Source organism: Bombina bombina, chromosome 4, assembly GCF_027579735.1.
Source record: "Bombina bombina isolate aBomBom1 chromosome 4, aBomBom1.pri, whole genome shotgun sequence".
Lineage (NCBI taxonomy): Eukaryota > Metazoa > Chordata > Amphibia > Anura > Bombinatoridae > Bombina > Bombina bombina.
This window is the reverse complement of record NC_069502.1, coordinates 438,357,561-438,501,739: the sequence shown is the minus strand read 5'-3', so window position 1 is coordinate 438,501,739 and position 144,179 is coordinate 438,357,561. Positions and strand designations below refer to the sequence as shown.

Below are 144,179 nucleotides of genomic sequence, written 5' to 3'. Positions count from 1 at the left end.
ACTCCTCCTGAGTCCATAATCCTTGCGCCTTTAATGAGTCCCAGACTGCTCCCCAGCCTAGCAGGCTGGTGTCCATGGTCACAATCACCCAGGAAGGTCTCTGGAAGCATGTGCCCTGAGACAGATGGTCCTGAGAAAGCCACCAGGGGAGAGAGTCTGTTGTCGACTGGTCTAGATCTATCCCCTGAGACAGATCTGAATGGTCTCCGTTCCGTTGTCTGAGCATGCATAATTGCAGAGCTCTCAAATGGAATTGAGCAAAGGGAATGACGTCCATGGAAGCGACCATCAGACCAATTACCTCCATACATTGAGCCACTGATGGCCAAGCAGTAGACTGAAGAGAGAGGCGAGAATTTGGGATTTTCTGACCTCCATCAGAAAAAATTTCATAGATAGGGAATCTGTTATGGTCCCTAAGAAAACCACCCATGTAGATGGAACAAGGGAACTCTTTTCCAGATTCACTTTCCAACTGTGGGAACTTAGAAAAGACAACAAGATCTCTGCATGTGAGTTTGCTTGTTGAAAAGATGGCGCCTGAACCAATATGTCGTCCAGGTATGGCGCCACTGCAATTCCCCGAGACCTGATCACTGCCAAGAGAGCCCCCAGAACCATTGAGAAAATTCTGGGAGCTGTGGCAAGGAATTGGCTAGTTTAAGAGCCTTAATCCTATCCTGTATCTCCTCCAATGGAGTTTCTACTAAAATTGATTCAGATAAGGCGTCTTACCAATAAGATGCCGCAACTGTTACTGTGGCAATACAAACTGCAGGTTGCCATTGAAGAGCTTGATGAACATACATCTTCTTCAAATAAGCTTCCAGCTTTTTGTCTATGGGATCCTTAAAGGAGCAGCTATCCTCCATAGGGATCATAGTTCTCTTAGACAGAGTAGAAATAGCCCCTTCTACTTTAGGCACTAAGCACCAATAATCTTTAATGTCAGCAACAGGAAACATCTTTTTAAATACAGGAGACAGGGAGAAAGGAATCCCTGGCTTCTCCCATTCCTGTGAAATAACCTCGGTCACACGGTCTGGGATAGGAAAAACTTCCACAGAGGAAGTAACATCAGAGTATTAAGTTTACTAGACTTTTTAGGGTTGACAATGATAGAAGTATTGGAGTTGTCCAAAGTAGACAATACCTCCTATAACAGTACACAAAGGTGTTCAAGCTTACATTTGAAGTTTACTTATTTAGTATCAGATCAAGGAATAATACTGTCTGAATCTGAGATTTCACCCTCAGAGGCTACCAGTGTATCCTCCTTATCAGACTTATGAGGGAGGGCAACCTGCGCAGCAGTAAGTGGAACAGAAACCTTACTATCTGAATGTCTAATTTTCCTCTTGCATTTTCCAAGCATAGGAAAAGCAGATAATGCCGCAGATACCGCAGAAGATACCTGTGCAGCAAAATCTGCAGGCAAATAAACTCCTCCAGGAGGCTGAGAGGAACTGCAGGGCAATGTATGTGACACCATAGAGGCTGAGAGACATTGGGCTCAGAGGGCAACAATGTATCTTTAAATTGAAGTGTTCTAGCTAAGCATGTAGCACAGAATTGCATAGGTAAAGCAATTTGTGCCTCAAGGCATAAGAAGCATTTGTCAAAAAACACAGAGTCATGGTCCATGCCCATAATACTAAATAAAAAATTCCCCAAATTGTAGACATTTTTTAAATACACTGTCACTTTAAGAATGTTTAATACCACAATTTGGTTGCCAGAAGTCTCTAAAACAATCGTATAGTAGAAGAGACTGAAATTAAATGATGCTACTCCACTCCGTGAATATCCGACAGCAGAGAGAAGTCACATGACCGGCAGAGATAGGAAACTACGCAGCAAGTAAAAGGCGTGCGTTTCTCTCTGCCTACAACATAAGATGCAAGTAGCTGCAGCTGGTTTCAAACTCAAGCTGTTTGTCAGTTAGCCTGTTCTAGCTAAACAAGCAAAGAAAAGCAACTGCCAAATTTTAAGTTTATACATAAATCCCTGTATAAAACATAAGCCACACACATACTAATAAAGTATTTCAACAAAATTAGCCCTAAGAGGAAAAAGTCCCAATAAAGGGAAGATTAACCCCTAGTCTCAACATACATAATGTGCCTGCCCACTGCCAAAGAAAATTCTGTATAAAGGATTTAAAAAATGTCCCCATCTACTGCATATGACATATTCTTCTAAAGTGCAAGTCTCCAAGACCTAGAAGACAAAAGAACTTACCTGCAGTTTAGCTGTCCGGCAGGAAGACAGCTCACAAGGCGTGAAAGGACACATACTCCTTACAGAGACCTGTAGAAAAACAAAGAACAGAGTAACCAACTCTGGCTTTCTGTACCATGGGCAGCAATGTGTTAGGAAACAAAGCAAGGACTACCTCACAACGTCCTAACTGCTTAAAAGCCACCACTACTCTACTGAAGAGATTGACGTGGACTCAGCTAAACCCAAATCCTTGTTTGCAGGAAAAAGTACCCAAAAAAGGAATTCATTTCTTCAGACACCAAACTTCACCTCCTCCATTGACAGAGGCAAAGAGAATGACTAGGGATTATGGGCAGGGGAGTGACACTTACAGCTTTGCTGTGGAGCTCTTTGCCTCCTTCTGCTTGCCAGGAGTGATATTCCCACTAGTAATTGAATGACGTTGTGTGGACTCTCCATATCTTAGGAAAGAAAAAGCTAATAATATAACCTTGTTTAATAAAAGGCAGTAAGTGAAACAAACAAATCACACTCACATAATATAACCTCACTAATTACAAGGTATTTATAGCACTATTGTGTAATTTAAATATTATTTGTTGTTGTTGTGAATATTCAACAGTTTATATTGGGTGCCCTGGTGTTCCCAAATGACTTAAATAAATGTTCTCTAAAAACATCAAACTAAAGGACACCTCAAAGTGTAGCTTGTTTGCATGCGTATGCAACAACAGTAAAATGTGGATGCCTCACATTTAGATGAACACTATATATGAAATAGTGCTAAAGAAACAGGGTGGACTTTAGCAGCTTATTGACACATCAGGTACACGTCCTCAGGTCTTGTCGGATCCGGTCTGTATCAACCCTCTCAGGATCTCCCTCTCCCAGCATGTCTTTCCGGATCTTGTCGAGCCACAAGAAACTCTTATAGCTATTAAAAACTAGACTTGTGCATTCAAATCAAATTTGATGACAAAAGTAAATTAGAACGTTGTTTAAAATTACATGCCCTATCTTAATTTCGACTGTTTCGACATTACTATCAAGTCGTTTCTTTAGGCCTGTAACATTATAAAGTGTCAAATAGAAATGTGGAGGGCGCTTAAAGCAGAGAGCTTCAGCAGAGTGTAGAAATAATAATAATAATATATAAAGTGGAAAAATAAAGTGAAAAATTATAGTTATATAAAAGATGAGAGATGGTAATCCACCGTAAATTATAAAAATGGTTATAATGTGAAAATAGCGTGTTAGTTATATATGTGTTGGTGAAGTAATCTCAAGCTTTCAGAGAGTTTAAAATATAAAATGTTTTAATAAACAGAATTAAATACACAATTGATAAAGACTCAAGGTAACAGATGATTCAAGATAATACTGGAATTAAGATCTATCACTGTTTAGGAATATCTCACTAATACCAGCGTTAACTAAGCTTAAAAGTACATTGTAATACAAGTACAGAAAAATCAATTGGATGGGACGTCTCCCAATATTAGCACATATACCACCTTTTATAAAATGTAAAAAATATTTATATATAAAAAATGTCTACTTTTGTGAAAAAATATAAAATTCAAAAAAATCTAAAAGACAAATATATTTTAGAACTAAAATCTTTCAGGCCAGAAATGTCTTTAGGTTACTGCATAAGATGTTTATGCTTACTTGAGCAGATATATATATATATATATATATATGCATTCATTTAAGTGGAAGTTCACAGTAGATATCTGTGTGCTGTTAGTTACTTTAGTTTCCGAAAATTAAATCACAGTTCCATGAGGCAATATTTATGTTTCTTTGTAATAAGCCACAGTCATATAAGTGAACGGTACTCACCCTTTCGTATTTTTATGAATAATAAGGGGTACCTTAAAGGGACAATCTACACCAGAATTTTTATTGTTTTAAAACATAGATAATCCCTTTATTACCCATTCCCCAGTTTTGCATAACCAGCACAGTTATAATAATATACTTTTAACCTTTGTGATTATCTTGTATCTAAGCCTCTGCAAACTGCCCCTTTATTTCAATTCTTTTGACAGACTAGCAGTCTAGCCAATCTGTGCCTGCTCCCAGATAACTTCACGTGCACGAGCACAGTGTTATCTATATGAAATACGTGAACTAACACCCTCTAGTGGTGAAAAACTGTTAAAATGCATTCTGAAAAGAGGTGGCCTTCAAGGTCTAAGAAATTAGCATATGAACCTCCTAGGTTAAGCTTTCAACTAAGAATACCAAGAGAACAAAGCAAAATTGGTTATAAAAGTAAATTGGAAAATTGTTTAAAATTACATGCTCTATCTGTATCATGAAAATTTATTTTGGCCTAGACTGTCCCTTTAAGCTCAATTCTCCTGGTAGAGACTCTGATCCTTCAATACGAACCCCAAAGGCCGTTTTCACTCTACTTGTCCCGCTCTGTGGATTTTTGAAAGATTCTTGTGGCATCTGGTTCTCAGGTTTGTTGATCCCTGCACTTAGTGCATGATGCACGCAGACTTAAGCGATTACCTGATTCAGATTGCTTCTTGCTTTGTTCAAGATGCACTGCAGGTGTATGAAGTTTTGCAGAAAACCTATCACGCGTTTGGCCAAAAAAGCATGTGATAAGAGGCAGCCTTCAGGAGTTAGAAATTATTATATGACCCTTCCTAGATTTAGCTTTCAACTAAGAATATCAAGAGAACAAAGCAAAACTGGTCATAAAAGTAAATTGGAAAGTTGTATAAAATTACATGCCCTATTTGAAAAATGAAAGTTTTTTGGACTTGGCTGTCCCTTTAATGGCAAGTGAAATATACACAGGTGAAAGTAAACAGGAAATATATGAGCACATTTATAAATAACGTACAAAGCAAGGTGAGCCATCAAATGGTTATTAATTATGTAGCGATTGGTTTACCGAAAATATAAATCATTGTTTTTCTCTCATAGAACTATATGAAGTACTGATGGGTCTGTACCAAAATCAAACCAGATAAAGTCATGGGTGGGTAGAAAACATTTACCTATATCTGACAAACGATATTGTCTGTAGGACCATTGGTGCTTGCTGTTTAAACTGGTAGAATTTATTACAATTATGCAAAGATGGCCACGTGGCAGCAACTATTCTACTGAATATTTTTAAATCTTATTTCAAACATTTTTCAAAACATTTATAAGAAAATAGTATGATTCAGAGGAAAACAGAAGAGAAAGACAAAAAGTTTGTGAATCCTTTGGAAGTACCTGGATGTCTGCATTGATTACTCATAAAATGTGGGACCAACACCATCTAATTAAAAAAAAACAAAAAAAAAACAGTTTTGTTTTTCAAATTTGTATTGAAGACACTAAGTGATCATTCATAGTGCAGGCTGGAAAAAGTGAGTGAACCCTGGAATTAAGTAACTTGTAGATCCTCCTTTAGCAGCAAGAACCTCCATCGTTTCCTGTAGCTGCTTAATGGACCTGCACAACATTGAGGATGAATTGAGCACCATTCCACCCTACAAATTTGTTTCAGTTCATTAATATTTCTGGATTTTCTTGATTGCACAGCCCTCTTCAGATCATGCACCAGCATCTCACTTGGGTTAAGGTCCGAATGACTTTGCCATTCTAAAACACAATCCTTTTTCAACCATTCTTTAGATGATTTACTTGTGTATTTGGGATATTCTCTTGCTGGATCACCCATCCTCTCTTAAAGGGACATAAAACCCAAAATTTATTTTAGGCTTGAGATAGAGCACTGGTTTTCAAACATATCCTCAGGCTTCCCCAACAGGCCCATTTTCAGGATTACCTTGGATGAGAGCAGGTAAAATAACCATGTTTACTAACCAACTTATGTCACCTGTGCTCTAGTTCAGATATCCTTAAAATGTTGCCTGCTAGATAGGCCTGGGGACCGATTTGAAAACCAGTGAGATAAAGCACCAATTTACTTCTTTTATCTAATTTGCTTTGTTCTCTAGGTATATTTTGCTGAAAAGCATACCTAGGTAGGTTCAGGAGCTGGGAGTGAGCTGCTGATTGGTGGGTGCACATATATGCCTCTTGTGATTGGCTTACAGATGTGTTCAGATAGCACCCAGTAGTGCATTGCTGCTACTTCAACAAAGGACGCCAAGAGAATGAAGCAAAATTGATAATAGGAATACATTTAAATCATAAAAGAAATATTTTGTGTTTCATGTCCCTTTAAACTTGAAGTCATTGACTGCTCCCTAACATTCTCCTATATGTCTTGATACACTTTTGAATTAATTGTTCCCTCAATGATTACAAGCATCCAAGCCCTGAGGCAGCCCCAAACCATGATGCTCCCTTCACTATACTTCACAGGTGGGATGAGTTTTTTTATGCTGGTTTAAGTGCCCTTTTTCCTCCACACATAGTCAAGTGCATTTTTGCCTTATCTGTCCCCAGTACATTTTCATAGATGTGTTACGGAACATCCAGGTGATATTGGGCAAACTTAATTATGTCTCAGTTTTTTGTAGAAAACAGTGGTTTCCTTCCACATACACCATTCTTGTTGCAGGTAAGATGTGTAGTGCTATTCAGATGACAGGATGCAACTAGAAGTTGAGAGAGGGCTGCAGGTGTGCAGTGTAATGGTTCTGTGCTATTCATATGACAGGATGTGACTAGCAGGGAAGAGAGGGCTGCAGGTGTGCAGTGTAATGGTTCTGTGCTATTCATATGACAGGATGTGACTAGCAGGGAAGAGAGGGCTGCAGGTGTGCAGTGTAATGGTTCTGTGCTATTCATATGACAGGATGTGACTAGCAGGGAAGAGAGGGCTGCAGGTGTGCAGTGTAATGGGTCTGTGCTATTCATATGACAGGATGTGACTAGCAGGGAAGAGAGGGCTGCAGGTGTGCAGTGTAATGGGTCTGTGCTATTCATATGACAGGATGTGACTAGCAGGGAAGAGAGGGCTGCAGGTGTGCAGTGTAATGGTTCTGTGCTATTAATATGACAGGATGTGACTAGCAGGGAAGAGAGGGCTGCAGGTGTGCAGTGTAATGGGTCTGTGCTATTCATATGACAGGATGTGACTAGCAGGGAAGAGAGGGCTGCAGGTGTGCAGTGTAATGGGTCTGTGATATTTTGATGATAGGATGTGACTAGCAGGGAAGAGAGGGCTGCAGGTGTGCAGTGTAATGGGTCTGTGATATTTTGATGATAGGATGTGACTAGTAGGGGATAGAGGACTGTAGGTGAAGTGTTATGGATCTGTGCTATTGTGATGACAGGATGTGACTAGAAGAGGAGAGAGCTGCAGGTGAGGATTGTAATGGTTCTGTGCTATTCATATGACAGGATGTGACTAGCAGCTTAGAGAGGGCTGCAGGTGAGGAGTGTAATGGGTCTGTGCTGTTCAGTTGACAGGATGTGACTAGCAGGGGAAAGAGGACTGCAGGTGTGCCGTGTAATAGTTCTGTGCTATTCACATGACAAGATGTGACTAGCAGGGGAGAGAGGACTGCAGGTGTGCCGTGTAATGGTTCTGTGCTATTCTGAGTATAGGATGTGACTAGTAGGGGCTAGAGGGCTGCAGGTGAGGAGTGGAATGGGTCTGTGCTGTTCAGTTGACAGGATGTGACTAGCAGGGGAGAGAGGACTGCAGGTGTGCAGTGTAATGGTTCTGTGCTATTCTGACGATAGGATGTGACTAGTAGGGGCTAGAGGGCTGCAGGTGAGGAGTGTAATGGGTCTGTGCTGTTCAGTTGACAGGATGTGACTATCAGGGGAGAGAGGGCTGCAGATGTGCAGTGTAATGGTTTTGTGCTATTAAGATGATAGGATATGACTTGCAGCTTAGAGAGCGCTGCAGATGAGGAGTGTAATGGTTCTGTACTATTCCGATGACGGGATGTGACTAGCAGGGGGGAGAGGGCTGCAGGTGAAGAGTGTAATGGTTCTATGCTATTCAGATAACAGGATGTGACTAGCAGGGGAGGGCTGCAGGTGAAGAGTGTAATGGTTCTGTGCTATTCAAATTACAGTATGTGACTAGCAGGGGAGAGAGGGCTGCAGGTGAGGAGTGTAGTGCTATTCAGATGACAGGATGTGACTAGAAGTTGAGAGAGGGCTGCAGGTGAGGAGTGTAATGGTTTTGTACTATTCATATGACTAGTAGGGGAGAGAGGGCTGCAGGTGAAGAGTGTAATGGGGCTGTGCTGTTCAGATAACAGGATGTGACTAGCAGGGGAGAGAGGACTGCAGCTCAGGGGTGTAATAGTTCTGTGCTATTCAGCGGACAGGATGTGACTAGCAGGGGGGAGAGAGCTGCAGGTGTGCAGTGCAATGGGGTTGTGCTATTCAGATGACAGGATGCGACTAGCAAGGGAAAGAGGGCTGCAGGTGTGCAGTGTAATGGTTCTGTGCTATTCACATGACAAGATGTGACTATCAGGGGTGAGAGATCTTCAGGTGAGGTGTGTAATGGTTCTAAGTTATTCAGTTGACAGTATGTGAGTAGCAGGAGAGAGGGCTGCAGGTGTGCAGTGTAATGGTTCTGGGCTATGCAGATGACAGGATGTGACTTGCAGGGGAAAGAGGGCTGCAGCTCAGGAGTGTAATGGTTCTGTGCTACTGTGATGACAAAATGTAACTAGTAGGGGAGAGAGAGCTGCAGGTGTGCAGTGCAGTGGATTTGTGCTATTCAGATAACAGGATGTGACCAGCAGGGGAGAGAGGACTGTGGGTGTGAAGTGTAATGGTTCTGTGCTATTCAGATGACAGAATGTGACTAGCAGGGGCAAGAGCTGCAGGGTAGAAGTGTAATAGTTATGTGCTATTCAGATGACAGGATGTGACTAGTAGAGAAGAGAGGGCTGCAGGTGAGGAGTATAATGATTATGTGCTATTTAGAAAGTAGGATATAACTAGCAGGGGCGAGAGAGCTGCAGGGTAGGAGTGTAATGGTTCTGTGCTATTCAGATGACAGGATGTGACTAGCAGGGGAGAGAGAGCTGTAGGTGTGCAGTGCAATGGGTTTGTGCTATTTACATGACAAGATGTGACTAGCAGGGGAGAGAGGACTGCAGGTGTGCCGTGTAATGGTTCTGTGCTATTCTGAGGATAGGATGCGACTAGTAGGGGCTAGAGGGCTGCAGGTGAGGAGTGGAATGGGTCTGTGCTGTTCAGTTGACAGGATGTGACTAGCAGGGGAGAGAGGACTGCAGGTGTGCAGTGTAATGGTTCTGTGCTATTCTGACGATAGGATGTGACTAGTAGGGGCTAGAGGGCTGCAGGTGAGGAGTGTAATGAGTCTGTGCTGTTCAGTTGACAGGATGTGACTATCAGGGGAGAGAGGGCTGCAGGTGTGCAGTGTAATGGTTTTGTGCTATTAAGATGATAGGATATGACTTGCAGCTTAGAGAGCGCTGCAGATGAGGAGTGTAATGGTTCTGTACTATTCTGATGACGGCATGTGACTAGCAGGGGTGACAGCTGTAGGTGAGGAGTGTAATGGTTCTGTGCTATTCAGGTGACAGTATGTGAGTAGCAGGAGAGAGGGCTACAGGTGAAGAGTGCAATGGTTCTGTGCTATTCAGATGGCAGGATGTGACTAGCAGGGGAGAGAAGGCTGCAGGTGAGGAGTGTAGTGCTATTCAGATGACAGGATGTGACTAGAATTTGAGAAAGTGCTGCAGGTGAGGAGTGTAATGGTTTTGTAGTATTCATATGACTAGTAGGGGAGAGAGGGCTGCAGGTGAAGAGTTTAATGGTTCTGTGCTGCTCAGATAACAGGATGTGACTAGCAGGGGAGAGAGGGCTGTAGGACAGGGGTGTAATAGTTCTGTGCTATTGAGCGGACAAGATGTGACTAGCAGGGGGGAGAGAGCTGCAGGTGTGCAGTGCAATGGGTTTGTGCTATTCAGATGACAGGATGCGACTAGCAGGGGAGAGAGAGCTGTAGGTGTGCAGTGCAATGGGTTTGTGCTATTCAGATGACAGGATGCGACTAGCAGGGGAGAGAGAGCTGTAGGTGTGCAGTGCAATGGGTTTGTGCTATTCAGATGACAGGATGTGACTAGCAGGGGAGAGAGGGCTGTAGGTGTGCAGTATAATGGTTCTGTGCTATTTACATGACAAGATGTGACTAGCAGGGGTGACAGCTGTAGGTGAGGAGTGTAATGGTTCTGTGCTATTCAGATGACAGTATGTGAGTAGCAGGAGAGAGGGCTACAGGTGAAGAGTGCAATGGTTCTGTGCTATTCAGATGGCAGGATGTAACTAGCAGGGGAGAGAAGGCTACAGGTGAGGAGTGTAGTGCTATTCAGATGACAGGATGTGACTAGAATTTGAGAGAGGGCTGCAGGTGAGGAGTGCAATGGTTTTGTACTAGTAGGGGAGAGAGGGCTGCAGGTGAAGAGTTTAATGGTTCTGTGCTGCTCAGATGACAGGATGCGACTAGCAGGGGAGAGAGGGCTGTAGGTCAAGTGTGTAATAGTTCTGTGCTATTCAGTGGACAGGATGTGACTAGCAGGGGGGAGAGAGCTGCAGGTGTGCAGTGCAATGGGTTTGTGCTATTCAGATGACAGGATGCGACTAGCAAGGGAAAGAGGGCTGCAGGTGTGCAGTGTAATGGTTCTGTACTATTCACATGACAAGATGTGACTATCAGGGGCGAGAGATCTGCAGGTGAGGAGTGTAATGGTTCTAAGCTATTCAGATGACAGTATGTGAGTAGCAGGAGAGAGGGCTGCAGGTGTGCAGTGTAATGGTTCTGGGCTATGCAGATGACAGGATGTGACTTGCAGGGGAGAGAGGGCTGCAGCTCAGGAGTGTAATGGTTCTGTGCTATTCTGATGACAAAATGTGACTAGTAGGGGAGAGAGAGCTGCAGGTGTGCAGTGCAATGGGTTTGTGCTATTCAGATAACAGGATGTGACTAGCAGGGAAGAGAGTGCTGCAGGTGAGGAGTGTAATGGGTTTGTGCTATTAAGATGATAGGATATGACTTGCAGCTTAGAGAGCGCTGCAGATGAGGAGTGTAATGGTTCTGTACTATTCTGATGACGGCATGTGACTAGCAGGGGTGACAGCTGTAGGTGAGGAGTGTAATGGTTCTGTGCTATTCAGGTGACAGTATGTGAGTAGCAGGAGAGAGGGCTACAGGTGAAGAGTGCAATGGTTCTGTGCTATTCAGATGGCAGGATGTGACTAGCAGGGGAGAGAAGGCTGCAGGTGAGGAGTGTAGTGCTATTCAGATGACAGGATGTGACTAGAATTTGAGAAAGTGCTGCAGGTGAGGAGTGTAATGGTTTTGTAGTATTCATATGACTAGTAGGGGAGAGAGGGCTGCAGGTGAAGAGTTTAATGGTTCTGTGCTGCTCAGATAACAGGATGTGACTAGCAGGGGAGAGAGGGCTGTAGGACAGGGGTGTAATAGTTCTGTGCTATTGAGCGGACAAGATGTGACTAGCAGGGGGGAGAGAGCTGCAGGTGTGCAGTGCAATGGGTTTGTGCTATTCAGATGACAGGATGCGACTAGCAGGGGAGAGAGAGCTGTAGGTGTGCAGTGCAATGGGTTTGTGCTATTCAGATGACAGGATGCGACTAGCAGGGGAGAGAGAGCTGTAGGTGTGCAGTGCAATGGGTTTGTGCTATTCAGATGACAGGATGTGACTAGCAGGGGAGAGAGGGCTGTAGGTGTGCAGTATAATGGTTCTGTGCTATTTACATGACAAGATGTGACTAGCAGGGGTGACAGCTGTAGGTGAGGAGTGTAATGGTTCTGTGCTATTCAGATGACAGTATGTGAGTAGCAGGAGAGAGGGCTACAGGTGAAGAGTGCAATGGTTCTGTGCTATTCAGATGGCAGGATGTAACTAGCAGGGGAGAGAAGGCTACAGGTGAGGAGTGTAGTGCTATTCAGATGACAGGATGTGACTAGAATTTGAGAGAGGGCTGCAGGTGAGGAGTGCAATGGTTTTGTACTAGTAGGGGAGAGAGGGCTGCAGGTGAAGAGTTTAATGGTTCTGTGCTGCTCAGATGACAGGATGCGACTAGCAGGGGAGAGAGGGCTGTAGGTCAAGTGTGTAATAGTTCTGTGCTATTCAGTGGACAGGATGTGACTAGCAGGGGGGAGAGAGCTGCAGGTGTGCAGTGCAATGGGTTTGTGCTATTCAGATGACAGGATGCGACTAGCAAGGGAAAGAGGGCTGCAGGTGTGCAGTGTAATGGTTCTGTACTATTCACATGACAAGATGTGACTATCAGGGGCGAGAGATCTGCAGGTGAGGAGTGTAATGGTTCTAAGCTATTCAGATGACAGTATGTGAGTAGCAGGAGAGAGGGCTGCAGGTGTGCAGTGTAATGGTTCTGGGCTATGCAGATGACAGGATGTGACTTGCAGGGGAGAGAGGGCTGCAGCTCAGGAGTGTAATGGTTCTGTGCTATTCTGATGACAAAATGTGACTAGTAGGGGAGAGAGAGCTGCAGGTGTGCAGTGCAATGGGTTTGTGCTATTCAGATAACAGGATGTGACCAGCAGGGGAGAGAGGACTGCAGGTGTGAAGTGTAATGGTTCTGTGCTATTCAGATGACAGAATATGACTAGCAGGGGCAAGAGCTGCAGGGTAGGAGTGTAATAGTTCTGTGCTATTCAGATGACAGGATGTGACTAGTAGAGAAGAGAGGGCTGCAGGTGAGGAGTATAATGGTTATGTGCTATTTAGAAAGCAGGATGTAACTAGCAGGGGTGAGAGAGCTGCAGGGTAGGAGTGTAATGGTTCTGTGCTAGTCAGATGACAGGAAGTGACTAGCAGGGGAGAGAGAGCTGCAAGTGTGCAGTGCAATGGGTTTGTGCTATTCAGATGACAGGATGTGACTAGTAGGGGAGAGAGGGCTGCAGGTGAAGAGTGCAATGGGTCTGTGCTATTCAGATGCCAGGATGTGACTTGCAGGGGTGTCATGAACCAAGCCTCCAGACGAAAAAGAAAAAGAAAAGGTCTGGGAGGCATTCTGCTAAGAAGGGCTGTGTGGGGATTTGAACCTGTGACTCTGTGGTTGCTATTTCTGTTTGCTTACATGTTGAGCCACAGCCAGTTCTAGCAATAGCATGGATCTTAAAAGATCTGATAAATAACTTTTTGCCTTACTTGTTATTACACCTGTGCAACACACAGGTGTTCTCAATTCTGGAATTAATCAGAACCAACCCTGTGCAAAACCTCCCTATTTAAGGATGGCTTTTAGTCTGCATTTTTGTCTTCACATTTGGATCTGTTTTGTCAAGTCAGAACCTGTTTCCTGTACTTCTTTGGAGAAAGATTTCCTTTGCACCTGTTTACAAGGTATTACCAGGAGAAAGCCTTTACCTTTAAACCTGTTACCAATCTTCAAGTTTGTTTCCTGCTTTATGCAAATTCCTGCACTCAGCTATTGCCAGGAGAAAGACTTCACCTTTGCACCTGTTTACAAGGTATTACCAGGAGAAAGCCTTTACCTTTAAACCTGTTACCAATCTACAAGTTTGTTTCCTGCTTTATGCAATTCCTGCACTTGGCCATTGCCAGGAGAAAGATTTCCTTTGCACCTGTTTACAAGGTATTACCAGGGCAAAGCCTTTACCTTTAAACCTGTTACCAGTTTGCAAGTTTGTTTCCTGCCTTCAGCAATTACAAGGAGAGAGACTTTACCTTTAAACCTGTTACCAGTTTGCAAGTTGTTTCCTGCATTGTGCAATTCCTGCACTCAGCAATTACAAGGAGAGACTTTACCTTTAAACCTGTTACCAGTTTGCAAGTTGTTTCCTGCATTGTGCAATTCCTGCACTCAGCAATTACAAGGAGAGAGACTTTACCTTTAAACCTGTTACCAGTTTGCAAGTTGTTTCCTGCATTGTGCAATTCCTGCACTCAGCAATTACAAGGAGAGAGACTTTACCTTTAAACCTGTTACCAGTTTGCAAGTTTGTATCCTGCCTTGTGCAAATCCTGCACTCAGCAATTAGTAGGAGAAAGACTTTCCTTTTTGAATCTGCATCTCTGCTTACTTTGTTTGTTTATTTTCACTCCTGCTGTATGTGGTCTTAACATACCTGAGTAGCATATTTAAATATTCTGCAAGTATTTGCTTAAACAAAGTATTCTGTTGTTTAAATAAATTTGTTTTCATTTTTAATCAGTATGGCTTCTACTAATCTTCCTTTAAAGCAACTGTTCCAGACAATGAGGCTCTCACATGATATCCTGAGACAGAACATGACAGAATGTGAAGACCTTAAAAGAGAGCCCTCTGGGATTATTGCTGTATTGGAATCAGTGTTAAAGTTTATTAAGGACATACTGATTAACTTCATGGAGCTGGTGGAAATGTTATCTCTCCCAACCAAAACCTTGTCTGAAGTTACCTCCCAAACAAGGAAAGGTTTTAAAGAACCCTTAACAGAAGAGGAAAAGACTCGGCGAAGACAGCTTAACCTCTGTTTCTATTGTGGGGGAACTGGTCACCGCATCACAGGGTGTCCAGTAAGACCCCCTAGAGGATCAAGTCGAGATACAGCCAAGTTTAAAATGGACTCTGATGTTAAGGGAACAAATTATTCTTCCACTAGCAAACTTATAGATACCCCTGGAGAGGATCCAGCTACTGAGAATACATCTATTCTACAAGCAACCGTTTCTAACACGCTTCAAGAAATGGTACCTGATTTGAAACAGATGGTTGTTGGCAGTACAACTTCAACAACATCCACTACCCATGCCACTGCCTCTGTTTCTGCATCTACCACATTGGGGAACTCTGCAAAAACACCTCCTGGAAATCCTGCACATTACCTTGTTTCTGCCTTGGTTGGAGATCCATCTAACAAAAGTCACTCATCAGACATAAAAGTGACAAATCTTCCAGCTGAATCAGACCCTGACAAATCTAAAGTTCCACACCTCCCTGCACCACCTTCACCCAGCTACTCATTGACTGAGAAAGAATTGAATGAGATGGTTGAATTGGATATAAATGACACAGAAAATGAATTCCTGGACTCTGAAGGAGAGGTCATACCTTACCCGGAGGTACTCTACCCATCAGGCAGATATGACCCAGATAACAAATTCCTTGACTCTGAAGGAGAGGTCTTTTCCTACCCGGAGGTACCCTGCCCATCAGCCAGTCCATTGCAAGCTGCTGGGTATAATCAGGAACCTCTAAATCAAAACTGTCTTGGTTTTTCAGCTCTTGTTATGCCTACAGGGATATCTTCTAAGGGTCCCCAATCTCAGGCAGCTGTTCCAAGCAAAGAATCCATTCCATCTGATTGTATTAGGGCTTCAAATGGAACACTTGTTCGTAAATCCCACCTTCAGATGTTTGAACAGGCTTTGAGCGCCCAGAGTGCGCTCTTTGGAGGGGGCATCTGTCATGAACCAAGCCTCCAGACGAAAAAGAAAAAGAAAAGGTCTGGGAGGCATTCTGCTAAGAAGGGCTGTGTGGGGATTTGAACCTGTGACTCTGTGGTTGCTATTTCTGTTTGCTTACATGTTGAGCCACAGCCAGTTCTAGCAATAGCATGGATCTTAAAAGATCTGATAAATAACTTTTTGCCTTACTTGTTATTACACCTGTGCAACACACAGGTGTTCTCAATTCTGGAATTAATCAGAACCAACCCTGTGCAAAACCTCCCTATTTAAGGATGGCTTTTAGTCTGCATTTTTGTCTTCACATTTGGATCTGTTTTGTCAAGTCAGAACCTGTTTCCTGTACTTCTTTGGAGAAAGATTTCCTTTGCACCTGTTTACAAGGTATTACCAGGAGAAAGCCTTTACCTTTAAACCTGTTACCAATCTTCAAGTTTGTTTCCTGCTTTATGCAAATTCCTGCACTCAGCTATTGCCAGGAGAAAGACTTCACCTTTGCACCTGTTTACAAGGTATTACCAGGAGAAAGCCTTTACCTTTAAACCTGTTACCAATCTACAAGTTTGTTTCCTGCTTTATGCAATTCCTGCACTTGGCCATTGCCAGGAGAAAGATTTCCTTTGCACCTGTTTACAAGGTATTACCAGGGCAAAGCCTTTACCTTTAAACCTGTTACCAGTTTGCAAGTTTGTTTCCTGCCTTCAGCAATTACAAGGAGAGAGACTTTACCTTTAAACCTGTTACCAGTTTGCAAGTTGTTTCCTGCATTGTGCAATTCCTGCACTCAGCAATTACAAGGAGAGACTTTACCTTTAAACCTGTTACCAGTTTGCAAGTTGTTTCCTGCATTGTGCAATTCCTGCACTCAGCAATTACAAGGAGAGAGACTTTACCTTTAAACCTGTTACCAGTTTGCAAGTTGTTTCCTGCATTGTGCAATTCCTGCACTCAGCAATTACAAGGAGAGAGACTTTACCTTTAAACCTGTTACCAGTTTGCAAGTTTGTATCCTGCCTTGTGCAAATCCTGCACTCAGCAATTAGTAGGAGAAAGACTTTCCTTTTTGAATCTGCATCTCTGCTTACTTTGTTTGTTTATTTTCACTCCTGCTGTATGTGGTCTTAACATACCTGAGTAGCATATTTAAATATTCTGCAAGTATTTGCTTAAACAAAGTATTCTGTTGTTTAAATAAATTTGTTTTCATTTTTAATCAGTATGGCTTCTACTAATCTTCCTTTAAAGCAACTGTTCCAGACAATGAGGCTCTCACATGATATCCTGAGACAGAACATGACAAGGGGCGAGAGAGCATCAGGTGTGCAGTGTAATGGGTCTGTGCTATTCAGATGAGAGGATGTTACTAGTAGGGGCAAGAGAGCTGCAGGTGTGCAGTGCAATGGGTCTGTGCTATTCATATGACATAATGTGACTAGCAGGGGAGAGAGGGCTGCAGGTGTGCAGTGTAATGGTTTTGAGCTATACAGATGACAGGATGTGACTAGCAGGGGAGAGAGGGTTGCAGGTGAGGAGTGTAATGGTTTTGTACTATTCATGACTAGTAGGGGAGAGAGGGCTGCAGGTGAAGAGTTAAATGGTTCTGTGCTGTTCAGATGACAGGATTTGACTAGCAGGGGAGAGAGGGCTGTAGGTCAGGGGTGTAATAGTTCTGTGCTATTCAGATGACATGATGTGACTAGCAGGGGAGAGAGGGCTACAGGTGTGCAGTGTAATGATTCTGTGCTATTCACAAGACAAGATGTGACTAGCAGGGGCGAGAGATCTGCAGGTGAGGAGTGTAATTGTTTTAAGCTATTAAGATGACAGTATGTGATTAGCAGGAGAGAGGGCTGCAGGTGTGCAGTGTAATGGTTCTGTGCTATTTAGATAACAGGATGTGACTAGAAGGGGAGAGAGAGCTGCAGGTGTGCAGTGCAATAGGTTTGTGCTATTCAGATGACAGGATGTGACTAGCAGGGAAGAGAGTGCTGCAGGTGAGGAGTGTAATGGGTCTGTGCTATTCAGATGGCAGGATGTGACTTGAAGGGGAGAGAGGACTGCAGATGAGGAGAGTAATGAGTCTGTGCAATTCAAATGACAGTATGTGACTAGCAGGGGAGAGAGGACTGCAGATGAAGAGTGTAATGGTTCTGTGCTATTCAGATGAGAGGATGTGACTTGCAGGTAAGAGAGGGCTGCAGATGAGGAGTGTAATGGTTCTGTGCGATTCAGATGACAGGATGTGACTAGCAGGGGAGAGAGGGCTGCAGATGAGGAGTGTAATGGTTCTGTGCTATTCAGATGACAGGATGTGACTAGCAGGGGAGAGAGGACTTCAGGTGTGGAGTTTAAAAGTGAACTTGCAGTTTTGTGCTATTCAGATAACAAAGTTGACTTGCAGGGCTCAGGGAATTGCAAGTGAAGAGGTTTGCGGATGAAGCACTAAAAGTTCTGTGCAAACACATGCTGACTACATTAGCTTATTATAAATAAGTAGAATATGAAAAAAAAGCAAAGTCAACTTTCAAGGGACATTATAGTAGAAAAGGAGTTAAACACACAGCGGAAGTATGTCTTGGGACCTGCAGAGCATTGCCGGTCGCAAGCGGTAAACGCCGCTGATCCAATCATCAGCGATAGTTCAGCAGTGGATCAGCAGTGTTTTCAGCTCGGATTCAGCAGTCCTCTGTGGGTCATGAGCAGTACTTCTACTGTGTGTTTTACGCTTTTGTGGTGGTTAAACAGACAATAGTTCAGGGTTGATAGTCTTAAAAATGACATACTCTAATGCAGGGTTCTTCAAACTACGGGTCGGGATCCATCTGTGTGTTATATGAGAGTGTGTGCTGTGTGTATTTCTTATATGAGACTGTGTGTTGTGTGGGTGTGTTATATGAGAGTGTGTGCTGTGTGTTATATGAGAGTGTGTGTGGTGTGTGTTTCCTATATGAGATTGTGTGTTGTATGGGTGTGTTATAAGAGTGTGTGTGGTGTGCGTTTCTTATATGAGACTGTGTGTTGTGTAGGTGTGTTATATGAGAGTGTATGCTGTGTGTTATATGAGAGTGTGTGTGGTGTGTTTACTATATGAGATTGTGTGTTGTATGGGTGTGTTATATGAGAGTGTGTGTGGTGTGAGTTTCTTATATGAGACTGTGTTGTGTGGGTGTGTTATATGAGAGTGTATCCTGTGTGTTATATGAGAGTGTGTGCTGTGTGTTATACGAGTGTGTGTGCTGTGTGTTATACGAGTGTGTGTGTGGTGTGTGTTTCTTAAATGAGACTGTGTGTTGTGTGCTGTGTGTTACATGAGAGTGTGTGCTGTGTGTTTCTTAAATGAGACTGTGTGTTGTGTGTTATATGAGAGTGTGTGCTGTGTGTTATATGAGTGTGTGTGTGGTGTGTGTTTCTTATATGAGACTGTGTGTTGTGTGGGTGTGTTATATGAGTGTGTTGTATTTGAGTGTGTGTGATGTATTTGAGTGTGTGTGGCGTATGTGTTGTATTTGAGTGTGTGGCGCGTCTGTGTTGTATTTGAGTGTATGTGGCATATGTGTTGTATTTGAGTGTGTATGGCGTGTGTGTGTTGTATGAGTGTGTGTGGTGTGTTGTATGAGAATGTGTGTGGTGTGTGTGTTGTATTTGGGTGTGTGTGTTGTATTTGAGTGTGTGTGGTATTTGAGTGTGTGTGGTATTTGAGTGTGTGTGGTATTTGAGTGTGTGTTTGAAAGTATGTGTATTTTATATGACTATATGTTGTGTGAGCGTGTGTGTTGTATTAGAGTGTGTGTGGCGTGTGTGTTGTATAACAGTGTGTGTTTTGTATGATAGTCTGTGTTGTATGAGTGTTTAACTTATGAGTGTGTGTGTTGTATGAGTGTGTGTGGTGTGTGTGTGTTGCATGAGTGTGTGTGTTTTATGCAAGTGTGTGATGTATGTGTGTTGTATGATGTGAATGTATTTGTGTGCTGTATAAGTGTGTATTTTATGAGTGTGTTTGGTGTGTGTGTTTTATGTGAGTGTGTGTGTTGTATGAGACTGTGTGTTGTGTGGGTGTGTCATATAAGAGTGTGTGCTGTGTGTCATATAAGAGTGTGTGCGGTGTGTTTCTTATACGAGACTGTGTGTTGTGTGGGTGTGTTATATGAGAGTGTGTGTGTGGTGTGTTGTTTGAAAGTGTGTGTGTATTTTATATGACTGTGTGTTGTATGAGCGTGTGTGTTGTATTAGAGTGTGTGTGGCGTGTGTGTTGTATAACAGTGTGTGTTTTGTATGATAGTCTGTGTTGTATGAGTGTTTAATTTATGAGTGTGTGTGTTGTATGAGAGTGTGTGGTGTGTGTGTGTTTTATGTGAGTGTGTGATGTATGTGTGTTGTATGAGAGTGTGTTTGGTGTGTGTGTTGTATGAGACTGTGTGTTGTGTGGGTGTGTCATATGAGAGTATGTGCTGTGTGTTATATGAGTGTGTGTGGTGTGTTTCTTATATGAGACTGTGTTGTGTGGGTGTGTTATATGAGAGTGTGTGCTGTGTGTTATATGAGAGTGTGTGTGGTGTGTGTTTCTTAAATGCGACTGTGTGTTGTGTGGATGTGTTATATGAGAGTGTGTGCTGTGTGTTATATGAGTGTGTGCTGTGTGTTACATGAGTGTGTGCTGTGTTATATGAGAGTGTGCTGTGTTATATGAGAGTGTGCTGTGTGTTATATGAGAGTGTGCTGTGTGTTACATGAGAGTGTGTGCTGTGTGTTATATGAGAGTGTGCTGTGTGTTATATGAGAGTGTGCTGTGTGTTACATGAGAGTGCGTGCTGTGTGTTACATGAGAGTGCGTGCTGTGTGTTATATGAGAGTGTGTGCTGCATGTTATATGAGAGTGTGTGTGATGTGTTTCTTATATGAGACTGTGTGTTGGGTGCTGTGTGTTATACGAGAGTGTGTGCTGTGTGTTATATGATAGTGTGTGTGGTGTGTGCTTCTTATATGAGACTGTGTGTTGTGTAGGTGTGTTATATGAGAGTGTGTGCTGTGTGTTATATGAGAGTGTGTGTGGTGTGTTATACGAGTGTGTGTGTGGTGTGTTTCTTAAATGAGACTGTGTGTTGTGTGCTGTGTGTTATATGAGTGTGTGCTGTGTGTTATATGAGTGTGTGTGTGTGGTGTGTGTTTCTTAAATGAGACTGTGTGTTGTGTGCTGTGTGTTATATGAGAGTGTGTGCGGTGTGTTATACGAGTGTGTGTGTGGTGTGTTTCTTAAATGAGACTGTGTGTTGTGTGCTGTGTGTTATATGAGTGTGTGCTGTGTGTTATATGAGTGTGTGTGTGGTGTGTGTTTCTTATATGAGACTGTGTGTTGTGTGGGTGTGTTATATGAGTGTGTTGTATTTGAGTGTGTGTGATGTATTTGTGTGTGTGTGGCGTATGTGTTGTATTTGAGTGTGTGTGGCGTATGTGTTGTATTTGAGTGTGTGTGTGGTGTATGTGTTGTATTTGAGTGTGTGTGGCGTGTGTGTGTTGTATGAGTGTGTGTGGCGTGTGTGTGTTGTATGAGTGTGTGTGGTGTGTTGTATGAGTGTGTGTGGTGTGTTGTATGAGTGTGTGTGGTGTGTTGTATGAGAATGTGTGTGGTGTGTGTGTTGTATTTGGGTGTGTGTGTTGTATTTGAGTGTGTGTGGTGTGTGTTGTTTGAAAGTGTGTGTGTATTTTATATGACTGTATGTTGTGTGAGCGTGTGTGTTGTATAACAGTGTGTGTTTTGTATGATAGTCTGTGTTGTATGAGTGTTTAACTTATGAGTATGTGTGTTGTATGAGTGTGTGTGGTGTGTGTTGCATGAGTGTGTGTGTTTTATGCAAGTGTGTGATGTATGTGTGTTGTATGATGTGAATGTATTTGTGTGCTGTATAAGTGTGTATTTTATGAGAGTGTGTTTGGTGTGTGTGTTTTATGTGAGTGTGTGTGTTGTATGAGACTGTGTGTTGTGTGGGTGTGTCATATAAGAGTGTGTGCTGTGTGTTATACGAGTGTGTGTGGTGTGTTTCTTATATGAGACTGTGTGTTGTGTGGGGGTGTTATATGAGACTGTGTTGTGTGGGTGTGTTATATGAGAGTGTGTGCTGTGTGTTATATGAGAGTGTGTGTGGTTTGTGTTACATGAGTGTGTGCTGTGTGTTATATGAGAGTGTGCTGTGTGTTATATGAGAGAGTGTGCTGTGTGTTATATGAGAGAGTGTGCTGTGTGTTATATGAGAGAGTGTGCGGTGTGTTATATGAGAGAGTGTGCTGTGTGTTATATGAGAGAGTGTGCTGTGTGTTACATGAGAGTGTGTGCTGTGTGTTATATGAGAGTGTGCTGTGCGTTATATGAGAGAGTGTGCTGTGTGTTACATGAGAGAGTGTGCTGTGTGTTACATGAGAGTGTGTGCTGCATGTTATATGAGAGTGTGTGTGATGTGTTTCTTATATGAGACTGTGTGTTGGGTGCTGTGTGTTATACGAGTGTGTGCTGTGTGTTATATGATAGTGTGTGTGGTGTGTGTTTCTTATATGAGACTGTGTGTTGTGTGGGTGTGTTATATGAGCGTGTGTGGTGTGTGTGTTGTATTTGAATGTGTGTGGTGTATGTGTTGTATTTGAGTGTGTGTGGTGTGTGTGTTGTATTTGAGTGTGTGTGGCGTATGTGTTGTATTTGAGTGTGTGTGGCATATGTGTTGTATTTGAGTGTGTGTGGCGTGTGTGCATGTTGTATGAGAGTGTGTGGTGTGTGGGTGTGTCATATGAGAGTGTGTGCTGTGTGTTATACTAGTGTGTGTGGTGTGTTTCTTATATGAGACTGTGTTGTGTGGGTGTGTTATATGAGAGTGTGTGTGTGGTGTGTGTTGTTTGAAAGTGTGTGTGTATTTTATATGACTGTGTGTTGTATGAGCGTGTGTGTTGTATTAGAGTGTGTGTTGTATTAGAGTGTGTGTGGCGTGTGTGTTGTATAACAGTGTGTGTCTTGTATGATAGTCTGTGTTGTATGAGTGTTTAATTTATGAGTGAGTGTGTTGTATGAGAGTATGTGGTGTGTGTGTGTTGCATGAGTGTGTGTGTTTTATGTGAGTGTGTGATGTATGTGTGTTGTATGAGAGTGTGTTTGGTGTGTGTGTTGTATGAGACTGTGTGTTGTGTGGGTGTGTCATATGAGAGTATGTGCTGTGTGTTATATGAGTGTGTGTGGTGTGTTTCTTATATGAGACTGTGTTGTGTGGGTGTGTTATACGAGAGTGTGTGCTGTGTTTTATATGAGAGTGTGTGTGTGGTGTGTGTTTCTTAAATGTGACTGTGTGTTGTGTGGATGTGTTATATGAGAGTGTGTGCTGTGTGTTATATGAGTGTGTGCTGTGTGTTATATGAGTGTGTGCTGTGTGTTATATGAGTGTGTGCTGTGTGTTATATGAGAGTGTGCTGTGTGTTATATGAGAGAGTGTGCTGTGTGTTACATGAGAGTGTGTTATATGAGAGTGTGTGCTGCGTGTTATATGAGACTGTATGTGGTGTGTTTCTTATATGAGACTGTGTTGGGTGCTGTGTGTTATATGAGAGTGTGTGTGGTGTGTGTTTCTTATGAGACTGTGTGTTGTGTGGGTGTGTTATATGAGAGTGTGTGGTGTGTGTGTTGTATTTGAATGTGTGTGTTGTATGTGTTGTATTTGAGTGTGTGTGGTGTGTGTGTTGTATTTGAGTGTGTGTGGCATATGTGTTGTATTTGAGTGTGTGTGGCGTGTGTGTGTCGTATGAGTGTGTGTGGCGTGTGTGTGTTGTATGAGAGTGTGTGGCGTGTGTGTGTTGTATGAGAGTGTGTGGTGTGTGTGTTGTATGAGTGTGTGTTGTGTTTTATGAGTGTGTGTGGTGTGTTGTATGAGTGTGTGTGTGTTGTATGAGTGTGTATTTTATATGACTGTGTGTTGTATGATAGTCTGTGTTGTATTAGAGTGTGTGTGGCGTGTGTGTTGCATAACAGTGTGTTTTGTATGATAGTCTGTGTTGTATGAGTGTGTGTGTTGTATGAGTGTCTGTGGTGTGTGTGTTGTATGAGAGTGTGTGGTGTGTGTGTGTTGCATGAGTGTGTGTGTTTTATGTGAGTGTGTGATGTATGTGTGTTGTATGATAGTGTGTGTGTGTGTTGTATGAGTGTGTATTTTATGAGAGAGTGTGTGTTTTGTATGAGAGCGTGTGTGTTGTATGATTGTGTATTTTATGAGAGTGTGTGTGGCGTGTGTGTTGTATGTGAGTGAGCATGTGTGTGTAATAAAATATACACACACTTTAGTCACTTTCTCCAAAAATTGCAGCTATCCTGTTGTATATTACTTCAGAAATTTTCAGACCAAGCATAAAAATAGGGTCACATAAAAGGTATGTGGTATCGTGATACTGGGTCTTAGGAAAAAAAAGTTTGAAGAACCCTGCTCTAATGAATTAGAGAATGTTATATTTTGATTATTATGGCCCTTTAACAATAAACCTTGGTTACATTTTTATCCAGCTGTGTGAAGGAAACTGCTGTTATCAGTGTTTCAACATGTAGGACAGCTAACTTCACCTTAGATCCTTTCACTGTTTTATTATACTGGTAATCTAATACAGTGAACTTCTGGAACTTTCACTTCTTCCTGGAATAAACTCATCATTCTATTCTGTTCCCCTTGTAAATACATAGAAACAAACCTTAAAGGCTAAATATAAAAGGCAGAAATCCTGAAAACTGGAAGTCTTCAAGAGGGCACAAGGCAGATATTACTTGCTGCCAGTTTTTCTGCAACTTTGCAGATAATTACAATGTAATGGAGATTTGGTTCAGTATTATCTATAAACTTACAGTACCTCTGGCGCTGTCTACTGAACTATAATTCTGATTTTCCAGTGCAAATATGAGTTCTCTTGTAGCATAACGAAAAAGGCAACCTCTAGTATTGCACTCTACCACTCCACGCTCAATGCATTGCCTGGACTTTTAACTCACCCTTGGCAAAAACCTGCAGCCAGATTATCTCTTTACATAATGTGGATCATAAATTGATAGAATCTGAAATCCTTAGATATTTAAACAAAAAAAACAGAATTTATGCTTACCTGATAAATTACTTTCTCTTACGGTGTATCCAGTCCACGGATTCATCCTTACTTGTGGGATATTCTCATTCCCTACAGGAAGTGGCAAAGAGAGCACACAGCAAAGCTGTCCATATAGCTCCCCCTCAGGCTCCGCCCCCCCAGTCATTCGACCGACGGTTAGGAGAAAAAGGAGAAACCATAGGGTGCAGTGGTGACTGTAGTTTAAACAAAAATTTTAACCTGGCTTAATTACCAGGGTGGGCCGTGGACTGGATACACCGTAAGAGAAAGTAATTTATCAGGTAAGCATAAATTCTGTTTTCTCTTACAAGGTGTATCCAGTCCACGGACACGGATGAAGGGAGGGAACAAGACAGGTAACCTAAACGGAAGGCACCACTGCTTGCAAAACCTTTCTCCCAAAAATAGCCTCCGAAGAAGCAAAAGTATCGAATTTGTAAAATTTGGCAAAAGTATGCAGTGAAGACCAAGTCGCTGCCTTACAAATCTGTTCAACAGAAGCCTCATTCTTGAAAGCCCATGTGGAAGCCACAGCTCTGGTGGAATGAGCTGTAATTCATTCAGGAGGCTGCTGTCCAGCAGTCTCATAAGCCAATCGGATGATGCTTTTCAGCCAGAAGGAAAGAGAGGTAGCAGTTGCTTTCTGACCTCTCCTCTTACCAGAAAAGACAACAAACAAGGATGATGTTTGTCTGAAATCTTTAGTTGCTTGTAAATAGAATTTTAAAGCACAAACCACATCAAGATTGTGCAATAGTCGTTCCTTCCTTGAGGATGGATTAGGACACAGAGAAGGAACAATGATTTCCTGGTTAATATTCTTATTAGAAACCACTTTAGGAAGAAAACCAGGCTTGGTACGCAAAACTACCTTATCTGCATGGAACACCAGATAGGGTGAATTACACTGCAAAGCAGATAATTCTGAAACTCTTCGAGCAGAAGATATAGCTACCAAAAACAAAACTTTCCAAAATAATAACTTAATATCTATGGAATGTAAAAGGTTCAAACGGAACCCCTTGAAAAACTGAAAGAACTAAATTTAGACTCCATGGAGGAGCCACAGGTTTATAGACAGGCTTAATTCTGACTAAAGCCTGTGCAAACGCTTGAACATCTGGTACATCTGCCAGACGCTTGTGCAACAAGATAGACAGAGCAGATATCTGTCCCTTTAAGGTACTAGCTGATAACCCTTTCTCCAATCCTTCTTGGAGAAAAGACAATATCCTTGGAATCCTAATCTTACTCCACGAGTAACCCTTGGATTCACACCAACAAAGATATTTCCGCCATATCTTATGGTAAATTTTCCTGGTGACAGGTTTTCTAGCTTGGATCAGAGTATCTATGACTGATTCAGAGAACCCACGCTTGGATAGAATTAAGTGTTCAATCTCCAAGCAGTCAGCTGCAGAGAAACTAGATTTGGATGCAAGAATGGACCCTGTATTAGAAGATCCTGCCTCATTGGCAGTGTCCATGGTGGGACAGATGACATGTCCACTAGGTCTGCATCCCAAGTCCTGCGTGGCCACGCAGGCGCTATCAGAATTACCGAGGCCTTCTCCTGTTTGATTCTGGCTATCAGCCGAGGGAGAAGGGGAAACGGTGGAAAGACATAGGCCAGATTGAAGGACCAAGGCGCTACTAGAGCATCTATCAAAGCCGCCTTGGGGTCCCTGGACCTGGATCCGTAAAGAGGAAGTTTGGTGTTCTGACGGGACGCCATCAGGTCCATCTCTGGAATGCCCCAAAGCTGAGTCAGCTGAGAAAATACCTCCGGGTGAAGTTCCCACTCCCCCGGGTGAAAAGTCTGACGACTTAGGAAATCCGCTTCCCAGTTGTCTACTCCTGGGATGTGAATCGCAGATAGGTGGCAAGAGTGATCCTCCGCCCACCTGATTATCTTGGTTACTTCCTTCATCGCTAAGGAACTCTTTGTTCCTCCCTGATGATTGATGTATGCTACAGTCGTGATGTTGTCCGACTGAAATCTGATGAACTTGGCCGCCGCTAGCTGAGGCCAAGCCTGGAGCGTATTGAATATCGCTCTCAGCTCCAAAATGTTTATCGGGAGAAGAGACTCTTCCCGAGACCATAGGCCCTGAGCTTTCAGGGAGCCCCAGACCGTGCCCCAGCCTAACAGACTGGCGTTGGTCGTTACAATGATCCACTCCGGTCTGCGGAAGCACATTCCCTGAGACAGGTGATCCTGAGACAACCACCAGAGAAGAGAATTTCTGGTTTCCTGGTCCAATTGGATTTGAGGAGACAAATCTGCATAATCCCCATTCCACTGTTTGAGAATGCACAATTGCAGTGGTCTGAGATGAATGCGAGCAAATGGGACTACGTCCATTGCTGCTACCATTAATCCGATAACCTCCATGCACTGAGCTACAGATGGCCGAGGAATTGAATGAAGAGCTCGGCAAGTACTTAGAAGCTTTAACTTTCTGACCTCCGTCAGAAAATTTTTAATTTCTACCGAGTCTATTAATGTTCCCAGGAAGGGAACCCTTGTGAGTGGGGACAGAGAACTTTTTTCGGTGTTCACCTTCCACCCGTGAGACCTTAGAAAGGCCAGAACAATATACGTATGAGCCTTGGCTCTGGGAAAAGACGACGCCTGAATCAAGATGTCGTCCAGATAGGGTGCTACTGCAATGCCCCGCGGTCTTAGAACCGCTAGAAGGGACCCTAGCACTTTTGTTACAATTCTTGGAGCGGTGGCCAACCCGAAGGGAAGGGCCACAAACTGGTAATGCTTGTCCAGAAAAGTGAACCTTAGGGACTGATGGTGATCTTTGTGGATAGGAATATGAAGGTACGCATCCTTTAGATCCACGGTAGTCATATATTGACCTTCCTGGATCATCGGTAAGATTGTCCGAATGGTCTCCATCTTGAAGGATGGAACTCTGAGGAATTTGTTTAGAATTTTTAGATACAGGATTGGTCTGAAAGTTCCTTTTTTTTTTTGGGAACCACAAACAGGTTTGAGTAAAAACCCAGTCCTTGTTCTGTAATTGGAACTGGACATATCACTCCCATCTTGATTAGATCTTCTACCCAGCGTAAGAACGCCTCTTTCTTTGTCTGGTCTGAAGACAGACGAGAAATGTGGAACCTTCCCCTTGGAGTAAGGTCCTTGAATTCTAGAAGATATCCCTGAGCAACTATCTCTAATGCCCAGGGATCGGGAACATCTCTTGCCCAAGCCTGAGCAAAGAGAGAGAGTCTGCCCCCTACCAGATCCAGTCCCGGATCGGGGGCTACCCCTTCATGCTGTCTTAGTAGCAGCTGCAGGTTTCTTGGCCTGTTTACCCTTGTTCCAGCCCTGCAAAGGCTTCCAGGTTGCCTTGGGCTGTGAAGTGTTACCCTCCTGCTTTGCGGTTGCAGAGGTTGAAGCAGGGCCGCTCCTGAAGTTACGAAAGGAACGGAAATTAGCCTTATTTTTAGCCTTAAAAGGTCTATCTTGCGGGAGGGCATGGCCCTTTCCCCCAGTGATATCCGAAATAATCTCTTTCAACTCTGGCCCGAAAAGGGTCTTTCCTTTGAAAGGGATATTCAGTAACTTAGTTTTAGACGACACATCGGCCGACCATGATTTCAGCCAGAGCGCTCTGCGCGCCATGATGGCAAAACCAGAATTTTTCGCCGCTAACTTGGCTAATTACAAAGCGGCATCTGTTATAAAAGAATTAGCCAGCTTTAGAGCTTTAATTCTATCCATAATTTCGTCATATGAGGTCTCTGCCTGGAGCGACTCCTCCAACGCCTCAAACCAGAAAGCCACTGCAGTAGTCACAGGAATAATGCAGGCAATAGGTTGGAGAAGGAAACCTTGTTGAACAAATATTTTCTTTAGTAAACCTTCCAATTTTTTATCCATAGGATCTTTGAAAGCACAACTGTCTTCAATTGGTATGGTTGTGCGCTTGGCAAGTGTTGAAATTGCCCCCTCTACCTTAGGGATCGTCTGCCATGCGTCCCGCCTGGGATCAGTTATAGGAAAATTTTCTTAAAGATAGGGGGGGAACAAAGGGTACACCTGGTCTCTCCCACTCCCTATCCACAATGTCCGCCACCCTCTTCAGGATCGGAAACGCATCAGTGTATACAGGGACTTCTAGAAATCTGTCCATTTTACACAATTTCTCTGGGACCACCATGGGGTCGCAATCATCCAGCGTAGCTAATTTCTCCTTAAGCAGTATGCGGAGGTGTTCCAGCTTAAATTTAAACGCTAAGGAATCTGATTCTGCCCGCTGAGAAATCTTTCCTGTATCTGAAATTTCTCCCTCGGACAGCACATCCCTCACCGTCACTTCAGAGTGTTGTGAGGGTACAACAGATAAACCTTCCAAAGCTTCTGATTGCTCATACTCTGTTCTTAAAACCGAGCTATCACGCTTTTTTAGGAAAAACTGGCAGTTTGGATAAAAATGCCGCAAGGGAATTATCCATGACTGCTGCTAATTGTTGTAATGTAATAGGGACCATTGCGCTAGATGTACTAGGTATAGCTTGCGCGGGGCGTGACTGGCGTCGACACATGGGGAGAGGAAGGTGGACTATCCTCATTACCTTCTGTTAAAGAATCATCTTGGGCTACATTTTTAAGTGAAACAACATGAAACAACATTATCTTTAAAATGCATAGATACGTTAGCACACTTTAAACACAAATGTAAAGGGGGTTACACCATGGCTACTAAACACATAGAGCAACGTCTCTCTGAAGGATTTGAGAAAAAACGGTACTGTGCCTTTAAATAATAAAAGTGCACACTTTTTTACTAAATGTTCAAAAATGATCCAATCTTTCTGAAAATTTCACCACACGATCTTAATGCTTGGTAATGATTGCACAGCAAGTATCAAGTCAATTAACCCCTTAATGCCCGAACCGGAGCAACCTAAAGCTGACAACCGGTTAGCAAACTACAGCACCATGCCACAGCAATCTGCTGTGGCCCTACCTTGCCCCTGGGGATTAGTTGATGAAAAGTAAGCCTCTATGAAGTCCTCAAGAAGTTTTAGGACCCTCCACGTGAAGCTGCATGAAGCTGTCTGCAAAGTGAAGAGCGCAACTGAGTCGTGAAAATTAGGCCCCCTCCCTCTCCACTCCGGAGTTGTGGGGCCTTCAAAACCCTGAATAGGTGTCCAAATTACTGCCATTTGGAATAAAAACCCCAGATAACACTCCAAAAGTGATAAAAAACTTGTATAGTGATTATATTTTACTAAAAAATAATCGATTGCCCTTTAACAGTGTCCACCAGTCATTTAGCCCTGTTAAATAAGCCTTCCTTCTATACTGAGTCTCAGAATATGGCCTACCTTCCCCACATGGGGATTCTTGTCAGTCTTCTAGCATTAGTAAGTCTTGACTAGAAAAAGATGACTGAACATACCTTGTAGCAGTTAAGCCTGCAAACTGTTCCCCCCAACTGAAGTTTTCTTGGTACTCCTCAGTCCTGCGTGGGAACAGCAGTGGATTTTAGTTACAACATGCTAAAATCATTTTCCTCTCAGCAGAATTCTTCATCACTTTCTGCTAGAGAGTAAATAGTACAAACCGGCACTATTTAAAAATAACAAACTTTTGATTGAAGATATAAAAAACTACAAATCTAACACCACATTCACTTTACCCTCCTGTGGAGATGCTACTTGTTAGAGCGGCAAAGAGAATGACTGGGGGGGGCGGAGCCTGAGGGGGAGCTATATGGACAGCTTTGCTGTGTGCTCTCTTTGCCACTTCCTGTAGGGAATGAGAATATCCCACAAGTAAGGATGAATCCGTGGACTGGATACACCTTGTAAGAGAAAAATTAATAATAAATAAAAAAATCAAAGCAATCTTTCGTCTTGCTACTTACTCTTCCAACTCAGCTTTTAGAGACTTCCCTAGCCTGAGTATTGCTTTAAGAAGGTAAGTTTTCACTTCCAGAAGTTAAACTATAGTGGTAAAGTTAAATCTATGTGGACAAAACTTCCAGATGTTTTAGAACAGATTTGGTTTTGTTAGAATAATTAAATTAATTTTTGTATTTGTAACAGAGCTGTGCAACAATTAGTTCTAACAGTCTTTGTGCCCACTTCACAATCAATAGTAAGGTTTACAGAACCCATTTCTAGTTTAACTAGACATTATTTTATAGTAAACAATCTAGTAACCAACTTTCTGTCTTCTAAAGAACTCTAAAAAAAATCCATATGGTTTCCACAGAAAATTATCATACATCATAATTCTTCCCAAGAAAAACTGTACACCTTAAAGTACCACTACATAAAAGAATGTTTTTAATGCCACCTTGAGAAAAGGTTTGTGCAAGTATTTCAGCAGACACAGCATTTACTCCATGGGGTGGACCTAGAGTATAATTGTTAAAATGCCTTTCTATCACAAGAAATTGGTTAGAACAATCAAGAGCCATACAATGTATCTATTATTTAGTCCTTTGTTAATAACTGTCCTTTCACAAATGAAATAACATTAATCATTAAAGTTTTTTTATGGCAACAGGCACTTTTAATGAGAAATGGCTAGACTCCAAGTGGTTACTGCTTCAACACAGATACGACAATCCACTGGTCACTGCAGAATAGTCTAATTATAGTAGAGTCGTCTCAAGGTATACGCTTGTGGTTTTCAGTTTTCTCGTAAAAAGAATCTTGTAGTGTCTATATAAAGTGAGAGAGTTCAGACACCAAGATAAGGAGCAGCGACATTGGAAAACAGTTAAATAAGACTGGTGTTAGACAGCTGTGAACCTACCCATGCAATAAAACCCCCTTGCAAATAGGAGGGAAAATGCAATGACTAAAGAATGACAGTATGAACACAATTCATTTAAAAAAGAAATGTGTTTCATTAAAAAAGAATATATATATTTTTTTCTAAACAAAAAAAAAAAAATATATATATAGAGGTTATTTTAGGTAAGGAACAAAAGTGCTGAGTTTTAACCACTGGTAACACTCTTCTGGATCCCTCTCATGCTACTACTCAAAAGAGCAGATATCTGGGACTCAGACAGTGAGCTTTATACCTCACTGAGTGGCTGCTCTTCTGGGGTAGATGTGATGTAGTGATCAGCAGCTGGAGCAAAACATTAGTCTTGTTAAAAGTAGAGGGAGGCTAATCTTCCTCATCCTCGCTGATGTCATAGGATTTAGCAGAGGGTCGTGAGCGTCGTCGTGGTGATGCTGGAGGAGAATTCTTGGTAGAGAAGGGCCAACGAAAGGATGGGGAGGGTGACCGCTCCCGAGCTGGGCTGCTGCTGGGGCTTTGCTTTGGGCTGATGGCTTGGAGCATCCTTCCTTTGCCTTCCTTTAGCATGTGTTTCTGCCAGTAAGAGAAGGCAACATTTAAACATACAATATATCCAAAACAAAATGACCAATGCAATAAGTAGTATTTTATAGTAGATGACAAAATGACCCGTACATTTTAAGTCTTTATCCCAAACATAAATGTAACTATGACAGCATATCTGTAAAGGAGTAATTAATCTGCTGACCTGTTCTGGAAATCTCTAAAATAACCTTCACGGATGTTTGCAAATCCCTAATGTACCTCAAATACATGCATCAAGCCTATATTTAAAAAAGTGCACCAACATTCTACAAGGTAAACATGCAGTACATACAACACATTCTTCATTTCCAACCCACAGCAAGGTACTCCATGACTTACTGGCAAAGCCAAATGTAAATATGTCCTTTACTGAAAGGTGAACATTAAAGGGGCAGTGTACTGTAAAACTGTTTTTATCTTAATGTGTCTCCAGTTACTTGTTATACGGATATCCTTAGTTTATCACTTTCTTTACACACATATGCTTCTTTATATTATCTGTGCAAACCAAACCCAATACTTAGAACAAATGAAAAACAAAATTTATGCTTACCTGATAAATTTCTTTCTTTCCTGGCATGGAGAATCCACTACATCATTCCAATTCATATTGTGATATCCAACTCCTGGCCAGCAAGAGGAGGCAAAGAGCACCCCAGCAAAGCTGTTAAGTGTAACTGCCTTACTCATAAACCCCAGTCATTCAACCGAAGGAAATGGAAAGGAAGAAAAACACAAGGGTAAAATGGTTCCTGAGGTTAACAAAAAAAAAAAAAAACTACTGAATTATATTAAAAAAAGAGGGTGGGGTCATGGACTCTCCATGTCCGGAAAGGAAGAAATTTATCAGGAAAGCATACATTTTGTTTTCTTTCCTATGACATGAAGAGTCCACAACATCATTCCAATTACTAGTGGGAACCAATACCCAAGCTAGAGGACATGGCATGAACAGGGAGGGAGAAAAAAGGCAGGAGGACCTAAACAGAAGGCACTACCGCTTGAAGAACCTTTCTCCCAAAAGAAGCCTCGGCCAAGGCAAAAGTATCAAATTTGTAAAACTTGGAAAAAGTATGTAGACAGCACCATGTTGCTGCCTTGCAAATCTGATCCACAGAAGCTTCATTTTTGAAAGCCCAAGAAGAGGAGACAGCCCTAGTGGAATGAGCCGTAATTCTCTCAGGAGGCTGCTGTTCAGCAGTCTTATACGTCAAATGAATAAAACTTCTCAACCAGAGAGACAGAGAAGTAGAAGTGGCCTTCTGGCCCTTACGTTTTCCAAAGAAAACAACAAACAGGGCAGATGATTGCCGAAAATCTTTAGTAGCTTGCAAGTAGAATTTTTGAGTCTGCACAACATCCAAGTTATGCTAAAGATGTTCCTTTTGAGAAGGAGGATTAGGCCAAAAAGAAGGAACAACAATTTCCTGATTAATGTTTTGATCAGATACCACCTTAGGAGGAAACCCCAATTTAGTACGAAGCACCGCCTTATAAACATTAAAAATAGGGTATGGGGAATCACACTGCAGAGCTGAAAGCTCAGACCCTCTGCAAGCAGAAGAAATGGCCACAAGAAACAAAACTTTCCAGGATAACAGTGTTATATCAACAACATGCATTGGCTCAAACTGAGCCTGCTGCAAAACTTTAAGAACTAAATTAAAGCTCCACAGGGAGCAACAGGTTTAAACACAGGCCTGATTCTAACCAGGGCCTGTACAAATGCTTGAACATCTGGTAGGTCTGCCAGACGTTTGTGGAAAAGGATAGATAACGCAGAAATCTGACTCTTTAGGGTACTGACCGATAAACCCTTATCCAGGCCATCCTGAAGGAAAGACAAAATCCGGGGAATCCTCACCCGACTCCAGGAGAACCCCTTAGATTCACACCAATAAAGATATTTACGCCATATCTTATGGTAAATCTTGCAAGTAACCGGTTTTCGAGTCTGAATCATAGTTTCAATGACCGCTTCAGAACAAAACACGTTTAGAAAGAATTAAAGGGCCACTATAATAGTTTTTTATTTGGGAGTTAACAAAAAGTTGATGACCCGATTAACAATTTACTAATATGCATGTATTAGAACTAATTTGCGGTTTTAAAGATATTTTACTTACAAATTTATAATGATTCCACTGCCCACTGAGACCTGCTATTCAGCTTCCAATAATTCTAATCGGTCGCACGACAGACATGTAAGTTGAAGCCTGCGCAGTCAGTGTTTCCTCAGCTCCTTGCAGCATAGTGAAAGAAGATCTGGCCCCTCTGCACGCATTCATTTGGGAGCCGTCGGCAATGGTTGCTATGGCAACCTATGAAGCGTCCTGCATTGCCAACAGCGTTCTACATGAAAGGAGCTAAGTTCACTGAGTGAAATAATTTAAATGGTCTTTGAGCTTCTGGCAAGCTCAAAAACCAAAGACTGTTTAAATTATTTCACTCAGTGAACTTAGCTCCTTTCATGCAGAACGCTATATCACCAATGCAGGACGCTTTTATTTAATTAAATAGCTGCTATATTTTCATTTTGATACCGCTGCTATTTGGATAGTAAAATGGATCCAGGTACAGCAGACTGCCTAAAAATCTAAACTGACACACTAGCAGATCAACTGGTTGCAACATTTACACAAGCTCTGCTAGCGTGTCAGTGTGAACTCTGTGAGCGTGCTGTTGAGTTCCTGCTCCCGTGCCTGATCAGCAAGGCAATGCTAATTGGACATGGGCAGATAGGGGGGGGGGGGGGGAAACACCCATTTTTATAGCCGTTTTACAGAGGATTGTTTTGGGACTATTTTTCAAACTTTGAGGTAACTTTTAGGGTACTATTAGCACTCGTCTTTTTTTTGTTTTTGAATTCATTCTATTAAATATGTTTTTAATTTATTGGTATAGAAATCTGGGGCCTTTAAGCGTTCAATCACCAAGCAGTTAGCTTCAAAGAATCTAAGTTTGGATGGAGGAAAGGACCCTGAAGAAGAAGGTCTCTCCTCTGAGGTAACCTCCAAGGAGGTAGAGATGACATCGTTACTAGATCCGCAACCAGATCCTGCAAGGCCATGCAGAAGCTATTAGTTTTACCGATGCTCTCTCCTGGTTTGATACGAGCAATGACTCGTGGAAGTAGAGCAAAACGGAGGAAACAGATAAGCCAGAGAAAACTTAAATTATGCTTACCTGATCATTTTCTTTTCTTCTGACGGGAACAATCCACAGCTGCATTAATTACTTTTGGGAAATAAGAACCTGGCCACCAGGAGGAGGCAAAGACACCCCAGCCAAAGACTTAAATACCTCCACCACTTCCCTCATTCCCCAGTCATTCTGCCAAGGGAACAAGGAACAGTAGCAGAAATATCAGGGTGAAAAAAGGTGCCAGAAGAACAAAAATTAAATAACGCCGCCTCATAGATAAAGCACGGGCGGGGAGCTGTGGACTCTTCCCATCAGAAGAAAAAGGAAATTTATGCTTACCTGATAAATTTGTTTCTTTTACGATACAACGAGTCCACGGATTTCATCCTTACTTATGGGATATCGCCTCCTGGTCAGAAGGAGGAGGCAAAGTGCACCACAGCAGAGCTGTATATATAGCTCCTCCCTTTCCTCCCACTCCAGTCATTCGACCGAAGTTAGGAAGAGAAAGGAAAAGCCAAGGTGCAGAGGTGACTGAAGTTTAACAAAAATAAAGACCTGTCTTAGAAAACAACAGGGTGGGCCGTGGACTTGTCGTATCGTAAAAGAAACAAATTTATCAGGTAAGCATAAATTTCCTTTTCTTTTACAAGATACGACGATTTAATCCTTACTTATGGGATACAATACCAAAGCTATAGGACACAGATGAAAGGGAGGGACAAGACAGGAACCTAAACGGAAGGCACTACTGCTTGAAGAACCTTTCTCCCAAAAACAGCCTCAGACGAGGCAAAAGTATCAAATTTGGAAAATTTGGAAAAAGTGTGGAGACGACCAAGTTGCAGAGTCTGACAAAAGGATTGAACATCTGCCAGACGCTTATGTAGCAAAATAGACAAAGCAGAAATCTGTCCCTTTAAGGAACTTGCTGACAACCCTTTCACCAATCCTTCTTGGAGAAAAGATAAAATCCTAGGAATCCTAACCCTACTCCATGAGTAGCCCTTGGATTCGCACCAATAAATATATTTACGCCATATCTTATGGTAAATTTTTCTAGTAACAGGCTTACGTGCCTGAATCAAGGTATCAATGACTGACTCAGAGAACCCTCGCTTAGATAAAATCAAGTGTTCAATCTCCAAGCAGTCAGCTGCATAGAAATTAGATTAAGATGATGGAAGGGTCCCTGAATGAGAAGGTCCTGCCTCAATGGAAGCTTCCACGGTGGCAGAGATGACATGTCCACCAGACTGGCATACCAAATCCTGCGAGGCCACGCAGGAGCGATGAGGATCACAAAGCCCTCTCCTGTTTGACTCGAGCAATCACCCGAGGAAGGAGAGCAAATAGAGGGAACACATAAGCTAGGTTGAACGACTAAGGCACTGCCAAGGCATCTATCAGTTAGGCCTGAGGATCCCTGGACATGGATCCGTATCTCGGGAGCTTGGCATTCTGACGAGACGCCATAAGATCCAGCTCCGGCCTGTGCCATCTGAGAACCAGGTCGGCAAAGACCTCCGGATGGAGTTCCCATTCTCTCGGATGAAACGTCTGCCTGCTCAAAAAATCCGCCTCCCAGTTGTCCACTCCTGGGATGTAGATTGCCGACAGATAACAAGAGTGAGCTTCTGCCCACTGAATTATCTTGGCTACTTCTGTCATCGCCAAGGAACTCCTTGTTCCTCCCTGATGATTGATGTAAGCTACAGTCGTGATGTTGTCCGACTGGAACCTGATGAATTTGGCCGAAGCCAACTGAGGCCAAGCCTGAAGCGCATTGAATATTGCTCTCAATTCCAGAATATTGATGAGAAGTAGAGACTCCGACAGAGTCCACACACCCTGAGCCTTCAGGGAGTTCCAGACTGCACCCCATCCTATCAGGCTGGCGTCCATTGTCACTATCATACATGAGGGTCTGCAGAAGCATGTCCATTGGGACAGATAATCTGGCGACAACCACCATAGAAGAGAGTCCCTTGTCTCCTGATCCAGATCTATTTGAGGAGACAAATTTACATAATCTCCATTCCATTGTCTGAGCATGCTCAGTTGTAGAGGTCTGAGATGAAAACGAGCAAACGGAATGATGTCCATTGCTGCCACCATCAATCCAATTGCCTCCATGCACTGAGCCACTGACGGCCGAGGATTGGACTGAAGGGTTCGGCATGTGTTCATAATCTTTAACTTTCTGACTTCCGTCAAAAAGATTTTCATGGATAAAGAGTCGATTAGAGTTCCCAGGAAAGGAACCCTTGTCTGTGGAATTAGTGAACTCTTTTCTAGATTCATCTTCCACCCGTGAGTCCTTAGAAATGACAGAACAATGTCGGTGTGAGACTTTGTTAGTTGATAAGACGACGCCTGGATCAGAATATCGTCCAGATAAGGCGCCACTGCAATGCCCCACGGCCTGAGAACCGCCAGCAGAGACCCCAGAACCTTTGTGAAAATTCTGGGTGCCGTGACCAGACCGAAAGGAAGGGTCACAAACTGAAAATGTTTGTCCAGAAAGGCAAACCTCAGGAACTTGTGATGATCTCTGTGGATAGGAACATGAAGATATGCATCCTTTAGATCCACGGTAGTCATATATTGACCCTCCTGGATCAATGGAAGAATGGTCCGAATAGTTTCCATCTTGAAGGATGGATCTTTGAGAAACTTGTTTAGACTTTGAGATCTAAAATGGGTCGGAACGTTCCCTCTTTTTTGGGAACTACAAAGAGATTTGAGTAAAACCCCTGCCCCTGTTCCTGTATTGGAACGGGGCATATTACTCACATGGAGGAGAGATCTCTTACACAGCGTAAGGACGCCTTTCTTTTTATCTGGTCGACAGATAATCGTGAAAGAAGAAACCTTCCTCTGGGGAAGGAATTTTTGAACTCCAACTGATACCCTTGAGACACTATTTCTAGTGTCCAGGGATCCAGAACGTCTCTTATCCAAGCCTGGACAAAAAAAGAAAGTCTTCCCCCTACTAGATCCGGTCCCGGATCGGGGGGCCGCCCCTTCATGCTGTCTTGGTAGCAGCAGCGGGCTTCTTGGGTTGTTTACCCTTGTTCCAAGACTGGTTGGGTCTCCAGGTGGACTTGACTTGTGCATAATTCCCTTCCTGTTTAGCGGAAGAGGAAGAGGGGACTCCCTTGAAATTTCGAAAGGAACGAAAATTACTCTGTCGTCCCCTTTGCTTAGATGTCTTATCTTGAGGGAGGAGGTGACCCTTACCTCCCGTAATGTCAGAAATTATCTCTTTCAAGTCAGGCCCGAACAGGGTCTTTCCCTTGAAAGGAATAGCCAAAAGCTTGGATTTAGAGGACACATCCGCAGACCAAGATTTTAACCATAAGGCTCTTCGTGCTAAGATGGAGAATCCTGAACTCTAGCCGCTAATTTGGTGATCTGAAAGGAAGCATACATAATAAAAGAATTAGCCAGCTTAAGGGCCTTAATTCTATCCTGTATTTCTTCCAAAGAAGTCTCAGTCTTAAGGGACTCTTCTAGGGCGTCAAACCAAAAAGCAGCCGCAGTCGTGACTGTTACAATGCAGGCCACCGGTTGTAATTGGAACCCCTGATGAACATAGAGTCTTTTGAGAAGACCCTCCAACTTCTTATCCATGGGGTCTTTGAAAGCACAACTGTCCTCGATAGGGATAGTCATACGCTTAGCCAGGGTAGAGATAGCTCCCTCCACCTTAGGGATCGTCTGCCAAGAATCCCGAATGGTGTCAGCTATAGGGTACATTTTCTTAAAAATAGGGGAAGGGGAGAACGGGATACCCAGGCTTTCCCATTCCCTTGCAATAATTTCCGAAATTCGGAATAAGAAGGAACCTCTAAGTATCTGGCCATCTTACTCAATTTCTCTGGTGGGACCACAATAGAGTCACAGTGGTCCAGAGTCACCAAAACCTCCCGTAGCAAAAGGCGGCGGTGTTCAAGCTTACGTCCAAATCTGTCGGGGGCAATCCACTTCCTGAGTCAGACAGTTTCCCCTCAGACAGAGCCTCCCTACCCCCCAATTCAGAGCCCTGGGAGGGTACATCGGAGATCGCCATCAAAGCATCAGAAGTCGCAGGGACCACATGGGCCTCTGTCCTACTGCTTGTAAAGCTGGCAACTTAGATAAAACTTCTGAAAGAGTGGATGACATAACTGCAGCCATATCCTGCAGCGTGAATGAAGTGGATGAAGTTGAAGAACACAGCGTCGCCTGAGCGGGCGTTAAAGGCTGTGATGCTTGGGGAGAAAGTTGCGGCATACCCTGAGTCTCATCAGTTTGAGAAACATCCTTAGATATACTCGCATTAAAGAAAATTTGTTCTTTAAACTGTAAAGCCCTCTCAGTACATGAGGGACAAAAAGGAATAGGGGTTCCACATTGGCATCTAAACACATAGAACATGTACTTTCCTGAAGGTCAGCAATTACAAAAACAAGCAATATTGGTTGTGGTAACAAAGGGTGTGGGGGCCCTGAAAGGAACAAACTCACGGGAGAACAAGTCTGGCTGGCACCTAATAGCTTGTCAGGGCAGACATAGAGCTCAGGATCCAGATTTTTAAATGGATAACCAGCACCAGCAGCTGGACGCAGCTCCCTTCCTAACAAGGGAGATAGGACACTGACTACAGCATTCCAGTACCAGAATCCAGCCTCGGAATGAGAAGAGAAGGACCTATGAGGCCTCAAAGAAACCGTACCATTTCAACAACCTCCCTGAAGGGGGTCAACGCAAAGAAAGCGCTACCCCAGCCATAGACTTGGCGAAGAGAAAGGAGAAATGGTAAAACCATAGATAAGATACCTGACAGTTCAGGTGAAAACAACGACCACAAGCCCACATCAAGGTGGAACAGTAGTCCCCTGACAACAGTAAAATCTCTGCTGAGAAACCGCAAAACTAGGCTCAGACAGATACCAACTCATCCAAGGAGGGACAAGCGGAGGTTGCACCCAGGCATGAACCTTAAACAGCATATAACACACATTCAAGGTGAAAAAGAGCTGCAACTGGCTTCCTTAGGAATGATCCATAACTGGATCCGAAACCACAGACAAGTATATGGCCATAAGTCAGACCTCCAGGACCTTCTCAAAAGAGATACAGACCAAAGAATCTAAGGAGACATCCTACCAGGTCAAGTAAGAGGGTAGTACCCAAAGGTGCCACCTAAACCCGGACCCCTTACTGAAACCCACGGAGTAAGATTTCTTAGAGAATAGAAGGGAACACCCCTCTCTACCGACCACGGGGTACAGGGACAGGCACCAACCCAGTCCGAGGGATGAAAGATAACATATCATCAGAGATCCTTGCAGGATTAGTCTCCCATAAATCCTGCTCCTCACAAGGATGAGTGCATCATATGAAAGTAGACAGTAAAGGGAGAAAACCAAACTTCCAAACCCCGATGACTAGACCCCCAAGAAGGGGTTCAGTAGCCCTAGCAACCTACGAGAGGTGCCAGACACTTGCCACAAAATGTAGACGACCAAAGCCAACTTGTACCCTCGATGTCTAGAGGTCATCCAACCTCCAAACCCGATGGTAATGGAGAAAACTTTGTCCCCAGGCTAAAGGGCTTCTCACGATGAGCCTCAGCAGCTTCCGATCCTGGAACACCCTAAAGAGTAGCACATGGAGAAGTATTCAAACTCCTATCTTGGGCTTAATAAGCATACATGCTACCCATAAAATAAAAACCCTCAAAAGGTAGAAAACCGGGAGGTGGACCCTGCTAGGCATGGTAGATATCCCTTAGGCCACTTAGTCTTGCTAAGCACCCCTCCGTCTTCTAACAAGGAACCAGAAAATACGAACACGTATCAATTTGAACATCTCAGCACCCGAAAGAGTAAGCAGTATACTGGCACCACGTGGATGACATGAACCATTAAGGAACAGCATCTATCGCCCGACCAGGACTCACCTGGAAAAGGAGAACCTTCCGAAACTGTCCCCGGTCCAAGGAAAATCCCCGAAGGGATCAATAACATGAACAATAAACATAACTATGTATTATATAGTACTGCGTAACTTCCGAAGAAATGCTCACGGGACCACAAAATCGCAAGTATCAGTTCCAGAGAAAGAAAGAAACGTTCCGAACCAGAACTATAACAAACATGAGCTTTGTAAAACAAATTAAACACATCCTAACCGGATCAAAATAAAATAAAGGCAGCACTCGCGGATGAACGCCCAAGGAGAAAGGGCATGCCAACGGAACCAGCCCATTAGAGTCCCCAATCTCCAAAGCTCAGAACTGGAACAGATGCAATAAAGGAAGAAGGTGGCGACGTGAAGGAGATAGACTTCATCCCCCAACGTCTAACCTAGTTTGCACTTCGGCACAGAAGACTAAGGATCCCTAGGCCCAGTAGGACCGGAATCCTCCAGCACCGCCAAAAAATGCCTCAGTAGGACACAAAGGCATGCCAGTATATAATGGAAGGCAAAATGTTCCCTCGCCGGATCGATGGATGACCCCGGCCCGAGGGAGGGACCCCTGAAGCCTCAGAGGCCATAGCTTCCCCAGAAGGTCGAACTGACTCAGGCAATCTCACGCTCGACGGACCCTGGTTAACAGAACACGGACAGTATCTAAGAAATACTTCTCTTGGGAGATATAAATGCACCAGCGCCATAGATATGGCCATGTGGAACCGTGCCATAACCTCTGGAGGAAACAAGCCGCCTTCTAGAGGAGTAGCGGTTTTAGGGACACCTGCTTGCGTAGAAAAAGAATGTTCTGGGGCACGCGCCTCACTGGACATGGAATCCTGAGGGGCGGATGGTTCAACGCATTCTGCCTTCCCTGAATCGGGGGAAGAGAGTACTCTAGTACGGTAATCGGAACATAACTGATGGGCATGGATAACCTGGGCTATTTCATACTCCTCACAAGACTTATACTCCGAGTTGGAGATGTCCGTCTTTAAAAAAAAATCAGAATACTCCATAACTTGGAGATTGCAAATTAAATTTGGAGAATGTAAATATGGACAAAAGCTAAACGGCACTTTACACCCCCAATGGCTGGGGCACTCACCACCTCCTGTGAACTAGACTACCAATGAGCAGACTCGCTCCGTCGTCACAGACTCAAAGTACGGAAATACAACGTGACCACACCTGGTCACGCAGTGCTCTGTGTAAGCTTAGCAAAAAAAAGGTCTGCCGGTCCAAAAGGACCGCGCAATCTGATGATAGGCAGTTATGTTCCGAATAGCCCTGAGCCCAAGTATCATTACACATTTAGCAAACAGAATAACATAAACATGATTAAAGTCCCCCCTGTTCAATTACCCCCGGCAGAAGATATTAAAACTTGATTCCATAAGATAAAAGGAGTCCCACTGGGACCCTGACTTCTTTCGTCAACATCACATTCCCATATTGAAATAAAATGAATCAATCTTAACAGAATCTATGCCATGGAACAGGAACACGGCCCTTCAAGTGTGACAGATAGTAACATCGCTTCTGACATGGACTTGAGAGAATAGAGGCAGGCAGCGAAACTCATCAACGCTGATTGCCGAGTCGGGATGTTTTCGCAGAGACGACACTCCCTGCATCTCTGGACTCTAACTTTCATCCATGCTCTCACTGAGAGGGTGACAGGATTACTTAAAACTCCAGTCCCATTTCTTAGAGTACTACCCCTCCATAAGAGACTATCTTCAATCTTCTGACACTTCTCTGCCAACCTCCTGTGACGAAAAGCAAAGAATGGCTGGGGAGGAGGGAAATGGGGGAGGTATTTAAGCCTTTGGCTGGGGTGTCTTTGCCTCCTCCTGGTGGCCAGGTTCTTATTTCCCAAAAGTAATGAATGCAGCTGTGGATTCTTCCCGTTTAAGAAGAAAAACCTCCAAGGAACCACTAGAGCATCTATCAGAATGGCCTGAGGATCTCTTGACCTTGAACAGTACTTTGGAACCTTGGCGTTTTGGTGGGACACCATCAGATCCAACTCTGGACCCCCCCACTTGAGGGATATCTGAGAGAACACTTCCGGATGGAGAGCCCACTGCCCGGGATGAAAGGTCTGTCTGCTCAGAAAATCTGCCTCCCAGTTGTACACGCCTGGAATGTGGATTGCAGATAAGAGACAATCATAGGCTTCGGCCCACTGCAGAATGTGAGTTACCTCCTTCATGGCTAAGGAACTCAGAGTCCCTCCCTGGTGGTTGATGTATGCCACTGAGGTGATGCTGTCCGATTGGAATCTTATAAAACGGACCAACGACAGTTGAGGCCATGCTGATAGGGCATTGAAGATAGCTCTCAACTCCAATATGTTTATGGGAAGAGAGGACTCTTCCCGAGACCACAGGCCCTGAGACTTTAGAGGATCCCAAACAGCTCCCCAGCCTTAGAGGCTGGCATCTGAAGTCACAATTTCCCAGGAAGGTCTTAGAAAGCAAGTGCCCCGAGACAGATGTTCCTGTGACACCCACCATGAGAGAGTCTCTTGTTAGAGGGTCCAGATTTATCCTCTGTGGTAAATCCGAATGATCTCCGTTCCACTGACGGAGCATACAAAGTTGCAGCAGTCGAAGGTGGAACCAAGCAAAAGGAATGATATCCATGGGTGCCACCATCAGACCAATCACCTCCATGCATTGAAACACAGATGGACGAAAGGCAGACTGGAGAGAAAGGCAGGAGAATGGGCCGAAAAGTTCCCTCCTTTTTGGGAACCACAGATCCTAGACCCTGTTCATTTAGAGGGACAGGAACGATAACTCCCAGAGAGTATAGGTCTTTTACACAGTTTAAGAAGGCCTCCTTCTTTATTTGGTTTGAGGATAGTCTTGACAGGAGAAATCTGCCCCTTGGAGGGCAAGACTTGAATCCCATTCTGTAACCCTGGGTTACTATGGCCACCGCCCAAGGGTCTGGGACATTGCATATCCAGGCTTGACGAAAAAGAGAAAGCCTGCCTCCCCACCTGATCCACACTGGAATCGGGGGTGGAACCTTCATGCTGATTTAGAGTCAGCAGAATGCTTCTTGATTTGTTTTCCCTTGTTCCAGGGCTGGTTGGATTTCTAAGAGGATCTGGGTTGATCTGGTTTTGAAGAGAAGGACTTTGGTCCCTTAAAGTTACCAAAGGAACGAAAATTAGAAGTCTGACGACCTCTAGGTCTATTCTTCTTGTCCTGAGGTAGGAAAGATCCCTTTCCTGCTGTAATCTCTGAAATGATCTCCGCCAAACCAGGTCCAAAAAGACTCTTTCCAAAGCTTGGCCTTAGATGAGACATTGGCCAACCAAGATTTTAACCATAGAGCCCTGCGGGCTAGTACTGTGAAGCTAGATATCTTAGCTCCCAGACGAGTTATCTGCATATTGGCATCACAGATAAAGGTATTGAGTCATTGACCAATTTGAGAGCTTTGATCCTATCTTGGATCTTCTCTACTGTAGTGTCCTCTGTAATAAGATCAGACAATGCATCGCACCAATAAGATGCAGCTCCCGCAACCGTAGCAATACTCGCTGCATGCTGCCACTGCAACCCTTAATGGATGTACATCTTTTTTAAGTAAGCCTCTAGCTTCTTGCCCATTGGGCCCTTAAAAGAGCAACTATCCTCTATAGGAATAGTAGTTCTCTTAGCAAGAGTAGAAATAGCTCCTCCTACTTTAGGAACAGTGTACCATGAGTCACAAATAGAGTCAGCAACAGGAAACATCTTCTTAAAAACAGGGGAAGGGGAAAAATGAACCCCTGGCTTATCCCATTCCTGAGCAATAATTTCAGACATCTTCCTAGGGACAGGAAAAACCTCCTCAGAAAATGGGGAATCATAAACTCTATCCAATTTAGAAGACTTTGTTGGGTTGACAGCAACCGAAGGTTCAGAGTCACAGAGTCATCTAAAGTAGCTAGAACCACCTTCAGTAGTAACCGGAGGTGTTCAAGCTTAAATCTAAAATGAACCTCTTCTGATTCTGAAGATTTTTCTGCTAAAGTGTCTGTGATCTCACCTTCCGAAGCTACTGAAGTAGTCTCCTCATCAGATATCTGAGAAAGATTGGCTAATGCCGACCTAGAGTCAGAAACCTTACTATCAGGTGTTTAGATTTTCTCTTACGCTTACCCAAAAAAGGGAAAGCTGACAAAGCTGCCGTTACTGCAGATGAAATCTGAGCAGCAAAATCCCCACGTAAATATACACCGCAGGTGGATGAGAGGACACAGAAGGCACATTATAAGAAACAAGTAAGGCTTGGGACGTTTTAGGAGAAAGCTGAGGCATTTCACGCACAGCATTATCTTGAGAAACAGTAGGCTCAGAAGGGAGTAATTTGTCTTTAAATTTTAAAGTTTTAGTTAAACAAGAGGTGCAAAATTGCATAAGCAGGACAATTTGGGCCTCTAAACATAGTAAACATTTATCCATAGAAATGGATTGATCCTGTTCAGAGTCCATAGCAGAAAATAAACAAAAGTAAGCAAAATAAAAAGAAACAGATTATAAAATCTAGAATATAATTACTGAAAATTAGAATTTGGGCCTCTAAAAGAAATTTTTATAAAAACAGCAAGGAAGGCTTAATTGAAAAAAGCTCAGATTGTCTGAGGCTCCTACTCCGAAGAGAGATATCCCACTAGTAAGAGGAAATCCTCTCCTCCTAAACGATCGTTATAAATTTATAAAAAAAAAAAAAAAATCAGCCTCAAAAGTCAATAGGACTTCTGTCCTGCAAGCTCCTGCCTAAAATATAATAATAAGACCTAGGGAACCTAATAAAAAACAGAATTTATGTTTACCTGATAAATTTCTTTCTCCTATGGTGTATCCGGTCCACGGCTTCATCCTTACTTGTGGGATATTCTCAATCCCTACAGGAAGTGGCAAAGAGAGCACACAGCAGAGCTGTCCACATTGCTCCCCTCAGGCTCCCCCCCCCCAGTCATTCGACCGACGGTTAGGAGAAAAAGGAGAACCATAGGGTGCAGTGGTGACTGTAGTTTACAAAAATAAATTTAAACCTGACTAAAATGCCAGGGTGGGCCGTGGACCGGATACACCGTAGGAGAAAGAAATTTATCAGGTAAACATAAATTCTGTTTTCTCCTACATTGGTGTATCCGGTCCACGGCTTCATCCTTACTTGTGGGAACCAATACCAAAGCTTTAGGACACGGATGAAGGGAGGGAACAAGTCAGGTAACCTAAACAGAAGGCACCACTGCTTGCAAAACCTTTCTCCCAAAAATAGCCTCCGAAGAAGCAAAAGTATCGAATTTGTAAAATTTGGCAAAAGTATGCAGTGAAGACCAAGTCGCTGCCTTACAGATCTGTTCAACAGAAGCCTCATTCTTGAAAGCCCATGTGGAAGCCACAGCTCTAGTAGAGTGAGCTGTAATTCGTTCAGGAGGCTGCCTTCCAGCAGTCTCATAAGCCAACCGGATGATGCTTTTCAGCCAGAAAGATAGAGAGGTAGTAGTCGCCTTTTGACCTTTCCTCTTGCCAGAATAGACGACAAACAAGGACGATGTTTGTCTGAAGTCTTTAGTAGCTTTTAGATAAAACTTCAAAGCACGAACCACATCAAGATTTTGTAACAGACGTTCTTTCTTGGAAACTGGATTAGGACACAGAGAAGGAACAACTATTTCCTGGTTAATATTCTTATTGGAAACCACTTTTGGAAGAAAACCAGGTTTTGTACGTAAAACGACCTTATCTGTATGGAACACCAGATAGGGTGAATTACACAGTAAAGCAGACAATTCAGAAACTCTTCTAGCAGAAGAAATAGCTACCAAAAACAAAAAACTTTCCAAGATATTAACTTAATATCTATGGAATGTAGAGGTTCAAACGGAACCCCTTGAAGAACTGAAAGAACTAAATTTAGACTCCATGGAGGAGCCACAGGTCTGTAGACAGGCTTGATTCTGACTAAAGCCTATACAAACGCCTGAACATCTGGCACGGCAGCCAGACGCTTGTGTAATAAAACAGACAGAGCAGATATCTGTCCTTTTAAAGAACTAGCTGAAAGACCTTTCTCCAATCCTTCTTGGAGAAAAGATAGCAACCTTGGAATCCTAATCTTACTCCATGAGTAACCCTTGAATTCGCACCAGCAAAGATATTTCCGCCATATCTTATGGTAAATTTTCCTGGTAACAGGCTTTCTAGCCTGAATCAGAGTATCTATAACTGATTCCGAAAAACCACGCTTAGCTAGAATCAAGCGTTCAATCTCCAAGCAGTCAGTTGCAGAGAAACTAGGTTTGGATGTTTGAATGGACCTTGGATTAGAAGGTCCTGCCTCAAAGGTAGCTTCCATGGTGGAATCGATGACATATTCACCAGGTCTGCATACCAAGTCCTGCGTGGCCACGCCGGAGCTATCAGAATTACCGAAGCCTTCTCCTGTTTGATCCTGGCTACTAGCCGGGGGAGAAGAGGAAACGGTGGAAAGACATAAGCTAGATTGAACGACCAAGGCGCCACTAAGGCATCTACCAATGTCGCCTTGGGATCCCTGGACCTGGACCCGTAATGTGGAACTTTGGAGTTCTGACGTGACGCCATCAGATCCAGATCTGGAAGGCCCCATAGTTGAGTTAACTGGGCAAAAACCTCCGGGTGAAGTTCCCACTCCCCCGGATGGAAAGTCTGACGACTCAGATAATCCGCTTCCCAGTTGTCCACTCCTGGGATGTGAATTGCTGATAGATGGCAGGAGTGATCCTCTGCCCATTTGATGATCTTGGATACCTCCCTCATCGCCAGGGAACTCTTTGTTCCTCCCTGATGATTGATGTACGCTACAGTCGTCATGTTGTCCGACTGAAATCTGATGAATTTGGCCTCCGCTAGTTGAAGCCATCCCTGGAGCGCATTGAATATCGCTCTCAATTCCAAAATGTTGATCAGGAGAAGAGATTCTTCCCGAGACCATAGACCCTGAGCTTTCAGGGACTCCCAGACCGCACCCCAGCCTAAGAGGCTGGCGTCGGTCGTGACAATGATCCACTCCGGTCTTCGGAAACTCATTCCCTGAGACAGGTGATCCTGAGACAACCACCAGAGGAGTGAGTCTCTGGTTTTCTGGTCCATTTGTATCTGGGGAGACAAATCTGCATAATCCCCATTCCACTGTTTGAGCATGCACAGTTGCAGTGGTCTTAAATGAATTCGAGCAAAAGGAACCACGTCCATTGCCGCAACCATTAGTCCTATTACCTCCATGCACTGAGCTACGGAGGGTTGAGGAATGGCATGAAGAACTCGACAAGTGTTCAAAAGTTTTAACTTCCTGACCTCAGTCAGAAAGATCTTCATTTCTACTGAGTCTATTATTGTTCCCAGGAAGGGAACTCTTGTGAACGGGGACAGCGAACTCTTTTCTATGTTCACCTTCCACCCGTGAGATCTTAGAAAGGCTAGAACAATGTCCGTATGAGCCTTTGCTTTGTGAAAGGACGACGCTTGTATTAAGATGTCGTCTAGGTAAGGTGCTACTGCAATGCCCCTTGGTCTTAGCACCGCTAGAAGGGACCCTAGCACCTTTGTGAAAATTCTGGGAGCAGTGGCCAATCCGAAGGGAAGGGCTACGAATTGGTAATGCTTGTCCAGAAAGGCGAACCTCAGGAACTGATGGTGATCTTTGTGGATAGGAATATGCAGGTACGCATCCTTTAAGTCCACGGTAGTCATATATTGACCCTCCTGGATCGTTGGTAAAATTGTCCGAATGGTTTCCATTTTGAATGATGGAACTCTGAGGAATTTGTTTAGGATTTTTAAATCCAGGATTGGCCTGAAAGTTCCTTCCTTTTTGGGAACTACAAACAGGTTTGAGTAAAAACCCAGTCCTTGTTCTGCTGTTGGAACTGGGTGTATCACTCCCATTTTTAAAAGGTCTTCTACGCAACGTAAGAATGCCTGTCTCTTTATCTGGTCTAAAGATAAGCGAGACATGTGGAACCTTCCCCTTGGAGGAAGGTCCTTGAATTCCAGAAGATACCCCTGAGAGACAATTTCTAGCGCCCAGGGGTCCGGAACATCTCTTGCCCAGGCCTGAGCAAAGAGAGAGAGTCTGCCCCCTACTAGATCCGGTCCCGGATCGGGGGCTACCCTTTCATGCTGTCTTGGTAGCAGCAGCAGGCTTCTTGGCCTGTTTACCCTTGTTCCAGCCTTGCAATGGTTTCCATGCTGGTTTGGGCTGGGATGCATTACCCTCTTGCCTAGTGGCTGTAGAGGTAGAAGCAGGTCCGTTCCTGAAATTGCGAAAGGAACAAAAATTAGACTTATTTTTAGCTTTGAAAGGTCTATCTTGTGGAAGGGCATGGCCCTTTCCCCCAGTGATATCTGAAATAATTTCTTTCAACTCTGGCCCGAATAGGGTCTTACCCTTGAAAGGAATATTAAGCAATTTTGTTTTGGACGACACATCTGCCGACCATGATTTTAGCCAAAGTGCTCTGCGCGCCACGATTGCAAATCCAGAATTTTTCGCCGCTAATTTAGCTAACTGAAAAGCGTCATCTGTAATGAAAGAATTAGCCAACTTCAGGGCGTGAATTCTGTCCATGACTTCATCATAAGAAGTCTCCTTCTGGAGCGAGTTTTCTAGTTCCTCAAACCAAAAAGCCGCTGCAGTGGTTACAGGAATAATGCAAGAAATTGGTTGAAGAAGAAAACCTTGTTGAACAAAAATTTTCTTAAGTAAACCTTCTAATTTTTTATCCATAGGATTTTTGAAAGTGCAGCTGTCTTCTATTGGTATAGTTGTGCGCTTAGCTAGTGTTGAAACTGCCCCCTCTACCTTAGGGACCGTCTGCCACGCGTCCCTTCTGGGGTCAACAATGGGGAACATTTTCTTAAATATAGGGGGGGGGAACAAAAGGTACACCTGGTCTCTCCCACTCCCTAGTCACGATATCTGCCACCCTCTTAGGTATCGGAAACGCATCAGTGTGTACTGGGACCTCTAAGAATTTGTCCATTTTACACAATTTTTCTGGGACCACCAAGGGGTCACAATCATCAAGTGTAGCTAGGACCTCCTTAAGCAGGGCGCGGAGGTGTTCTAACTTAAATTTAAATGCTATTGTATCTGGCTCTGCCTGCTGAGAAACTTTTCCTGTGTCAGAAATTTCTCCCTCAGACAGGCCCTCCCTCACCGCCAAATCAGATTGATGTGAGGGTACTACAGATAAATTATCCGCTGCGTCTGCTTGCTCATTTTCTGTATCTAAAACTGAGCTATCACGCTTCCTTGGAAAAGCTGGCAGTTTGGATAAAAAGGCTGCAAGAGAATTATCCATTACTGCTGCTAACTGTTGCAAAGTAATAGGAATTGGCGCGCTAGATGTACTGGGCATCGCTTGCGTGGGCTTAGCTGGTGTTGACACAGAAGGAGAGGATAGCAGACTATCCTCACTACCTTCAGCTAAAGAATTATCTTGGGCTACATCTTTAAGCGTGACTGTATGGTCCTTAAGCTGTTTGGACGCTATAGCACACTTCACACATAAATTTAATGGGGGCACCGCCTTGGCCTTTAAACATACAGAACAAAGGCTATCTGAAGGGTCAGACATGTTTGACAGACTTAGACAGCACTACAATGCAATAAAAATAATTTTTGAAAAAAACGTTACTGTGTCTTTAAATAATAAAAGTGCACACTTTATTACTAAAACATCAAATAACCATCAAATAAACATCCGATTTTAATGAAATTTTCACCACATTGTCTTAATGCTTTGAAAAGATTGCACACAAATTTTCAGACCAATTAACCCCTTAGTGCCCGAACCGGAGCTAAGAACAGCAGTTAACCGGTTAAAAACAATACAGCACAATGCCACAGCCTCTGCTGTGGCTTTTACCTTCCTTAGGGATTATTTGAGTAAGAAATAAGCCTCTTTGAAGTTCTTTCTGAGGTCTCTGGACTCCCCACGTGAAGCTGCATGAACTGTCTAGCAAAAACAACTGCGCAAATTCTCTTGATAGAAGAAATAAAAACTACAAATCTAACACCACAAACTCTTTACCCTCCCGTGGAGATGCTACTTGTTAGAGCGGCAAAGAGAATGACTGGGGGGGCGGAGCCTGAGGGGAGCTATGTGGACAGCTCTGCTGTGTGCTCTCTTTGCCACTTCCTGTAGGGATTGAGAATATCCCACAAGTAAGGATGAAGCCGTGGACCGGATACACCAATGTAGGAGAAAATATCATTAATAGTTAACCCCATACATACCTTAGCCATCATGTTTCATTCTGAGTACCCTTCATGTTATGTGCTAAATATATTGTCCTCATATGAATCCTCTCTATTAAAAAATAAGGATTATTATGTCTGCATAATAGATGATGATCCTTAGGTGTGGCAGGCGCTTCACTCCCTGTCATAGACAGGCAGGCGCTTCACTCCCTGTCATAGAAAGAACAGAGTAACCAACTCTGGCTTTCTACAAAAGAGGTAGCAAAGTGTTAAAAGTAAAGCAAAGACTTCCTCGCCACCTTTTAACTTCTAAAAGTCACCACTACTCTTACTCAAGAGACTGACGTGGACACAGCTAGACGCCAATCCTTGCTTGCAGGGAAAAGTACCCATAAAAGAATTAAAATCTTCAGACACCAACTTCACTCAACCTCCATTGACAGAGACAAGGAGAATGATTGGGGTTATGGGTAAGGCAGTTACACTTAACAGCTTTGCTGGGGAGCTCTTTGTTTCCTCCTGCTGGCCAGGAGTTGAATATCCCACTAATAATTGGAATGATGTTGTGGACTTTCCATGTCATAGGAAAGAAATTAACATTTTATTGCGTATCTCTTCTATCTCCTAGTGGGAGTGTAATCTTTATCTGCTGGCTATGTTTACACAGGTCCTCTTTAACCTATACTTAATTATAGAAAGGTGGGGATACCACAGGATAAAAATAGCGTTGAAATAAAATAATAGGAGCGATTTGTAAACAATATAATACACTCCAGTAGGTAAAATTGATCACTGGAAACAATTTAAAGTAGAGAAAAAATTACGGTAAACTGTCCCTTTAATTTGAGATTTTCTATCTAGATACGGCTATTTCTGTGTTGCAAAAATAATTAAAAAAAAAATAAAAAAAAATGTATACATACCTGATAAACTAATTTCTTTCATGGTGGAGAGAGTCCTCGAGTCATAACATGTGGAAATATTCACCTCCTAACTACTAGGAAAAAGCAACAGACACCCCAACACACCACAGCTTTAAAGCCCTCTTACTTCCCATGACCCTCAGTCATACATATAGCCAGGTAGACAAGGAAAAAAGAAAAGCAGGAAAAATAAAGCAAGGCAAAGAAAGTGCAAAACAAGCTGCTGCCACCTAAAAAAAAAAAAAAGTGGAGCTCGTGGACTCTCACCATCATGAAAGAAATTAATTTAGATGTTAATAGTCCATAAGTCCTTTCACGTGTGGGAACAAATACCAAAGTCATGGAGTCCACGAGACCACCATAAATGAGGGGGAAACAATGCAGACAGGATGTAACTAATCAGGGACTATGACCCACAGAACTGCTCTAGTGGAGTGTACTCAGGGAGAGTTTTCCCTGTGATCAGTAATGTCTTGCAAATTAAAGCTTTAAGCCAAGCTGCTAAAGTAACAGTCTTGACTTTCTGATCTTTACCAGGTCCATAGAAGAGAAGAAACTCTAAAATCTTTTGTGGCTTCCTACATAATACTTTAAAGCTCTTACAACATCCAAGTTGTGGAGAAATCACTCCTTAGAATTCTTAGGAGCAGGACGAAAAGAAACTATTTCCTGATTGAAAGCTAGTAAAAGAACAGCCTTATCCTGATAAAAACAAATCAAAAGAGGAGGATAGCATGACAAAGCTCAGAGACCCTTAATAGCTGAAGAAATAGCTAGAAGAAAAATAACTTTTCAATATAAAAGCTGAAGGTCTAAACCATGCATCGGAGGATTTTGAAGAACCCTCAAAACCAGATTAAGATTCCAAGTAGGATAAACTGGACAAATAAATCTAATCAAAGCATGAAAAATGGCCTAAAGGTCAGGAATTTGAGCAATTCTGTATAAAACAAAATAGAAAGAGCTGAAATCTGACCCATGAAATAACTGGCTAATGTCCTCGTTCCCAGAAAATAAACTGATGAAATAGTGCCCGGTTTTTAAAAATACTATTAAAAACAGGGGCACTTTCATTCATCAAAGTTTACATTGCAGCGGATTTTACAAATACTTAGCTTCTTCTCCTGAAACGCCAGATCGCCGATCCCCAAGCCTGCTTCTTCCTGCAGTACTTACACAGCAATGACAAAACTGGCTTACTCCAATCACGGTATGGCCTCACCAGATGGACGCATCTGTGGGGTGGGGGGAGCCGTGATTGGAGGAAGCCGGTTTCATCATTGCTGCCGAAGTACAGAGGACCTGCAGGCGGGGGATCGGCGATCCAGTGTTTCAGGAGAAGGTATTTGTAAAATCTGCTGCAATGTAAACTTTGATGAATGAAATTGCCCCTGTTTTTTAAAGTATTTTTAAAAACCCGGCACTATTTCATCAGTTTATTTTCACTTTAATGAAACATCCAAGATGGGAACAATGACATCTGCACCAGATCGGCAAACCAAATCCTGTAAAGCCACGCTGGAGCAAACAAAATTGCTGAGGCTTGTTCCTGCTTGATTGTGGCTATCACTCTGGATAGCAACACACATAGAGGTAAAATGTAAAACAGGTTGAACAACCAAGAGACCACTAAGCCATCTATCAGATCGTCTGAGGGTTCCTGAGACCTGGCACAATACTGAGGCAGTTTGTGATTCAAATAAAAGACCATGAGCTCTATCTCTGGCTGACCCCAAGTCTCACAATTTGGTTGAAAACTTCCCAATTCCCCTGGGTGAAAAGACTGGTAACTGAGAAAATCTTGCTCCTAATTGTTCAAACCAAGAATGTGTATGGCAGAAATCCTGCAAAGATGGTGTTCTGCTCAAATGATGATGCGGACCACATCTCTAAGAAACTATGGTCTCTCCCTGATGATTGACATAAGCCGCGGACGTGATGTTGAGTGACAGGAATTTGTATCTGAGGTTGGGCCAACTCTGGAGAGCCCTGAGGATTGGAGGGAGTTCCACAATATTTATTGGTAACTTTGCCTCCTGAGGAGAGAAAACACCAAGCGTTCTCCGAGACCCTAAGACTTCACCCCAACCTAACAAGCTGGCATCTATGGCTATTACTACTCACACTAGTTGATCTAAAAGAATACTCTGAGACAGATCTTTGTGGTCCCCATTCCATTGATGTAGCATCTGCAATTGAAGGGCTGGAAGATGAAATGTTGACTCATGTAACTGCATCTGAAGCAGCCACCATGAGACCCACAACTTCAATGCACTTAGCAAATGAAGGGAGAGGATACAGCTGCAGAAGGGCACACACCTGATATAATAGCTAGTCTGTGCTGATCTGTCAGAGGCAAAAGCATATTCACAGAATCGATTATGAACCCCAGAAAAGACACATGGGTCTGAGGAGATAATGCGCTTTTTGAAAGATTTATTTTCCAAATGTGACTCTGAAGCAACTGAAGAACCATCTGAATGTCAGACACAGATTATAAGAAGGGTCCTGAACCAAAAAGTAATCTTAGTAAAGAACTATAGAAATTGCTTGAGCTCAAACTACAGACAACAGAGTTCCCACTATATTTGTAAACACTCTGGGAGCTGTAGCCAGTCAAAGATTTAAGCCACAAAGCTTGTCTAGCTAAAAGAGCTAATGCAGCATTCTTAGCATTAAAGCAAATCATTTCCACTGCTGCGTCACAAAAAAAGAATTAGCCGTTTTCAGGAAATTAATACAATCCTGAATCTCATCCAGAGTGGTTTCCCCAGAAACATGTGCTGAGAGATTATCACACACAGGAGTAGTAGCAGAGACACAGCAGAGACACAGGCTACACTGACTGCAGGCCTAAACATTACACCTACAAAAACCTTCAAGTTTTCTATCTAAAGGATCCTTAAAAGAGGAACTACCCTCCAAAGGAATAGTGGTATGCCTGTCCAAAGTGGAAATAGCAACAGCTACCTTGGGAACAGTTTCACAAATCTCTTTATTAACAGAGGGGTGAGGAAACCTAGACTAAAAATTGGTAAATCGAACAGAAGGAATACCTGGATTCTCCCATTCCTTAGAAATAATTTCAGAAACTGAACCAGGGACAGGAAAAGAGGAAGGCTGCTTAGGAGCTGCCTTAAAAAAATAATCTATCAATCCTCTTAACAGATTGCTTGACTGTAGCAGGACAATCCTCTAGCTCTAAAGCAATAAGAACTTCCCGCAATAAGGAATGAATGAATATGATCAAGCTTGAAATTAAAGGACACATCCTCTGCACAGCAGCAAGGTCCTGAGACTCAGAGAGACTATCCTCAGAATAAAAGTCCTCTGAATCAGAAACACTCCTATCATTAATGGGTAACTTAGAGTAGCCACTCATAAGGGAAGTCCTTGATGAGCTAAAGGCCAAAGAAGGAACACCTTCAAATCCTTGCAAACGTCAGCAGAGTGAATATAATGCTTACATTTTGAAGAAAGTTCAGATGAACTACCCAGGGAGCAACTCTGATAAGGTAAAAACCATTGCACACTCTGAAGTGCAGGAAAACCCTGTGTAGGATTAGCAATAACTCAGCACATGAGGTGCAAAGCTGCGCAGGGACACACACCTGAGAATCCTAACAAAGCAAACACAAACTAGAAAGGTTTCAAGTAATAGAGAATCTCCCTTCTAGATAATCTGCTGATGGAACCGAGGCCTGAGCTGCACCAGTTTGCTCCATAGTACCAGAAGGAAATAATTTAAAGGGACAGTATACACTCATTTTCATATAACTGCATGTAATAGACACTACTATAAAGAATAAGATGCACAGATACTGATATAAAAATCCAGTATAAAACTGTTTAAAAATGTACTTAGAAGCTTTCAATTTAGCTCTGTTGAAAAGGTAGTTGGAAAGCCCACTGCAAGTGGGAAACAAGACACCCCCCCTCCCCCTTCTTTTGCATATGAAAAGACCCTTTACACAAACAGGAGCAAGCTGGAAAAGGTAGCTGATGGTATTCAAATAAAACTTTGGGGCTTGGTTAGGAGTCTTAAAATCAGAGCAATGTTATTTAAAAATAAGCAAAACTACACATTTAAAAAAAAAAAAAAAAAAAAAAAAAAAAACTTTATGGGCTTTATAAATAGATCATCTACAAAACATTTATGCAAAGAAAAAATGAGTGTATAATGGCCCTTTAAGTATCAGAGATAAACATGAGCAAATAAGCAGTATAAATCACACAAAATGGTTAACCCAGAAGGGAAGCAAAGGCACAATGTAAAACTGATAAACCCTCAAAAGGTAAACAGTAATAATAAACATAAGGTACTGTTCAAGTAAGAGTTGAAAATGATTGTAAAACAGTAAAAACTAAATTTATGCTTACCTGTTAAATTACTTTCTTTTACAATATGATGAGTCCAAGGATTTCATCCTTACTTGTGGGATATTAACCTCCTGCTAACAGGAAGTGGCAAAGAGCACCACAGCAGAGATGTATATATAGCCCCTCCCTTCCCCTCCACCTCCAGTCATTTGGCCGAAGGTTATAGGAAGAGAAAAGGAAAGGCTAAAAAGGTGCAGAGGTGACTGAAGATTTAAAAAAAATAAAAATAAATCTGTCTTAAAATAACAGGGTGGGCCGTGGACTCGTTATATCGTAAAATAAAGTCCGCTATCCCTTGCGGTCTGAGAGCCGCCAAAAGAAACCCTAGAACCTTCGTGAAGATTCTGGGTGCTGTGGCCAACCCAAAAGGAAGAGCCACGAACTGATAATGGTTTGTCCAAGAAAGCAAACCTTAGAACCCGATTATGATCCTTGTGGATAGGAATATGAAGGTAAGCATCCTTTAAATCCACGGTAGTCATATATTGACCCTCCTGGATCATTGGCAAAATCGTTCGAATTGTCTCCATCTTGAATGATGGAACTCTTAGAAATGTGTTTGTACACTTGAGGTCTAAAATGGGTCTGAACATTCCCTCTTTTTTGGGAACCACAAATAGGTTTGAGTAAAACCCCTGTCCCAATTTTGGAACCGGACAGATTACTCCCATAGTAAAAAACATAATTTATGTAAGAACTTACCTGATAAATTCATTTCTTTCATATTAGCAAGAGTCCATGAGCTAGTGACGTATGGGATATACATTCCTACCAGGAGGGGCAAAGTTTCCCAAACCTTAAAATGCCTATAAATACACCCCTCACCACACCCACAAATCAGTTTAACGAATAGCCAAGAAGTGGGGTGATAAGAAAAAAGTGCGAAAGCATATAAAATAAGGAATTGGAATAATTGTGCTTTATACAAAAAAATCAAAACCACCACAAAAAAGGGCGGGCCTCATGGACTCTTGCTAATATGAAAGAAATGAATTTATCAGGTAAGTTCTTACATAAATTATGTTTTCTTTCATGTAATTAGCAAGAGTCCATGAGCTAGTGACGTATGGGATAATGACTACCCAAGATGTGGATCTTTCCACACAAGAGTCACTAGAGAGGGAGGGATAAAATAAAGACAGCCAATTCCTGCTGAAAATAATCCACACCCAAAATAAAGTTTAATGAAAAATATAAGCAGAAGATTCAAACTGAAACCGCTGCCTGAAGTACTTTTCTATCAAAAACTGCTTCAGAAGAAAAAAATACATCAAAATGGTAGAATTTAGTAAAAGTATGCAAAGAGGACCAAGTTGCCGCTTTGCAAATCTGATCAACCGAAGCTTCATTCCTAAACGCCCAGGAAGTAGAAACTGACCTAGTAGAATGAGCTGTAATTCTCTGAGGCGGAGTTTTACCCGACTCAACATAGGCAAGATGAATTAAAGATTTCAACCAAGATGCCAAAGAAATAGCAGAAGCTTTCTGGCCTTTTCTAGAACCGGAAAAGATAACAAATAGACTAGAAGTCTTTCGGAAAGATTTAGTAGATTCAACATAATATTTCAAAACTCTAACAACATCCAAAGAATGCAACGATTTCTCCTTAGAATTCTTAGGATTAGGACATAATGAAGGAACCACAATTTCTCTACTAATGTTGTTGGAATTCACAACTTTACGTAAAAATTCAAAAGAAGTTCGCAACACTGCCTTATCCTGATGAAAAATCAGAAAAGGAGACTCACAAGAAAGAGCAGATAATTCAGAAACTCTTCTGGCAGAAGAGATGGCCAAAAGGAACAAAACTTTCCAAGAAAGTAATTTAATGTCCAATGAATGCATAGGTTCAAACGGAGGAGCTTGAAGAGCTCCCAGAACCAAATTCAAACTCCAAGGAGGAGAAATTGACTTAATGACAGGTTTTATACGAACCAAAGCTTGTACAAAACAATGAATATCAGGAAGAATAGCAATCTTTCTGTGAAAAAAGAACAGAAAGAGCAGAGATTTGTCCTTTCAAGGAACTTGCAGACAAACCTTTATCTAAACCATCCTGAAGAAACTGTAAAATTCTCGGAATTCTAAAAGAATGCCAGGAAAAATGATGAGAAAGACACCAAGAAATGTAAGTCTTCCAGACTCTATAATATATCTCTCTAGATACAGATTTACGAGCCTGTAACATAGTATTAATCACAGAGTCAGAGAAACCTCTTTGACCAAGAATCAAGCGTTCAATCTCCATACCTTTAAATTTAAGGATTTCAGATCCTGATGGAAAAAAGGACCTTGTGACAGAAGGTCTGGTCTTAACGGAAGAGTCCACGGTTGGCAAGAGGCCATCCGGACAAGATCCGCATACCAAAACCTGTGAGGCCATGCCGGAGCTACCAGCAGAACAAACGAGCATTCCTTCAGAATCTTGGAGATTACTCTTGGAAGAAGAACTAGAGGCGGAAAGATATAGGCAGGATGATACTTCCAAGGAAGTGATAATGCATCCACTGCCTCCGCCTGAGGATCCCGGGATCTGGACAGATACCTGGGAAGTTTCTTGTTTAGATGGGACGACCATCAGATCTATTTCTGGAAGTTCCCACATTTGAACAATCTGAAGAAATACCTCTGGGTGAAGAGACCATTCGCCCGGATGTAACGTTTGGCGACTGAGATAATCCGCTTCCCAATTGTCTATACCTGGGATATGAACCGCAGAGAGTAGACAGGAGCTGGATTCCGCCCAAACCAAAATTCGAGATACTTCCTTCATAGCCAGAGTACTGTGAGTCCCTCCTTGATGATTGATGTATGCCACAGTTGTGACATTGTCTGTCTGAAAACAAATGAACGATTCTCTCTTCAGAAGAGGCCAAAACTGAAGAGCTCTGAAAATTGCACGGAGTTCCAAAATATTGATCGGTAATCTCACCTCCTGAGATTCCCAAACTCCTTGTGCCGTCAGAGATCCCCACACAGCTCCCCAACCTGTGAGACTTGCATCTGTTGAAATTACAGTCCAGGTCGGAAGCACAAAAGAAGCCCCCTGAATTAAACGATGGTGATTTGTCCACCATGTTAGAGAGTGTCGAACAATTGGTTTTAAAGATATTAATTGAGATATCTTTGTGTAATCCTTGCACCACTGATTCAGCATACAGAGCTGAAGAGGTCGCATGTGAAAACGAGCAAAGGGGATCGCGTCCGATGCAGCAGTCATAAGACCTAGAATTTCCATGCATAAGGCTACCGAAGGGAATGATTGTGACTGAAGGTTTCGACAAGCTGCAATCAATTTTAGACGTCTCTTGTCTGTTAAAGACAGAGTCATGGACTCTGAATCCATCTGGAAACCCAGAAAGGTTACCCTTGTCTGAGGAATCAATGAACTTTTTGGTAAATTGATCCTCCAACCATGATCTTGAAGAAACAACACAAGTCGATTCGTATGAGATTCTGCTAAATGTAAAGACTGAGCAAGTACCAAGATATCGTCCAAATAAGGAAATACCACAATACCCTGTTCTCTGATTACAGATAGAAGGGCACCGAGAACCTTTGTAAAAAATTCTTGGAGCTGTAGCTAGGCCAAACGGCAGAGCCACAAACTGGTAATGCTTGTCCAGAAAAGAGAATCTCAGGAACTGATAATGATCTGGATGAACCGGAATATGCAGATATGCATCCTGTAAATCTATTGTGGACATATAATTCCCTTGCTGAACAAAAGGAAAGATAGTCCTTACAGTTACCATCTTGAACGTTGGTATCCTTACATAACGATTCAATATTTTTAGATCCAGAACTGGTCTGAAGGAATTCTCCTTCTTTGGTACAATGAAGAGATTTGAATAAAACCCCATCCCCTGTTCCGGAACTGGAACTGGCATAATTACTCCAGTCAACTCTAGATCTGAAACACAATTCAGAAATGCTTGAGCTTTTACTGGATTTACTGGGACACGGGAAAGAAAAAATCTCTTTGCAGGAGGTCTCATCCTGAAACCAATTCTGTACCCTTCTGAAACAATGTTCTGAATCCAAAGATTGTGAACAGAATTGATCCAAATTTCTTTGAAAAAACGTAACCTGCCCCCTACCAGCTGAGCTGGAATGAGGGCCGCACCTTCATGTGGACTTAGAAGCAGGCTTTGCTTTTCTAGCTGGCTTGGATTTATTCCAGACTGGAGATGGTTTCCAAACTGAAACTGCTCCTGAGGATGAAGGATTAGGCTTTTGTTCTTTGTTGAAACGAAAGGAACAAAAACGATTATTAGCCCTGTTTTTACCTTTAGATTTTTTATCCTGTGGTAAAAAAGTTCCTTTCCCACCAGTAACAGTTGAAATAATAGAATCCAACTGAGAACCAAATAATTTGTTACCCTGGAAAGAAATAGAAAGTAGAGTAGATTTAGAAGCCATATCAGCATTCCAAGTCTTAAGCCATAAAGCTCTTCTAGCTAAAATAGCTAGAGACATAAACCTGACATCAACTCTAATAATATCAAAAATGGCATCACAGATAAAATTATTAGCATGCTGAAGAAGAATAATAATATCATGAGAATCATGATGTGTTACTTGTTGCGCTAAAGTTTCCAACCAAAAAGTTGAAGCTGCAGCAACATCAGCCAAAGATATAGCAGGTCTAAGAAGATTACCTGAACACAGATAAGCTTTTCTTAGAAAGGATTCAATTTTCCTATCTAAAGGATCCTTAAACGAAGTACCATCTGACGTAGGAATAGTAGTACGTTTAGCAAGGGTAGAAATAGCCCCATCAACTTTAGGGATTTTGTCCCAAAATTCTAATCTGTCAGACGGCACAGGATATAATTGCTTAAAACGTTTAGAAGGAGTAAATGAATTACCCAATTTATCCCATTCATTGGAAATTACTGCAGAAATAGCATTAGGAACAGGAAAAACTTCTGGAATAACCACAGGAGATTTAAATACCTTATCCAAACGTTTAGAATTAGTATCAAGAGGACCAGAATCCTCTATTTCTAAAGCAATTAGTACTTCTTTAAGTAAAGAACGAATAAATTCCATTTTAAATAAATATGAAGATTTATCAGCATCAACCTCTGAGACAGAATCCTCTGAACCAGAAGAGTCATCAGAATCAGAATGATGATGTTCATTTAAAAATTCATCTGTAGGGAGAGAAGTTTTAAAAGATTTTTTACGTTTACTAGAAGGAGAAATAACAGACATAGCCTTCTTTATGGATTCAGAAACAATATCTCTTATGTTATCAGGAACATTCTGCACCTTAGATGTTGAGGGAACTGCAACAGGCAATGGTACTTTACTAAAGGAAATATTATCTGCATTAACAAGTTTGTCATGACAATCAATACAAACAACAGCCGGAGGAATAGCTACCAAAAGTTTACAGCAGATACACTTAGCTTTGGTAGGTCCAGCACTAGACAGCGATTTTCCTGTAGTATCTTCTGACTCAGATGCAACGTGAGACATCTTGCAATATGTAAGAGAAAAAACAACATATAAAGCAAAATTGATCAAATTCCTTAAATGACAGTTTCAGGAATGGGAAAGAATGCCAAAGAATAAGCTTCTAGCAACCAGAAGCAATAAAAAATGAGACTTAAATAATGTGGAGACAAAAGAGACGCCCATATTTTTTAGCGCCAAATCAGACGCCCACATTATTTGGCGCCTAAATGCTTTTGGCGCCAAAATGACGCCACATCCGGAACGCCGACATCTTTGGCGCAAAATAACGTCAAAAAATGACGCAACTTCCGGCGACACGTATGACGCCGGAAACGGAAAAGAATTTTTGCGCCAAAAAAGTCCGCACCAAGAATGACGCAATAAAATGAAGCATTTTCAGCCCCCGCGAGCCTAACAGCCCACAGGGAAAAAAGAGACAAATTTTTGAAGGTAAGAAAAAAATGATTAATTCAAATGCATTATCCCAAATATGAAACTGACTGTCTGAAAAATAAGGAAAGTTGAACATTCTGAGTCAAGGCAAATAAATGTTTGAATACATATATTTAGAACTTTATAAACAAAGTGCCCAACCATAGCTTAGAGTGTCACAGAAAATAAGATTTACTTACCCCAGGACACTCATCTACATGTTTGTAGAAAGCCAAACCAGTACTGAAACGAGAATCAGCAGAGGTAATGGTATATATAAGAGTATATCGTCGATCTGAAAAGGGAGGTAAGAGATGAATCTCTACGACCGATAACAGAGAACCTATGAAATAGACCCCGTAGAAGGAGATCACTGCATTCAAATAGGCAATACTCTCTTCACATCCCTCTGACATTCACTGCACGCTGAGAGGAAAACCGGGCTCCAACTTGCTGCGGAGCGCATATCAACGTAGAATCTAGCACAAACTTACTTCACCACCTCCATCGGAGGCAAAGTTTGTAAAACTGAATTGTGGGTGTGGTGAGGGGTGTATTTATAGGCATTTTAAGGTTTGGGAAACTTTGCCCCTCCTGGTAGGAATGTATATCCCATACGTCACTAGCTCATGGACTCTTGCTAATTACATGAAAGAAAGGTCATTTACACAGCGTAAGAACGCTTCTCTTTTTATCTGGTTTGCAGATAATTTTGAAAGATGAAATCTCCCTCTTGGGAGAAAATCCTTGAATTCTAATTGATAACCGTGGGTCACTATTCCTAGTGCCCAGGAATCCTGAACATCTCTTGCCCAAGCCTGAGCAAAGAAAGAGAGTCTGCCCCCTACTAGATCCGGTCCTGGATCGAGGGCCACCCCTTCATGCAGTCTTAGGACCAGCATTGGGTTTTTTGGATTGCTTACCATTATTCCAGTTCTGATTGGGTCTCCAAACTGACTTTGATTGGGTAAAATTCCCTTCTTGCTTTGAAGAGGAAGATGAAGCAGGGGGTCCTCCTTTAAAGTTCTGAAAGGAACGAAAATTATTCTGTTTACCCCTCATTTCAACCGACTTATCCTCAGGTAGGGCATGGCCCTTACCTCCTTTAATATCAGAAATGATTTCCTTCAATTCTGGCCCAAAAAGGGTCTTACCTTTAAAGGGAATGGCTAAAAGCTAATGTTTTGATGACACATCAGCAGACCAAGATTTAAGCCATAATGCTCTACATGCTAAAATAGCAAATCCTGCATTTTTTTGCCGCTAATTTAGCAATTTGAAAAGCGGCATTGGTAATAAAAGAATTAGCTAGCTTAAGAGTTTTAATTCTATCTAAGATGTCATCTAACGGAGTCTCAACCTTAAGAGACTCTTCTAGAGCCTCAATCCAAAAAGCTGCTGCAGTAGTTAATGGAACAATGCAAGCCGTACGTTGTAAAAGAAACCCCAGATTAACAAATAATTTCTTTAGTAAACCCTCTAACTTCTTATCCATAGGGTCCTTAAAAGCACAACTATCCTCAATTGGTATAGTAGTACGTTTAGCTAGAGAAGATATAGCTCCCTCTACCTTAGGGACCGTTTGCCATGAGTTCCGAATGGTATCTGATATGGGAAACATTTTCTTAAAATTAGGAGAGGGAGAAAACGGTATACCTGGTCTATCCCATTCCTTTCTAATAATTTCCGAAATTCTCTTAGGAAGCGGAAAAACATCAGTGTAAGTAGGAACTTCCAAATATTTATCCATTTTACACAACTTCTCTGGAGGAATCACAATAGGATCACAATCATCCAGAGTCGCTAAAACCTCCCTAAGTAACAAGCGGAGGTGTTCAAGTTTAAATTTAAATGACATAACATCCGAATCTGTCTGAGGCAAAACATTCCCTGAATCAGAAATCTCACCCTCAGACAGTAATTCCCTGATCCCCAACTCAGAGCACTGTAAGGGAACATCAGAAATAGCTAATAAAGCATCAGTGAATTCAGTATTTACATTGATACTTGACCTACTGCGTTTACCCTGCAACACTGGTAATTTAGACAATTCCTCTGTAAGGGTAGTTGACATAACTGCAGACATCTCCTGCAGAGTAAAAGAATTAGACGCATTAGAAGTACTAGGCGTTGCTTGTGTGGGCATAAAAGGTTGTGACACTTGGGGAGAATTAGATGGCATATCCTGATTCTCTTCAGACTGAGAATCATCCTTAGGCACACTTTCTTTATTTAAAATATGCTTTTTACAATTGTAAGGCCCTTTCAGTACAAAAGCTACACAATGTAAGAGGGGGTTGCACAATGGCTTCTAAACACATAGAACAATAAAAAACCTCAATGTCAGACATGTTAAACAGACTAGTAGTACCACAAAAGTTGTATAAACACTTATTTATTGCAAAAAATAAACATTTGAAAAAAACGTGTACTGTGCCTTTAAGAAAGAAAAAGTGAACAATATTTCCAAAATGCTCAAAAAACATAAAATTAACCCCAAATTTGACTAAATATCGTTGGTTAATCAAAAAATTACTGCACCCAGAAGCAAGGGTAGAAATGAGGCTTTAGAAGCTGCTCAGGCAGCCCACGGCAGAACGATATATGCTGAGAGGTAAAGTTTCCACCTCTTAGGCTTTAGCAGTACTAATATCAAAAGATAATAATAATATCTAATATCAAAAGATAGATAAAAATACCCTCTGCACCTCGCCACAGCTCTGCTGTGGCGCCTACCTGCATCCAGGGTACTTCGAAACAAGTTTCCAACCCTTCAGACCAGCTACACAGTCCAGGAGCCTTCCAAGTTACTGCTTGCTGCTGCTTAGCTTGAAGGAAGTGCGCATCTGAGCGTGCGAAACTAAGCTCCGCCCCTTAAGGTCAAAGTCAGAGTAGGCCCAAACAAAACCACATGGAAGTGCGGTTTTGCACCAGAGTAAAAGTATACACAGAATACAACACAAAACAAACAAGTTTTTAATGCAAAAAATAAAAAACGTACATAAAGGGTTAAATCAATTTTACCACCTCTTCCGATCCGGAGAAGCTTTCGACATGTTGACAATGTTACAACAACACAGGAGCAGGAAAGGATTATAAAACAGAAAAGGCACACTAAAACAGTTAACACATAGCACGTCTGTGCTGCCGGTGAGCGATAAAGCTAAAAAACATGAAGGTAACAAGCAGACATTTAGTGCAGGTAAAGTAAAACATACTGTGCACATAGATCAGAAGCAACTTCTGAGCATGTTTAAGTGATTGTAAATCCTAGCATTTGGATTCATGAAGTATAAGTTGGAAGTGTTTGCCACACTGAGTTGCTCAGGCAGCCCACGGCAGAACGATATATGCTGAGAGGTAAAGTTTCCACCTCTTAGAAAAAAAACGTGCATTCCAACTGGCACCTAGCCGGATAGCCCGCACAGCTATTGGTTAAGAGGTGGAAACGTCACCTCTCAGCAAAATAGTGTTCGGCTGTAGGTTGCCTGAGCAGCTCAGTGCGGCGAATGCTTCCAGCATGAAGTATTTTATATGCTAAATTTAACAGTAACAACCAAAGCAAATTTTTTTTTTTTTTAAAGTGCCCAAAAGTGATATAAATTGCTAGTAAAAGGTGTATGGTGTATAAATATATGTCCCCAGGCCAAGACTATTTGAAGCATGTGAACATGTTCATACTAATAGATGGAGGGCTATGAATGTGAAGGTACTTACCTCTTAGCACCTCCATCCACTGTGCTTACCTCAACTGCAGCAAATTGCTTCCAGTAGACAACAACTTCCTATACATTGCGAGCATCTCAATGCAGGGGTTAGAGCAGTGCTTCTCAACCGCGGTCCTCAAGTACCTCAACCGGTCAGGTTTTCATTATAGCTGAACTAGAGCACAGGTGAAATAATCATCTGATCAGTAACCATGGTAACTAACCTGCTCTCACCCATCAGCTGATTATTTCACCTGTGCGCTAGTTCAGCTATAAGAAAAACCTGGCCTGTTAGTGTTACTTGAGGACCGTGGTTGAGAAACACTGGGTTAGTGGATGCCCTATAAAACATTGAGTAGATTTTGCATTTCTCTCATCAAGTAGGTAAAAGAACATGACTGAGGATCATGGAAAGTAGGAGGGACTTAAAGCGCTGGTGTGTTAGGGTGTATTTTGCCTCCTCCTAGTGGTCAGGAGGGGAATATTCCCACATGTGATGACTCGTGGACTCTCACCATCTGATAAAAGAAATTACATGCTCTAATTCGTTAGAACATGCAATGTTAAGACTAGCGACCCTGCACTACTATCCCACTAAGGGGTTACACACATAGAAGAAGTACTCAGAACCTGTAGAGCACTGCTGGTAGCATGCTGAAACTGCCAGTGATCCAATCAGCAGCACAGGTTACCACAGCACTTCTACTGTGTGTTTAACCTCTTTGGGGGGGTTAAAAACATAGTAATGCAAGGTTGCTAGTCTTAAAATTACATGCTGCAAAGAATTAGAGAATTTAATTTTTTGACTATTATGGCCCTTTAACACTGTATTTTGGCCATTGATTCAACATAGTGTTTCCATATGCAGCAATCAAATACCTAGCCTGATCCAAGTAACATTTTCTTACCAATGCTCCCTCTGGGCCAAACATTTCCAGGAAGTTCCCAATAAACTCTCGTGATTTTTCTTCCCATTTCTGAATTAGGTCAATACTTTTCTCCTCTACTTTCTGAACAAATTCCTTGGACTTCTCCTCTACATCCTTCACCTTCTTCTTCACTTTGTCCACACGTTCCTGTAGGTTATAGCGCTTCTCCTGGAACAACAAAGTATAGGTATAAAAAAATTTAGGTCTGATGTTGTAAAACAAAATATCTAAATAGAATAGTGATGCAGTCGTTTGTAGCTATTCATATAAAACACTAACGGCTAGATTACGAGTTTGGCGTTAGCCTTAAAAAGCAGCGGTCCTAACGCTGCTTTTTAATGCCCGCTGGTATTACAAGTCTGGCAGGTACAGGTGTACCGCTCACTTTTTTTCCGCAACTTTTGCATACCGCAAATCCCCTTACGTCAATTGCGTATCCTATCTTTTTAATGGAATTTTCCTAACGCCGGTATTACGTCTTAAGTCTTGTAAGAAGTGAGCGGTACAGCCTCTACCGCATTTAAAAGTCAGTAGTTAAGAGTTTTATGGGCTACCGCCGGAACATAAAGCTCTTGACTAAAGTGCTACAAAGTACACTAACACCCATAAACTACCTATTAACCCCTAAACCGAGGCCCCCCCACATCGCAAACACTAAAATAAAATTGTTTAACCCCTAATCTGCCGACCTGACATCGCCGCCACCTACAATATACCTATGAACCCCTAATCTGCTGCCCCTAACATCGCCGACACCTACATTATAGTTATTAACCCCTAATCTGCCCCCCCCAACGTCACCGGAACTATATTAAATTTATTGACCCCTAATCTGCCGCCACCAATGTCACTGCCACTATAATACATGTATTAATCCCTAAACCGCCGCACTCCCGCCTCGCAAACACTATAATTTTTTTTAATAACCCTTAATCTGCCGTCCCTAACATCGCCGCCACCTACCTACAATAATTACCCCCTAATCTGCCGCCCCCAACGTCGCCGCTACTATATTAAATGTATTAACCCCTAAACCTAAGTCTAACCCTAACACCCCCCTAACTTAAATCTATTTTTAATAAATCTAAATAAAATTACTATAATTAAATAAATTATTCCTATTTAAAACTAAATACCTATAGAATAAACCCTAATATAGCTACAATATAAATAATAGTTACATTGTAGCTATTTTAGGATTTATTTTTATTTTACAGGCAACTTTATTTTAACTAGGTACAATAGTTATTAAATAGTTATTAACTATTTAATAACTACCTAGATAAAATAAGTACAAATTTACCTGTAAAATAAACCATAACTTAAGCTACAATTACACCTAACACTACTCTATAATTACCTAAACTACCTACAATTAAATACAATTAAATTAAAAAAACTAAATTACGAAAACCCCCCCCCACTAAATTACAGAAAATAAAAAAGAAATTACAATATTTTAAACTAAACTAATTACACCTACTCCAATCCCCCTAATAAAATAAAAAAGCCCCCCAAAATAGTAAAATTCCCTACCCTACACTAAATTACAAATAGCCCTTAAAAGGGCCTTTTGCGGGGCATTGCCTCAAAGTAATCAGCTCTTTTATCAGCCCTTAAAAGGGCTTTTTGCGGGGCATTGCCCCAAAGCTCTTTTACCTGTAAAAAAAAAATACAATACCCCCCTCAACATTAAAACCCACCACCCACATACCCCTACTCTAAAACCCACCAAACCCCCCCTTAAAAAAAACTAACACTAACCCCCTGAAAATCACCATACCTTGAGCCGTCTTCACCCAGCCGGGCCGAACTCTTCATCCAATCCGGCAAGAAGAGGTCCTCCAGAGGGTCCGAAGTCTTCATCCTATCCGGGCAGAAGAGGACATCCAGACCGGAAGAAGTGTTCATCCAAGCGGCATCTTCTTTCTTCATCCTTCGGGAGCGGAGCGGCACCATCTTGAAGACCTCTGACGCGGAACATCCTCCTTGACCGACGACGAATGACGGTTCCTTTAAATGACGTCATCCAAGATGGTGTTCCTCAAATTCCGATTGGCTGATAGGATTCTATCAGCCAATCGGAATTAAGGTAGAAAAAAATCTGCCTGGCTGATCCAATCAGCCAATCGGATTGACCTCGCATTTTATTGGCTGATCGGAACAGCCAATAGAATGCAAGGTCAATCCGATTGGCTGATTGGATCAGCCAGTCGGATTTTTCCTACCTTAATTCCGATTGGCTCTTCTGCCCGGATAGGATGAAGACTTCGGGCCCTCTGGAGGACCTCTTCTTGCCGGATTGGATGAAGAGTTCGGCCCGACTGGGTGAAGACGGCTCAAGGTAGGGTGATCTTCACAGGGTTAGTGTTAGGTTTTTTTAAGGGGGGATTGGGTGGGTTTTAGAGTAGGGGTATGTGGGTGGTGGGTTTTAATGTTGGGGGGGTATTGTACAGGTAAAAGAGCTGATTACTTTGGGGCAATTCCCCACAAAAACCCCTTTTAAGGGATGGTAAAAGAGCTGATTACTTTGGGGCAATGCCCCGCAAAAGGCCCTTTTAAGGGCTATTTGTAATTTAGTGTAGGGTAGGGAATTTTATTATTTTGGGGGGCTTTTTTATTTTATTAGGGGGATTAGAGTAGGTGTAATTAGTTTAAAATATTGTAATTTCTTTTTTATTTTCTGTAATTTAGTGGGGGGTTTTCCCAGTAATTTAGTTTATTTAATTGTATTTAACTGTAGTTAGTTTAGGTAATTAATTTAATTATAGAGTAGTGTTAGGTGTAATTGTAACTTAGGTTAGGGCTTATTTTACAGGTAAATTTGTACTTATTTTAGCTGGGTAGTTATTAAATAGTTAATAACTATTTAATAACTATTGTACCTAGTTAAAATAAATACAAAGTTGCCTGTAAAATAAAAATAAATCCTAAAATAGCTACAATGTAACTATTAGTTATATTGTAGCTATATTAGGGTTTATTTTATAGGTAAGTATTTAGTTTTAATGAGGAATAATTTATTTAATTATAGTAATTTTATTTAGATTTATTAAAAATAGATTTAAGTTAGGGGGTGTTAGGGTTAGACTTAGGTTTAGGGGTTAGTACATTTAATATAGTAGCAGCGACGTTGGGGGCGGCAGATTAGGGGTTAATAATTGTAGGTAGGTGGCGGCGATGTTAGGGACGGCAGATTAGGGGTTAATAACAAATTTTATAGTGTTTGCGAGGCGGGAGTGCTGCGGTTTAGGGGTTAATACATTTATTATAGTGGCGGCGATGTCCGGTCGGCAGATTAGGGGTTAATAATTGTAGGTAGGTGGCGGCAACGTTGGGGGCGGCAACGTTGGGGGCGGCAGATTAGGGGTTAATAAATATAATGTAGGTGTCAGCGATGTTAGGGGCAACAGATTAGGGGTTCATAGGTATAATGTAGGTGGCGGCTATGTCCGGAGCGGCAGATTAGGGGTTAATAATATAATGCAGGTGGCGAGGATGTCGGGGCGGCAGATTAGGGGTTAATAAGTGTAAGGTTAGGGGTGTTTAGACTCGGGGTTCATGTTAGTGTGTTAGGTGTAGACTTATAAAGTATTTTCCCATAGGAAACAATGGGGCTGTGTTAGGAGCTGAACGCTGCTTTTTTGCAGGTGTTAGGTTTTTTTTCCAGCCCCATTGTTTCCTATGGGGAGATCGTGCACAAGCAAGGTTTTTTTTTCAGCCGTCTCAGCCCCATTGTTTCCTATGGGGAGATCGTGCACAAGCACGTTTTAGCCAGCTTACCGCTACCGTAAGCAACGCTGGTATTACAGTGAAAAGTGGCGCTAAATTTGCTCAACGCTCACTTTTCTGAGGCTAACGCAGCCATTCAGAAAACTTGTAATACCAGCGTTGTTTAAAGTGAGCGCTGGAAAAAAAAAGGCTCGTTAACAACGCAAGTTTTTACCGACAAAACTCGTAATCTAGCCGTAACATTTTCTTTTGTGATTTAGACAGAGCATACGATTTTAAAAGTTTTACTTTTATCAAATGCACTTCATTCCCATGGTATTCTTTGTTGTAGAGATACCTAGGTAAGTGACTGGAGCACTACTTGGCAGGAAATGGTGTTGCTATCTAGTGCTCTTGCAAAGGGATAACATAATTTCAAATCTGCTGTCATATAGTACTCCAGAAATGAGCCGGCTCCCAAGCATGCTTCATTGCTTTTTAACAAATGATACAAGAGAACAAAGAAAATTTGATAATAGAAGTAAATTGTAAAGTTATTTAAAATTGCATATATCTGAATGCAGAAAGAAAAAAAATTGTGTTTCATATCCGGGTAATAATTTTTATTATCTTCATTGTTTGTCGTCATTATTTGCTTGATATATCGTGAAGCCTGTTAGCTGCCCTCACTCCATAACATACTAAACAAATGGATCCTTTAGGCGCAACTTTTCTTTTAAACCATGTTTGTTGTTTAATTGGTGATTAATAATTCAAGTAACATAGCTGTGCAAAACTCTCCTTCTAGTTGAACAAAATAGAAGCCATGTGTTGGGACAGTAAGCAGAAAATGTATTATATGTGTCAAACATGAAGATATGTAAATAAATATAGTATGTGCTTGCTAGACAATTATAATAGCATTATTCAATTCATAACCACAATGTCAATAACAAACACATCTATGTGTAGACAAAAATAAATACAATTAAAGAATAATGAAATATTATTTCTATTAAACACTTATGGGCTGGTAGAGATGGTTAAACTGCCAAGTACTCACAGGAGCTCTTCTGTACATCTAATAATAAGTAATAGTTTTATTTTATTTACTCACATTGATGAAGCTGACATTGAGCTCCTTAGCAGTGTATCCACGCTGTAGGTTACGACGTGCATACACATCATAATCTCGTACAATCCGAGTGATGATGTCAGAGGTGGAGATTCCTTCTGTTCGCTGGGTTGGTGCAAACATTCCTTTGAACAGAAATTACAAAAGTCACAATGGCTCTATAAATAAAAAAGAAAAGTTCAAATAGATACTGGTTCCTAAATATAAATACCAAACTATCACAAATAACTCCTTCCAACTAATAACAATTCTCAGGACATTAGAAGAACAGAGACCAAAGCTCTCATTTATTTTACTGTGCTGCTATCACTGAACCAAAGCGCTTTTCCCTCAACATTAAACAGCTAGGATTTTCTGGTAAGCACACACGATGACCAAAGAAAAAGAAATTAAGCCAGTACAGCACACAAAGACTCTAAGAGACTTTAGAGGAAATGTAGCATGGCAGATGCACCATAATTATAATAATGTAGAAGGATGGTGGCAAAAGATTAGTAGCCAAGATACTAAGAAGGGCCACTTCTAGCCCTAAGAGGCTTACCCCACTGCAGCACTATAAGCAAGAGAAAAAAGTCCAGTACATCAGACCTCTTTTACAGTGATTTTTTCATAAGAGAAAGCGGAGTGGTTTCAGAAGAAACTGTAGCATATCAGTCTGGTCCTGACTTAACAGTATAGTCCAGTCCAGTACCAAAATAGCAGGCAACCCCTTCTCTGAATGATAGAAACGGCAAAACCCCAGGTGGTAAATCGCCACAGAACAGGCAAGTTATTGAGCTGGTTGATCGTTCCTGAGAGTGCGCTTCTCTCTGTATGTATTATGTCTCCCTAAGGGAAAAAGGGGCAATCAGACGTGGACTCCTTGCTCAGTGTGCTTAGAGAAATATGGCTCAACCTCACCGATGAGGCCCAATGGAGGCCAAACGATCGTCTGGGGTTGCTGTGTTCCTTGTTCAGAGAGGAATTGCCTGGTATTTCGGTGCTGGACTGACCTTAATAGGCAAGATCAGAGTGATATAAACCAGGAAAGTTCTACTCTGTGAAAAGCATTACTGGGTTAAAAAGGAGCTGCTCACAGGTGGTAAATCGCCATAGAACAAGCTAACAAGTTATTGAGCTGGTTGTTTGTTTCTGACAGTGCGTTTCTCTCTGTGTTGACCAAAGGCAGCCATTGACAGAGAACAAACATAAAGACTCCTTACAAATCTTCAGAGCGTTTTTTGCCCTAAAGCACTGAGTTTATAGTTCTTTTTCTGGATTGTTTCTGTTCATGAAGAGCTCATAAAATGTACCTGCTTCTTTTATGTGCTTATAAACATCATCACTTCCTGCCGACGAATAAGGGATGTCATCATGGGCTACAAAATCAATCTAAAATGAAACGCATAAATGATAAAGTAATTTAAAAGGAGTTTCACTATATGTATTGCTTTCAAATATAAAGACAGAATTGATGGCTCTTTAGATTTCATACCAAGGGTCTTAGAGGACCATAAACAAAGCAAATGTCTCTGTTTGAGGAATAATACAATTTACAAATCCTCATTAAAGGAATATTAGTATAATAGTGTAATATAAAATGTTTAATTATGTGCAGTCAAAAAAACTTTGCAATAAACCTTCATTATTTATTTGTGACCTTTCCTGAAATTGAACTCTGAAAATGGTTGTTTTTCAAAATTCCACTGAGTTTCTATAAAGTAATAGGTGCCACCATATTTAAGCTTGTTTTCTTCTTCTCTCCCTTATTTAAGTTTCCAAACCAACTTGTTTGCACAGTCTTTTTATTGCCTGTTTTATATCTGTCTCTAATTGGTTTCAGCAGGAAAGATAAGAAGAAAATATGTTTAAATGTGGCGATGCACATTACCTTATAGAAACTAAAGTACTTTATAGAAAATAAACCTTTACACTTATAACTTAAATATTTAAACACACATTAGAAGTGTAAAATATATATCTACATTATTCTAAGAATAATATTTGCTTTGAGTACATCATTATGCCTGTCTATCATGTATTTACTGTTCTTATCCTTTTAACTCTGTGATACTCAAATAGGTAAAGCCATTGGATCACTGGCACCTTTGTGGCCCACAAAGACTTGAATGGGAAATTCCTGATAAATACAATTTTGATAAAAAATAAACAAATAGTGCAAGTTAACAATAACATTATATAAATATATATACACACACATTTATTTATATTCACACATACATATGCACACAAACTAATATACATAGTAAATAACCTATTTATGCGCTTACTAATAAAATAAATAAATAAATAAAATAGAGTTCAGCCAAAGCAGGTTATTTTTGGATGGGAAAAATGTTTCATTCATATAGTAAAAAATAAAATAAATGAAACACAGCAGGAATAATTAAAGGGACAGTCTAGTAAAAATTAAACTTTCATGATTCAGATAGGGCATGCAATTTTAAACAACTTTCCAATTGACTTTTATCATTAAATTTGCTTTGTTCCCTTGGTGGTATTTTTGAAAAGCTAAACCTAGGTAGGCTCAAACTAATTTCTAAGCTGTTGAAAACCGCCTCTTAGCTCAGAGCATTTTGACAGTTTTTCACAGTTAGACACTGTTAGTTCATGTGTGTCATAGAGATAACATTATGCTCACTCCTGTGGAGTTATTTAGGAGTATGCACTGATTGGTTAAACTGCATGTCTGTCAACAGCACTGAGATAAGGGGGCAGTTTGCAGAGGCTTAGATACAATAATCACAGAGGTAAAACATATGTTAATATAACTGTGCTTGTTATGCAAAACTGGGGAATGGGTAATAAAGGGATTATCTATCTTTTTAAACAATAAAAATTCTGGTGTAGACTGTCCCATTAATATATATCATGGCTGATGGCACAGTCAAAATCAAGAGTAATTCTGATGTAATTAACATCTGTCTCCTCACTTACCCTATGTTCTTCCAGGAATTCTGGGGTGAGTGTCCAAGGTGCATTTCTCGCCACCTCATCTACATAGCGACAGTGCTGTACTGCATCATATCTTTCTTCTTCTGTCATTACTGTAAAGCCCTTCAGGTTATGAGTCAACTCATCACTGCAGACTAAGACAAAGAAATAAAATATTTAAATCCAATACTCTTTGAACTGGTGGACATTCATGATCTTTGCAATAGTTATAACCTGACAATAAAAAGACAAAGGTTTGCTAACTCTACTGCTGCAAATACAGACAGTAAAAAACAAAGCAGCACTAACTCATAAAATGCCAGCAGGATAGCAACACTGTATATACAAGTGTTCTAGCTACATGCCTTAGATTAAAGCAAAAAAGGCCTACACCACCCTACAAAGCACGGATTCCTTGCTATCCGCTGCAGAACACTATCCTTATGGTCCATTATTTAGATAACGTCAGATTACTACTCCGACAGCACAATAAATTGATCTTTTATATATTTATGTAATTAATTATATCTATCCATTAAGAACTAGCATTTTCTTCTAGCAGAGTAAGAAAAAACTGATATACCTGATCTATTGGTATCTAATAACAATAAGTTGCCAAATGCACTGCAGGTCAACAACTAGACACTAATATTCCTTGGTATCAAAATGCTTTTTTAAATATTTCTGCTGTTGCCTGAACATTTGGATTAAAAGTGAACCCTTACGTCCAATCACCAAATGTGTCATAAAAAATGTAGCTGGAAATGTATTCTGGTAGTACCAAATATAGGTTGGGATTGTCTGCATTAGATAGAATACACCACTGGAGTGTAGATACCACTGTCACAAGCGCTCTCAACAAATTAAAAATACAGAAAACACCAGCACATGCCCTTTCCCTAAAACACTTATTTTTATGCATCACAAAAAGGTGTAATTGTGCTGAAATAAACATGAGCCATGACTTAAAGAGTTACAGTGAACTGGAAATATTTTGTGATACTCATAGGTGTTGGCGACTCGAGGTCTTGTGTGGTTTTCACCCACACAACCGGTCAGCTCAATGACTGAGAAAACATAAGAAAAATCTGCCCTTGAAAATCCATGAGAGAAGCTTTTGTAAAGGGAATTCATGCTCAGCACAAGGTCTGCAGTGTTCATCATCATGTGGTTACAGATGCTGGAAAATGGTGAGACCAAACCCTAACAGATTTGCAAACTCTGCAGTTGCTACAAGGGACGCACAAACTGTAAATATTGATCTTACCTCCAACTATCAGGTATGTGTTTGGGAAAAGGTTCTTTGCTTGCATTAAGGCTCGCGCATGCCCAGAGTGGAAAAGGTCAAAGATTCCATCTGCATAAACTCTCACTGGCCGATCAGCTAATGGAGAAAAGCAGAAAGATCCTAATTAAAGAAAGAAACACTCATCTGCTGCATCAGTGTTAGTGTTAAGAAACTTTGATGCTAATAAGATTCAACTAAGTAAATCATTTCTGAAAATAAACTTTTAAAAGACCAATAATAAAACACTGTTTGCATATAACAAGTAAATGATAAACACTAGATTTGTTTAAATCAATATACTTCATACATGTAGAATAATATTCAGTACTGGTGGGCACATAGATTCATAGCTCTTGTTGTCTGTAGGCACGTCCCTTTCACTTATATAACTCACCAATTCTAGCTTGCTTTAATTAGTTTATATATAGCCTAGCAAAAATAACAATACTGAGAGGGAGAAAGGAGACTGCACCGAAAAACAACTCAAAAGACAGATCAGGCAAAAGAATCTGAGGAACTTAAAGGGACATGAAACACAATTTGTTTCTTAGGATACAGACAGAAAACAAAATTAGAAGTAAATTGCTATTGTTTCAATTATCAAATTTGCTTCATTCTCTTGGTATCCTTTGTTCAATTAGCAGCAATACACTACTGGCAGCTAGCTGATCACATTTAGTCAGCCACTCACAAGAGACAAATGTGTGCAGGCACCAATCACCAACTAGCTCACACTAGTGTAGGATATGTACTGTACATATTATTTTTCAACAATGGATACCAAGAGAACAAGGTATATTTGAAAAGAGAAGTGAATTTAAAAGTGTCTTAAAATTGCATGCTCTTCCTGAATAATACAAGTTTAATTTTGAATTTCCTATACCTTTTAAGATGCCCCATGCAATTAAATCATACTGGGCAATATTTGTCAAAAATAAATTCTACAAAAGATGTAAACTCTAGATTATCCATAAAGGAAATCTCATCAGGCACATTAGCTTTACTGTCAGCCTCACAAGGAATTACCTGTAAATCTACTTGACAACATTTAACCTGAGTAGAGTTATTACTACCTTTAAAGGGACATAAAACCCCAAAAAATTATTTAATGATTCAGAGTGTAAAAATTAAAAACAAAAAAAACTTTCCAATTTACTTCTATTATCTAATGTACTTTGTTCTTTTGGTATCCTTGGTTGAAAAGCAGTTAGGAAGGTGTAGGCGAATGCACGTGACAGGAGCAATATATGGCAGCAGTTTTATAACTATGTTATACATTTTCAAAGAACAGTAGGTGGCAGAGCAATGTTTCATGCCATAACTATCTAGATATCTCTTCAACAAAGAATACCATGAGAATGAAGTAAATTTGATAATAGAAGTAAACAAACATTTTTTTAAATTGTTTGCTTTATCTGAACCATGAAAGAAAAATTTGTGGTTTTCATATCCCTTTAATATACAGGTATCACATTTTAGCAGGTATACAAGGAACGTCTTAAAACAAAATCAAAAGCATGAAACAAGAATCACTGTCTTTGTAAGAACAAAAAGGGAGATGGGGATCATTTTTGACATAACTGTGACAGACTGCACACGCAGGAACACTGCCAAAACAGCTCCAAAATGATGTCACATTAAATAATGATATTATAGAAGTTCACACTGAATTAGTGATGACCTGTGTTACCCAAGTCTTCTTAGGATCTTAGTGAATGTAGGTTACTATCTTAACTATTGGAAATAGCCGAGCTTAATATTGCTAATGTTGTACATATGAAATCCATCTCAAGGAGTATACAGATGTATATTAAACAGAGCGAGCTGATGTACAATGGCCACCAAGTTTTTTATTGTTAGCCATAACACTGCCTTAAAGGAACATGAAACACATTGTTTTTCTTTCATGACTCAGATAGAGCATATCATTTAAAAAAAACAAAAAACTTTCCAATTTGTTTTTATTATTAAAGTTGCTTCATTCTCTTGGTATCCTTTGTAGAAGCAGCAGCAAGGTACTACTGGGAGCTAGTGGAACACATCAAGTGAGCCAATAACAAGAGGCATATATGTGCAGCCACAAATCAGAAGCTAGCTTGCAGCAGTGTATTGCTGTGCCTGAACCTATATAGGTTTACTTTTCAAGAAAGGATACCAAAGAATGAAGCAAATTAGATACCTTAAGTAAAATGGAAACTTGTTTACAATTACACACTCTGCCTGAATCAAGAACATTTATCTTTAGGGTCTCTAATATTTTGATTCATGTTGCTGGTCAGTACTTACGTGGCGTCCCTCTTTTTGCTTCCTCCATAGTCACTCTCCTGTACGGTTTACTGTAATCAATTTCAAGCTGGTCAGAGAAGGGAGCAGGCTCATTGTTCCCCTACAAAGATGGGTTAAAAACACCATAAGTTGCTGCCACTAGTGAAGATGTTTCATTATAGGTTTGATTTGCTTGCACTCAGCAGTAAGCTTTTTATCACACTCAACAATGTTTCTCTACTTTTGTTTTTAGCAAAACGCACCAGCCAACACGGAACTAATTACTCATTTATTCATTTAGTGTTCCACCATACTACATAATGGGACATGACACACAAAATCTTCTTTCATGTTACAGATAGAACATGTGCGTTAAACAACTTTCTAATTTACTTCTATTATCAAATTCTCTTTGTTGTCTTTGTATCTTTTGTTGAAAAGCAGGGACATAAGCTCAGGAGCATGCACGTGTTGGGAGCATTATATGGCAGCAGTTTTGCATGAATGTTATTCGTTTGTAAGAGCACTAAATGGCAGCACTACCTATTATATAGTGCTCCAAACACCTACCTAGGTATCTCTACAACAAAGAATACCATTGAAATGAAGCACATTTTATAATAGAAGCAAATTGGGAATATTAAAAGGAACATGGAAGTGAAAATTAAACTATCATGGTTGACACACACACACACATATATATATATATATATATATTTTAACCTCACCACTAGTCCTGTAAATGAGAGAAAAATAATATCTGAAAATATTTGGCTACTCTAGGGATAAATACCTGTACTTAAAGGGACAGTAAAGCCATAATTAGACAGAGCATACCATTTTAAAACAACTTTCAAATTGACTTCTATTATTTAATTTGCTTCCTTCTCTTCTTATCCTTTGCTGAAAGGTTTATCTAGGAAAGCCCAGGAGCAGCAAAAATATCTAGGTTTTAGCTGCCTGCAAATGTGATAATAGAAGTAAACTGGAAAGTTGTTTAAAATTGTATGTTCGACCTAAATTATGAAATAAATGTTTTGGGTTTCATGTCCCTTTAACATACAAAGCATTCAGATAACTATAATCCCCTTAAAATTACTGGTAAAGTCTTTGTTTTTTCAAAAGCGTGACCACTGCCTGCTAGATAAGTTAATAAGGCTTCAATTTACTGTATTCACTGTTAAAAGAATCTGAATAGCTTACAACATAAGCAGTTCTAGCCTGCCATCTTGTGGTGCAAGATGGTATAACATCAGGAATTATTATCTGGGGAGAGGGACAAAAACAAGATATAAAAAACATATCATCAGCCACACAAGAACAATCTATATTTAGGATTTTTAGGATCTGCCCTATTTTACATCAGTTAATAATTTATATAGCAGATTAATCTCCATTTTTACATCACCAAAGGGGTATTTAGACTTGTCGTCAAGTGACCACACTTTTCAAACAATGGTCCCCATTCCAATCCATCACAAATGCCATGCAACAAAACTGAATGCCATCTTGTGTCATTTGTGGTTTACTTTTGTAGGCTATTATTCTAAACTGCAATTGGAATCATTAAAAAAGGCATAAAGTAAAGTGAAACATTCAATCATCAATTTTGCTTAGTTCTTTTGGTATTGTTTGTTTTAGAGTAATCCTAGGTGAGCTCAGAATTGTGCATGTGTCCTTAACAATCGGGCACCAGTGTTTGCAACAATGTTTATAGCAATGCTATTTATAGGGACAAACTAGCCTTCTGTGGCAACAGTGTACGTAACTAAACATATTTAGAAAGAACTGTTAAAGTGATTGTAAAGTTTATTAATTTGCTGGCTAGTATATCAAACTATTATTAATAACAGGGGCACTTTCATTAATTAAATTTTTTTAAGATGTTTCATTTGTTAAATATTTACCATTTAGTGATGGTAAACATTGCACTGTTCCTCCGCCTGCATCTCAAGCGATGACGAATCCGACTTCATCCAATCGTTGCATGCCTCACTTGCGGTCCAGTAAATGGGGCACGCAACTTTTCGATGAAGCCCGATTCGTCATCGCTCAGCTAAATAAAGTATAAAATGTGGGGGGCGTGTCTAAGCCGCGGTTATGACCAGACATGTTTTTCAGCAGCTCCGTCTATAACTTGAATAACCTAATAATTATCTTTATCTGCTCTCTATTTTTAATTATTAGCTCCTATTTACTTCACTTTATATGTCATTATGCTTAGTCACTATACTACTTGTTTATACACAACTTCTCCTTGTACAAGATTATTACAAGCGGTGTTTAACCGCTGATATATTCTCTTAAATATTTATTTTAATCTATAAGGTGACATATGGCCCTAATGTGGCCACAAGTGTGACTATCATATGCTTTTCAACATGTACCACCAAGTGGTCAATAACTGACAAACCAAAATAGTCCTACTGATACTACATTGTTATAAGTAAAATGGAGGTTTCTGAAGCCTGTATCCTGTACTTCACTGTTTGTTTTATCTAGTTCATTGTTTACTGTTTATTTGAATAGTTATCTGTACCGTTGCATGGCAACCACTGCGTATTGTATCCCTCGCAAAACCTCAATAAAAGAATATAAAAAAAAAAGTATGAGATGCGGCCGAATGAACGGCGAGATGTTTACCATCACTAAATGCTAAATATTTAATACATGAAGTGTCTTAAAAAATGAACCAATGAAAGTGCCCCTGTTTTTAATAATAATTTTATATACTAGCCAGCAAATCATTAAAGGGACAGTAAAGTCAAAATTAAACTTTTATTATTCAGATAGGGCATGTAATTTTAACAACTTTCCAATTTACTTCTGTTATCAAATTTGCTTCATTCTTTTGGTATCTTTTATTTAAGAGTAAAACTAGGTAGGCTCATAAGAGCTCAGGAGTGTGCATGTGCCTTTAGTACTCTATGGCAGCAGTGTTTTGTAACATTGTATAACAAAGCTACAAATAGTGTTGCAAAACACTGCTGCCATAGAGTACTAAAGACTCCTGAGCTCGTATGAGACTACCTAGTTTTACTCTTCTATAAAAGATATCAAGAGTGGGTGGGAGCCATCGATGAGCCTTTTGATGTGCAGGGCGGCGGGATTGTGGGCAGGGATAGCCGGTGGCACGCACGGACCCACGCGCGTGCACGGGGAGGGAGCGGGTGGGAACCGCTACACTACAGAAAAACTTTTGTTAAAAATGGAAAAAAGGGGAAGAATACATTTTATAAAAAAAATATCAGTCAGGGGGTGGGGGGGAAGCTACACTACAGAAAAAAAACGGGAAAAAAAAATAAAACTCATTGTTTTTTGCAAACTGGGTACTGGCAGTACCCAAGATGGCCCCCAATAAGGCAGAGGGTTAGAGAGCTGTTGGGGGGGGGGGGGGGGGATCAGGGAGGTTGGGGGCTAAGGGGGGATCCTACACAGCAGCAAATGTAAATATGCTAAATAAATAAAATAAAAATTCAAAGATACCTTTTATTTTAGTACTGACTGACTTTCTGCCAGTACTTAAGATGGCGGGGACAATTGTGGGGGAGGGAAGAGAGCTGTTTGGGAGGGATCAGGGGGTGTGATGTGTCAGGTGGGAGGCTGATCTCTACACTAAAGCTAAAATTAACCCTGCACGCTCCCTACAAACGACCTAATTAACCCCTTCACTGCTAGCCATAATACACGTGTGATGCGTAGCAGCATTTAGCAGCCTTCTAATTACCAAAAAGCAACGCCAAAGCCATATATGGCTGCTATTTCTGAACAAAGGGGATCCCATAGAAGCATTTACAACCATTTGTGCCATAATTTCACAAGCTGTTTGTAAATAATTTCAGTGCAAAACTTAAAGTTTGTGAAAAGGTTTGTGAAAAAGTGAACAATTTTTTTTATTTGATCAATACTTTGGGTTGTCTACTACATGTCTACTAAAATTAACCCTACAAGCTCTCTAATTAACCCCTTCACTGCTGGGCATAATACACGTGTGGTGCGCAGCGGCATTTAGCGGCCTTCTAATTACCAAAAAGCAAAGCCAAAGCCATATGTCTGCTATTTCTGAAGAAAAGGGATCCCAGAGAAGCATTTACAACCATTTGTGCCATAATTGCACAAGCTGTTTGTAAATAATTTCAGTGAGAAACCTAAAATTGTGAAAATTTGTACTTTTTTTTTTTAATTTGATCACATTTGGCAGTGAAATGGTGGCATGAAATATACCAAAATGGGCCTAGATCAATACTTGGGGTTGTCTACTACACTAAAGCTAAAATTAACCCTAGAAGCTCCCTACATGCTCCCTAATTAACCCCTTCATTGCTGGGCATAATACACGTGTGGTGCGCAGTGGCATTTAGCGGCCTTCTAATTACCAAAAAGCAAAGCCAAAGCTATATGTCTGCTATTTATGAACAAAGGTGATCCCAGAGAAGCATTTACAACCATTTGTGCCATAATTGCATAAGTTGCTTGCAAATAATTTCAGTGAGAAACCTAAAGTTTGTGAAACAATTTGTGAAAAAGTGAACATTTATTTTATTTTATCGCATTTGGCAATGAAATAGTGGCATGAAATATACCAAAATTGGCCTAGATCAATACTTTGGGATGTCTTCTTTAAAAAAAAATAAAAAATAATATATATATATATATATATATATATATATATATATATATACACACATACATACATACACACACACATGTCAAGGGATATTCAGGGATTGCTGAACGATATCAGTGTTCCAATGTAACTAGCGCTAATTTTGAAAAAAAGTGGTTTGGAAATAGCAAAGTGCTACTTGTATTTATTGCCCTATAACTTGCAAAAAAACATAATTTATGCTTACCTGATAAATTTATTTCTCTTGTAGTGTGTTCAGTCCACAGGTCATCCATTACTTATGGGATATATTCTCCTCCCCAACAGGAAGTTGCAAGAGGATCACCCAAGCAGAGCTGCTATATAGCTCCTCCCCTCACATGTCATATCCAGTCATTTGACCGAAACAAGACGAGAGAGGAGAAACTATAGGGTGCAGTGGTGACTGGAGTTATAATTTTAAAATTTAGAACCTGTCTTAAAAAGAAAGGGCGGGCCGTGGACTGAACACACTACAAGAGAAATAAATTTATCAGGTAAGCATAAATTATGTTTTCTCTTGTTAAGTGTGTTCAGTCCACGGGTCATCCATTACTTATGGGATACCCATACCAAAGCCAAGTACACGGATGATGGGAGGGACAAGGCAGGAACATTAAACAGAAGGAACCACTGCCTGTAGAACCTTTCTCCCAAAACCAGCCTCCGAAGAAGCGAAAGTGTCAAATTTGTAAAATTTGGAAAAAGTATGAAGTGAAGACCAAGTTGCAGCCTTGCAAATCTGTTCAACAGAGGCCTCATTCTTAAAGGCCCGGGTTCAAGCCACAGCTCTAGTGGAATGAGCTGTAATTCTTTCAGGAGGCTGCTGTCCAGCAGTCTCATAGGCTAAACGTATTATGCTACGAAGCCAAAAAGAGAGAGAGGTTGCCGAAGCCTTTTCACCTCTGTCCAGAGTAAACGACAAACAGAGAAGAAGTTTGTCTAAAATCTTTAGTTGCCTGTAAGTAGAACTTCAGAGCACGGACCACGTCTAGATTATGCAAAAGACGTTCCTTCTTTGAAGAAGGATTAGGACATAATGATGGAACAACAATCTCTTGATTGATATTCCTGTTAGAAACAACCTTAGGTAAAAACCCAGGTTTAGTACGCAGAACTACCTTGTCTGAATGAAAGATCAGATAAGGAGAATCACAATGTAAGGCAGATAACTCAGAGACTTTCCAAGATAAAAGCTTAATATCAATGGAATGAAGGGGTTCAAACGGAACACCCTGAAGAACTTTAAGAACCAAGTTTAAGCTCCACGGAGGAGCAACAACTTTAAACACAGGCTTAATTCTAGCCAAAGCCTGACAAAAGGCCTGGACGTCTGGATGCTCTGCCAGACGTTTGTGTAAAAGAATAGACAGAGCTGAAATCTGTCCCTTTAGCGAACTAGCGGATAAACCCTTTTCTAAACCCTCTTGTAGAAAAGCTAATATCCTAGGAATCCTAACCTTACTCCATGAGTAACTCTTGGATTCGCACCAATATAAATATTTACGCCATATCTTATGGTAAATTTTTCTTGTCACAGGTTTCCGAGCCTGTATTAATGTATCAATAACCGAATCCGAAAACCCACGCTTTGATAGAATCAAGCGTTCAATTTCCAGGCAGTCAGCCTCTGAGAAATTAGGTTTGGATGGTTGAAAGGACCCTGAATTAGAAGGTCCTGCCTCAGAGGAAGAGACCATGGTGGACAGGACGACATGTCCACTAGGTCTGCATACCAGGTCCTGCGTGGCCACGCAGGCGCTATCAGAATTACCGATGCCCTCTCCTGTTTGATCCTGGCAATCAGCCAAGGTAGAAACGGAAATGGTGGAAACACATAAGCTATGTTGAAAACCCAAGGGGCTGCTAATGCATCTACCAGCACCGCTCCCGGGTCCCTGGACCTGGATCCGTAACAAGGAAGCTTCGCGTTCTGGCGAGATGCCATGAGATCCAGATCCGGTTTGCCCCAACGACGAATCAGTTGAGCAAATACCTCCGGGTGAAGTTCCCACTCTCCCGGATGAAAAGTCTGGCGACTTAGGAAATCCGCCTCCCAGTTCTCTACGCCTGGGATGTGAATCGCTGACAGGTGGCAAGAGTGAGACTCTGCCCAGCGAATTATCTTCGAGACTTCCAATATCGCTAGGGAACTCCTGGTTCCCCCTTGATGATTGATGTAAGCCACAGTCGTAATATTGTCCGACTGAAATCTGATGAACCTCAGCTTTGCTAACTGTGGCCAAGCAAGAAGAGCATTGAATATTGCTCTCAATTCTAGAATGTTTATTTGGAGGAGTTTCTCCTCCTGAGTCCACGATCCCTGAGCCTTCAGGGAATTCCAGACTGCTCCCCAGCCTAGAAGGCTGGCATCCGTTGTTACAATCGTCCAATCTGGCCTGCGAAAGGTCATTCCTTTGGACAGATGAACCGGTGACAACCACCAGAGAAGCGAACCTCTGGTCTCCTGGTCCAGATTTAGCAAAGGGGACAGATCTGGGTAATCCCTGTTCCATTGACTGAGCATGCATAGTTGTCTGAGATGCAGGCGCGCAAATGGCACTATGTCCATTGCCGCGACCATTAAGCCTATTACCTCCATGCACTGAGCTACCGATGGGCTTGGAACGGAATGAAGGACACGGCAAGCATTGAGAATCTTTGATAACCTGGACTCCGTCAGGTAAATCTTCATCTCTACAGAATCTATAAGAGTCCTTAGAAAAGGAACCCTTGTGAGTGGTAACAGAGAACTCTTTTCCACGTTCACTTTCCACCCATGCGACCTCAGAAATGCCAGAACTATCTCTGTATGAGACTTTGCATTCTGAAAACTTGACGCTTGTATCAGAATGTCGTCTAGGTACGGAGCCACCGCTATGCCTCGTGGTCTTAATACCGCCAGAAGTGAACCCAGAACCTTCGTAAAAATTCTCGGGGCCGTGGCTAACCCGAAGGGAAGAGCCACAAACTGGTAATGCCTGTCTAGAAAGGCAAACCTCAGGTACCGATAATGATCTTTGTGAATCGGTATATAAAGGTAAGCATCCTTTAAGTCCACCGTGGTCATATATTGACCCTCTTGGATCATGGGTAGGATGGTTCGAATGGTTTCCATCTTGAACGATGGTACCCTTAGGAATTTGTTTAAGATCTTTAAGTCCAAGATTGGTCTGAAGGTTCCCTCTTTCTTGGGAACCACAAATAGATATGAGTAAAATCCTTGTCCCTGTTCCGATCGTGGAACTGAGTGGATCACTCCCATGATTAAGAGGTCTTGTACACATTGTAGAAATGCCTCTCTCTTTACTAGGTTTGTTGATAATCTCGAAAGATGGAACCTCCCTTGTGGAGGAGAGGTTTTGAAATCCAGAAGGTATCCCTGAGATATAATCTTTAACGTCCAGGGATCCTGCACATCTCTTGCCCAAGCCTGGGCAAAGAGAGAAAGTCTGCCCCCCACTAAATCCGTCTCCGGATAGTGGGCCCTGACTTCATGCTGTCTTAGGGGCGGGAGTAGGCTTTCTGGCCTGCTTGCCCTTGTTCCATGACTGGTTGCCTTTCCAACCTTGTCTGTAACGAGCAGTAGTTCCTTCCTGTTTTGGAGCGGAGGAAGTCGATGCTGCTCCTGCCTTGAAGTTACGAAAGGCACGAAAATTAGACTGTTTGGCCCTGTCCTGAGGAAGGGCGTGGCCCTTACCTCCCGTAATGTCAGCAATAATTTCCTTCAAGCCGGGCCCGAATAAGGTCTGCCCTTTGAAGGAATGTTAAGTAGCTTAGACTTGGAAGTTACATCCGCTGACCAGGATTTAAGCCAGAGCGCTCTGCGCGCCTGTATGGCGAATCCGGAATTTTTAGCTGTAAGCTTGGTTAGATGTACTACGGCATCTGAAACAAACGCATTAGCTTGCTTAAGGGTTCTAACTTTGCTCAAGGCCTCATCCAACGGCTCTGTGCGAATCGCCTCTTCCAGAGACTCAAACCAGAATGCCGCTGCAGCCGTGACAGGCGCAATGCATGCAAGAGGCTGCAATATAAAACCCTGTTGAACAAACATTTTCTTAAGATAACCCTCTAATTTTTTATCCATTGGATCTGAGAAAGCACAGCTATCCTCCACCGGGATAGTGGTACGCTTGGCTAACGTAGAAACTGCTCCCTCCACCTTAGGGACCGTCTGCCATAAGTCTCGTGTGGTGGCGTCTATAGGGAACATTTTTCTAAATATCGGGGGAGGGGAAAAAGGCACACCGGGCCTATCCCACTCCTTACTTATAATTTCTGTAAGTCTTTTTGGTATAGGAAAAACGTCAGTACACACCGGTACCGCATAGTATCTATCCAACCTACACAATTTCTCTGGAATTGCCACCGTGTCGCAATCATTCAGAGCCGCTAATACCTCCCCTAGTAACACACGGAGGTTCTCAAGCTTAAATTTAAAATTTGAAATTTCTGAATCCGGTCTCCCCGGATCAGAACCGTCACCGACAGAATGAAGCTCACCGTCCTCATGTTCTGCAAATTGTGACGCAGTATCAGACATGGCTCTCGTGTCATCAGCGCGCTCTGTCCTTAACCCAGAGCTATCGCGTTTGCCCCTTAATTCGGGCATATTATATAATACTTCTTTCATAACATTAGCCATATCATGTAAAGTGATTTGTAAGGGCCTAGATGTACTAGGTGTCTCAATCCTACGCATCTCCCGAGCGGGAGACGCAGGTACTGACACGTGAGGAGAGTTAGGCGGCATAACTTCCCCCTCGTTGTCTGGTGATAGCTTTTTTATCGGTACAGATTGACTTTTATTCAAAGCAATATCAATACAATTGGTACACATCGTTCTATTGGGCTCCACATTGGCTTTTGAACATGATGAACAAACAGTTTCCTCTGAATCAGACATGTTTAAAACAGACTTAGCAATGAAACTAACAAGCTTGGAAATCACTTTCAATAAGTTTACAAGCAATATAAAAAACGCTGCAGCGCTTCAAAAATACAGATATAATTAAACAATTCTTAACAAGAAATGTATTATTAGCAGAGGATTGCACCCATTAGCAAAAGGATGATTAACCCCTCGATACCCAAAACGGATAAAACAGATATCAATTAAGATTTAACGCTTTTAATCACAGTCAGCACACTGTCACAGATCTGCTGTGACTGGTTACCTCCCTCACAGACCCCTGAGCTCTCTAGAGACGTCCTGGATCAAGGAGGAAGAAGCAGAAAGACTGTGCAATAATTTTGACTGCGCAACAAGGTGCTAAAACAAGGGCCCTCCCACTCCAATCACAACAGTGGGAGCCCTGATATAACGGTTTCCATGCAGAAAAATATGTTAGCCATGTGGAAAAAAATCATGCCCAAAGCGATTTATCACCAAAGTACCTCACAAAAACGAATAACATGCCAGTAAACGTTTTATTAAAAACAAAATTTTTCAATGTCATGCAAAGCTATCACTAAGCCTGCTACCAGTCGCTACCACTGCAGAGAAGGCTTAAGTATTATTTCAGTGTTAACAGTATTTTCTCAGTCAAATTCTAGTCCCTAGAATATAATTAGACTGCGCATACATTTATCAGCCTGATACCAGTTGCTACTACTGCATTTAAGGCTGTACTTACATCATACGGTAACAGCAGTATTTTCTTAGTCAATTCCATTCCCAGAAAATAAAGTACTGCACATACCTCATTTGCGGAGGACCCCGCATGCTATTCCCATTTTCTGAAGTTACCCCACTCCTCAGAATGTCGAGAACAGCCAGTGGATCTTAGTTACGCCTGCTAAGATCATAGAAAAAAAACGCAGGCAGTTTCTTCTTCCAACTACTGCCTGAGATAGAAAAACAGCACACTCCGGTGCCATTTAAAATAACAAACTTTTGATTGAAGAATAGTTAAGTAAAAACTCCAGCTCCTCTCGCGACCTCCTTCTTTGTTGAGGGTTGCAAGAGAATGACTGGATATGACATGTGAGGGGAGGAGCTATATAGCAGCTCTGCTTGGGTGATCCTCTTGCAACTTCCTGTTGGGAAGGAGAATATATCCCATAAGTAATGGATGACCCGTGGACTGAACACACTTAACAAGAGAAAAGCAAAGAGCATGTAAACATTGGGTATTTCTAAACTCAGGACAAAATTTAGAAACTATTTAACATGGGTGTTTTTTGGTGGTTGTAGATGTGTAACAGATTTTGAGGGTCAAAGTTAGAAAAAGTGTGGTTTTTTTCCATTTTTTTCCTCATATTTTGTATTTTTTTATAGCAAATTATAAGATATGATGAAAATAATGGTATCTTTTGAAAGTCCATTTAATGGCGAGAAAAACAGTATATAATATGTGTGGGTACAGTAAATGAATAACAGGAAAATTACAGCTAAACACAAACACCGCAAAAATGTAAAAATAGCCATGGTCCCAAACGGACAGAAAATGGAAAAGTGCTATGGTCATTAAGGGGTTAAACTTTACAATCACTCTAGGTATACATATACCACAAGCTCAGAATGCTTGCTGTAAGGGACTCCAGTATCAACTAACACCAGAGGCAAAACATTTAGCAGAATGCAAAAGAATGTGCACCTTCTGATTTCTAGAAATCTCAACAAGCATGAAACCCAAGAGTTAGTTACCCATAGGTGCATATGCTGCTCTCATTTGTATTGCGAAATAATGTTTTATCAAAGACGACAGGAGAATGTTAGTAATATCCTCCAGAATAAAGATATTTCCAGAGTGCCCTTGAATCATACTTCCTTATCTTCTCCCACACCTCACTGTACTCCAATTGCATATTATTATCCATAGCATAAGCAATCTAAAATTCTTCAAAAAAAAGGAACTGAATGTTACAATATACAGATTAATCTATTTTATTAGGGAGATATATTCTGTTTAGAAAAATATAAGCAGTGCTTCTTTCCAGACTTGTTAAAGGGCCATAATACCCAAATGTTTAAACACTTTGAAGTGATGCAGCATAGCTGTAAAAAGCGGACTAGAAAATATCACCTGAACATCTCTATGTAAAAAAGAAAGATATTTTACCTCAAAAGTTCCTCAGTAGCCACATCCCAATGTAAAAGACTTCTAAGCAACAAATCAGTATGTCTGTCCCGGGACAGCGGAAGGAGCGAGTTTTCGTGCACAATCATCTTATTTCCTTATTCAGTGTAAGGAAGTTTACAATGAAATCTCATGAGAGTTAAAGGGACAGTATACACTCATTTTCATATAACTGCATGTAATAGACACTACTATAAAGAATAAGATGCACAGATACTGATATAAAAATCCAGTATAAAATGGTTTAAAAACGTACTTAGAAGCTTTCAGTTTAACTCTGTTGAAAAGGCAGTTGGAAAGCCCACTGCAAGTGGGAAATAAGACACTCCCCCCCTCCCCCTTCTTTTGCATATGAAAAGACCCTTTACACAAACAGGAGCAAGCTGGAGAAGGTAGCTGACGGTATTCAAATAAAACTTTGGGGCTTGGTTAGGAGTCTGAAAATCAGAGCAATGTTATTTAAAAATAAGCAAAACTATACATTTTTTTTAAAAATCAAACTTTATGGGCTTTATAAATAGATCATCTACAAAACATTTATGCAAAGAAAAAATGAGTGTATAATGAGTGTATAATGGCCCTTTAAGTGAAATCTCATGAGATCACAGTAAAAGAGTTCATGACCTCAGCACTGTTGACGCTGATTGGCTGCTGTTCATTTCTTCATTTTTTTTTACCTGCACAGCTGAGCTGCAGCTGAGTATAACTTTTTACACAGAACTTACTTAAGCTGAGGAAATTGTGAGGTAAAATATCTTCCTTTTTTAAATAGAGATGCTTAGGTGATATTTTACTGTCAGCTTTTTACAGTTATGCTGCATCAGTTTCAAGTGATTTAGCATGAATATTATGTCCCTTTAATAGCAAAAATTAAGACTTTTGTTTGAATGAAAAACACACAAACTATAATGTCAGTTTGGTGTTACTTTACTTAGTTATTACTTTAAAGGGACAGTCAAGTCCAAAATAAACTTTCATGATTCAAATAGGGCATGTAATTTTAAACAACTTTCCATTTTACTTTTATCACCAATTTTGCTTTGTTCTCATGGTATTCTTAGTTAAAAGTGAAACCAAGGAGGCTCATATGCTAATTACTTAGAACCTTGAAGGCCACCTCTAATCTGAATGCATTTTGACAGTTTTTCACCACTAGAGGGCATTCGTTCATGTGTGTCATATAGATAACATTGAACTCACGCACGTGAAGTTACCTAGGAGTCAGCACTGATTGGCTAAAATGCAAGTCTGTCAAAAGGACTGAAATAAGGGGGCAGTTTGCAGAGGCTTAGGTACAAGGTAATCACATTGGTAAAACGTGTATTATTATAACTGTGTTGGTAATGCAAAACTGGGGAATAGGTAATAAAGGGATTATCTATCTTTTTATTTAACAAAAAATCTATTGTTGACTGTCCCTTTAAGATTGCTATTTCCAGTTGCCCTAGATTCAGAGATCAATCTTCTCCCTTGTTTTCTCCAAGCGTCAACAATTCCAAAACTAGCTTGCCCTATAAGGTGTTGTTAAAGGGACATAAACCCCACATTTTTTCTTTCATGATTCAGATAGAACATACAATTTTAAACAATTTTCCAATTTACTTCTATTATTAAATGTTCTTGGTTTCTTGGTATAACATTGTTTTAAACAGATGTGCACACCACTGAACCAATCTAGAGTAGACAACCTTTCATAAAAGGGAAATACATTTAACAAAGGATACCAAAAGAAAGAGGTAAAATAGAAAGTATTTTTTTTATTTTATCATAAAAGTTTAATATGACTTCCACTTCCCTTTAAAGCAGTTTTTCCCAAACGCGGTCCTCAAGTACCCCCAAAAGGTCATGTTTTTATTAAAGCAAAACCAGTGCACAGGTGAAATAATCATTTTATGGGTGAGAGCAGGTTAGTTACCATAGTTACTGATCAGCCGATTATTTCACCTGTGCACTGGTTCAGCAATAAAAATATTTTTTTTTTTTAAGCAATGCAACTTCAGAGAAAAAATCTTCTCACAGGAGGTCTTACTCTGAATCCTATTCGATACCCCTGAGAGACAATGCTCTGAATCCACTGATTTTGGACAGAATTTATCCAAACATCCTTGAAAAACCTTAATCTGCCCCCTACCAGCTGAGCTGGAATGAGGGCCGCACCTTCATGCGGACTTAGGGGCCGACTTTGGTTTCTTAAATGGCTTGGATTTATTCCAATTTGAGGAAGGCTTCCAATTGGAAGCAGATTCCTTGGGGGAAGGATTAGGTTTTGGTTCCTTATTTTGACGAAAGGAACAAAAACGGTTAGAAGCCTTAGATTTACCCTTAGGACTTTTATCCTGAGGCAAAAAACTCCCTTCCCCCAGTAACAGTTGAAATAATAGAATCCAACTGAGAACCAAATAAATTATTACCTTGGAAAGAAAGAGATAGCAATCTAGACTTAGATGTCATATCAGCATTCCAAGATTTAAGCCACAAAGCTCTTCTAGCTAAAATAGCTAAAGACATGGATCTAACATCAATTTTGATATAAAAAATGACATCACAAATAAAATGATTAGCATGTTGCAGTAAGCGAACAATGCTAGATAAGTCAGAATCCAATTCTTGTTGCGCTAAAATTTTCAACCAAAAAGTTGATGCAGTTGCAACATCAGCTAAAGAAATTGCAGGCCTGAGAAGATGACCTGAATATAAATAAGCTTTCCTTAGATAAGATTCAAGTTTCCTATCTAAAGGATACTTAAAAGAAGTACTATCTTCCAAAGGAATAGTGGTACGTTTAGCAAGAGTAGAAATAGCCCCATCAACTTAGGTGATCTTTTCCCAAAACTCTATTGAAATTGCTGGTAAATGATACAATTTTTTAAACCTTGAAGAAGGAATAAAAGAAGTACCCTGCTTATTCCATTCCTTAGAAATCATATCAGAAATAGCATCAGGAATAGGAAAAACCTCTGGAATAACCACAGGAGGTTTAAAAACAGAATTTAAACGTTTACTAGTTTAATGTCAAGAGGATTAGTTTCCTCAATATCCAAAGTAATTAACACTTCTTTTAACAAAGAACGAATATAGTCCATTTTAAATAAATAAGTAGATTTGTCAGTGTCAATATCTGAGGAAGGATCTTCTGAATTAGATAGATCCTCATCAGAGAAGGATAATTCATTATGTTGTCGGTCATTTGAAATGTTATTAATCTTATGAGAAGTTTTAAAAGACCTATTACGTTTATTAGAAGGCAGAAAAGCAGACAGAGCCTTCTGAATAGAATCAGTAACAAAATCTTTAAAATTCATAGGAATATCATGTATATTAGAAGTTGAAGGAACTGCAACCGGCAATGTACTATTACTGATGGACACATTACCTGCATGTAAAAGTTTATCATGACAACTATTACAAATGACATTCGGAGATATATTCTCCACAAGTTTACAACAAATGCACTTAGCTTTGGTAGAACCGACGTCAGGCAGCAAAGTTCCAACAGATACTTCTGAGACAGGATCAGATTGAGACATCTTGCAAAATGTAAAAGATAAAACAACATATAAAGAAAAATTATCAATTTCCTTATATGACAGTTTCAGGAATGGGAAAAAATGCAAATAGCATAGCCCTCTAACATAGAAAAAGGCAAGAGGCAAATAGCAATGGGGTGACAAAATAATGAAAAATTTGGCGGCAAGTATGACGCACAGCGTAACTGAAATTTTTTTGGCACCAACAACGTACGGATACTTGCGTCACTAATGACGCAACCTTGTGTAAGGAACTCGGCATCAACTATGACGCCGGAAATGACGAACTTGCGTCAACGGACGTACTTTCGTGGCAAAAAATTCTCGCGCCAAGAATGACGCAATAAAGTCTAGCATTTGGCGCACCCGTCGGCCTAATCCTGCCCGCAATTTGCAAAGAAAAATGTAGTCAATTTAAAACTCCAGGTAAGAAAAATATTTCTTAATATGTTTACTTTCCCAAATATGAAACTGACAGTCTGCAAAAAGGAAATAGATGAACCAGACTCATGGCAAATATAAGTACAATACATATATTTAGAACTTTATATTAATGCATAAAGTGCCAAACCATAGCTGAGGTGTCTTAAGTAATAAAAACATACTTACCAAAAGACACCCATCCACATATAGCAGATAGCCAAACCAGTACTGAAACAGTTATCAGTAGAGGTAATGGTATATGAGAGTATATCATCGATCTGAAAAGGGAGGTAGGAGATGAATCTATACGACCGATAACAGAGAACCTATGAAATAGATCTCCCGTGAGGAAAACCATTCAATAGGTGATACTCCCTTCACATCCCTCTGACATTCGTTGTACTCTGAGAGGAATCGGGCTTCAAAATGCTGAGAAGCACATATCAACGTAGAAATCTTAGCACAAACTTACTTCACCACCTCCATAGGAGGCAAGGTTTGTAAAACTGAATTGTGGGTGTGGTGAGGGGTGTATTTATAGGCATTTTGAGGTTTGGGAAACTTTGCCCCTCCTGGTAGGATTGTATATCCCATACGTCACTAGCTCATGGACTCTTGCCAATTACATGAAAGAAAAAGCTTAGATGCATTCTTTTTCAAAGAAAAATTGATAATAGGATTAAATGAGAAAGTTGCTTAAAATTGCATGCTCTATCTGAATCACAAAAGAAAAAATTTGGGTTCAGTGTCCCTTTAAATACTCCTCCCACTTCCCTCAACCCCAGTCATTCTGCCGAGGAACAAGGAACAGTAGAATAAATATCTGGGTGAAAAAGGTTCCAGAAGAATAAAAATCAAAGACGCCCCACATAAAAAAGACGGGTGGGGAGCTGTGGACTCTTTCCATCGGAAAAAAAAAAAGAAAATTATCAGGTAAGCATAATTTATGTTTTTCTTCCTAAATGGAAAGAGTCCACTGCTGCATTCATTACTCTTGAGAAAACAATACCCAAGCTATAGAGGACACTGAATGCCAACATGGGAGGGTACAATAGGCGGCACATTTTGAGGGCACCAGGCCTGAAAACCAATACCCAACAAAAAAAACCTGCTTCGTCCGAAGCCGAGAAAAACAGAAAGGGAAAAGGCCCCAAGGACACTGACCAGCAGATAGCCCGGAAACCTAGGTAGAGACCGCAACATCAGACACAACTGAGCCAACAATCCTCCAGAAGACACCGTCGCCCAACAGTCGGTCCCCCACCACACACCCTTTACTAGTGAAGGGAACCCCCGGCCGAAAGACCCAAAGGAATAAGGCACGGAAGAACTAAATGGGAACCGAAAAGGTACCACAAACTCCATAAAAGGAAAAAACCCCAATAAAAGCAAGCTCGCAAGACCTAAAAGGGTCCTGCAACAAGGGGAGGCAACGCCCAATCCAATAGGAACCACAAGGTTTAGAACCGGAAGCAGAACAGTTCTCCCAACTTCCTGCAAAAGGATTGGAACCGCTAGCTAGTACTCGCTTAAAGCGCAAACAGCTGTAGCTGGTTTCAAAGAGCAACCCTCCACGTGCCAGGCAGCAAGTCAACCAGCGCCTAGGAACAACTGAAAACGAAGACCAAACATCATCCGAACTCAGAACCCTGAGGAGTTCTGGCAAATTACATGAAGCAGACCCAGACGAGGTAAACACCTGAGTCAAGAACACGCAGCCATCCTCAGAAATGCTTGTTAGAAGCGGCTACCAAAATGTAGAGTGCTAAATCTCCATTACAGAAGGCACACTCTAGGAGACCGAAATCGCCAGACCTACACATAGGTCCCGAAAGAAAAGGAGAGCCCAGAACCTCAACGAGGACCAATGCGCCCCCAAGATCCGAGAGAACAACAGATCTCAGGACCTACCCCAGCCAGCCCAAGCATCGGCAGATCTGAAACCAGGGGACCAGAAAAACCCCAGGCTCAAACAACGAGCAGAAAAAATGGCAAAGTCATTACAATAGTGCTCAGGTGCCAACCTGAAATACCACATAGAGACCGTCGACAAGGCCTTAGACCTAGAGTTCTAGCTAAAGGCCCAACATAGACTCAAGGCCGAGCCAGCAACTCTCCAAATGGACAGAACAACTCAGAGAGCGCACCTCTCTCCGAAATAGGTTAACCTGAAGACAGGAGAAGCCTTAAGATAGGGACCACACATTTCCGAAGAAGGATATAAGCCCACCCAAGACAAAGGGGGGCCAGCAAGCGGGCCGGAAGGACAGAGCACCTGCCCCCAGGACACAGCTGTAGGCTGAACCAAGAGAACAAAACTCCAACGCCCTGACCTGGAAGGAATCTCCTGAAGATCTAACTGGCTAGCACACAGACAAGGTGCAGTGGTTCCACAGCAAACCCCTTTGCTTGCAGTGCAGCAAATTCATCACACTATTTCAGCAAGCCAACCAAGGGGAACCTACCATAGGCAAAAGACAAGCCCAGAAAAACCTGGTTTACTGAACCAGATCAACTCTCCAACCAAAGGACACCGCCCAAGTTTCCTGGAACTGGGGAACCCTGGAACAGCTCTAGATCCTAACAGTCCGGCACAACCCGCAACGGGATCCACAAAGCCGAGTGAAAAACTCATCCACCAGAAGAGCCAGAATGAGGAAAGGTCCGAACCCCCCAAATAAACAAGAACCCAGAAACTGAAATCCCCCATCTGATATAAAACCAGACCCCCGGGAGATACCATACAATGTCCAAATTAAAATGGACAACGAGAAAAACTTGCAAGTTCCGACCAGAGACGAGACCACCCCTTGCCAGAGTCCAACGCTCCAAGAAGCTAAGGAAGCAGAGACCGAAACAAGGTCACCAGGGGCCTAGCCGCAACAGCCACCTCAGACCAAGAGCAAAGGGATTCCTCAAGGACAAAGTCACTCAAACAAAGGCTAGCCTCCACATCACCCCCAAAAATCAGAGGAGAAGAAAGAAACCCGAAACAGAGCGCAAGGAGACCACACTGCCCCTGTCCCTACAAAGAAACCAACTCTCGAAGGGAACCAGGTCCCCCTAAGGAACCAGAGGAAGGGAAGAAGTCTGCAAGGTCTAAGAGGACCACAGCAGGAACAAGTCCAAGGACAATTCCAGAGCCTCAGAAGGCCAAACTGCTCAAACAACGGTAAAGAGGCGCTAAGCCCTCAATCCTCCCCAGAGAGGAAGAAACTCTAGGCCCCAAGGAAATTGGAGCAAAGAGAGTGACGCAGTGGAACTCCACTGACCCAGTCACCAGATTGAGTGCTGAATAAGGACTGACACAATCCTTCCAGCCCTACGGATCCTTTTAGAGTGTTTAGCTGAACTTGTAAAGAAAAAAAAGACGACACACAAATAATAAATGTGAGCACTCATCGCCCCACCGGTCCAGCCAGGCAGACCAGGCGCCACGTATCTGAACAAGCCACAGGACAGAAGATCTGAATCCCAGCAGGACCAGCCGCAGCTGGGGTCATAACTGTCAAGTTGGCTAAATCCTCCCTCAGAGGGGAAGGTAAAACAGACAAACATAGGACTAACGTGTCCCTTAACAAGCTTTCGCAGAAGCAACCAGAGAGAATCGATCCCAGAAGTTCCTGAAGGAAACACATAATCAAAATTAAAAGACATCCTAACCTCCAATCCTTCGGCATATGTGACACAGCCCTCTCATTCCTACCTGTCAAACCGTACCTTTAGTGTAGTCTTCTCTGGGGCCTCCTCTGCCCCGTCACCACTTTCTGTCGGAGTACCGCAAGGCTCTGTCCTCGGTCCTCAATCTCTTCTCAATCTACACGTCATCACTAGGTTCCCTAATAAAGTCCCACGGTTTACAATATCATTTGTATGCTGATGACACCCAAATCTACTTCTCTGCACCAGACCTTTCTCCTTCCTTGCTAACCCGTGTCACTAACTGTCTTTCTCACATCTCCAACTGGATGTCCTCTCACTACCTCAAGCTAAATATCTCCAAAACTGAGCTCCTTATTTTTCCCCTTCTTCTAAACTCTCCACCCCCAATCTCTCTATAACTGTCGACAACTCCATCATTACCCCTACCCCGCATGCCCAATGTCTCGGGGTCACATTTGACTCAGATCTTTCTTTCACACCTCACATTCAGTCATTGGCTAAAGCCTGCCGCTTCCACCTTAAAAACATCTCTAAAATAAGACACTTCCTTACACAAGACACAACTAAGATTTTAATCCACTCTCTCATTCACTCCCGCCTCGATTACTGCAACTCTGTCCTCTCTGGTCTCCCCACCTACCGCCTAGCTCCTTTACAATCCATAATGAATGCCTCTGCCAGACTCATCTTCCTTACACGTCGCTCTTCATCTGCTGCACCTCTCTGCCAATCTCTTCACTGGCTTCCTCTTGCCTCATTCTGACATACAAAGCCCTCAACTGCACTGCTCCCCCCTATATCTCAGACCTTGTCTCCAGATACTCTCCCTCCTGTCCCCTTCGCTCTGCTCTCGACCTCCAACTCTCCTCCTCTCTTGTCACCTCATCACACTCCCGTTTACAGGACTTCTCCAGACTGGCTCCCAACTTGTGGAACTCTCTGCCTCGCTCCACAAGACTCTCTTCTAGTTTCAAAAGCTTCAAGTGCTCCCTAAAGACTCTACTGTTCAGGGATCCATACAACCTAAGCTAACCTTTCTTTATACCAGTTCCTCTCCTCCATTGCTATCCCCTGAACCCCCATAGCATGTAAGCCTAAAAGTCCAGCTGTTTGTTGATCACCTTCTTAAGAGCTGACTACAACAGTGCAACTCTTGGCAGGGCCCTCTACCCATTTGATCCCTATAACTGTTTTGTTGTACTCCGCCTTTGTTAATAGCGCTGCGGAATCTGTTGGCGCTCTACAAATAACCGATAATAATAATAACCAGTTAAAGAAAATATGAGGCAACCCGTTGGTTAACGCCCAGGAAGAAAACAGGCATACCCACAGGACCAGCCAAAACGGAACCCTGATCTTCCAAAAAAAACTGGGAAAGATCTCAATAAGCAGACAATTTGGAAATTACATCATCCCCTCATGTCTAATGAGGTGAGCCATTTGAAGTAGAAAACTGCGGATTCCCGTATCCGTTAAGGAAATGATCTTCCAATAACTCAAAAACGTGTCTAAGTAAAACTCGAAGATGCACTATTCTGTAACGAAAGGCACAACACTCAGGGACAGCTACACCAGCGGCAAACTGTATAGGCCCACCCAAGGTCAATAGGCCCGGGACAAACAGGCACGAGCACAAACGCAAATAAACGTCTGGACTTTGCAGACGCATAATCGCCAAAAATATGTGAAAGCGAAAACGAGCTGCAACTTCTGGGGGGAACAAGCCGCCCTGTAAGGAGGGATAAACTGGGTTACCCGCATGTGTAGTAGTAGAGAGCGGTAGGGAACTCGCCTCTTGGAGGACAGAACCCCCAGAGGCGGATGGCTCAGCAGACCCCTGATTCCCCGAGCCTGTGGAACAGGGCGCTCTATTACGGCATATCAAACATAACTGATTGACCTGTGTCAACGGGGCGAATTCGCATTCTTCACAAGTCGAAGAATCTGAAATTTGAACAGTCTCAGCATCAGAATCATCCATAACTAGATAGAGAATATACTAATATGGACTAAGAAAAAACTTAAACGGCACCTGACACCCCCAATGGCTGCGGCACTCACCACCTCCTAGAACCAGACACAAGCAGACTCTAATTTTTCAGTCACCACACGATCAGGAATGCAGAAATGGAAGACCGTACAGTCCAAAAAAAGCAAGCCCAACGATAAGGTTGCGTCACTTCTAAAGGTCTTTATGTTCTAAGCCAAGAGCCCAGTTAACACTACACATAAGCAGATTGAATCACATAACAAACATGATTAAAAAAAACCTGTTCAATAATCCCCCTCGGGAGATATTAACCCTCGATTCCAAGATACCAATGGAGCCTCACTGAGGCCCTAAAAATATACTTAATAAGTCCCGCAAGATAGTTCCTTACGGGAAATATTAATAAGTTACAATACATTCTGATGAAGTAAAATGAAACGATCTTACCGGAATCTACGCCGTGGAACAGGAACACGGCCCTTCAAGTGTGACGAATAGTAGCAGTGCCTCCGCCATGGACTTGAGAGAAAAAAGCATGCAGCAAAGCGAAGTTCGACAACGCTGATTGCTTGTGGAGCTGTTAATATGAGTCGGGATGGTTTTGCAGAAAGACTCTCCCTGCATCTCCGGACTCTAACTTTCATCCAGGCTCTAACTGAGAGACTGATAGGATTACTTAAAACTCCTGTCCCATGTCGAAGAGTACTACCCTCCATAAGAGACAAAACTAACTTCTGACATTTCTCTGCCAACCTCCTGGGACAAAAGGCAAAAAATGACTGGGAGATGAGGGAAGTGGGAGGAGTATTTAAGCATTTGGCTGGGTGTATTTGCCTCCTCCTGGTGGCCAAGTTCTTATTTCCCAAAAGTAATGAATGCAGCTGTGGACTCTTTCCATTTATGAAGAAAACAGTGAAATGTTCTTAATTTCTGCTTATTTCAGACAGGTTACCTACTACAAATATTTATCCACAACAGATTTTGATGATAGAGCTTAGAAAAATAAAATGACATACTATTATTTATTTATTAAGTCAGGAGTAAACAAATACACTTTTTTCACATTTTATGCAGTATTTTTTAAATCTGATGATACATACACATATACTAATGGTATATTTTGAATCTGCTGAAAAAAAAACAATAAATAGTTTGTATAGTTTATTCACACAAACTTTACTTCTAAAAGTGTTTAAACGTGAACTGCAACAAAAAGTCTCAAAACCAGCTTAGCACACAGGTGGGAAATGGCTTAGCAACCAAAGGAATTGTATGTTCTATGTGAATCATGAAATAATTTTTTTTATGTCCCTTAAAAACCTCTTTTTGCTACTGCTTGCTGTATTTCCTCACAAGACAGAGGAGACCTTGCAGCTTTTTTATTTTCCTGTGTGTATAAATATAATTTCTTCACATTATTTACTTGAAACTTCTTATTTTTCTTTTTTTGACCCATCAGCAGATACACTGGTTCTGTAGATTTTCCAATGTGATGTAATTACACCGGTTCTAAGGCTGCTGGCTTTGATCTGCCAGATAAACTCTTATTCCAGACTAGAATATGATTATTACATATCAGCCATTGACAGCACAACACAGGAGATAGGTACCTAAATCACAGAATACTATGACCATTGCTATGCCTGTTTATAGGTACCTAATCACAGAAGACTATGACCATTTGCCATGCCTGTTTATAGGTACCTAATCACAGAAGACTATGACCATTTGCCATGCCTGTTTATAGGTACCTAATCACAGAAGACTATGACCATTGCCATGCCTGTTTATAGGTACCTAATCACAGAATACTATGACCATTGCCATGCCTGTTTATAGGTACCTAATCACAGAATACTATGACCATTTGCTATGCCTGTTTATAGGTACCTAATCACAGAAGACTATGACCATTGCCATGCCTGTTTATAGGTACCTAATCACAGAAGACTATGACCATTGCCATGCCTGTTTATAGGTACCTAATCACAGAATACTATGACCATTGCCATGCCTGTTTATAGGTACCTAATCACAGAATACTATGACCATTTGCCATGCCTGTTTATAGGTACCTAATCACAGAAGACTATGACCATTTGCCATGCCTGTTTATAGGTACCTAATCACAGAAGACTATGACCATTTGCCATGCCTGTTTATAGGTACCTAATCACAGAAGACTATGACCATTTGCCATGCCTGTTTATAGGTACCTAATCACAGAATACTATGACCATTTGCCATGCCTGTTTATAGGTACCTAATCACAGAAGACTATGACCATTTGCCATGCCTGTTTATAGGTACCTAATCACAGAATACTATGACCATTTGCCATGCCTGTTTATAGGTACCTAATCACAGAATAATCACAGAAGACTATGAACATTTGCCATGCCTGTTTATAGGTACCTAATCACAGAAGACTATGAACATTTGCCATGCCTGTTTATAGGTACCTAATCACAGAAGACTATGAACATTTGCCATGCCTGTTTGCAAGTCCAGGAACACTATCTACTACAACATCTTGAACATATTATTCAGTGGAAAAGAAAAGATCAAGTCCCAGTTTAAAACTCTGCACTTGTCTACCTTCTAAAGATGTGTCTGTTCTCCAAATTTAGAAGCAACTGAGGTGTCATGGAATACGTCATGGTTGTAGCACTTTGTGTACACTTATGAAACTGTCACTAAATCAGGGCATGGTTTAAGGTAAAGAAAATGAAAGAAATATGGTAGCCAGAACTTTGAAATAGCATGTCAATGGGCAGTCAGACCATTTCGGTTTACTTCAGCTGGTAAGGGCTATTTGAAGAGTGCATATGGAACCGTGGCATATAAAATAAATGCTCTAACAAGAAACAAGAGTGTTAAATAGCTGACATTAGCAAGTTCTCTATTGTAAAAATAAACAAAAATGATCACCGCTAGGTAACCTCAGGAAATACACGCCTTGGGCACTAAATGTATAACATTGCTTTAAACAGATGTGCACACCGCTGAACCAACCTAGGCAGCCTGTCATGGAAAGGAAATAAGTATTAACAAAGGATACCAAAAGAAAGAGGTACATTTGATAATAGAAGTAAAATAGAAAGTATTTTTTTTATTTTATCATAAAACTTTAATACGACTTCCACTACCCTTTAAAGGGACAAAAAAATTACTTTCATGATTCATATAAAACATATTGTTTTAAACAACTTTCTAATGTACTTTGTTTCGTTGTTATCCTTTGTTGAAAAGCAGGAGGGCAAGTTCAAGAGTGTGCATGTGTTTGCAGCACTATATGGCAGCAGTTTTGTAAAAATATCATACATTAGCATGCACACTAGATGGCAGCACTATTTCCTGTCATGCAGTGCTCCAAATGTGCATGCTACCTATCTAGATATCTCTTCAACAAAGAATAACATGAGAATGAAACATATTTGATAATATAAGTAAATGGCAAACTTTAAATTTGTATTCACTTTCTGAATCAGGAAGAAAAAAATTGTGTTTCATATCCCTTTAAGGAAAAAGGCCTCCCTCCATTGGCTTGACACGCCCCCCTCCACCATCATGATTTTGTCAAAAGGGGGAGGTTGCAGAACGCCTTATAAAAGTAGGACATTCCATGCCGTCCTTCGGCGTTAAAGCCCACCGTTGTTAGGACAGCATGAAACGTCCTAACGTTGTGAAGAGGTTAAATTGTCAAACAAGAAGAATTCCTAACTTTTCATCTAAGAAACATGATTTCAAGTGATGATTGACTGATGATGATTACCCAGATCATAAAAATAGCATAACTGATAAACTATGTTCAGAAAATCATTTCAATTTTCAATTAGCACAAATTTATTTTCAAAAATAGCTTTTCAGTATAACTTACAATCTAAATAATAATAATAATAATAATAAAAAGATATGCCCATCTAAATATTGATCATAAGGCATTTAAATTGTCACTTTTTCTAATTTAAATGTAACCTTATGTATATTCTTTTCTAAAACAAATAAAATATAAAAAAAGGACTGAACCTAAAATGAAATGTACCCATTTTCTGAAGCCATATTGACTTGAGGCATGAATAAGCATATTACAACTAGATAAAAAATATATGAGTGGAAACAAAACAAAAATCACCACAAACTGAAGATTATTCTGCTCTTGAACACGTATTTCCTATGTTTCTATACTAGTAGCACGCGTAAGTGCAGAATGATTTTTTTTTTAAAATTTTATAAATCAAAGGAGAGTGTCAAAGGGAGAAGAATATGTCTCAATCTGAAACCATGTCATCTTTAGTAAAACACAAGTATGTTTAGGTATCAGTCTTCTTCAGGAATAATGTACATTTTGTGACAGTTACAAATACAAAAGCACAGTCATATGTACAAGATAACATTTTAATATAGAACTAATAGGGTACTTTGTTGACTATTGTGGTGTAATTACATGGTCTGGCAAACAGTACTATAAATAAAAAAATAAAATAAAAAAGTGGAGATATTCTGATCAATTACACTTTTATAATAGTGCTTATGTTGGACTTTATCCCTCCTATTATACCTGCAAGGAACAATACATTAGTACATTTTCACCGATAACGATTCTCATAAATCCCTAGACCCCTTAATACTCACAATTGTGTGACGAGGAACCTTAATAGGCACCATGCCTTCGTCTGTTGTTCCATTGGGTCCTGTAACATCTTTCCTTCTCTTACGGGAGTTGAGTTTCGGCACATTTTGAACCTCCATCTCCTCAGTGTGTTAGTAGACTGTATGTGGGCAAGACCTGGGAGTAACTAAATAAAATAATATTGCATTTACAGATGTAAAATGTTTGTCTGCTCATTATATAAATACAAGATCATACAAAGGATATATAGGACCTTTTACACAGAAGCTGACTGATTCTGTGCCTCTTCAGCAAGTTTTTACATGTGTTAATGTGGCAAAAACACAAGACGGCTTATGAGAAACATATCAAGTATCAATTTCACAAACACCTGGGCATATAAATATAGCAGGCTCGAAAGGACAGTGGCCATCTGTCACTTCTCTGCTATGTACCCAGGGTGTTGCAGTCAGAACAGTTCGTAGTGAGGATCTACTTTCATATTTGTGTGAACAGAAGTCAGGGGTTTTACGTTAACAAGAATTAAACTGTGTGTTTGTGTGTTGGGGGTCTGATATTCTGTGATTTTATCATCTGGAACAATCATGTAATCACTAATAAGATACAAAATCTTAAACTACTTCCTCATTTGTCTTTTTCATAGTGAAGACAAATTGTCTATTTTAAGCATTTTAATTTAAAGTGTCTGTGTGCACTTGAATATAATAAAATGTTTTTCAGTAAAACCCCATCAAAATAGCATTAGCATGCAATCCCTTAACTTCAGAGTTTTTGCTGTAACAATTGTATTTCCTGGATATAATTCATAAAAGTGCTGACTTTTTTTTAGCACAAACAGAAATTTAAAAGGGACATAAAACTCAAAATTGGGTGCAAGTAAATTACTTTTCCCAGCATACTGGTGATAAAAAAATGCTTCTAGTAAAAGTTATAGTTTTCATGATAATTTTACCTTGCATACAGAAGTAGGTTTCAGGGGTGAGAATTATTCTTGATTTCTTAGAACTGGAATCAATGGAAAGCAAAGACTAAAATCTTTGCAAACTGTAGTTAAATCAGCTTGTGGGTTATCCAATTTACAAAAAGATAAAGCCATAGATTAATGGTGTGGTACAAATAAACATCTCTTTCATTGTCATGGCTGGCCCTGCATCTTCTAGGTATGGATACATGACCATATACTGAGCATGCAAAGTTGTTTCATGGCTAGGGATACAAATTCTAGCTCTCAATTCACTGGCAGCATACAGTATATCATGCCATTGTTAAAAACCTACAACACACAGTACAGTACAGTGTCATCTAATATCTCCTTTCTTTAACTAGTGGATCTAAGAGCTGTATAGATATGTGGTATTTACTAGTGACAGCCTATTTAACTGTCTAATAATTATTTAACTGTTTATACAGAGGTTTGGTTTGGAATGTGGTTGGCAGTAATATCAAGTGTGGTAAAAAGCAGGGTATATAGCAGAGACACAACAACAGGTTGCATTATCTCAACCACATTTCCGGCCACATATCCTGTACCATGTCTTTGAACTACAGATATATTGGAGATATCTTAATAAGATTTGTGCCACCTTAAGAAGTGTGCAAACTAGAATTTCTGCTAGTACTTTCAAAGAGAAGTGAGGAAACTTGCATTGTAAAGTCGGAAAAACGGCTTGAATATGTTTATCAGATTAGTAAGCTTCCCCTTACATAAAAACAGTTAACCACAATTGTGTTTACGTGGTTAATCTAAATTAGATTATGATATGCAGTACATTAAACAGTTCAACTGAAACATAGTTATGTAATGTCAATTAGAATATAGGTTCTACATTCCATTAAGAACATGAATAATCCTCAAAAAATATTTTTATATTAGGTATAAAAAAAATATATATTAGCTTTTTACTTTAATATGTCAAAACAAACAGAATGGGTCATAACAGTGACTAATGGGCAGGGCCCTTTACAATTCATGCAAATGCCTTAATTATTGTACTCTGCAATTTAATACTCAATATCATAGCACTGCATAATATATTGGTCCTTTATAAATGACTGATAGTAATAGTAACAGGCAGATAGCTAGATCTGCTCTATTATATGTCCTAATAGTCTGATTTTATGGATTCTATTACTGCTTTGTCGATTTTTAATCAGGGTTGAGAGATATCTGGCCGATCTTCCATAGTTCCCGCGGTATTTTGCTCTTGATTTTAAATCTTCTTGTATAGTCTTATGTTTAATAAATAAATCCCTTTCCTTTTTTTTTTCAGAGTATTTGTCCCAAGCTAATTTAACAGGATTTTTTATATAAAACTCATAGGCATTTCTGACTTGGTTCGTTAGCTGAGTTTCTCTGGCCTTGCTTTTCCTTCTCCATTTACATACATATGCTCTTATTTCTCCCCTAATAAAGGCCTTAAATGCTTCCCAGAAAATTTCAGGTTTGACCACATATGCATCGTTATTATACTTATACTCGTTCCATTTATTTATCAACCAATTGGTAAACTGTAGGTTATTTATTAAATAGGAGAAAAATTAGGGCCAGAATCTGGTCCAATCTTTATCAACAATGAAATAACCGCGTGGTCTGTAATGACGATATCCTTAATATCTGCCCTAGCGACTTGGTTTAATGCATGTTCTGAAACCAGAAAAAAATCTATACGCGAAAGTGTACTGAATGTTTTCGATTCGCATGTATATGCTCTAACATCCGGGAATTGTGCACACCATACGTCTGTTAGCCTTAAATCCGTCCTAAAATTAGAAAGAATCCTATTTTTCCCTTGTTCGCATTTATTTGTGCATTTGAACCTATCCAGTCGGGGCCTGGGCGCTATATTGAAGTCTCCACCCATTATAATTTTCTGGTTACTCAAATACATCAGTTTAGACTTCAAATTATCCCAAAATAATCTATCTGGTTTATTAGGACCATATATATTTCATAGTACCATTTTTACTTCATGGATTAATACCTCTAAAATAAGATGATTTCTCCCGTTCTGATCTATATCTTGGGAGAGGATATCGCACTACAAGCTCTTATTAAGTAAGATCGCTACTCCCCTTTTCCGCCCACAGTATGGTGAACTTATTATGTTTCCCACCCATTTAGATTTTAATTTTAATGCTTCCTCAGGTTTTAAGTGCATCTCTTGTTCTTGTGGGTTAAGGGAATTTAGATATTTTATTATTGACTTTCTTTTGATAGGTGATGTTATCCCCCCCACGTTCCAGGATAAAAAATTAAGTTTATGTATATTCATTTTGCAAAACTAAAATAAAAGTAAAGCCTGAGAGCATAACTTTGCCAAGAGTTAGGTGGGAGGGAAGCATGGTGGAGGGGCGAGAGAAAGAAGAGGAGCGCAAAAAAACAAACAAAAAAAAAACTCACGCATATACCATTCATAAGCTCCAGACACCATTCCTATTTCTTATCAACATAGGCCAAGAATACTAATATTCTATTCCTTCTAACTTAATTTAAGCTCTTTGCTATTATATGTCAATTTGTTTGTTTTTGTTCATGATATAAATTTCTAATGCTTTGCCCATGGCTGCTCAGCACTCAAGCTGGTATTTCTGTAAGCGAGCCGCCGCTGCTGCCTCATTCTCCATTCACTTCCATTCAGTGACTGGTCTCACATGCCCAGCTTAACCCATCACACCTGTATAAAGTCTCTAAAAAAAAACAATGAAGGAGGTATACATAGGAGCCTAGCTGTCAGGCACTGGACAGCTAGGGACAATGCTTTAGGAGCATATACCAGTGATCACAATAAACAAATGGCCATACAATGGAGTAGTTCTAAAGAACACAAACTGCTTACGACAAACTGTTTAGACACACTATATTCTAGACTTAGTTTGGTGCTCCTCTAAACAATCTACTATAACCCAGAGCTTAACAAATGTGTTCAAAAGCCAGGAGCTAGCAATTATTGGGGGGGGCTACATGATGATTTTATAATTTTATATATATACAGAAAAAAACAATGATTTAACCCAGCGGCTACACAGAGCACAGGGTAATTAAAAGAGCAACTCACTACAATTAATTTCAAAGGCATGTATAGATTAAATCATTGCTGCTCACCACACTTGCAGAAGTGATTTAACCAACTGATTGCTAGTAATAAATGTAAAAGACAAAGCAATGATACATGTAAGTCAGGGGGGCTGATGTACAAAACAAAATCTGCTCAGGTTCAATTATCTAAAAATGATCCTCCACAACTGCAAGATCCCTAGTGACATTTTTAAAGGCAGATTTTGCTATACTTCTCCATTGGGAGTTCCCTGCATTTCTGTATGTGAAAGAGAGACAACCTCAGTGCAATATAGCACTGTATAACATGACAGTTCTGCTGAATTTACACTTTGTGCTTTGAATTTTATATCACTTTACACTTCAGATTAACTTTTATCACATTTAAACGTTGCACTTTCGAATATGTATTTTATTTTGTACACAGCAGTGTATTTAGGATTGGGATTTTACAAATTCTGATTATGCCTTCACAGTTTCTGTGTAACTTTAACAAATCAGTCTTATACTTTGTACATGTATGTGCATATTTTACAAATTGCATTGCACTTTGCTTTTCTTCAATTTATAACAAAAAAATGTCATCTTCAGTTTCCCAGAGAGCTTCATTAGTTTCTAAGGGCCAGATAATCCAACATTCTATAGTTTGGAGAGAGATTATAGTGCAGGCTTCACAAGTTCTGAATTTACTGAATTTTCTAAGTAAAGGGGAGGAACTTGAAAGTCCGAGAGAGATGAGAGATGCCTTCCATAGAAAGTAATAAAGCTCTCTGGGATACAAAATTTCACATGGGAGAGAAAAGGTAAATGGCGAACACCTGGGGTTGATCTAAAGGCTCAGTATCAATTACATGCATCATTTACAAATTTAACTCAGTTGTGTCAATATTTTAGTACATATTACTTTCTATTAGTTAAAATAAGTATTGTGAATTCTGCATACAGCTGGCGAGATAATTCAGTGAGACCAGCTTGTTTAATATGCTTATAAAATGTCACAAGACTTGTGAGAGAGCTTCAGACATACCCTGGGAACTGCATTGTTCAGCCCAGGGAACTCCCCTGTCCCTCCCACTTTCTGAAATGGTCAGTTTAAGTTTGCAATTGAGCCAACCTGAAATGTATAGTAATATAAAATAATTGCAACAAAACTTGTATATTATGCAGTGCTATACTGCCCTAGACTTGTCCTTCACAAACATAGAGAGATCTTGCAGTTCTGGAGAGTTCCACCCTTTCTCTTTTGAGTATTCAGTGAGTTCAACCACTGTGAAGTCTGAACTACAATTTATCTCCAAGCTGGAGAATCCTTTGAATATCAAGGCTAGGGTGAGCTGTGCTGCCTTTTAGCACCACATGCAGGTAGTTCCACGGAGGGATGTGTCTCCTTGTGGCAGCTGGCCATAAGTGGGCACTGCACCTCTTGCTTGCAATAGGCGCTATGATGCTCGGGATTTGTCATGCTACGTCATAACCATAGGCCATAAACATTTCACCAAAATATGGCGATCATATTATTAATGGTTTGATTCCTGCTAAGAAAATTAGAAAACAAATAATCTGAATTCTATATTATCTAATAAATATGCAACTTACCTGTGTGTTATTTTGCTGTACAAAGGACAGTACTTCAGAGGCAGAGCTATCAACTCATGTGTCTGTAAAACAAGAAACACACACTGGTTGTGAGGCAACAGATATACCAGAAGTTAATCATCTGATGAAATCTACTTAAACTGAAAACTAAAGAATGAAACCTGTCAAAGCATGTAACGCTACTGCTGCCATTTCACAAGCCTCATGGATTGCTGCTCCAGTCCTGAGGTGTGCGCAGACAAGGAAGATGGCGGACTGGCAGTGCTCTATTCTCTGGCCTACTCAGTCTGCAGTGCAAAATGTATGCTTAAAAAATATGTTATTAAAATCGCAATATTTAATCAAAAAAACTGATATTTTGCACAGCCCTACTCAAATGGTTATTTTACTTATTTATCATACAGAAGAAATATTGCATGCATTTCATAATTTCTCATTAACTCAGTCTTGTTCAAGCAGTAAATAACTGTAGCAACACTTGATTTTTATCACAACTGCAATACACCCACACTGCACAATACATTGTGCTAAACATTTACATATGGAAAATAAAGATTATATCTATTTTTTTGTGCTGAGAAATAGAGACAAACTGAGAAACAGAGAGATTGATTGATGAGATTAAAGGATTTTCTGGTAGTAGAGTAAAATATTAATTTCTTCTACGCCTGAACGGTTAGCCTATATTTAATGAGACAAAGCATTTGGGTTACTAAAACATATCTTTGTTTTCATTCTGCTTAATAAACTACTTCTACAGACAATTGTTATTAATACCAGGCATTGGCCAGGTTATAATTCAAAGTGACACAATGCAGGATGACAAAAATGACGTAATGCTTTACTAATCAAATTTTTTGTTCATGAACCTAAACTATCCTATGGTGGGGTCTACTTAAGAATCATTACTTATGGACAGATATATTTAACTCCATGTTACGATTCAAAAGGCAAATTTCTACTGCAGACAAAGTTATTATTTTATCTAATAATCCATAAATTATGTTATACTTTGGCTATGTGCTGTGATCCCTTAAAAGGCTGCAAAGTAAAAACAAGCTAACATTAAAGGAACACTAAACCCAAAAAAATTATTTCATGATTCAAGTAGAGAATAAAATTTTAAACAACATTCCAATTTACTTCTATTATCTAGTTTGCGTCATTATTTAGCTATCCTTTGTTGAAGAAATAGCAATGCACATGGATGAGCCAATCATACGAGGTGTCTATGTACAGCAACCAATCAGCAGCTACTGAGCATATCTAGATATGCTTTTCAGCACAATATATCAAGAGAATAAAGCAAATTAGATACTAGAAGTAAATTATAAAGTTGTTTAAAATGGCATACTCTTTCTAAATCATAAAAGAAAAAAGAATTGTGTTTCATGTCCCTTTAATGTACTGCATGTGCTGTGATCTTTGCATTCTACCCTGCAGATAATGTTTTACCAATCCACCTATCACTAGGAGATAGCAATGCACTAAACAAGCTTGCAGATATGCTTCCTCCTGCCAAACCGGCTCAGCTTTCAGTCTATATTTAACATTGCCTTGTAATCCACGTTACTAAATTGTGCTGGTCTGTTTATTGCAAAGAGAAGAGAACTTGGGTGACGCTGACAAGTGGTCTAAAGAGCAAAATGACTCATCAACTATTTAAAACTAAGTTCTTGATATTTTGAAATGCGTATAACCAATGTAAATAGATGCATATAAAGTAATCAGATTTAATAAACTGATTGCAAGTCACATGAACATATTTTTTTTCCCTTCTAATGACAGCTTTTTAATTCATCTGTTAAATAAGTTAAGTGCCCTTTGTGGATAAAATAATTAAGAAAGTATTTTGCGGTCATTGAGAAAAATATTTTTTATAGCTTTAAAATGATATGAGGTAGCCAAAAGCTATACATAGAGGTGTTTATCTGCACAAAGACTAGAAACCACTGTACCAAAGGCAGAATATGACCCCAACACTTTAACATGAAGTGGAATACAAAATAAGCAAGCCTTTGTCAGCCTAAATGTAGGTACAGTCAAGTATACATGCAAGTTCAGTACATCAATAATATATAACTCTCCTATTTCCAAGATGTCCCATCTTGTCGTACATACAAATATGATGGTACATGAGTAATCGGCAAGGGATTGTCTCTAGGGTTGGGAGCTCTGCCCTATGCCCCTTCTGCCACTTTACATAATTGTTTTAGGTTCCAGTTTCACAAAACAAAATTAAAGGGACCTGCTAAATGCCCCCCATAAATGCCTAACTCTGCTTATGTACAAACTCAAGTCATGCACTGGTGTCAATGACTAGCCTAAACCTTCCAAACCCAACAGTTCATCTGTCAGAGAGCAGGGGTGGTTCAAACCTCAAACCTGGAAGAGGATCTACATTTGAAAAGTTGTTCCTTTTTTTATATATATATATACAAACCAATGACAGAGATAAAGGAGAGAGAAGTGGAATAATTTGTATTTATATATATATATATATATATATATATATATATATATATATATATATATATATATATATATATATATATATATATATATATATATATATATATATATATATATATATATATATATATATACATATACACATACACACAACAAGCCAATTTCCAGCTCAGCCCACCACGAGTTAACAGCCTGGGTGCAAGAATATAAAGCATACAGGAAGGTAAGGATGCACTCACAGGACTTCCACAAAACCTTTTATTGAGGAACGTTTTCGGGGTTGTGAATATATATATATATACACATACACACACGTGTGTGTGTATGTGTGCGCGCGCACATATATATATATATATATATATTTTTTTTTTTTAATATATACACACATGCACACACACAAATACATACTCTTTAATATATACATACTCTTCAATAAAAGATATCGAGAACGAAGAAAATTTGATAACTTTAGTAAATTGGAAAGATATTTAAAATTGCATGCTCTATTTGAATCATGAAAGTTTAATTTTGATTTTACTGTCCTTTTAAGTAAATAAGTAGTGTCATGAATAGTGTTTGTTTTAAACAGGAAAACAAATATTAAAGTTATGGCTAAAAGACTTAAAGCTAACATTTGTAAAAACACTTTCTCTGGAAAAGAAGATATTCGATTGTTCGTACATTGCCAAATAAATATTGGCATATGCAGGGGCCATACTCGACCCCATAGCCGTTCCAAGGGTTTGCAGAAAAAATGCCTCTTCAAAGCGAAAAACATTATTCTCCAGATACAACTCTAATAACTGAACAATAAAGTCAATAGGGGGGCCGTTATATTGTTGGTTGTTAATAAGTATCTGACGTACCATATCAATACCGTGTCGGTGTGAAATTACAGTATACAAACTTACCACGTCCATGGTAACAAGTACATCAGACTCTGAGAAGTCAGTTTGTGCCTTAAGTAAATTAATTAGTTCAAATGAATCTTTAAGATATGAGCGAGTAGATTACTCGGTCATATCTTAAAGATTAATTTGAACTAATTAATTTACTTTGTATACTGTAACTCCACACTGACACGGTATTGATATGGTACGTTGGATACTTATTAGCAACCAACAATATAACGGCCACCCTATTGACTTTATTGTTCAGTTATTAGAGTTGTGTCTGGAAAAGACTTTTTTTCACTTTGAAAAGGCATTTTTTTTTCTGCAAACCCTTGGAACGGCTATGGGGTCGAGTATGGCCCCTACATATGCCAATATTTATATGGCAATGTACGAACAATCGAATATCTTCTTTTCCACAAACACATCTATTCGTTTTTACCGCCGTAATATTGATAATGTGTTTTTGATCTGGAGGGTTAACTCTGATTGATTGATGGTCTGGTTTGATGCCTTGAACTCACTGGAATCTACTATTAGATTTAAGATAGAGAGCGACACAAAAATGGTTAATTTTCTTGATCTTGAGATATATAAGGAGTTTATAATAAGAGGGATGTCAACTACATACTAATCTTTTTAGTAAACAGACCGACAAAAACTCCATTTTGCATTATAGCAGTTTTCATCCTTGTTTTCAGAAAGATGGGGTCAGTTCTTCTCAGCTTCTGCGGGTGGTGTGAAACATCGATAATACTCAGAAAATGTCACAACTTGATGAAATGTCTATGAAATTCCTGAACAGAGGGTACCCACATTCTCTCATTTCCCAACAATTTAATAAAGCTAAAGGCCTGACACAGGCACACACCACCATCAGAAGAGCTGATGATGCTCCTGACACCCGAATGTATTTCATCACTACCTATACTCCGGCAACTAGATTTGTGACGGCAGCACTCAAGGATAACTGGCCTATAGTAGCAATGGGTAGCAGTCTTCCCTTTGGTGGTATTCCACCTCTCCGAATGGTATATAAGAGATTTAAAAATGTACGCGATCTTCTGGTACTGACGGATCCAGTCCATTGTTATCATAAAGAGACACGGTTGCCCAGAGGTAAAAAGGGATGCTTTTGTTGTGGAAATTGCGTGACTTGTAATAGTGTGATTACAGGCAGCACATTTCATCATCCACACACGAATAAGCTGTATCAGATCAAACACAGAATGACTTGCCTTTCTGAATATGTGATTTATATAATCATCTGTCCATATTCTCTGTGTTATATTGGAAAAACGATCACTACCTTCAGGGAGCGCCTAGCCGACCACAAATCAGCCATTAGACAGGCCATTGACAAGGAAGATTCTGATCAGCACATGGCCAGGCACTTTGTGAAAGCAGGCCATCCTATATCATCACTACGGACAATGTTAATCGACCATCTACCGCCATTGAAGCAAGGGGGTGATAGAGCTAAAGCTAGAAGTGAGATGGATTTTTCATTGGATACAGTCTCACCTAGAGGCCTGAACAGCATGATGGACTTTGCCTGTTGCTATCTCAAATCTAGATGTGTAGGAGCCTGGATAAGTTGTCAGTGAAGCCCCTGTACCCAGGGAAGGCTTATGAAATGAGAATGTTGGAGTACACCATCAGCATGTCGCCTCTGAAGCAGGGGGACTGTTTGGACCTAGGATGTCTGAGTATTATCCTCCTCTATGTCAGGACTTTGTAAATAATTCAATTTCTACCATACTCTTGAGACACAAAGTTGAAAGTCCTGTATATACTCTCCTTATTAGAAGATGCCGGCGGGGGCGGAGCCGGCTGACAAAGAACATGGCCGCTGACTGAGAGAGCTCCGGAGCTCTGAGTTCTGGCGGCGGGTCTCCCGGACTACACAAGGCACCAAAAATATAGCAATAGGTGTCGCAAACTATCTGAACACCACCGGAGCCTGACACTCAGCAATAATCAACACTCAGAGGCATAACAAACAAGACGCCGACATGCGGCCTAGACAGAGACCACGGTGATGGAAAATGGTGACGCAGTAGCAGCTTCCCAGATCTAACAGCGACACAGCGCATCTCATTAAGCAGAGCTGCATAGACTACTTCGGCTGCAGACGACAACTGAGCGGTGCTATGCAGGGACACTATTGACCACCATTCCCACCACTGGCCGCAAGTATACCTTTATTCATATTTGCATATGTGAGACTTTGCTTCGAAACAGGGGTACACAGTTAAAGGGCTACTGACAAATATATATAACGGGCACATGGGATATGGCCCGACTTGGACTTTCATTAGTAGTGCCCCTGCTTGCGCCCCAGCATCATTACCGGCAGTGTGTGTGATTTATCAAGTGGGGAAAAACATAGCACTAGCTCTCCTCCCAGAGAAACCGCATGAGATGCGACTGTAGCAAGGGACAGACAGCCTAACTTCTAAAAGCGCTGAGAGCAGGAAAATTAAGATAAATATACATAGAATAACCCACATCAACTGCAGCTGCACCTGAATTACACAGCAGCCTTGTCATATAAAGCTTATCCACCTCGCGCTAACCTCTTTGGCACGTGAGTGAGGAGAAACATAGTCATAATACCTCTTGGCACAAGACCACCATGACCTCTCGCAGCAAGCAAAAAGCTGACAAGTTGAACAAACCAAATATGTCCACAAATACTAAGTTAAATGGATTTTTCAAGCCACAAGAGGGACTTATGCCCTCCAATCCAACTATGGTCACAGAAGACAGTACTGATAGCTTGGAGGAGAGCTCGCAATGGAGCGATATCCAGAAAACTCCACTCACAAGAGCCGACATAAACAACCTTCCCACTAAACAAGATCTCACTCTTTTCATGTCGCAGGTTAACCAGGCTATTAAGGAGGGCTTGGCAGGCGTTAAAAAAGAAATCACCGCTCTGGGGAACAGAGTGATGTTACTAGAACAGGTTGAGGATACATCTAAGACCACAGACAACTTGGAGGAGGCCGTACAACATCAGAATACAGCGATAGTTCAGCTACAACAACAAATGGAAGACCTCGACAATCGAGGTAGACGCCAGAACCTCTGAATTAGAGGCGTTCCAGAACAAATTCTCCAAGCACAGATAGCCTCATACCTCCAAAATCTATTCAAATACTTGTTGGACTTGAACACAGGAGAATCTATTGTATTAGACAGAGCCCATAGGGCATTGAGAGCACGACCTTCCAATACGGCACCTCCCAGGGACATTATCTTATGTTGTCACAAATTTACAGATAAGGAGAGGATCTTGCAGGCAGCGAGAAAGAAATCACCGATCATCTTTGGAGAAGACAGTATTCAGGTGTACACAGACCTCAGCAGCATCACATTGGCAAAACGGAAAGAAGCCCGCTACCTGACTTTGCACTTAACTGACCTTGGGATCCCGTACAGATGGGGCTTCCCTTTTGCAATAAAAGTCACAAAAGATGATAAGATTGTCATCTACAGGAGCCCGGAAGATCTGGACAGTTTTTGTAAGCAACTAGAAATATCACAACCTACCCTCCCGTCATTAAAAAACCCAGACCAGGGGAAAAAGAATCAACCCACCCTCCCTCAAAGGCCGCAACGCCAAGACTGGTAAACTGTATCAAAGAAAAGGAAAAATACCCCCTCCAGCTCTTTAACCGGAGATGGAGAGGATGAGGCAATAACCTGAACCATTGCTTGATGGACTCAGAGTTTTTCCCGCCATGCGGATCTGAGGTTATGACTTGCTTTTTAGCCTCATACGCTTAATCTACATGTTGAGTTTGTTCAATGAGTTAATACGTTGAAATAAGTTACTCAAAAAGCTTTCTATTGCAAGTAAAAATTGTTGGTAATAACCAGAGTGTTGGCCTGTATGCTGCCAACAATTTACTATGCTTTGTCCTCTGACTTCAGTCAATTGATTAGTATGCTGGACTTGTCTAGTGAGGTAATGAGTTGAAATAGTTATTCAAATAGTTATGTAAAACCAGCGAAAGCCAATTGTAACTGTCAAAATGTTTGCCTTTTAAGTTGCCAAAAAATTTACCAACCCCAGTCCGGGGACCCGTCCCCGGGATGGAGCCGGCCATTCTCTGTTCATTTCTCCTCTTCCCACTTCTTGCGCTTTAATTCCCTCTCCCATCCTAGGCCGGCTGCTCTTCCCCCTCTTCCTACCACTTTTCCTCTTCTCGAGTCCTCCCCCCTTTTCCTGATTCCCTCCCCTGCTCCCCTTCTGACTTCCTCCTCATTCCCACTCAATCCCCTTTTTCCTTATATTCCTCATCTCTGCCATCGTTCAGTATGGGTTTGTTCCTTTTTTGTAATCTGCTGAGATGTATTGAGAATTTGTATTGTTCCAGTTATTTTAAATTTTCTTTTGTTTTTCTTTTTATGCCTGTCAGCTCCGCTTTCCATATAGGGGAAGAGTTATCACGTTCAACCTTTTTCCTTACTATCCCTCACCACAAACCAGGTCGCCTCTCTACAGATGAATTACCACCCACCTATATTGCATCCCGGTACAGGGTAAGAGCTTACACACACGACCGACAAACACACAAATGACTAACAACACATTGACGATTCTATCACAAAATGTGAAGGGTCTAAACTCAACTACAAAACGCTCGGTGGCACTGAATTGCTTTGCTAAACATAGGGACTCGATTATCTTTATTCAGGAAACTCATTTTAAGGGGAAGTCAGAACCTAAATTCCTATCCAAAACACACAACAGTTTTTCTTAACTCCTTCGAAGACAAAAAAACGAATGGAGTGGGGACCCTAATACACAAAAATATTAAGTTCAAATTAATAAAAAAGGTAGCAGATGAAGAGGGTAGGATCCTTATATTGATAGGTATGCTGTTTAATAATCCCATAACCCTGGTAAATGTCTACGCGCCCAACAACACCAAAGCTAAGTTCTTTAACAGACTTAGCAAGTTAATAAGTGATAACAAGAAAGGGACTCTAGTTTTGGGGGGGGACTTGAACGTTATCTTAGACCCCACCTTGGATTCCTCCTCGGGGAAGCCATTTTCCCATGCCCGACCCCCAAACGCGACTTATAATTGCCTGACACAGCTGGGTCTGGTGGATGTTTGGCGCATACAGCACAGCTCCCAAAGAAACTATACCTTCTACTCCCACCCTTGGGCAGTCTACACAAGAATAGATTATCTATTAATAGACAGAAACCACTTAGCTCTAGCAACAGATTCCGACATTCAGTCGACCGCATGGTCAGATCACTCACAGATAAGTATTAATCTAAAATGGCCGAACCACCCTACCACCCCTTACTTGTGGAGAATGGATAACTCCCTCCTTCATGACCCATTAATAAATGAGACCCTCGCTAAGTCACTAGCAGAATATTTCCAAATAAATGCCACGCAGGGAGTAGAACCTAGGCTTGTGTGGGAAGCTCATAAGGCTGTTCTAAGGGGGGAATGTATTAAGCACTCGGCTTTTAGGAGGAAAACATATAACGAGAGAATTCACACTCTTACAGAACAACTTGGAACTCTGGAGCTCCAACATTAAAACAGGCCCTCAGACACCGAGACATACACGCTATTAACCGAAGTCAGACAAATTATAAATAGTATTTTAATGAAAGAAGCACAAAGAAAGGCACTAAACATCAGGAAGCTTTATGCTTATGAGGAAAACCGTTCGGGCCCTTTGTTGGCAAAACTCCTAAGAGCCCAGAACGCTAGATCCCAAGTAGATAAGCTGGTGACATCAGAGAACCGGCACTTATATGATAGTAAACAAATAGCTGACCACTTTGGTAGCTTTTACTCTAAATTATATAATCTAGACAACGTAAACACACCGGAGCATCTAGCAGATATGCGGGACTACATCAAAGCAGCAGACCTCCCAGCCCTAGATCAAACACAAAAAGACGCCCTAGAGGCACCTATATCACTTGCAGAAGTAGTTAAGGCCATCTCAAACTTACCGTCAGGGAAGAGCCCGGGTCCCGACGGTTTCACCAACGCATATTATAAATCTTTTAAGGACATCTTGGCTCCACACTTATTACACTTATTTAACGCCCTAGACGATAACCCCACTCTCTCAAAGGACATGCTGCCAACGCATATTTCAGTCATCCCCAAACCAAATAAAGATCCCACAGACCCAGGGAGTTATAGGCCTATATCCCTCCTAAATACCGATGTCAAGATCTTGGGCAAGATATTGGCTACACGAATTAACGGAACACTTTATTCCCTTATACACATGGATCAGGTAGGCTTTGTCCCAGGAAGGGAAGCTAGGGACAACACCATCAGGGCGATCACCCTTACCTCCTATGCCAAGCATTATAACATCCCTTCAGTCCTCATAGGGACTGATGCCGAAAAGGCATTTGATCGCATTAATTGGACCTTCCTCAAAGAAACATTACTTTCCCAAGGATTCGGCCCCAAAATGATACAGTGTATATTTAGTCTATATTCCCATCCGACAGCAAGTGTGAAGGCGAATGGAATGCTTTCAGATCCCTTTACCATTAGCAACGGGACACGACAGGGATGCCCACTCTCCCCAATACTATTCATTCTGACCATGGAAGCCCTAGCCGCGCACATTAGGCAGAACGATACAATAAAGGGAATCACTATCGGACCTCATAACTTTAAAGTCGCAATGTATGCAGACGACATCCTATTTTCAATAGCTGACCCCCTCTCTAGTGTTCCGGAAGTGTTGAAACAAATAGACACTTTTGGCAAATTCTCCAACTTCCTAGTCAATAAATATAAATCAGAAATCCTAAATATATCACTCCCCACCCCCATCTTCCAATCCATTAGTAACACATATGCCCGCTAAAACTCCAAGAAAAATCCTTAAAGTATCTGGGTGTCTATATCTCCCCTAACATGACACAACTTTTTGACGAGAATTATCTGGCACTATAACGCAAGATACAAGTAGATTTCAGTACATGGTCATCGAAACCGATTACGTGGTGGGGGAGAACCCAATGCGTTAAAATGACAGTCTTGCCCAGGGTCTTGTACATACTCCAGGCACTCCCAATCCCAGTACCTAAGTGGTACGTAGCACACTTACAAAAACTCATTAACCTGTTCATCTGGGGGAAAATTAAGCCCAGGGTGAACAGGGAAAATTTATATAGGACGCATGACAGGGGGGGATTGGTACTACCTTGTGTGACAGACTACCTAGATGCAGTGACTTTGCAGAGAATTGCGGATTGGCACAGGTCAGTAGACACTAAAGCATGGGTAGCAATAGATTCAAACATCCTCAAAGCCCCTGAGGTGGGAGCCCTTTGCTGGGTCCCCAAAGAACTCAGACCGCCCCAATGCACAGAGCTTGCAATACATCGCAGATCATTTGAATCGTGGGATTCACTCATCAAACGGAGAAAACACATCTCAGGGGTTCGCTCCCCACTATTCCCAATCCCGAGAAACGCAGAATTGATAGGGGGTTTGGATAAAGGTTATAACAGGCTGGGGTTACACCACCCCACTAAAAGAATTTACCACACAAGGGAAACTTAAAAAAGAGAGAAGATTTGTCAGAGATAATGGGAGGCAGTTACTCCGGTTGGTTAAAATACTCTCAGTTAGCTCACTTTGTTCACACGTCACCGCACAGGCACGACTTTTTGAGGGAGCTTACTCCATTCGAAAGTTACTGTCTCATTAAGGGAACAGCGAAACATTCACTGTCTTTGACAAAAAAAATGATCCAGGGAGAGCAGGCTCAACAACTTCCATCATACGCGCAGCAATGGCACTTAGACATGCAAATGGACTTGCAGAGAGAAGAATGGCAATACATTTTTATGCGTACAAAGAAAGCCTCCACCTCCCCCCAGGCACTAGAACTTAACTTCAAAGTTTTATCACGCTGGTACCTCACCCCTGTAAGATTACAATCTATCTACCCTGGGTCCTCAGGGAAGTGCTGGAGGGGATGTGGAGCGAGGGGTACCTACCTCCACATGCGGTGGCATTGTCCCAATGTCCAAACTCTTTGGAGTTCAGTAGAGAATTATCTTAAGCCACTTCTGGGGGGGTGACATCTCTCTATCACCTAGAATCGCGCTACTGAATGACTTGCCAAGACTACCGTGTAAACTGAGACTCACCTTGCTCCAGGTGGGTTTGACAGGAGCCAAAGCTTTAATAGCACTACATTGGAAGACCCCTTATTCACCGACACTGAGAAATTGGAAAGATAAAGTCACAGACCTTCTAAATATGGAGGGATATGGTTACACTAAAAGAGGGAAATCCCACATGCTAGCAGACATCAAATTTATTTGGGAGGGTGGCTGGCGAGAGGTTATTTGAGCCCATCAATCTAGTTCCAAGACCAGTAATACTGATAATATAACAGAAATTTCTCCTAAGAGAATGAAGATTGAGAGGACAGACTATTCATCACATTACAAATATCTCCTATATAAGGACACCTTTAAATGATTCGATCCCTTAAGCGGCTGACAGGCATTTTATTTTATCTTATTTTACATCATTTTACCTTACTTTATTTTTTATTTTATTTTTAGTTTTGTATTTATCTTATTTTGTTTTATTTTATTTTTCTTTACTTCTTCTCTCTTATTGCATGAGTATGTTTAATCGTTATTGTTTTATTGTACTTCTCCTCCGCTAACATTGATCAAGATTTACAAGTATTTTAGCACAAATAAGATATCATTACCCGGTGAAACGCTTTGGATTTTGAGACTTTAACAATTACCCGGGTTGTAGGATGGAGTAAAACTGTTATGTCAATTATGTGTTTATGTCTTACATTTTCCATCGATAAGATTAACCTCGATGAAGTACTGTACAATCTCTTTCTAAATCAATAAAACTGTTTTTTAAAAAAAAAAAAAAAAAAAGTAACTTCAATGCAATAAAATTTATTTTTGACAAAAAAAAAAAGAAAAAAAAAAGAAGATGCCAGTAGTGGTTTTGATACAGCAATGTATAGATTACCACATTAGGCTGTACTGAGGGGAATATTTTAAGATATATAAAGTTGCTTTAAGTTGCCATAAATTGATTAATTATATGTTAGCTTTTAAGTGGTTGTTACTAACTATACGCTTTGGTATTGTGATATGGTCCTGTCATTTATACATAGTTTATATGTTCTTCTTTATATGTAGTTATACATCTACATCTAACAGCTGTTGATTGCATCCTTTAAGCGATGTCTGATACACAGCTTTTGTGTATGTGTTGCCATGGCTACATTGACACTTCCTGATGACATCATCACGATGCGCGGTCAATTTGTATTGTCTATAGTGCGGTTACAGTGTTTGGTGCAATGCGAGGCACAGCTGTTATGGATGATCACTGATTACCACAGGTGGGTGTTGGGTCTATTAAGGGGTTCTCTTGTGCAATAGTTTAAGTCTACTTTGGCCTCCATTTGATAAAGGCTCCATTGGGAGCTGAAATGTTATGGCTTTGGGCAATATTGTTTAAACATTAAACAATTAAATAAAAGGCTTTTTTAAAGAAGCTATGCCTGTTTTGCCTGCTTGTGTACCCATTGAGGAAACTGCCTATCCTGGATACACTTTGGAGTCATTGGATGTTTATTTAGCAGTGTACCGGGCTGCTGTTGATAGTTGGTGTGTGCCATTCTTTATGGAATATACCATCAGATATATGTATAAATATTTATGAATAAATAAAACGTATTACTTATCAACAGTTTTCATGCATCTTGGCATGCTCTCCACCAGTCTTTCACATTGCTGTTGGGTGACTTTATGCCACTCCTGGCAAAAAAATTCAAGCAGCTTGGGTTTGTTCGATGGCTTTGGACCGTCCATCCTCCTCTTGATCACATTCCAGGGGTTTTCAATGGGGTTCAGGTCTAGAGATTGGGTTGGCGATGGCAGGGTCTGGATCTGGTGGTCCTCAAGCCAGACCTTGATTGACCTGGCTGTGTGGCAGAGCATTGTCCTGCTGGAAAAAAATAAATCTTCAGAGCAGAAGGAAGCAAGTACAGGATAACCTTTACATGGCTTGACATATGCGACCTTCACAAAGATGACTCTGCTCGATATCAGCCTTGCTGAAGCACCCCCAGATCAATCCTCCAACAAAATTCACAGTGGGTGTGAGACACTATGGCTTGTAGGCCTCTCCAGGTCTCTTTTTATTTATTAGACAACCAGGAGTTGGGCGAAGCTCTAAATTGGCCTGGCTTAAGCAAGGCTGGAATTGAGCAAATTGATCTTTCTAAAGAACTCATAAATCAAGCCACATACAAGGTTACCCTGCTAGAAAAATTGACGCCTTCTGCACTGACAATGTTCCCCAACTTTGAGAATTGTTTTTTCCAGCAGGACAATGCTCCATGCCACCTAGCAAAGTCAATCAAGGTGTGGATGGAGGACCACCCGATCAAGACCGTCATCCCCTGCCCAATCTCAAAACCTTAACCCCATTGAAAACCTCTGGAATGTGATCAAGATGAAGATAGATGGTCAACAGCGATCAAACAAGGCCGAGCTGCTTGAATTGTTGCACCAGGAATGGCATAAAGTCACCCAACAGGAATGTGAAAGACTGGTGGAGAGCATACCAAGATGCATTAAAGCTGCGATTGATAATCAGGCTAATTCCACCAAATACTGATTTCTAAAAGTATTGTGTTGTTTAAAATGAATATATTGTTTTCTTCAAATTATTCAAGGTCTAAAAAAACTACATCTTTTTGTTATTTTGACCAGTTTCTGCAAATAAATGTTCAATATTTTTATTTGGAATTTGAAAGAAATGTTGTCAGTAGTTTATAGAATAAAACAAAATGTTAATTTTTCTCACATACATACCCATAACTAGTAAAACCAGAAAAACTGCAGTGGTCTCTTATTTATTTCCACGTGTAATTAAAGAAGCTTGCCAAAGAGAAGTAAGACAATGAAATATAAAAAGGGACATTTTTTTCCTTTCATGATTCAGGTAGAAAAATGAAATGTATGCTTACCTGATAAATTTGTTTCTTTCTTGACACAGTGAGTCCACGGGTCATCATAATTACTTTTTGGGAATATCACTTCTGACCAGCAGGAGGAGGTAAAAAGCACCACAGCAAAGCTGTTAAATACCACTCCCCTACCCACAACCCCCAGTCATTCGACCAAAGGGAAAGGACAAAAGAAGTAATATAAGGTGCAGAGGTGCCTGAGGTTCATGAAAAAATAAAAACTGTCTGAGTACAGGGTGGGCTGTGGATTCACCGTGTCAAGAAAGAAACAAATTTATTAGGTAAGCATAAATTTCATTTTCTTTCTAATGACACGGTCCAAGGATCATCATAATTACTATTGGGAATCAATACCCAAGCTAGAGGACATGGATGATAAGAGAGGGACAAGACAGCCTAAACAGAAGGTAACACTGCTTGAAGAACATATCTCCCAAAAACAGCCTCAGCTGAAGTAAAAGTATCAAATTTGTAAGATTTTGAAAAAGTGTGTAAAGATGACCAAGTGGCAGCCTTGCAAATCTGATCTACAGAAGCACCATTTTAGAAAGCCCAAGTAGAAGAAACAGCCCTCGTGGAATGAGCTGTGATTTTCTCAGGAGGCTGCTGACCAGCAGTCTCATATGCCAAGCGAATAACACTCCTCAACCAAAAAGAGAAGTAGCCATAGCTTTCTGACCTTTACGCTTGCCAGAAAAAAAAACAAATAAAGAAGAAGACTGGCGAAAAACCTTAGTCGCCTGCAAATATTTCAATGAACGAACTACATCCAGATTGTGCAACAAACGTTCCTTATGAGAAGGAGGATTAGGACACAATGAAGGAACAACAATTTCTTGATTAGTATTCTTATCAGAAACAACCTTGGGAAGAAAATCTAGAGCAGTACGAAGAACTACCTTATCAGAATGAAAAATAAGAAAAGGAGACTCACATTGCAACGCAGAAAGCTCTGAAACTCATCGAGCCGAAGAGATAGCAACCAAAAACAAAACCTCCCAGGTTAACAACTTAATATCCAAAGAATGCATAGGCTCAAACGGAGCCTGTTGGAGAACTCTAAGAACTAAATTAAGACTCCAAGGAGGAGTCACAAACTTAAACATAGGCCGGATTCTAACCAAAGCCTGACAAAAAGACTGAACATCTAGCACATCCAGGCTATGATTACGGCTCACTAAGCCGAAACGCGTAAGCCAAGTGCTTTACCTGCTACAACTCGCAATTTGCTAAGGTACTTCCCCTTCGTTTTTAACATTTGTTTTCAATAAAGTTGGATTTTTTATAATACCTGGAATCGGATTGACTCTTTTTCCCTGTTTCTATACGAATTTCAGCAGATCCGGTGTTAGTTCCAGGACGGAACAATCTATTTGCCAGTACCTTCGGCAGTTCCTGAAAGGCTTCAGCCATCGTCATTGGATAGCGCCAAGGAGAAAGTACAGAAGAGCGCTTAGAAGTCGGATGCTGTTTGCCGCGGCTTGCACAGGAAGAAACGCTGACATAGGGCGAGTGAGGTAGGGAGCACGGCTCTCTTCGAACCGCAGGAATAGCGGAAGGTCCTCCCACCATCATAAGAAGCGTGAGTAAATGTCAAGCCATTACAGTGACATATTGTATTGTTTTATTGCCTTAAAAGGACTGCCAAAAAGAGTGTTATATATACTCATTATCTATGTTGTGAGGATTCGTATGCCAATACACACACACTCCTTTGCACGTCTAGCACATCCGCCAGACGTTTGTGCAACAAAATAGATATTATTATCGGTTATTTGTAGAGGGCCAACAGATTTCGCAGTGCTAAAGCAGAAAAAAAATAAGCAGATAAAGCAGAAATCTGCCCCTTCAGGGTACTAGCAGATAAACCCTTCTCCAGACCCTCCTGGAGAAAAGACAAAATCCAAGGAATCCTGACACTACTCTAAGAATAGCCTCTGGATTCCCACCAATACAGATATTTACACAATATCTTATAATAGATCTTTCTAGTCGCAGGCTTACACGCCTGAATCATAGTCTCAATAACCGACTCAGATAAACTACTCTTAGATAAAATCAAGCATTCAATCTCCAAGCAGTCAACTTCAGAGAAACGAGATTTGGATGAAGGAAGGGCCCCTGAAGTAGAAGGTCCTTCCTTAACGGAAGACTCCAAGGTGGGGAGGATGACATCTCCACCAGATCTGCATACCAGATCCTGCAAGACCACGCCGGTGCAATGAGAATCACTAACGCCTTCTTTTGTCTGATCTGAGCAATCACCCGAGGAAGAAGGGCAAACGGAGGAAACGTGTAAGCCAGGCTGAACTTCCAAGGAACTGCTAGAGCATCTATCAGTATAGCCTGAGGATCCCTTGACCTCGATCCGTACTTTGGAAGCCTGGCATTGTGACGAGATGCATAAGATCCAGCTCCAGTTGACCCCATCTGAGAATCAAACTGGAAAACACCTCCGGATGAAGTTCCCACTCCCCCGGATGAAAAGACTGTCTGCTCAGAAAATCTGCTTCCCAATTGTCCACCCCTGGAATGTGGATCGCAGATAGACAGCAGTTGTGAGCCTCCGCTCACTGCATAATATTGGATACCTCTATCATGGCCAGGGAAGTCCCAAAAAGGCATTGAAGATGGCCTTCAGCTCCAAGATAATTATGGGAAGAGTTGATTCCTCCCCAGTCCACAGACCCTGAGCCTTCAGCAAACCCCAGACAGCTCTCCAACCCAGCAGACTGGCATCCGTGGTCACGATCACCAAGTTAGGCCTGCGAAAACATAATTTATGCTTACCTGATAAATTCCTTTCTTCTGTAGTGTGATCAGTCCACGGGTCATCATTACTTCTGGGATATTACTCCTCCCCAACAGGAAGTGCAAGAGGATTCACCCAGCAGAGCTGCATATAGCTCCTCCCCTCTACGTCACTCCCAGTCATTCGACCAAGGACCAACGAGAAAGGAAAAGCCAAGGGTGAAGTGGTGACTGGAGTATAAATTAAAAAATATTTACCTGCCTTAAAAACAGGGCGGGCCGTGGACTGATCACACTACAGAAGAAAGGAATTTATCAGGTAAGCATAAATTATGTTTTCTTCTGTTAAGTGTGATCAGTCCACGGGTCATCATTACTTCTGGGATACCAATACCAAAGCAAAAGTACACGGATGACGGGAGGGATAGGCAGGCTCTTTATACAGAAGGAACCACTGCCTGAAGAACCTTTCTCCCAAAAATAGCCTCCGATGAAGCAAAAGTGTCAAATTTTTAAAATTTGGAAAAAGTATGAAGCGAAGACCAAGTTGCAGCCTTGCAAATCTGTTCAACAGAGGCCTCATTCTTGAAGGCCCAAGTGGAAGCCACAGCTCTAGTAGAATGAGCTGTAATTCTTTCAGGAGGCTGCTGTCCAGCAGTCTCATAAGCTAAACGAATTATGCTACGAAGCCAAAAAGAAAGAGAGGTAGCGGAAGCTTTTTGACCTCTCCTCTGCCCAGAGTAAATGACAAACAGAGAAGACGTTTGTCGAAATTCCTTAGTTGCCTGTAAGTAAAATTTTAGAGCACGGACTACATCCAGGTTGTGCAGTAGACGTTCCTTCTTTGAAGAAGGATTTGGGCATAAGGAAAGAACAACAATCTCTTGATTGATATTCCTGTTAGTAACTACCTTAGGTAAGAACCCAGGTTTAGTACGCAGGACTACCTTATCCGAATGAAAAATCAAATAAGGAGAATCACAATGTAAGGCTGATAATTCAGAGACTCTTCGAGCCGAGGAAATAGCCATTAAAAATAGAACTTTCCAAGATAACAACTTTATATCAATGGAATGAAGGGGTTCAAACGGAACGCCCTGTAAGACATTAAGAACAAGGTTTAAACTCCATGGTGGAGCAACAGTTTTAAACACAGGCTTAATCCTGGCCAAAGCCTGACAAAAAGCCTGGACGTCAGGAACTTCTGACAGACGTTTGTGTAACAGAATGGACAGAGCTGAGATCTGTCCCTTTAATGAACTAGCAGATAAACCCTTTTCTAAACCTTCTTGTAGAAAAGACAATATCCTAGGAATCCTAACCTTACTCCAAGAGTAACCTTTGGATTCACACCAATATAGGTATTTACGCCATATCTTATGGTAAATCTTTCTGGTAACAGGTTTCCTAGCCTGTATTAAGGTATCAATAACTGACTCAGAAAACCCACGTCTTGATAAAATCAAGCGTTCAATTTCCAAGCAGTCAGCTTCAGAGAAGTTAGATTTTGATGTTTGAAGGGACCCTGTATCAGAAGGTCCTGTTTCAGAGGTAGAGACCAAGGTGGACAGGATGACAAGTCCACCAGGTCTGCATACCAAGTCCTGCGTGGCAACGCAGGTGCTATTAGAATCACTGATGCTCTCTCTTGTTTGATTCTGGCAATCAATCGAGGAAGTAACGGGAAGGGTGGAAACACGTAAGCCATCCTGAAGTCCCAAGGTGCTGTCAGAGCATCTATCAGGACTGCTCCTGGATCCCTGGATCTGGACCCGTAACGAGGAAGCTTGGCGTTCTGTCGAGACGCCATGAGATCTATCTCTGGTTTGCCCCAACGTCGAAGTATTTGGGCAAAGACCTCCGGATGAAGTTCCCACTCCCCCGGATGAAAAGTCTGACGACTTAAGAAATCCGCCTCCCAGTTCTCCACTCCCGGGATGTGGATTGCTGACAGGTGGCAAGAGTGAGACTCTGCCCAGCGAATTATCTTTGATACTTCCATCATAGCTAGGGAGCTTCTTGTCCCTCCCTGATGGTTGATGTAAGCTACAGTCGTGATGTTGTCCGACTGAAACCTGATGAACCCCCGAGTTGTCAACTGGGGCCAAGCCAGGAGGGCATTGAGAACTGCTCTCAATTCCAGAATGTTTATTGGCAGGAGACTCTCCTCCTGACTCCATTGTCCCTGAGCCTTCAGAGAATTCCAGACGGCACCCCAACCTAGAAGGCTGGCGTCTGTTGTTACAATTGTCCAGTCTGGTCTGCTGAATGGCATCCCCCTGGACAGATGTGGCCGAGAAAGCCACCATAGAAGAGAATTTCTGGTCTCTTGATCCAGATTCAGAGAAGGGGATAAGTCTGAGTAATCCCCATTCCACTGACTTAGCATGCACAGTTGCAGTGGTCTGAGGTGTAAGCGTGCAAAGGGTACTATGTCCATTGCCGCTACCATTAAGCCGATTACCTCCATGCATTGAGCCACTGACGGGTGTTGAATGGAATGAAGGGTGCGGCAAGCACTTTGAAGTCTTGTTAGCCTGTCCTCTGTCAGGTAAATCTTCATTTCTACAGAATCTATAAGAGTCCCCAGGAAGGGAACTCTTGTGAGTGGAACGAGTGAACTTTTCTTTTCGTTCACCTTCCATCCATGTGACCTTAGAAATGCCAGCACTAACTCTGTATGAGACTTGGCAGTTTGAAAGCTTGAAGCTTGTATCAGAATGTCGTCTAGGTATGGAGCTACCGAGATTCCCCGCGGTCTTAGTACCGCCAGAAGAGCACCCAGAACCTTTGTGAAGATTCTTGGAGCTGTAGCCAATCCGAATGGAAGAGCCACAAACTGGTAATGCCTGTCTAGGAAGGCAAACCTTAGGTACCGATAATGATCTTTGTGAATCGGTATGTGAAGGTAAGCATCTTTTAAATCTACAGTGGTCATGTACTGACCCTCTTGGATCATAGGTAAAATTGTCCGAATAGTCTCCATCTTGAACGATGGAACTCTTAGGAATTTGTTTAGGATCTTTAAGTCCAGGATTGGTCTGAAAGTTCCCTCTTTTTTGGGAACCACAAACAGATTTGAGTAAAACCCCTGTCCCTGTTCCGATCGTGGAACTGGATGGATTACTCCCATTAACAAGAGCTCTTGTACGCAGCGTAGAAACGCCTCTTTCTTTGTCTGGATTGTTGACAATCTTGACAGATGAAATCTCTCTCTTGGAGGAGAGTATTTGAAGTCCAGAAGGTATCCCTGAGATATTATCTCTAGCGCCCAGGGATCCTGAACATCTCTTGCCCAAGCCTGGGCGAAGAGAGAAAGTCTGCCCCCCACTAGATCCGATCCCGGATCGGGGGCCCTCAATTCATGCTGTTTTAGGGGCAGCAGCAGGTTTCCTAGTCTGCTTGCCCTTGTTCCAGGACTGGTTAGGTTTCCAGCCTTGTCTGTAGCGAGCAACAGCTCCTTCCTGTTTTGGTGCAGAGGAAGTTGATGCTGCTCCTGCTTTGAAATTACGAAAGGAACGAAAATTAGACTGTCTAATCTTGGCTTTGTCCTGAGGCAGGGCATGGCCTTTACCTCCTGTAATGTCAGCGATAATCTCTTTCAACCCGGGCCCGAATAAGGTCTGCCCTTTGAAAGGTATATTAAGCAATTTAGACTTAGAAGTAACATCAGCTGACCAGGATTTTAGCCACAGCGCCCTGCGTGCCTGAATGGCGAATCCTGAATTCTTCGCCGTAAGTTTAGTAAGATGTACTACGGCCTCCGAAATGAATGAATTAGCTAGTTTAAGGACTCTAAGCCTGTCCGTAATGTCGTCCAGAGTAGCTGAACCAATGTTCTCTTCCAGAGACTCAATCCAGAATGCCGCTGCAGCCGTGATCGGCGCAATGCATGCAAGGGGTTGCAATATAAAACCTTGTTGAACAAACATTTTCTTAAGGTAACCCTCTAATTTTTTATCCATTGGATCTGAAAAAGCACAGCTATCCTCCACCGGGATAGCGGTACGCTTAGCTAAGGTAGAAACTGCTCCCTCCACCTTAGGGACCGTTTGCCATAAGTCCCTTGTGGTGGCGTCTATTGGAAACATTTTTCTAAATATCGGAGGGGGTGAGAACGGCACACCGGGTCTATCCCACTCCTTAGTAACAATTTCAGTAAGTCTCTTAGGTATAGGAAAAACCTCAGTACTCGTCGGTACCGCAAAATATTTATCCAACCTACACATTTTCTCTGGTATTGCAACTGTGTTACAATCATTCAGAGCCGCTAACACCTCCCCTAGTAATACACGGAGGTTTTCCAGTTTAAATTTAAAATTTGAAATATCTGAATCCAGTCTGTTTGGATCAGAACCGTCACCCACAGAATGAAGCTCTCCGTCCTCATGTTCTGCCACCTGTGACGCAGTGTCTGACATGGCCCTAATATTATCAGCGCACTCTGTTCTCACCCCAGAGTGATCACGCTTACCTCTTAGCTCTGGTAATTTAGCCAAAACCTCAGTCATAACAGTAGCCATATCCTGTAATGTGATTTGTAATGGCCGCCCAGATGTACTCGGCGCTACAATATCACGCACCTCCCTCTGAGCGGGAGATGTAGGTACTGACACGTGAGGCGAGTTAGTCGGCATAACTCTCCCCTCGTTGTTTGGTGAAATTTGTTCAATTTGTACAGATTGACTTTTATTTAAAGTAGCATCAATACAGTTAGTACATAAATTTCTATTGGGCTCCACTTTGGCATTGCAACAAATGACACAGGTATCATCCTCTGAATCAGACATGTTTAACACACTAGCAAATAAACTTGTAACTTGGAAATACAATTCAATTAGAATAATATTAAAACGTACTGTGCCTTTAAGAAGCACAGAAGATCTATGACAGTTGAAAATTAATAAATTGAAACAGTTATAGCCTCAATCCTTGTAAATAACACAACTTTAGCAAAGGTTTAATCCCATTAGCAAAGATAACAAATTCTGAAAGCAGGAAACAAATTACAGAATAAACGTTTTTTATCTCAGTCAAACTATAATTCTCACAGCTCTGCTGAGAGAAATTACCTACCTCAAAATAAGTTTTGAAGACCCCTGAGCTCTGTAGAGATGAACCGGATCATGCAGGGAATACAATGAGTTGCTGACTGAAATATTTGATGTGTAGTAAAAGCGCCAAAAAACGGCCCCTCCCCCTCACACACAGCAGTGAGGGAGAACAGAAACTGTCAGAAACAGATTAAGCAACTGCCAAGTGGAAAAATAGTGCCCAAACATTTATTCACTCAGTACCTCAGTAAATGAAAACGATTTTACATTCCAGCAAAAACGTTAAACATAATCTCTAGTTATTAAACAGCTTTATGTATTTCTTACAGTGTAATTCTAGTGAAGTACCATTCCCCAGAATACTGAAGAGTAAAGTATACATACATGACATTATATCGGTATGGCAGGATTTTCTCATCAATACCATTGTCAGAAAATAAAAACTGCTACATACCTCTATGCAGATTCATCTGCCCGCTGTCCCCTGATCTGAAGTTTACCTCTCCTTAGATGGCCGAGAAACAGCAATATGATCTTAACTACTCCGGCTAAAATCATAACAAAAACTCTGGTAGATTCTTCTTCAAACTCTGCCAGAGAGATAATAACACACTCCGGTGCTATTTTAAAATAACAAACTTTTGATTGAAGATATAAAACTAAGTATAATCACCATAGTCCTCTCACACATCCTATCTAGTCGTTGGGTGCAAGAGAATGACTGGGAGTGATGTAGAGGGGAGGAGCTATATGCAGCTCTGCTGGGTGAATCCTCTTGCACTTCCTGTTGGGGAGGAGTAATATCCCAGAAGTAATGATGACCCGTGGACTGATCACACTTAACAGAAGAAAACAGGTTTCCTGAGAGAGAAGATCCTGAGACAACAACCACAGAAGAGAGCATTTGCAGCCTGATCTAGAACAATCTTTGGAGACAGATCCGTATAATCCCCATTCCACTGTCAGAGCATGCATAACTGCAAAGGCCTGAGATGGAACCGAGCAAACGGAATGATGTCCATGACCGAAACCATCAAACCAATAACCTCCATACACTGACGGTCGAGGACTGAAGAGCAAGGCAAGAATTGAACATTTCCGATTTCCTTGCATCTGTCAAAAAAAAAATCTTAATTTCTAGAGAATCTATAATTGTTCCCAAGAATACCACTCTTGTAGCCGGAATCACAGAAAAGATAACAACAACTCCGTGTGGAAGTTTGCTAGTTGTAAAGATGGGGCCTGAACTAGAATGTCGTCCAGATAAGGAGCTACCGCAACCCCCTGCAATCTGAGAACTGCTAGTAACGCACATAGGACCTTTGAGAACACCCTGGGAGCTGTTGCAATACCAAAAGGAAGAGCCACAAACTGAAAATGCTTGTCTAGGAAGGCAAATCTCAGAAACCTGTGATGATCCTTGTGAATGGGAATATGTAGATATGCATGCTTCAGATGTACAGTAGTCATGAACTGACCCCCTTGAACCAGAGGAAGAATTGACCGAATAGTTTCCATCTTGAAAGACGGAACTCTGAGAAATTTGTTTACCCACTTGAGATCTAGGATGGGTCTGAAAGTTCCCTCCTTTTTGTGAACAATAAACAGATTGGAATACAACCCTAGTCCCTGCTCCTGAACTGGAACAGGAACGATCACTCCCATGTTGGAAAGATCCTGAACACAACTTAAGAATGCCCTTCTTTTTATCTGGTCTACAGATAACCTGGAAAGAAGAAACCTGCCCCTGGGAGTGAAAGTTTTGAACTCTAGCTTGTATCCCTGGGACACAATATCTACCACCCAGGGATCTGGAACATCTCGAACCCAGGCTTGAGTGAAAAGTAAAAGCCAGCCCCCCACGCGATCCATTCCCGGATCGGGGGGCAGACCCTTCATGCTGACTTAAGAGTCAGCAGCAGGCTTCTTAGAATGCTTCGCCTTGCTCCAGGACTGATTTGACTTCCAAGAGGGCTTGGACTGTCCTGTTTGGAGGAGGAAGAGGAAGACTTACCAGAGAAGGAATGAAAGGAACATAAATTACTCTGATGACCCTTCTGTTTATTTCTCTTATCCTGAGGGAGAGAATGCCTCTTCCCTCCCGTAATATCAGAAATAATCTCAGCCAAATCCGGCCCAAACAAGGTTTTACCCTTGTAAGGAATAGATAAAAGCTTAGATTTAGATGATATATCCGCAGACCAGGACTTTAACCATAAGGCCCTGCGTGCCAGAACAGCAAAGCCAGAAATCTTTGCTCCCAACTTGATGACCTGTAAAGAAGCGTCTGCAATAAAAGAAGTAACCAATTTTAAAGCCTTAATTATATTCTGAATCTCCTCCAGAGGAGTATCCTGCTGAAAAGAATCAGACAACGCATCAAACCAATATGCAGCCGCACTGGTAACCGTAGCAATACACACAGCAAGCTGCCATTGAAATCCATGGTGAACATACATCCTTTTAAGTAAAGCCTCCAACTTCATATAAATTGGGATCCTTAAAAGAACAACTATCCTCAGTTTTAATAGTGGTCCTCTTGGCCAATGTGGAAATAGCTCCCTCTACCTTAGGAACCATCTGCCAGGATTCCTTAATAGAGTCCGCAATAGGAAACATCTTCCTAAAAATTGGAGAAATAATTTCTGAAACACGATCTGGAACAGGAAAAACTTCCGCCACAGAAGGAACCTCAAAAAACGTTTTAAGTTTACTAGCCTTCTTGGGAGTCACTATGACCATCGAGTCAGAGTCATCCAAAGTAGCCAAAACCTCCCTGAGTAACAAACTGAGGTGCTCCAGCTTAAATCTGAAAGAAACCACATCAGAATCAGGAAAACGAAAAGGAATTACACTATCCGAGTCTGAAATTTCCCCCTGAGACGCTACCGAAGTCTCTTCCTCCTCAGACCTATGGGAAGAAACATTTGACATAACTGCAACAGAGTCAGAAACCTAAAGCTTCCTTTTGTGTTTCCCCTGCAACACAGGAAAAGCAGACACAGTCTCAGATACAGCAGAGGATATGTGAGTAGCCTGCGAAGAGGATAGAGTTTGGGATGATAGGGGAGCTTGAACAGGAGACCCCTGAACAACATTCTGCTTAGAAAATGAAGGCTCTGAATCAAAACGCCTATCCCTGTAATTTAATGTTCTCTCTATACATGAAGAGCAGAAAGGGATAGGTGGCACTACATTACCATCTAGACATAAAGTGCAAGTAACATCTTGCAAGTCATCTTGTTCCATCTTTAGCACACAAAAAACAAAAAATTAAAAAAAATCAACAAAATGTAGCAGCAAAAAAAAAAAAAAAAAACAACAACGTTACTGTCACTTTAAGAAACGTTACACAAAAAATTTCACCCAGAAAATAAATTCCAAAACCTAGCTGCACCTCAACAAGTCTTGCTGAGGTGCTTATCTGACCTCCCATGGACCAGAACAATACAAAACGTAGCCAAAGACAATCCGGACACCCCACTGTCAGCAAACGCTCTCCGTTCTGCCTAACACACACCGGAACAGGAGCCGACAACGCATCACTTCCTACACTCAGAAATGAAAAAATAAAAAGGGCGCAAAAGTCGCACAGAATAAGCTCCGCCCATCGTGGCCGTATACAACCACCTCCCAACCGACATTAATCATTACAGTCACCGGGAGGAACAGAAAGAATGTGACACTAGGCATCACTTAGAAAAGCACATTATAGAAACTACACAAATAAATGCTAAACAGGACTGATGCTAATAGAAAATAAATTAATCTGCATTAAGAACTCCAATAAAACGATCACTAGCCAAAATAAGGAGAGCTAAAAAAAACACTCCTAACAGAGCCATCCTCTCACAGTGCCCCACATAAAAAAAAAAAAATACTGCCAAAAGAAAAAAAGCAGGATTGATATCCCAAATTAACCTCATAAGTGCCAAAACCTTTCTGACCCATCAGAAAAATAAAACTAGCACTTACCGCAGGGCAGCTCAATAGGTTTGAAAGGGTTCCCTCCTAACATGGACCGGATACAGAAAAAAAGTCCAAGTAAACCTACAAAGTCTTTTACCAAAAGGGCAGCAACAACAACCTGGGAGGCACAGAGGGGATTATACCCCCAAGTTCCCAAAAGCTTAAAAGCCACCACTGCTCTACTGAAGAGACTGAAGTGGACTACTGCTAAACCCCAGAAAAGATCAGAACTGCTTCTGTTCTCTGTTCTGCTTTAAAAATAACAAAGTCTTGATTGAAGAATCAGACACCTAAGTTTACCCCTCCTTGCAACTGATACAAGCAAAGAGAATGAATGGGGGTTGTGGGTAAGGGAGTGGTATTTAACAGCTTCCTCCTCCTGCTGGTCAGGAGTGATATTCCCAATAGTAATTATGATTTTGATCCGTGGACTTACCGTGTCATTAGAAAGAAATACTATTTTAAACAACTTTTCAATTTACTTCAACTGTCTAATTAGCTTCATTCTCTTGGTATTTCTTATTGAACAGCAATGCACATGGATGAGCCAATAGCATGAGGCATATATCCGCAGCCACCAAGCCTAAGTATGCTTTTCAACAAAAGATACCAAGAGAACAAAACTAATTAGATATTAGGAGTAAATTAAAAAGTTGTTTCAAATTGCATGATCTCTCTGTATTATGAAAAAAATGTTTTGGATTGTATTTCCCTTTAAAGTCATGGCTAAAAGACTTAAAGCTAACATTTTTAAAAACACATTTTCTCTGAATGTTGTGTTATTATTCTGTGTTAGTTTCAAATGACTAAATATCTCTCCCCTTTTCACTCCCATCTCTCCATTCTTGTCTTACCTGGCATTTTTCCTCTCTTCTAGCATTCCTCTGGTTCTTTCCAACTCTCCCTCCTCAAAGCCTGTGCAGCCAGCCAGCAACTAGCACTGCATTATTAATCTGTCATATGAGGTCTAGACATTTCATGTATAATATTATGACCACTAACTAAACTCAGTTTTTATACACTGATCAGAGCCTACCCCCTAAAGCAATGCTTGAAACCGCACCTTTTGCAAAGAAATGCAATTGTGAAGCATTATCACAATACAGAAATAACAAATGTGACGTACAAAATGATTTGAGTGACTAATTCAGCTCATGGAAAAGCAAGACACACTGTTAAATTATTTGCAACACTGTCATTTAATCTCATCTAGAGCAACCTGTTCCACGTAACTAAACTGTAAAATGGACTTTTTATAGTATACATTTTATGACTGCATTTAGCTATAATATAAAAATGGACAATATAGACTGACCTGATCAGATCTCCTAAGAAAGGCTATATGTGAAATCCTAGCCCACTGCAGAAATATCCAGCTGGTACGTGTCCTGCAGATAAATCGCACTGTCTGGACTTTGGCCAGTTCTAATCTACAGATACAGTGAAGCTCAAAGGGCAGTATTGGAAATAGGGTAATGTGATTAATAATCAGATTGTACAGTGTGTGCTGTACACTTTATTTAATGAAAAAGATATATAATACATATTTGACAAATCTTGAGCCAAGCTCTTAAATGTCACCATTCCTTGACTCCCTAGTCTACTGAAACATGGATCTTGCCTTGACATAAATTGATATACAAAGAGTCATTTTTTCCATTAAAAGATTATGAGCACTAAAGAAAAAAGATTTGGTATAATGGGGTGGGGATTGTTCCCTAATGACAATAATTGGGGGGGGGTCGCAGCAAAATAGAAAGCATTCTTATTAATAAATAATTTTAAAAAATTAAGAGAAATATTATAAACTGACTACTGGCAGACAGCTGCAGGCACCTAAGATGGCAGCTTATAGTGAGAGGGGGACGGTTAGAGAGCTGTTTGGGAGGGATCAGGGAGGTGTGTGTGTGTGTGTGTGTGTGTGTGTGGGGGGGTTAATAGGAATCCCTACAGTGGAAAAAAAATGCCCTAAAACTGCATACTGGCAGACTGTCTGTTTGTCGCTGGTCATTAAGGGATTGCGTGGCTATAATACCGCTATTGAAAATGGCACCCCCCCAAAGAAAGACCAGTGACGTACAGGGTCATTAAGGGGCTCAGATGGTGGTGACTAGTGGGGGAAGAGAGGGAGGGAAGAGAGCTGTTTGGGAGGGATCAGGTAGAGATCAGGAGGTGGGAGGGTAATCTCTACACTACAGCTAACGTTAACCTTACAAGCTATCGGATTAACCCCTTCAATGCTGGAAAAAACAGAAGTGTGGTGCGCGGCTGCTATTTCTGAACAAAGGGGGTCCCAGCGAAGCTTTTACATCCTTTTGTCTTATGACTGCACAAGTTATGTGTAAATAATTTTAGTGAGAAATAAAAAGTTTGTGAAAAAGTTAATGATTTTTTTTTTTTTTTAAATATGATCGCATTTGATGACGAAATGGTTGCATGAAATATACCAAAACTGGCCTAGATTAATACCTTGGGTTGTCTACTAAAAAAATAAAATAATGGAGTGATAGCAAAAATACTATAAATTCTCTTATACCGTGCACACATTTTTTTCTGAAATTCCCGTTACTGAAGATTAATTTGAAATTGAACTTCATAAATTAACACCATTTTGTCCAAAGGCAGTATAGAATTTTGCTTTGTACATAATATACATATACATTCTTGCATCTAGGCCGCTGACTTGAAATTATATATATAAGTTCTCTGTATAAAGCACTTAGTGGACTTTATACAGACAACTTTTGTACTAACTTTCTATAGCACCCTGGCAGTTGCAGTTGGATGGTGAGAGTGCATCCACAATACTTTATATTTATATATATATATATATATATATATATATATATATATATATATATATTTATTAACACACACACACACATGTAATCATGATATATGACAGCATATGTAATGTTAGCCAATTCCCAATCACTCTAAACAAGCTTTCTTGTGAAAAGAAGGTAATTTTACCTCAGGTCAATGGAAAGCAACAAACAAATTATCATTTAAAATTGTAGGTTCTTCAGAATAGAAGATAGCTTGCAATAAAATACTCATATGTCCCCATCAAATTTATAGAAAAACTAAATGTTGACACTTTGCTCACTGTACCTACACCTGAATTCCATTCATCACGCCACAATGAATACCTGTGCTTGGCTGTTTCTTTATTATTAATATCTGTGCTGCCCATACTGTCAGATGGATACACCAAAGCAAAAGTTTATCTTCTCTATTTTAATTTATTTAAATCTTGCCCAACACTCCTTATATTGCATAATCTGTCTCTACTAGTGACATATTCTGCTACTCTTTACTGGGACAGCTGCCACCAAATAGTTGCAGGACTCTGTAGTGTAACATTTGGCTGAGAGCCCTTCATGCAATCAAAAAGATTTGTTAACCCCAAAAGTCAAAACTATGGTGTGCTTCTATCTGTAAAACATGCAGTAGGAGTTATTATCAGCCAGTTAGCTATATGACAGGATAGGACGTGTGCAAACATATATTGAATGCTAGTTTCAAACTTCCCATTTCTTTCTTCAAACAAAGTAGCTCAAATATATGCAAAAGAATATAGATTTATTTTTTTCATTAGGTTTTACGTCCCACCAGAAATACAACCTATAAAGTGCATTCATAACCTGCACTAGAGAATGGCAGTAGTCTGCATCAGCGGGGAAAAAATATGTAGGAATTCAGAAAGAATCACTCACATGGCTGTATGGGAGGCTATAGACTCATGCAAAAAAAGTATATGGTCACAGAGAACCTCAATGGTGTCCCTAATATAACACAGGCCAGATATTAAAAACTTTATGAGAATATTAAAGGGGCAGGAAACCACAAAATGTTCTTTCATGTGGGGAACACACTCTTATAATAAGAGAAAATAAGGCAGGTGGTTGGCACCTGGCTATACCACTTGTCTACTCAAATGTTAAAAAAAGCTCTGAGCAACGGGTGACTAAGGAACCACATAAACATGCACCTAGTAGGGTGCTAAAATAGATCTTGCAATGTGCTTTGAGAAGAATGCAGGCAGGTATTAAAAGGAACTATGTAACATTAACTGAAAAAATATTTGGAGTTTACCTCAAAATCATATCTCTATTTAACATTCTGATTAGACCATACTGGATTTCATGTTACTGTGCCTATCTAATTTATTAAAACAAGATATTGATGTGCAATACAGAATAACAAATAGAAAATGGATAAACTCTACTTACTGGAGATTCATTAGAATCTTAAAACATAAAATAAATATTTAGACAAAACACAAGAATGTAAATAAATTGACACAGGATTACAAAAGAAAGTAATTGGTATATATTATCAGAAGAGACATTAACTTTTAAGAATATATATATACAAACCTGGGTAATTAGACAAATAATAAAAAGGTACAATGGTAAATAGCATATACTATCATTTAAAGAACTAGAGACGCAGAACACGAGTAAAAAGACCAACAAGAAACTGCAAAGGAATGCAGCAGAGGCAGTCAAGGGAGTGGTAAGAATACACTGCACCCAACATTCCATGTACACTAATTCTGATATTTATCCTGTGCTATATCACATTAGGTATTATAGAGAAACTGATACACAGACACACATGGGTGTCTGCTACTGAACGGGGCATTAAAAACATACACATGTTCCCAAACCCATTGGCATTAGAGTGGTAGCCCCTCCAACTCACCTTAGCCTCCGTGTCAGTCTGACAGCACCGCCCGGAAGTACAGCTCATGACCAACACAGGGATTGGTGCATGTCATGAACTAGTCAGTGGAAAGCTGAGGCAATCTGCAAAGGTTCCGCCGGCTACTGTAATTGAAGTAGCACTAGCTAATGTTTTTGAAGCCGTGTCGAGCACTAGAAGCAGTAATATACACTTTGTTCTCTAAATGCATTACATATTACTGTCAATGCTAGTCTTTACCTTCTATAGTAAGTTTTGTTATTGGTTAAAACAGCAAAGGAAATATAATTATTTAAATGTCTTGTATATTGCACATATTTGGCAGTTCTAATTTTACCTTTAGTTTTACAGAGATGTTAAAATCAAAATGTTATTCCCCATAAAGTGTTTAATTATGCATCATTAAAAAACTTTACAATGTGTCGGTTCTTGTAATTTAAAGGGCTATTATAGTTTCACAATTACATGCTCTCTATGTTGAGTTGAAGGATCTGCAGACATCCCAAGTCTCCCTGAAGTTCAGGGAGTCTCCTTGATGGTAACAGTGGCTCCCTGATGCCAGCAAATGGAATGCAATCTCCATGAAACTCCAAGTACCATGATGCAATGTGGCCCAAATCCGGAAAAGTGTTTCTTTAAGGAATGCCTTTAGTTGCTGGGACGTTATAGATCCCTCAAAGCATGCACCAGTAACCAAAAAGCCCCCACTGATTTTAATATAACACAAATACTACCTTATTTACTGCACATAATTAAACTTCATATTCTATCATTTTTGAGCATTCAACAAGCGTACGATCACTGGAAAATAGGTTTGTTGTATGTGGTTGTGCAATAAAGCTACTTTTTTTTTTTAATTGTGACTTTAGTTGGAAGCTACTTTAATGATAAGTCCCTATCTTCTTATTTAGGGTTTCAAGGTGTCCAATATATAACTGGGAGGGGGGGGGGGGGTGGCGGCTCAGTAGCCACCTCCCTAAAATGAGTTTTTGCAGGTTGGGATGTCTGGATCTGCATCTAGGGTTGCCACCTTTTGCCCAGAAAATTCCTGGACACTTTTTAAGTGGGCGTGGAGGGGGGGGGGGGGGGTTGGGGGCGTGGTTTGGGGCATGGCTTCTCGCTGCATCAAATTTATTATAAAATCAATTTTTATATTATATATACAGGTGGCCCTCATTTTACAACGGTTCAATTTACACCGTTTCAGAATAACAACCTTTTTTTCCAGTCATGTGACTGCTATTGAAAAGCATTGAGAAGCAGTGCATTTATTAAAATAGCCAGTAGGTGGAGCTGTCCGCTTGTTTTGCAGCAAAGCCAAGCAAGCTAAAATTAATCAGTTTAAACAGACCTGAGCTATCAAGCAGATTTCAAAGGAACAAGATCTTCCTGTCTATAAATCAGTCCAGATTGGAATGCATAGAAAGAACTGTTTGCTAAAAAATGCAAGTGAAGTCTGTGTTGTGTGATTATTTTATTAGGTTTATAATGCTGTTTAGCAAATGTTTTTGTTCATTTAACTTAGTTTAATTATATATGTGTTGTGTGATTATTTTATTAGGTTTATAATGCTGTTTAGAATTTAAAGTCTTCATTTCAAAGCTTTAAAAAGAATGTATTAGGTGTTACTTATGACAATTTTGAGAGGGGCCTGGAACCTATCTCCCTCCCTTCCCATTGACTTACATTATAAACTAGGTTTCAATTTACAACAGTTTCGATTTACAACCATTCCTTCTGGAACCTAACCCCGGCGTAAACTGAGGGCTACCTGTATATATATATATATATATATATATATATATATATATATATATATATATATTAATATATATATTATATATATATATATTATATATATATATATTATATTATATATATATTATATATATATTATATATATTATATATATTATATATATATATATATATATATGATATATACAAACATCAACGCGTTTCTCCCTCTACAGGGCTTTCTCTTGAGAAAGCCCTGTAGAGGGAGAAACGCGTTGATGTTTGTTGCTATTATCTAACTTTAAAGAGGATTTTACAGCCAACAGTTGCTGTCACAGATTGATGCCGTTTGCCATCTGTGAAACTCTGAATTTCGCATTATCCTGGTGCTTGTCTATGCACTGAAATTACCAGCCTAATTGAAGGTGGGAATACTGGACTTTATACCAACTCTAACAGCTGTACACATTACACAGCACCTCGCAATAGTATCCTGCGTGCTTTGGGCACTTAAAGAGCGGATACTTTGTCTTCGCAGAACCAAGCAGCTGAAACCTGAGAGCGATCGCACAGGGACCAATCGGAGTGCTCAGCCAGGCCAGCGCCCATATAGGTAACGTCACTTCCGCTACGGCGGTAATTTGCAATTTTCTTTTTCCCAGTATTGAGAGCCGCATTGTTTGGGGGTAAGCCTGCATCGTCTATCTACATAATAACTCTTATCTGGACTGTTCAAATACTTTTGGCCATAAGGATAGACATTTTACTACTGGTTTTGGTGTGTTGGCAACCCCTTTTTTTATATACGGAGACGTCCGTTTTTAGTTTACTGTGTTTTTAACGTTGACATTTGTTTTCTTTTTTGCTGCATTAAACTTTAGGCAGAGCCTTGCTAATAACACTAAGTTTGTCACTTATTTATTTAACTTTTTGGCTATTTATAGTATGCACGAATCACTTTATCACTAAGCATTTTACACTATTGATATATCTCTCATCACATTTTATGACTTGACACGTATTTATGTGTCCCACTACTACGTAAATTTATCAGTTTGTTTATTAACTACCTTTCACTTTAGTCTACACCTTTAGCTATAGCGCTCCTGTTTAAACGATATTTTCTGTCTATTTTACACACCTATGTTAGGGACTTTTTAGGTATTTCTGGAGTTTGGTGTTTTTACCCTGCGCTTATTAATCTACACTTTATGTACATAAATAAAAGTTTGTTTTTTTTCTTGCAAGGTGATCACATGGTTATACAGGCATAATATATATTTAATGGACT

At 40.8% G+C, this 144,179-nt stretch overlaps 1 protein-coding gene across 4 annotated transcripts; it reads right to left on the bottom strand.

Annotated features, from left to right (window-relative positions):
* Positions 1–31,017: 31,017 nt before the first annotated feature.
* On the bottom strand, positions 31,018–141,171 carry LOC128656396 (choline-phosphate cytidylyltransferase A). Of its 4 annotated transcripts, none has more exons than XM_053710274.1 (10): positions 141,153–141,171; positions 110,255–110,316; positions 104,607–104,770; positions 78,660–78,759; positions 76,353–76,469; positions 75,089–75,240; positions 73,444–73,522; positions 72,134–72,276; positions 67,285–67,473; positions 31,018–32,085 (listed from the first exon to the last, which is right to left on the bottom strand). In XM_053710274.1, exons 3-10 carry the CDS (start codon positions 104,721–104,723, stop codon positions 31,879–31,881), a joined length of 1,104 nt encoding a protein of 367 aa, XP_053566249.1. In that variant the 5' UTR covers positions 104,724–104,770; positions 110,255–110,316; positions 141,153–141,171; the 3' UTR covers positions 31,018–31,878. The 4 variants fall into 4 exon arrangements, with proteins under 4 accessions (XP_053566249.1, XP_053566250.1, XP_053566248.1 ...); XM_053710275.1 differs by lacking the exon at positions 141,153–141,171 and adding an exon at positions 137,758–137,776; XM_053710273.1 differs by lacking the exon at positions 141,153–141,171 and adding an exon at positions 137,297–137,413.
* Positions 141,172–144,179: the final 3,008 nt, after the last annotated feature.

Bases quoted from the DNA above. Each gene is read 5' to 3' on its own strand.
- LOC128656396 (XM_053710274.1), bottom strand. From the start codon at position 104,723: ATGGAGGTTCAAAATGTGCCGAAACTCAACTCCCGTAAGAGAAGGAAA. The intron at 75,241-76,352 runs GTAAGATCAATA...TCTTTGTCTTAG, and splicing joins CACATACCTGATAGTTGGAG to TCTGCAGTGATGAGTTGACT. The intron at 73,523-75,088 runs GTAAGTGAGGAG...GTTTCATTTTAG, and splicing joins AATTCCTGGAAGAACATAGG to ATTGATTTTGTAGCCCATGA.